At 45.6% G+C, this 144,179-nt stretch overlaps 4 protein-coding genes across 4 annotated transcripts in view; 2 read left to right on the top strand and 2 right to left on the bottom strand.

The window, feature by feature from the left end:
- The window catches only part of LOC124000470 (26S proteasome non-ATPase regulatory subunit 3-like), an 8,203-nt gene extending 5,513 nt beyond the window's left edge, over window positions 1-2,690 (top strand). Inside the window, exons 11-12 of the mRNA XM_046306839.1 lie at window positions 1-169; window positions 2,309-2,690. The exon at window positions 1-169 is cut by the window's left edge and continues 38 nt beyond it. Of these exons, the coding sequence (XP_046162795.1) occupies window positions 1-169; window positions 2,309-2,386 (247 nt within the window). The 3' untranslated portion in view covers window positions 2,387-2,690. The remainder of the gene's footprint in view (window positions 170-2,308) is intronic.
- Window positions 2,691-7,025: 4,335 nt separating this feature from the next.
- Window positions 7,026-11,942, top strand: LOC124000853. Its single transcript, XM_046307521.1, has 4 exons — window positions 7,026-7,225; window positions 7,820-7,951; window positions 9,988-10,125; window positions 10,444-11,942. The coding sequence occupies exons 1-4, from the start codon at window positions 7,151-7,153 to the stop codon at window positions 10,636-10,638; spliced, it is 540 nt and encodes a 179-aa protein (XP_046163477.1). The 5' UTR covers window positions 7,026-7,150; the 3' UTR covers window positions 10,639-11,942.
- Window positions 11,943-48,219: 36,277 nt separating this feature from the next.
- Window positions 48,220-115,637, bottom strand: LOC124000148 (neurabin-2-like). Its single transcript, XM_046306326.1, has 11 exons — window positions 115,505-115,637; window positions 111,083-112,594; window positions 61,137-61,269; window positions 59,868-59,988; window positions 59,651-59,755; window positions 57,057-57,192; window positions 52,549-52,692; window positions 52,333-52,386; window positions 51,961-52,190; window positions 48,597-48,693; window positions 48,220-48,420 (listed from the first exon to the last, which is right to left on the bottom strand). The coding sequence occupies exons 2-11, from the start codon at window positions 112,532-112,534 to the stop codon at window positions 48,367-48,369; spliced, it is 2,526 nt and encodes an 841-aa protein (XP_046162282.1). The 5' UTR covers window positions 112,535-112,594; window positions 115,505-115,637; the 3' UTR covers window positions 48,220-48,366.
- Window positions 115,638-124,944: 9,307 nt separating this feature from the next.
- LOC124000418 (collagen alpha-1(I) chain-like) overlaps window positions 124,945-144,179 on the bottom strand; it is a 21,695-nt gene continuing 2,460 nt past the window's right edge. The window contains exons 2-47 of the mRNA XM_046306766.1: window positions 144,002-144,179; window positions 143,455-143,477; window positions 143,178-143,213; window positions 141,970-142,062; window positions 141,200-141,271; window positions 140,641-140,685; window positions 140,096-140,149; window positions 139,498-139,551; window positions 139,288-139,341; window positions 139,046-139,099; window positions 138,741-138,794; window positions 138,581-138,625; window positions 138,377-138,430; window positions 137,733-137,777; window positions 137,540-137,593; window positions 136,913-137,011; window positions 136,742-136,786; window positions 136,466-136,564; window positions 136,272-136,325; window positions 135,995-136,102; window positions 135,066-135,119; window positions 134,793-134,891; window positions 134,574-134,627; window positions 134,330-134,428; window positions 133,866-133,973; window positions 133,558-133,611; window positions 133,389-133,442; window positions 133,128-133,172; window positions 132,679-132,885; window positions 132,300-132,461; window positions 131,920-131,973; window positions 131,224-131,331; window positions 130,784-130,837; window positions 130,595-130,648; window positions 130,060-130,221; window positions 129,772-129,879; window positions 129,309-129,470; window positions 128,985-129,092; window positions 128,608-128,661; window positions 128,383-128,490; window positions 128,136-128,189; window positions 127,890-127,997; window positions 127,502-127,784; window positions 127,062-127,252; window positions 126,702-126,944; window positions 124,945-126,294 (exon numbers count right to left, since the gene is read on the bottom strand). The exon at window positions 144,002-144,179 is cut by the window's right edge and continues 14 nt beyond it. Coding sequence (XP_046162722.1) covers window positions 126,148-126,294; window positions 126,702-126,944; window positions 127,062-127,252; window positions 127,502-127,784; window positions 127,890-127,997; window positions 128,136-128,189; window positions 128,383-128,490; window positions 128,608-128,661; window positions 128,985-129,092; window positions 129,309-129,470; window positions 129,772-129,879; window positions 130,060-130,221; window positions 130,595-130,648; window positions 130,784-130,837; window positions 131,224-131,331; window positions 131,920-131,973; window positions 132,300-132,461; window positions 132,679-132,885; window positions 133,128-133,172; window positions 133,389-133,442; window positions 133,558-133,611; window positions 133,866-133,973; window positions 134,330-134,428; window positions 134,574-134,627; window positions 134,793-134,891; window positions 135,066-135,119; window positions 135,995-136,102; window positions 136,272-136,325; window positions 136,466-136,564; window positions 136,742-136,786; window positions 136,913-137,011; window positions 137,540-137,593; window positions 137,733-137,777; window positions 138,377-138,430; window positions 138,581-138,625; window positions 138,741-138,794; window positions 139,046-139,099; window positions 139,288-139,341; window positions 139,498-139,551; window positions 140,096-140,149; window positions 140,641-140,685; window positions 141,200-141,271; window positions 141,970-142,062; window positions 143,178-143,213; window positions 143,455-143,477; window positions 144,002-144,179 — 4,254 coding nt within the window. The 3' untranslated portion in view covers window positions 124,945-126,147. The remainder of the gene's footprint in view (window positions 126,295-126,701; window positions 126,945-127,061; window positions 127,253-127,501; window positions 127,785-127,889; window positions 127,998-128,135; window positions 128,190-128,382; window positions 128,491-128,607; window positions 128,662-128,984; window positions 129,093-129,308; window positions 129,471-129,771; window positions 129,880-130,059; window positions 130,222-130,594; window positions 130,649-130,783; window positions 130,838-131,223; window positions 131,332-131,919; window positions 131,974-132,299; window positions 132,462-132,678; window positions 132,886-133,127; window positions 133,173-133,388; window positions 133,443-133,557; window positions 133,612-133,865; window positions 133,974-134,329; window positions 134,429-134,573; window positions 134,628-134,792; window positions 134,892-135,065; window positions 135,120-135,994; window positions 136,103-136,271; window positions 136,326-136,465; window positions 136,565-136,741; window positions 136,787-136,912; window positions 137,012-137,539; window positions 137,594-137,732; window positions 137,778-138,376; window positions 138,431-138,580; window positions 138,626-138,740; window positions 138,795-139,045; window positions 139,100-139,287; window positions 139,342-139,497; window positions 139,552-140,095; window positions 140,150-140,640; window positions 140,686-141,199; window positions 141,272-141,969; window positions 142,063-143,177; window positions 143,214-143,454; window positions 143,478-144,001) is intronic.

Raw genomic sequence — 144,179 nt, 5'->3', positions numbered from 1 at the left:
TGAGAAAGGCTATGTTCAGTCTAAAGAGACCATGGATATCTACGGTACCAGGGAGCCCCAGCTGGCCTTCCACCAGAGGATCTCCTTCTGCCTGGACATACACAATATGTCTGTCAAGGCCATGAGGTTTCCACCCAAGGCTTACAACAAGGACCTAGAATCAGCAGAGGTGTGTACCAACCTTGTACTCCTCCTTGTATTAGCCCCTGAAATTGACCCTCGTGAGTTCTGTTGGAGACGGTAGGAAATGGTTCTTTATATCTGTTCTACTGAACTACCAGAATGCTATATTTTACTGTTGTGACCACAAGGGGGAAGTGTAGTCAACTACTTTTTGTCAAATGTTATATTTGGGGCTAGAATTTCAGACTAGATGCATACTATCATTTTAAAATGATTGCTATTTGCAAACTTAATCGTTTTAAAGATGCACGATGCAGAAATTACTCCACCATTTTCTGGTTGCTGAGTCTAATAGTTTGCCTAATTTCAGTTTGTGAGAATCATTGTACCATCTAAACCACTGAAAAAGATTTTCCATAACCAAAAATATTATACACTGCTCAAAAAAATAAAGGGAACACTTAAACAACACAATGTAACTCCAAGTCAATCACACTTCTGTGAAATCAAACTGTCCACTTAGGAAGCAACACTGATTGAAAATACATTTCACATGCTGTTGTGCAAATGGAATAGACAACAGGTGAAAATTATAGGCCATTAGCAAGACACCCCCAATAAAGGAGTGGTTCTGCAGGTGGTAACCACAGACCACTTCTCAGTTCCTATGCTTCCTGGCTGATGTTTTGGTCACTTTTGAATGCTGGCAGTGCTTTCACTCAAGTGGTAGCATGAGACTGAGTATACAACCCACACAAGTGGCTCAGGTAGTGCAGCTCATCCAGGATGGCACATCAATGCGAGCTGTGGCAAGAAGGTTTGCTGTGTCTATCAGCGTAGTGTCCAGAGCATGGAGGCGCTACCGGGAGACAGGCCAGTACATCAGGAGGCCGTAGTAGGGCAACAACCCAGCAGCAGGACCGCTACCTCCGCGTTTGTGCAAGGAGGAGCACTGCCAGAGCCCTGCAAAATGACCTCCAGCAGGCCACAAATGTGCATGTGTCTGCTCAAACGGTCAGAAACAGACTCCATGAGGGTGGTATGAGGGCCTGACGTCCACAGGTGGGGGTTGTTCTTACAGCCCAACACCGTGCAGGACGTTTGGCATTTGCCAGAGAACACCAAGATTGGCAAATTCGCCACTGGCGCCTTGTGCTCTTCACAGATGAAAGCAGGTTCACACTGAGCACATGTGACAGACGTGACAGAGTCTGGAGACGCCGTGGAGAACTTCAGCTGCCTGCAACATCCTCCAGCATGACCGGTTTGGCGGTGGGTCAGTCATGGTGTGGGGTGGCATTTCTTTGGGGGGCCGCACAGCCCTCCATGTACTCGCCAGAGGTAGCCTGACTGCCATTAGCTACCGAGATGAGATCCTCAGACCCCTTGTGAGACCATATGCTGGTGTGGTTGGCCCTGGGTTCCTCCTAATGCAAGACAATGCTAGACCTCATGTGGCTGGAGTGTGTCAGCAGTTCCTGCAAGAGGAAGGGATTGATGCTATGGACTGGCCTGCCCGTTCCCCAGACCTGAATCTAATTGAGCACATCTGGGACATCATGTCTCGCTCCATGCACCACAGACTGTCCAGGAGTTGGCGGATGCTTTAGTCCAGGTCTGGGAGGAGATCCCTCAGGAGACCATCCACCACCTTATCAGGAGCATGCCCAGGCTTGTAGGGAGGTCATACAGGCACGTGGAGGCCACACACACTACTGAGCCTCATTTTGACTTGTTTTAAGGACATTACATCAAAGTTGGATCAGCCTGTAGTGTGGTTTTCCACTTTAATTTTGAGTGTGACTCCAAATCCAGACCTCCATGGGTTGATTTCCATTGATAATTTGTGTGATTTTTGTTGTCAGCACATTCAACTATGTAAAGAAAAAAGTATTTAATAAGAATATTTCATTCATTCAGATCTAGGATGTGTTATTTTAGTGTTCCCTTTATTTTTTTGAGCAGTGTATTTTCAGCTATTTGAAGCTGATGTACATAACCAAATTTTTAGATTGGGATGCATAGAAATAACACGCACAGAACAGATCTACTGCTTAAACTTGCTTTCAATGAGAGTGACATATCTATAACATACATTTCTGTGTGAATTTGGTCAGGTCTCCCAAAAAAGAACCTATTGCAGCTTTAATGTGTTGACATGTTCTTCTGTGTGTTTACATTTCAGGAGCGCAGAGAGCGGGAGCAGCAGGACCTGGAGTTCGCCAAGGAGATGGCCGAAGATGACGACGACAGTTTCCCATGATCCTCTCAGGGGAGCAAGTGCAAAGATGCCTTGACGTTTTTTCCCTTTCTCTCCCCCTCCATCCTCCCTCGTGTAATAGTTGTTTTTGTTTATTTCTCTGCAGGCAAAAGGCCATTATAAAGTTATATATATATGTTAGCATTCTAACATATAATAAGAACACCTCTATTCAACCCTACCACTGGTCCTCGTTGTCCCTGCTTTTAGACTTTGCGTTTCACTGTTAACTTGCTGGTGGAAGCATTTGGTGTATCTGTACTGAGTTTGAGGCCAGCACACAAATAAACAGTCTTTGTCAATTTAATTTCTAATTTGGGGAACACTAATTTGTACAGTGAATGTCTGGAAAACTAAGAGCTGTTTGGCACAGAGCAGCTTGTATTTGTAAGCTTTTCTGTCAGGAATGATGTTGGGTCCTTGATTTGTTATTCTTGCTGCGCAATGCAATTCAATATCTTGACAGCTGCCCTTTCTAAAATGCATAAATGGAAACTCATATTTCAAAATACCTTAAGGAAATCAATTAATTTGTTGGCCCTCATGAGAACTGCGTGCCATTGAGCTCAACTAGTTAGATTTCTCTGCCTCATTGTTCACAGTTCCTGTTCCTTCCTCTGATTTCTTCATTTAGTGCCCTCTTCCTCCTACCTCAGGGTGCATCCCAATTATCTCTGTTTGTTCAGGAAGTCTGCACTTGTTCCATTCGCTTCATGGATTTTAAAAGAAATGACTGGTATAATACAGTGCATTCGGAAAGTATTCAGACCCCTCATCTTTTTCCACATTTTGTTACGCTGCAGCCTTATTCTATCTCCACACATTTTACTTAAGTATTCTGACCCTTTACTTAGTACTTTGTGAGGCACCTTTCGCATCAATTACAGCCTTGAGTCCTTAGTATTTCGCAACAAGCTTGACAACTGTATTTGGGGAGTTTCTCCCATTCTCTGCACAACCTCTCCAACTATGTCCGGTTGGATGGTGAGTGTTACTGCACAGCTATTTTCAGGTTTCTGTGCGCTTAGTGGTGTTGTCCTGAACCTTTGCCCCAGTCGGAGGTCCTGAGTACTCTGTAGCAGGTTTTCATCAATGATCTCTATGTTGCTCTGTTCATCTTTCCCTCGATTCTGACTATTCTCCCTGTCGTTTCTGAAAAACATCGCCACAGCATGATTCTGCCACCACCATGCTTCACCGTAGGGATAGTGCCAGGTTTCCTCCAGACGTGATGCTTTGCATTCAGGCCAAAGGGTTCAGTCTTGGTTTCATCAGACCAGAGAATCTTGTTTCTCATGGTCTGAGAATTCTTTCGGTGCCTTCTGGTAAACTCCAAGTGGCTGTCGTGTCTTACTGAGGAGTGGCTTCAGTCTGGTTACTCTACCATAAAGGCCTTATTGGTGGAATGCTGAGGAGATGGTTGTCCTTCTGGAAGGTTCTCACATCTCCACAGAGGAACTTTGGCGCTCTGTCAGTGACCATAGGGTTCTTGGTCACCTCCCTGACCAAGGCCCTTCTCCCCCAATTGCTCAGTTTGGCTGGATGGCCAGCTAAGGAATAGTCTTGGTGGTTCCAAACTTTTTCCATTTAAGAATGTGTTCTTGGGGACCTTCAATGCTGCAGGTATGTTTTGGTACACTTCCCCAGATCTGTGCCTCGACACAATCCTGTCTCTGAGCTCTATGGACAATTCCTTCGACCACATGGCTTTGATTTTGCTCTGACATCCATTGTCATCTGTGGGACCTTTTATATAGACAGGTGTGTGTGTGCCTTTCCAAATCGTGTCCAATCATTTGAATTTACCACATGTGGACTCCAAGTTGTGGAAACATCTCAAGGATGATCAATGGAAACAGTCTCATCGCAAAGGGTCTGAATACTTGTGTAAAAGTGTTTTTTTAAATATACATTTCTAAACCCCTGTTTTCACTTTGTCATTATGGGGTATTTTGTGTAGATTGAGGAAAACATTTAATTTTATCCGTTTTAGAATAAGGCTGTAATGTAACAATGTGAACGAAGGGAATACTTTCCCGAATGCACTGTGTAAACAAATCATAATGCATTCATCTACCAGTCATTTCCTGTCAAATTAATGAAGCGAAGTGAACAAATACCCATGCCAACACCAATCCAGTGCTTTTCAATATGTGGAGACTAGTGGATGAGTCATACTTCAGGAGGTGGGAGAGATTATTGGGACACAACCATAGACATACAGTTAAAGGCCCTTTGCAAGGTAAGGTAATTTGTGGAAAGTCAGTTTAATTCGTACACCAATTACCATTGCATCTATGAAAATATGAAATGTTTGTCTTTGGTAAAGCCTGACAGTAGAACCTTGGTGCATGTTTTTGTCCATTTATCAATTCATTGTATTATAAAAAATGTATTCACCTACTGGCTGCTTGTGATCATTTGTCAATGTGTTTTCATTTGTTAAATTAAGATATAGAATTTGATAATACTTCAGAAAGTTGATAGGTTCAAAGTGGACAAGATTTCAAGAGCACAAAATCTAGAGCATCTTGTTTGATTACTCAATCGCTTAAGGTGACAATTGAATATTAAAATGTCAAGGTGCTCTGCAAAATGGATTGATCATATTGTCAGGGACCAGTCATAATGATTCATTCAATATTCACGAGTTTATCATTACAGGTAGGCACAACAACTGGAAAAGGCCTTGCCTACATTAGAAAAAATGTATACCATCAAAAGAAGCATAAAGCGCTGTCATGCCAATTCTTGAAGCAATATAGGTTATTCATGAACTGCATGGTAAATGGTACACTAAGACGCTGGGAATGAGGTCAGTTATTGCCTAAGAAAATTATTTGTAGTCAAGAACAGTGAGCACACCTTGCAATCAAGATGTGTGTGGGCCTGCTGTCATTGCGCAATGCACATAGCCCGAAGTAAGACGACTTGACTTGCTGCTGATAAAACGATTTCATAAATGGGGATATTCGGCTTTAATATTTTTGAGCCAATAAAATATGGACTAAGCATTTGGTAAAGCAACCTTATATCCTTTGTATATGCCTACTCAGATGGCAGCGTACGTAAAATGTCGAATTGCTACGACTAGAGTTGTGAAATTATGTGCATATATTTTTCCTGAGTAATGTAGCCCTACATGAACGTCACTGAAAATGCCATGAGGCTGTTTGAGTCATGGCTCGCCATGATGTCAACAGCTACACGTGCGAACTTTCTCCGCTGTGTATTTGGAGCGCAGATAGCTACTTTCAAGCATAGCCTATTGTCCGCAGCGCGACTGTTTACTTCAGGCTATCGAATTGAATCAAAAACTCATGTAACATTCTTTCTGAATTATAGGCTACAACTAAATTTCCCATTCACAAATGTAAATTAAAGAGTAAAAAAATGATAGCAATTATAGCCTATAGGCCTGTTAATCAAGTCAAGTCACCAGCTAGGCCCTTTTAAAGTGGATTTCATCATTTTCAACACAGTGGATCCAATCAACATAAGGCATAGCTTTGTTTCATTTATTTGATTCATTATGTGCATCTCAAAGTGTTTCACAATAAGAAATAGGAAATAAAATAATATTGGCCTAGTTAAATACAAATAATAGCATTATAATAGATGTAAAACAGCGAAATAAAACAATTAGGCTTAGTCTATATATCGTTTCTGTATTGATAGCCTAATAGGCTATCGCCTAATAGACGAGTATAGCAAAATGTTTGTGCATCTAGTTCTGACAGTGCAGTAATATCTAACAAGTAATCTTTCCACAACTACCTAATACACACAATTCCACAACTACCTAATACACACAATTCCACAACTACCTAATACACACATGGATGGAATAAGAATGTGTACATATAAATATATGGATGATCGATGACTGAGCAGCATAGGCAAGATGCAATAGATGGTATAAAATACAGCATATACATATGAGATGAGTCATGTAAGATATGTAAACATTATTAGAGTGGCATTATTTAAAGTGAATGCATGCCAAGCTATCACAAGGTCAGCCGGAGGTAAGTCCTATTATCTCTCAAGGGATTTGATTCAATATGTAATGTAATCTCATTTCCGATTGAGCCTACATAGGCAGCGTTTAGCGTGAATTCGGTCTCCGCTAAAGCGAGAACATTGCCTGTAAATTTCAATCACGCTGTAAAACTGGACTTCCGCAATGTAGATTGAATAGAGACCAAATTATTAGTCACTCACTATTGCAGGTTTACAATGACCCTTCAGTGGAAATTCCCATGAATCGTACTATCATTCATATAAATACTTCAAGTCTCCTTCAAGTCTTTAGCAAAATAGACTAACCATACTGACACGGAATGAACACTCTCAAAAGTAAGTGATATTTTATCTTATATTTGTATAAATACATTTGACTAGGACACTCTTAATGAGTGCATTTGTTCTGCTTGATGCAACTTTTTTTAAACTTGGAAACAATATTTATTTTATTTTTATTATTGTCCGAAGAAAGTCATAATAGCTTGGACATATTTTGAGTGGTTGTCTCCAGGTATTTTTTATTGTGCATGGATACCGCGTAACTCAATGCACTATATTTGGCACGCGCTACTTTCTTGCATAAGGTTCTGCGCTGCACTGGCTGTACGTCATAGTTCAACTTGTTAAGGACCTGTAGCATTGTAGAGTCGTTCTGCAGCTGTTTTTTCCTTTCTCAAAGTTGTAGGTCTTCTCTGCTGTTCAGCTTTTCTGGTCCGGTCCGCGCATATTCCAGAGAAGTCAATGGACGCAAGGAGTTTGGTCGACAAAATATTAGGCAACATCCCTGTGGTTCACGAGTCTAGTCTCAAAATCATGGTAAGTCTATGGGAGAGCGATGGTGTCCTGTTCTTACCTGGTGTATATTGTCTTTACTGCATGTAAATTAATGCTCAATTTGAGTTGAAATCACGCTGACCGTTTGATTAATTTTTATTATGCAAATATTGTTTTGGTTGTTTTGGTTATTACTGCATTGTCGGAACTAGAAGCACAAGCATTTCGCTACACTCGCATTAACATCTGCTTATGTGACAAATACATTTGATTTGATTTGATTTGATTTTGCGGTTTGTTTTTGCAAAAAACCACCCTTAGCACGCGACAGGCCACATTTTAAACTGAAGAATGCAAAGCATGTATCTAACAAAGATCAATATCACCTTTAGCTGCAGCTACATTTAGTCAATTAAATCATGCCTTGTAGCTGCAGGCCAATTAAGGAAAATCTAGGTTTAATTAAAATGCTAATCAGATGCATTTCTTTGTGCATTTACACTTGCAGTGGTTGGTTTTACATCCAGTCATGACCACTAACACCACAGATTCCAAAAGTGCACTAACCATAACTTCTCTCTGTTTTACATTTACATTGGCTCCAGCTCTATAACCACACCACTCCTGTTCTCCTAGGGCCTGACCCTTGACCCGTCCAGCCAGTCTAGGAACATGCCGTACCAGTCCATGGTGACCTCCCTGGGCATCCCCGCAGCACCAGAACTAAGGACTGTCTGCAGACCCCTAAACCAAATCGATTTCACCCTGGTGAGTGTGCGTGTGTCAGTGCTGTTTAAGATGAGGGAGGACAATTCTTTTTTTTAATGAGCATGGCCTTATTTCTATTACAGCGTATCGGATTACTGTCATTCAAATTCCATTCACCCAGCTCAATGTAACATCGCTAAGTTTAGACTACTACATGTTACAACATTTTTACATATACCCTTCTGGAGGTTGCTACAACCTAGTCTATTAATGTAAGTTCACAACGTAGGTGCAGAGGTCGAGAGCCGCCTTGCACACTCTTGCCTGCATCTAGCTGATCTAGGGTGTAATCATTATTCCAACCGTTGCAAACGAGTTTCTATTGGACAAATTCAGGTATGTTTATCCATGTTTATCCATGTTTCGTTCTGTTTGCTCCTGTTTAAGAAACATTTTTCAACTGAATCGGCAGAATGAATACACCCCTGATCACACGCAAACGCAGTTCACTTTCATAGCAGCCACATACAAACGGCATGATCACTTTTGTTGTATAATTCTATCTCACGTCTATACAATCTCCTCTCACATTTTCCCTTTGCTTGGGGACTTCAGTGCACAACACATCAGCTGAAAAAAACTTTTCAAGCAAATATTTATATCATAACCACTAAACGTTACACACAGCGTACATCATTGTCATCATATTAGCTGACGTCATAGTCAACATAGCTACTATAACTAACACGCTAGTAAACCTGCTACAATCATGCAGTACAGTGTAAAGTCAGCAAGCAGTTTAGCAGTTATACCTGCCGGCCCTGGTGGCAGTAAATATTAAAACCAAAAGCTAACCTTGACTTGGAAGAGTTTCAGTGTTTGATACCCATAGCCAGCTAGCTAACATAGCATCCCTCTCTGTTTGAGACGGGTGTTTGATTAGGCTAAACTAGCTAGCTGCATTTTCTAGCTAAGCAAGTGAAAGTGGAAAAAATACAACAAAATATAGCGCTCCCTCTCTCTCTCTCTCTCTCTCTTGCTTCGCCTTCATTTTTGAGGAAATTCATTTGTTCAAAACTGTTCAACTATTGTCTTTCTCTTTGAGTCAACTACCCATTTAATGCACTGCAGTGCTGGCTAGCTGTAGCGCATGCTTTCAGTTGTAGGTCATTCTCTGATCCTTTGATTGGATAGACACCATGTCAGTTCATGCTGCAAGAGCTCATAATTACTGTGTAAGTCTATGTTTGGGGGTGAGAGCCGTGACTCTCCTAGGTTTTGTATTGAAGTAAATGTACCCAGAGAAGAATGGAAACTAGCTCTCCTCCAGCTACACCATGGTGCTACCCTACAAAGTGCTGTTGAGGCTACTGTTAGGTTATCATTTGAAATACTTGCTACACCAGAAGTTAATGGTTATCTGTATGAGGAATGTATATGGTTGGGTCAATTAAGGGTGGATATGAGCCCTGGGCTTGGAGAGTTACTAAGTGAGGGAAAAGCCAATCACATGGTTGTGGTCACTGATAAGGGTGGATAGCTGTGGATTAGTGAGGAATGGGGGCCGAGGTCAGGTCACACGAAGGGAAAATTAAGTTTATTACACACATCACTTAACTTTCTGCCTAGCAACACAGATGTCATGTTTAGAGAAAAAGAGAAGAGTCACCCTAAAGTCGGGTGTAAATACTCGTGCTGGTGGGAACATGTCTTTGTCTTTTCAGCTGTCTAACCCGTTGGGTAAATAAACTTGGTTTGAGCTTTTCCTAGTTGTCCATTAGTTTTTACTCTGTTTATTTAGAACCTAACACTACTGTTGATCTTCTTTACAAAACAGTGTATTTTAATCAATTATTTGGTGGCGTGAATATATTTAGTATATTTATGAAACTCACTGAGAACAATGGTCCTTCCCTTCCTCCACTGGTGTGTGTGTGTGTGTAGGGAAAAGAATGCTATGATTCTGCTGAATGTTACAGATAGATTAATAAAGCTGACATGATTATTTCGGACACGATTCCTTATTGGGTTGTGTCCTAGCCTACTGGACATGGGCCTGGTTAGTTGTCTGACGAGCTGTGTGCTTCTGCCTACAGGAGGTGTGTCTGAGCAGTATGTCTGCAGGGCTGCAGCTGTATCAGGATGTGCTGGGTGAGCTGAAGGAACGTGGGACCACTGACAAGGTGACAGGACTCCTGGCTGATATCAGAGACCTGCTGGCCCAGGTCAACAAGGTGAGACTGACACACACACACACACGCACGCACACACACACACACACACACACACACACACACACACACACACACACACACACACACACACACACACACACACACACACACACACACACACACACACACACACACACACACACACACACACACACACACACACACACACACACACACACAAACTCCCTAAGTAATAAAAAGTAGACGCATGCACACTGGCGGCACAAGATCATAGAGATCCTACAATCATATCATCACACTTGAGATGTTCCTTTAGGTTAATAACCTTCTGTATGTGTATGTTTTTGTGTTGTTCAGATGCAGGAGCCTGGCCAGATGAGCAGTGTGGCCCAGTACGAGGCCTCGGGACTGGCCTCACGCCTCCCAGGGGACTACGAGGTTCAGGTTGCAACTCACTTTACCCTGCTGCAGCTCCGTGACTTCACACAGAACCTAAAACGCAGCCTGCGCAACGTCGAACACCTGACTTCCAGGCCAGGACAGAGGGGCTGAACTGTACTCTACAGCAGCAGCAAAACCTGTGCAGACATGGATGGGGGACCGGAGGGGGGTCGTCCGTGCCAGAAGCCTATTGGACATCTAAGGCAACTGCGTAGTGATGTAGTCACTACTGTTCCCCATCAATTGGGATAATAGCAACTGGTCAAGGACTGAGTGCCTGTTTTTCTTCATCTCTTTCTCCCCATGGGGGTTTTGTTCTTAGCTCGTTCTGCCACTCATCACCACCTCTGATTGCTTTCTCAGACTTTCATTGAGATAAAGCAACACCGATAGTTGCCATATAGTGGCAAGTCCCCGACAGTCTTTGAGATACTTATTTATACTTAAAAAATATATATATTTATGAAGTACTGCGATATCATTTGTTTGTGTATTTGAATTCATTTGTTGTGTATGCAGGTATTTATTTATAATGTATTTATGTATTTATACTGTATGTGTTGGTTTACTGATTGATACTGTCATTCCTAGACTAATTTCCTGGTGGGTGTCAAGAGATTTGTACTGTATGTGGTTTGGCAGAGAGGTCATATTTTATATACCAGGAGCTCCGATCTCCTTCTCTTTGTTTTATTTATTATTATATATATTTTTACAGGACAATAGGAAGTTGGAAGACATGTATAGAACAAACAGTGAGGATGGGCTTTAGACGAACGGCCGAGTTGAGACTTGATCCCGTCGCCTTGGAGGCATGTGTGGTCTGGGAATCGAGTGTGTTACTGCTCGAACCAGACTCCGGCATGAGAGGGTTATTGGTCAATACAGTCACCCCGAGAGTCATTTCCTGGTAGGTGTGTCATTCCCTGTTTAAGAAGTTCCTATTCTAGTTTTTATTAACACAAGTCAAGTGTGAATTGATGTTAACTGACTGTGTGTGTGTGTGTTTTAGTCAGCACTTATAGTGTCGTAAACATCACACTTGGTGAAAGCCTGGAAAGTTATCTATTTATTTCGTCTAACCCTGGTGAACTATACTCTTCACACTGAAGGATGTAAGACATTGAACATGTTCTAATGTGTGTAGTTTAAGAAGGTTGAATGATACTTGTGACAACGTATCGTAACTGTATTTAGATTTTGGACTGTATTTAGGTCTAGTGTGTATCAAGCGTGTCCTTGTTTTAAAATGGTGATGTCATCTTATTAACAGAAATGGTTTTGTTAGTAAACCCTATGGGAAAATTACTTTCTAGAATTGTACTATACTTGATCAGTTACTTGCGTTAATCGGTTGATTCCATATATTTTGCACTAAAGTGTTTTTTTTCTCCAACAGTAATAAACCTTTAATGTGTAACAAGAAATGTGTTACTTTTCTAGTCTCTGTTTCGTCAGAATGGAAGTTACCTGGAGCAATACAGTGTACTCAGTTAAATAAAGGTAAAAAGTGTATATATATATATATTGTTATGCAGGTGAATGAGGACCCAAAAGCGACTTGGCGAAAACAGAGTCTTTATTCCAGTAAAGGAAATAGGCAATACTCCTAGACAAATCAGAGCAGAAAACAAAACATAAAAAACTAATTCCACTCGTAGTGACGAGGACAGACTGGAGACTCGACCATAAACTGTAGGTTGCCTCGGGAAGGCACCGACCGTAGCAGACTCAGACACCTGCTCACACGCAGCATCTGAGGGAAACAAGACACGACAGGGCGAGACAAAGACACAGCACGGCGAACAATATACAAGGATCCGACAGGACAGAAACGGAAGACAAGGGGAGAAATAGGGACTCTAATCAGAGGGCAAGATACGGAACAGGTGTGAAAAGATTAGATGATTGAGTAGGGGAATAGGAACAGCTGGGAGCAGGGACGGAACGATAGAGAGAAGAGAGAGAGGGAGGGAGAGAGAAAAAAGGGAACGAACCTAATAAGACTAGCAGGGGGAAAACGAACAGAAGGGAAAGCAAAATGACAAGACAATATAAGACAAAACATGACATATATACTCAGGAAGGATTTCCTGCAAACACACGTGCGTGAAGCGTCCAGGCTGTTAGAATGTGATTTTGGCTATGAACTCCTCTCATAAATGAACAAACATTGAAAGCTTCTAGGCTGTTCACTGTTTACATGCCTTGTTGTTTTCTGGGAAGAAGCAGGGAGCACTCCCATTGTTACAGCTATGGTAAGCACTTTGGTCAATCTGGAAAACCAGAGCGAAGATTCAGATGTTTCTTACTTTCCAATGTTGTCCATGACTTGATTGACCATTTTGAACAGATTCACAACATTGTCATAGAGCTGCTGGAAACGGCCGAGCTTTCACAAGAAGCAGGGATGTGAAGAGGGAACAAATCAAATGATATTTGTCACATGTACCTAATACAACCGGTGTAGACCTTACAGTGAAATTCTTACTTACAAGCCCTTAACCAGCAATGAAGTTTTAAGAAATTACCTACAAAAAAGTAAGAGATAAGCATAACAAATTATTAAAAAGCAATGCATATAGTCTGGGTAGTGTTATGCAGGTGAGTGAGGACCCAAAAGCGACTTAACAGAAACTGAGTTTATTCAAGTCCAAACAGAAAATAACAAATCCTGAATTCTTAACAGGAAATGTCCAAACGGGGATAACAGAAATCCTCTAGTTTGTAGAGGGGAATAACAGGATAAGCGGCCACAGACTGCAGGTCCCTTCGGGTAGGCGCAGGCCGTAGCTGACAGAGACACCTGCTCACACGCAGCATCTGATGAAGGCAAAACACGACAGGACGGAACAAGAACACAGCACAGCAAACAAGGATCCGACAAGGACAGAAGCAGAAACAGAGAGAGAAATAGAGACTTAATCAGAGGGCAAAATAGGGGACAGGTGTGAAAGAGTAAACGAGGTCGTTAGGAGAATGAGGAACAGCTGGGAGCAGGAACGGAACGATAGAGAGAGAGAGGGATAGAGAGAGGGAAAGAAACCTAATAAGACCAGCAGGGGGAAACGAATAGAAGAGAAAGCACAGGGACAAGACATGACAATATATGACAATACATGACAGTACCCCCCCACTCACCGAGCGCCTCCTGGCGCACTCGAGGAGGAACCCTGGCAGCAACGGAGGAAATCATCGATCAACGAACGGTCCAGCACGTCCCGAGATGGAACCCAACTCCTCTCATTTACATTACATTTAAGTCATTTAGCAGACGCTCTTATCCAGAGCGACTTACAAATTTGTGCATTCACCTTATGACATCCAGTGGAACAGTCACTTTACAATAGTGCATCTAAATCTTGAAGGGGGGGGGGTGAGAGGGATTACTTATCCTATCCTAGGTATTCCTCTCCTCAGGACCGTACCCCTCCCAATCCACTAAGTACTGGTGACCACGTCCCTGAGAACGCATGTCCATAATCTTCCGGACCCTGTAGATAGGTGCGCCCTCGACAAGGACGGGGGGGGGGGGGAGACGAACGGGGGTGCGAAGAAAAGGCTTGACACAGGAGACATGGAAGACTGGGTGGACGCGACGAAGATGTCGCGGAAGAAGAAGTCGCACTGCGACAGGATTAACGACCTGAGAAATACGGAACGGACCAATGAACCGCGGGGTCAACTTGCGAGAAGCTGTCGTAAGGGGAAGGTTACGAGTGGAAAGCCATACTCTCTGACCGCGACAATACCTAGGACTCTTAGTCCTACGCTTATTGGCGGCTCTCACAGTCTGCGCCCTATAACGGCAAAGTGCAGACCTGACCCTCCTCCAGGTGCGCTCACAACGTTGGACAAAAGCCTGAGCGGAGGGAACGCTGGACTCGGCGAGCTGGGACGAGAACAGAGGGGGCTGGTACCCAAGGCTACTCTGAAAAGGAGATAGCCCGGTCGCAGACGAAGGAAGCGAGTTGTGAGCGTATTCTGCCCAGGGGAGCTGTTCTGCCCAAGACGCAGGGTTTCGAAAAGAAAGACTGCGTAAGATGCGACCAATAGTCTGATTGGCCCGTTCTGCTTGACCGTTAGACTGGGGATGAAAACCGGAAGAGAGACTGACGGAAGCACCAATCAAACGACAAAACTCCCTCCAAAACTGAGACGTGAATTGCGGACCTCTGTCCGAAACGGCGTCTAACGGAAGGCCATGAATTCTGAACACATTCTCAATGATGATTTGTGCCGTCTCTTTAGCGGAAGGAATCTTAGCGAGGGGAATAAAATGAGCCGCCTTAGAGAACCTATCGACAACCGTTAGAATAACAGTCTTCCCCGCTGACGAAGGCAGACCGGTAATAAAGTCTAAGGCGATGTGAGACCATGGTCGAGAAGGAATGGGAAGCGGTCTGAGACGACCGGCAGGAGGAGAGTTACCTGACTTAGTCTGCGCGCAGTCCGAACAAGCAGCCACAAAACGGCGCGTGTCATGCTCCTGAGTAGGCCACCAAAACCGCTGGCGAATAGAAGCAAGCGTACCCCGAACGCCGGGGTGGCCAGCTAACTTGGCAGAGTGAGCCCACTGAAGAATGGCCAGACGAGTAGAAACGGGAATGAAAAGAAGGTTACTAGGACAAGCGTGCGGCGACGGAGTGTGAGTGAGTGCTTGCTTTACCTGTCTCTCAATTCCCCAGACAGTCAACCCGACAACACACCCGACAACACGCCCTTCAGGGAGAATCCCCTCGGGGTCGGTAGAGGCTACAGAAGAACTGAAGAGACGGGATAAAGCATCAGGCTTGGTGTTCTTAGTGCCCGGACGATAAGAAATCACAAACTCGAAACGAGCGAAAAACAACGCCCAACGAGCCTGACGCGCATTGAGTCATTTGGCAGAACGGATGTACTCAAGGTTCTTATGGTCAGTCCAAACGACAAAAGGAACGGTCGCCCCCTCCAACCACTGTCGCCATTCGGCTAGGGCTAAGCGGATGGCGAGCAGTTCGCGGTTTCCCACATCATAGTTACGTTCCGACGGCGACAGGCGATGAGAAAAATACGCGCAAGGATGGACCTTATCGTCAGAATGGGAGCGCTGGGACAGAATGGCTCCCACGCCCACCTCTGACGCGTCAACCTCGACAATGAATTGTTTAGTGACATCAGGAGTAACAAGGATAGGAGCGGATGTAAAACGCTTCTTGAGGAGATCAAAAGCTCCCTGGGCGGAAACGGACCACTTAAAGCACGTCTTGACAGAAGTAAGGGCTGTGAGAGGAGCTGCCACTTGACCGAAATTACGAATGAAACGCCGATAGAAATTCGCGAAACCGAGAAAGCGCTGCAACTCGACACGTGACTTAGGGACGGGCCAATCGCTGACAGCATGGACCTTAGCGGGATCCATCTGAATGCCTTCAGCGGAAATAACAGAACCGAGAAATGTGACGGAGGAGACATGAAAAGCGCACTTCTCAGCCTTCACATAAAGACAATTCTCTAAAAGGCGCTGGAGAACACGTCGAACGTGCTGAACATGAATCTGGAGTGACGGTGAAAAAATCAGGATATCGTCAAGGTAAACGAAAACAAGGATGTTCAGCATGTCTCTCAGTACATCATTCACTAATGCCTGAAAGACAGCTGGAGCATTAGCGAGACCGAACGGCAGAACCCGGTATTCAAAATGCCCTAACGGAGTGTTAAACGTTAAACGCCGTTTTCCACTTGTCCCCCTCCCTGATGCGCACGAGATGGTAAGCGTTACGAAGGTCCAACTTAGTAAAGAACCTGGCTCCCTGCAGAATCTCGAAGGCTGACGACATAAGGGGAAGCGGATAACGATTCTTAACCGTTATGTCATTCAGCCCTCGATAATCCACGCAGGGGCGCAGAGTACCGTCCTTCTTCTTAACAAAAAAAACCCCGCTCCGGCAGGAGAGGAAGAAGGCACAACGATACCGGCGTCGAGAGCAACAGACAGATAATCTTCGAGAGCCTTACGTTCGGGAGCCGACAGAGAGTATAGTCTACCCCGGGGGGGAGTGGTCCCCGGAAGGAGATCAATACTACAATCATACGACCGGTGAGGAGGAAGGGAGGTGGCTCTGGACCGACTGAAGACCGTGCGCAGATCATGATATTCCTCCGGCACCCCTGTCAAATCACCAGGTTCCTCCTGTGAAGAGGGGACAGAAGAAACAGGAGGGATAGCAGACATTAAACATTTCACATGACAAGAAACGTTCCAGGATAGGATAGAATTACTAGACCAATTAATAGAAGGATTATGACACACTAGCCAGGGATGACCCAAAACAACAGGTGTAAAGGGTGAACGAAAAATCAAAAAAGAAATGGTCTCACTATGGTTACCAGATACTGTGAGGGTTAAAGGTAGTGTTTCACATAATATACTGGGGAGAGGACTACCATCCAAGGCGAACATGGCCGTGGGCTCCCCTAACTGTCTGAGAGGAATGTCATGTTCCCGAGCCCATGCTTCGTCCATAAAACAGCCCTCAGCCCCAGAGTCTATCAAGGCACTGCAGGAAGCTGCCGAACCGGTCCAGCGTAGATGGACCGACAAGGTAGTACAGGATCTTGATGGAGAGACCTGAGTAGTAGCGCTCACCAGTAGCCCTCCGCTTACTGATGAGCTCTGGCTTTTACTGGACATGAAATGACAAAATGTCCAGCAGAACCGCAATAGAGACAGAGGCGGTTGGTGATTATCCGTTCCCTCTCCTTAGTCGAGATGTGAATACCTCCCAACTGCATGGGCTCAACACCTGAGCCAGTGGGGGGAGATGGTAGTGATGCGGAGAGGGGGGACACTGTTAATGCGAGCTCTCTTCCACGAGCTCGGTGACGAAGATCTACCCGTCGTTCTATGCGGATGGCGAGTTCAATCAAAGAATCCACGCTGGAAGGAACCTCCCGGGAGAGAATCTCATCCTTAACCTCAGCGTGGAGTCCCTCCAGAAAACGAGCGAGCAACGCCGGCTCGTTCCAGTCACTGGAGGCAGCAAGAGTGCGAAACTCTATAGAGTAATCCGTTATGGATCGATCACCTTGACATAGGGAAGCCAGGGCCCTGGAAGCCTCCTTCCCAAAAACTGAACGATCAAAAACCCGTATCATCTCCTCTTTAAAGTTCTGATACTCGTTAGTACACTCAGCCCTTGCCTCCCAGATTGCCGTGCCCCACTCACGAGCCCGTCCAGTAAGGAGAGATATGATGTAGGCGATACGAGCTCTACCCCTTGAGTATGTGTTGGGCTGGAGAGAGAACACAATATCACACTGGGTGAGAAACGAGCGGCATTCAGTGGGCTGCCCAGAGTAACACGGTGGGTTATTAATTCTGGGTTCCGGAGACTCGGAAGCCCAGGAAGTAGCTGGTGGATCGAGACGGAGATTGTGAAACTGTCTTGAGAGGTCGGAGACCTGAGCGGCCAGGGTCTCAACGGCATGACGAGCAGCAGACAATTCCTGCTCGTGTCTGCCGAGCATCGCTCCCTGGATCTCGACAGCTGAGTTGCGAGGATCCGTAGTCGCTGGGTCCATTCTTGGTCGGATCCTTCTGTTATGCAGGTGAGTGAGGACCCAAAAGAGACTTAACAGAAACTGAGTTTATTCAAGTCCAAACAGAAAATAACAAATCCTGAATTCTTAACAGGAAATGTCCAAACGGGGATAACAGAAATCCTCTAGTTTGTAGAGGGGAATAACAGGATAAGCGGCCACAGACTGCAGGTCCCTTCGGGTAGGCGCAGACCGTAGCTGACAGAGACACCTGCTCACACGCAGCATCTGATGAAGGCAAAACACGACAGGACGGAACAAGAACACAGCACAGCAAACAAGGATCCGACAAGGACAGAAGCAGAAACAGAGAGAGAAATAGAGACTTAATCAGAGGGCAAAATAGGGGACAGGTGTGAAAGAGTAAACGAGGTCGTTAGGAGAATGAGGAACAGCTGGGAGCAGGAACGGAACGATAGAGAGAGAGGGATAGAGAGAGGGAAAGAAACCTAACAAGACCAGCAGGGGGAAACGAATAGAAGAGAAAGCACAGGGACAAGACATGACAATATATGACAATACATGACAGGTAGCCTTTTGATTAGCTGTTCAGGAGTCTTATGACTTGGGGGGTAGAACTATTTAAGAGCCTCTTGGACCTAGACTTGGGTCTCCGGTACCGCCTGCTGTGTGGTAGCAGAGAGAACAGTCTATGACTAGGGTGGCTCGAGTCTTTGACAATTTTTAGAACCTTCCTCTGACACCGCCAGGTATAGAGGTCCTGGATGGCAGGAAGCTTGGCCCCGGTGATGTACTGGGTTGTATGCACTACCCTCTGTAGTGCCTTGCGGTCAGAGCAGTTGCCATACCAGGCAGTGATGCAACCTGTCAGGATGCTCTTGATGGTGCAGCTGGAAAACCTTTTGAGGTTTTCAGTCTCCTGAGGGGGAATCGGTTTTGTCGTGCCCTCTTCACGACTGTCTGTTGGGGAAATTATAATTAAATGACTGAACAAATCATTTTAAATGGAACTGTAACTAAGTAAACTTATACTCTGTTTTATATCTGATTAACAATATGAGTTCATAAGAAGGGATTGTGTGACACGGACAAGGAGTAATTAAAGTTAATGAACACCTTTCCAACTAGGAAGAAAGGAATGGGTTGTGGATTAAGTAAACAGATAATGTACTTAACTTATGGTTGAACCGACGAAACTGAGCTCTGGGGTGTTTTAGATAAAACAGTGAGTGCATTCCTAGGTTTTCTGTTAATTAGAACTGTCAGGTAAGTGGTGATCGATAATGTTGAGGGGTCAACAAGTTCATTCAGTTGTGTTGTGTGTCCTGTGTATGTGCTGGGGGGGTTAGAATGAACTCAGAACCTCATGAACCTTTAAAGTTCCCTTTGACCCGGTCTGGAGGAGGAGATTCATTTTAGGAGCAATGAAATGACGTCATGTTATTGTATATAAACTGTTGCTCGTGGTAAAGTGGCAGCTCACTCCGAGAATAAATTATGTTACCTATTATTGAAATGGCTGGTCTCCGTCTATTTTATGCAAACAAGAATCTTACAAATTCTCATAAAATAGATTAAGGGTTTTCAATTAATGAAAACACATTGGCATAATTAAATTATAGTAACACTGTCTTGGTGTGCTTGGACCATGTTATTTTGTTGGTGATGTGGACGCCAAGGAACTCCACCACATCCCCATCGATGAGAATGGGGGCATGCTCGGTCCTCCTTTTCCTGTAGTCCACAATCATCTCCTTTGTCAAATTGACAAATTTCTTGAAGAGGTGCTGTTGCAGCCTTTTTCACCACGCTGTCTGTGTGGGTGGACCATCAGTAAAGGTTTCGCCACCCACTGGTGGGTCTGGGACTGTACCATTATTCACAGGAATAATTGTACTTCGTACAATCAGGCAACTATAGACAGGCAACTTACTAGAATGGGTGTCCCTGGGAGCAATGTTCCCTTCAATTTTTTGGGGCACTGAGCAAATTGTTGGTCTTTTGAGCGGAAACTTGAACTTTGTGCAACTTCTGTACCCTTACAGTTTTAGACAGTAGCCAATAGGATATTGTGGCTATTTGAGCATAATGTAGGCCATGACAGACCAACCCTCTTCATGGAGATCTACTGTCCTGTATGTTTTCAGTCCAGCCCTAATTTAACACACCTGATTCAGCTTGTTAAGGTCTTGTTGAGCAGCAAATTAGTAGAATCAAGGTTAAATTAGGGTTGGACTGAAAACCCATAGGACGGTAGATCTCCAGGAAGAGAGTTGGGCAGCCCTGATCTAGGCCTTCCAGCAAACCAATGGTGCAAATCCCATAACATTTTCACATGGAAATAGCTTTTGACTTCTATGATTTTCAATGTAGGCCTATGTAATGCTTAATTATTACCATACAGAGAATAAGGCAATGTAGACTACCCCTATAGGCTTATTTGCATATTCGAGCCTTTCTCAAAATAAAACACTGCCCCTTTAATTAAGACATGAGCTTTTTACCTGACTGGCTTTTCAAAAACAGATTGAAATGTAGCTTACACATTTTGTGCTCTTATAGGAAGCAGTAACTCCCCATTGCTTACCTATACTTATCTATTACTAGGCTAATAACTCGCTAACAAGCTAATAATATAAAGAATGTGATTGAAAGACCGCTTGTGGACCCCCTCGTTAAAGTAGAATTCTACTCCGTTGCGCTCTGGCTCTGCCTACAACAAAATCACAGACTCAATCTTGCAAAGTTAGATTTTTTTCAGTTTGTTGCATTGAAAAAAGGCTGATAAAGTTGATTCGATCAGAGAAAAAGGGAACCTCATCAAGAGGCGGCATGTTAAATGTGCAACCAGAGGGGAAAAAATTATAGACCACCTTTACTCCACACACAGAGACTCGTACAACGCTCTCCATTTGGCAAATCGGACCATAATTCTATTCTTCTGATTCCTGATTACAAGCAAAACTGAAAGCAGGAAGCACCAGTGACTCTGTCTATAAAAATGTGGTCAGATGAAGCAGATGTTAAACTACAGGACTGTTTTGCTAGTACAGACTGGAGTATGTTCTTGGATTGTTCTAATGACTTTGAGGATTACACCACATCAGTCGCTGGCTTTACCAATAAGTGCATCGAGGACGTCGTCCCCACAGTGACTGTACGTACATACCCCAACCAGAAGCCATGGATTACAGGCAACATTTGCACTGAGCTAAAGGGTAGTGCTACCTCTTTCATAGTTCGGGACTCTAACCTGGAAGCTTATAAGAAATCCCGCTATGCCCTCCGATGAACCATCAAACAGAAAAATGATCAATAGTGGACTAAGATCGAGAAGTACGACACTGGCACTCCGAGCATGCGATGACCAACAGGCAAGTGTCTTTACTGACATTTTCAACCTCTCCATGTCTGAGTCTGTAATAGCAACATGTTTCAAGCAGACCACCATAGTTCCTGTGCCCAGGAACACTAACTGGATCCTGGACTTCCTGACGGGCCGCCCCCAGGTGATAAGGCCAGGTAACAACACGTCCACCACAATGATCCTCAAGACAGGGTGGGGGCCTCAAGGGTGCGTGCACAGTCCCCTCCAGTCCTACTCCCTGTTCACTCAGGACTGCACGGCCAGGCACGACTCCATGATGAGACAGCCTATAGGGAGGAGGTCAGAGACCTGACCGTGTGGTGCAAGGACAACAATCTCTCCCTCAACATGATCAAGGCAAAGGAGGTGATTGTGGACTACCTGAAAATGAGGACCGTGCATGCCCCCATTCTCATCGACAGGGATGTAGTGGAGCAGGTTGAGAGCTTCAAGTTTCTTGGCGTCCACATCACCAACAAACTAAAATGGTCCAAGCACACCAAGACAGTCTTGAAGAGGGCACGACAAAACCGATTACCCCTCAGGAGACTGAAAAGATTTGGCATGGGTCCTCAGATCCTCAAAAGGTTTTACAGCTGCACCATCGAGAGCATCCTGACGGGTTGCATCACTGCCTGGTATGGCAACTGCTCGGCCTCTAACCGTAAGGCACTACAGAGGGTAATGCGTAAGGCCCAGTACATCACCGGGGCCAAGCTTTCTGCCATTTCTGACCTCTATACCAGACGGTGTCAGAGGAAGGCTCTAAAAATTGTCAAAGACTCAAGCCACCCTATTCATAGACTGTTCTCTCTGCTACCGCACGGCAAGCGGTACCGCAGCGCCAAATCTAGGTCCAAGAGGCTCCTAAATAGCTTCTACCCCCAAGCCATAAGACTCCTGAACAACTAATCAAAAGGCTACCCAGACTATATGCATTGCTCTTATAAGCATAACAAATGATTACTCTTACTTTTTTAAAGAAATTTCTTAAAACTGCATTGTTGGATAAGTAAGGGCTTGTCAGAAAGCATTTCATTGTATTCGGTACATTTGACAAATACAATTTGATTTGATTTGTTCCCTCTTCACATCCCTGCTTCTTGTGAAAGCTCTGCCGTCTCCAACAGGTCTTCACAGCGCTATGACAATGTTGTGAATCTGTTCAAAATGGTCAATCAAGTCATGGACAACATTTGAAAGCAAGAAATATCTGAATCATCACTCTGAATCATCACTGGCTTTCCAGATTGACCAAAGTGCTTACCATAGCTGTAACAATGGGATCGCTCCCTGCTTCTTCCCAGAAAACAACAAGACATGTAAACAGTGAACAGCCTGGAAGCTTTCAATGTTTGTTAATTTATGAGATGAGTTCATAGCCAAAATCACATTCTAACAGCCTGGACGCTTCACACAAGTGTGTTTGCAGGAAATCCTTCCTGAGTATATATATACACTTTATACCTTTATTTAACTGAGTACACTGTATTGCTCCAGGTAAATTCCATTCTGATGAAACAGAGACTAGAAAAGTAACACGTTTCTTGTTACACATTAAAGGTTTATTACTGTTGGAGAAAAAAAACACTTTAGTGCAAAATATATGGAATCAACCGATTAACGCAAGTAACTGATCAACAATAGTACAATTGTAGAAAATTATTTTCCCCATAGTGTTCACTAACACAACCTTTCTGTTAATAAGATGACATCACCATTTTAAACAAGGACATGATTGATACACACTAGACCCAAATACAGTCCAAAATCAAAATACAGTATGTTGTCACAAGTACAACATGTTCAATGTCTTACATACTTCAGCTTGAAGAGAATATTTCATCATCATTGCTAGACTAAATCAATTGATAACTTTTCTAAGCCAGGAGTCCTGTCACCTTTGTTTTGTGTTAATAAAAACTAGAATAGGAACTTCTTAAACAGGGAATGACACGCCTACCAGGAAATGACTCTAGGGGTGACTGTATTGACCAATAACCCTCTCGTGCCGGAGTCTGGTTCGAGCAGTAACACACTCGATTCCCAGACCACACATGCCTCCAAGGCGACGGGATCAAGTCTCAACTCGGCCGTTCGTCTAAAGCCCATCCTCACTGTTTGTTCTATACATGTCTTCCAACTTCCTATTGTCCTGTAAAAATATATATAATAATAAATAAAACAAAGGGAAGAAGATCGGAGCTCCTGGTATATAAAATATGACCTCTCTGCAAAACCACATACAGTACAAATCTCTTGACACCCACCAGGAAATTAGTCTAGGAATGACAGTATCAATCAGTAAATAAACACATACAGTATAAATACATGACAAATAAATAAATAACTGCATATGCAAGCAAATAAATTCAAACACACTAACAAATGATATCCCAGTACTTCATAAATATATATATTTGAAGTATAAATAAGTATCTCAAAGACTGTCGGGGACTTGCCACTCTCTGGCAGCTATCGGTGTTGCTTTATCTCAAAGAAAGTCTGACAAAGCAATCAGAGGTGGTGATGAGTGGCAGAACGAGCTAAGAACAAAACCCCCATGGGGAGAAAGAGATGAAGAAAAGCAGGCACTAAGTCCTTGACCAGTTGCTATTGTCCCAATTGATGGGGAACCGATAGAGCAAGGCTTGAACCAGCTACCTGCAGTTATACTATGAGGTACAGACCTTGGCAGATACAGGGACGCTACACAATTGGTTATGGTGCCATCCCCTATCTCAGATAAATAAAGTGCTCCGCTTGCTTTATGTTTTCAAATGTCCCGTTTGACCTTGATGGACAGATTAGATAGAAAGACTGAAGCAGGCTGAAACAGAAATGAAACATGTTTCAGCAAGACTACATCACTACGCAGTTGCCTTAGATGTCCAATAGGCTTCTGGCACGGACGACCCCCCTCCGGTCCCCCATCCATGTCTGCACAGGTTTTGCTGCTGCTGTAGAGTACAGTTCAGCCCCTCTGTCCTGGCCTGGAAGTCAGGTGTTCGACGTTGCGCAGGCTGCGTTTTAGGTTCTGTGTGAAGTCACGGAGCTGCAGCAGGGTAAAGTGAGTTGCAACCTGAACCTCGTAGTCCCCTGGGAGGCGTGAGGCCAGTCCCGAGGCCTCGTACTGGGCCACACTGCTCATCTGGCCAGGCTCCTGCATCTGAACAACACAAAAACATACACATACAGAAGGTTATTAGTAACCTAAAGGAACATCTCAAGTGTGATGATGATATGATTTATGATTGTAGGACCTCTATGATCTTGTGCCAGTGTGCATGCATGTGTCTACTTCTTATTACTTAGTGAGTTTGTTTGTGTGTGTGTGTGTGTGTGTGTGTGTGTGTGTGTGTGTGTGTGTGTGTGTGTGTGTGTGTGTGTGTGTGTGTGTGTGTGTGTGTGTGTGTGTGTGTGTGTGTGTGTGTGTGTGTCAGTCTCACCCCGTTGACCTGGGCCAGCAGGTCTCTGATGTCAGCCAGGAGTCCTGTCACCTTGTCAGTGGTCACACGCTCCTTCAGCTCACCCAGCACATCCTGATACAGCTGCAGCCCCGCAGACATACTGCTCAGATTCATCTCCTGTAGGCGGAAGCACACAGCTGGTCTGACAACTAACCAGTAGGCTAGGTCATAACCCAGTCAAATCAAATCAAACTTTATTTGTCACGTGCGCTGAATACAACAGGTATTCCTCTTCCCAAGTCGGATGGAAAGCAGTTGGATTTGAAAGAGCAACAGGAGAGCGAGAGGTGGAAGAGGATGAAGATTCATTAGTCCAGCCAAAGAAAAACAGGACTGGCAGTGGAAAGACATCCTGGTCTCAGAACCTTTTGTATTATTCTGTAAGACACTCCATTTACTTTGATATGTTAAGTTTGGTATGGTTACATAAGACAGATGTTTACTTAGTAGGGTGGTTGGTCGGGGGTATAATGCAAATGTCTAGCAACCCAAAGGTTGTGAATTCGAATCTCATCATGGACAACCTTAGCATTTTAGCTAATTAGCAACTTTTCAACAATGTACTATTTTGAGCTACTTTGCAACTACTGAGCATTTTAGGTAACCCTTCCCCTAACCCTAACCTTAACCCTTTTAGCTGACCCTTCAACCTAACCCTAACCTTAACCATTTTAGCTAAACCTTCCCCTAACCCTAATCTTGACCCTTTATCCTACCTCCTAAACTTAACCTTAACCTTACCCCTAACCCCTAGCCTAGCTAACATTAGCAAGCTAGAATTTGTAACATATCATACATTTTGTAAATGTGTAACATACTGTGCAAATTCGTAACATAACATGAATTGGAATTTCTAACATATCATACTTGTGATTGACATCTACAAATGTACAGTCGTAGCCAAAATTCATTTTCACAAAGTCTGCTGCCTCAGTTTGTATGATTGCAATTTGCATATACTCCAGAATGTTATGAAGAGTGATCAGATGAATTGCAATTAATTGCAAAGTACCTCTTTGCCATGCAAATTAACTGAAGCCCCAAAAAACATTTACACTGCATTTCAACCCTGCCACAAAAGGACCAGCTGACATCAGTGTCAGTGATGCTCTCGTTAACACAGGTGTGAGTGTTGACGAGGCAAAGGCTGGAGATCACTCTGTCATGCTGATTGAGTTCGAATAACAGACTGGAAGCTTCAAAAGAAGGGTGGTGCTTGGAATAATTGTTCTTCCTCTGTCAATCATGGTTACCTGCAAGGAAGCATGTACCGTCATCATTGCTTTTGTCATGTTTTGTCATTGGTTATCATGTCTTGTCTCTGTGCTTCCCTTCTATTCGTTTCCCTCTGCTGGTCTTATTAGGTTCTTTCCCTCTTTCTCTCCCTCTCTCGCTCTCTCTCTCTATCGTTCTGTTCCTGCTCCCAGCTGTTCCTCATTCTCCTAACTACCTCATTTACTCTTTTCACACCTGTCCCCTATTTTGCCCTCTGATTAGAGCCCCTATTTCTCCCTCTGTTTTCCGCTTCTGTCCTTGTCGGATCCTTGTATGATGTTCGCTGTTCTGTGTCCTTGTCTCGCCCTGTCGTGTTTTACCTTCTTCAGATGCTGCGTGTGAGCAGGTGTCTAGGTCTGTTACGGCCGGTGCCTTCCCGAAGCAACCTGCAGTCTGTGGTCGAGTCTCCAGTCAGTCCTCTCTACTGACGAGTGGATTTCAGTTTTCCTGTTTTGTTTTCACCTTGATAATTTCCAGGATTATCACTTTTGTCTAGAACTGGAATAAAGACTCTGTTTTCGTTAAGTCGCTTTTGGGTCCTCATTCACCAGCATAACAGAAGGATCCGACCAAGAATGGACCCAGCGACTACGGATTCTCGCAACACTGCCGTCGAGATCCAGGGAGCAATGCTCGGCAGACACGAGCAGGAATTGTCTGCTGCTCGTCATGCCGTTGAGACCCTGGCCGCCCAGGTTTCCGACCTCTCAGGACAGTTTCAGAGTCTCCGGAACCTAGGGTTAATAACCCACCATGTTACTCTGGGCAGCCCACTGAGTGCCGCTCCTTTCTCACCCAGTGTGATATTGTGTTCTCTCTCCAACCCAACACATACTCTAGAGAGAGAGCTCGGATTGCTTACGTCATTTCACTCCTTATTGGTCGGGCTCGGGAGTGGGGCACAGCTATCTGGGAGGCAAGGGCTGAGTGTTCTAACAATTATCTGAACTTTAAAGAGGAGATGATACAGGTTTTTGATCGTTCAGTTTTTGGTAAGGAGGCTTCTAGGGCCCTGGCTTCCCTATGTCAAAGTGATCGATCCATAACGGATTACTCAATAGAGTTTCGCACTCTTGCTGCCTCCAGTGACTGGAACGAGCCGGCGTTGCTCGCTCGTTTTCTGGAGGGACTCCACGCTGAGGTTAAAGATGAGATTCTCTCCCGGGAGGTTCCTTCCAGCGCGGACTCTTTGATTGCACTCGCCATCCGCATAGAACGACGGGTAGATCTTCATCACCGAGCTCGTGGAAGAGAGCTCGCGTTAACGGTGTCCCCCCTCTCCGCATCTCAACCATCTCCTCCCTCCGGCTCAGAGACTGAGCCCATGCAGCTGGGAGGTATTCGCATCTCGACTAAGGAGAGGGAACGGAGGATCACCAACCGCCTTTGCCTCTATTGCGGTTCTACTGGATATTTTGTCATTTCATGTCCAGTAAAAGCCAGAGCTCATCAGTAAGCGGAGGGCTACTGGTGAGCACTACTACTCAGGTCTCTCCATCAAGATCCTGTACTACCTTGTCGGTCCATCTACGCTGGACCGGTTCGGTGCTTCCTGCAGTGCCTTGATAGACTCTGGGGCTGAGGGTTGTTTTATGGACGAAGCATGGGCTCGGAAACATGACATTCCTCTCAGACAGTTAGGGAAGCCCACGCCCATGTTTGCCTTAGATGGTAGTCTTCTTCCCAGTATCAGATGTGAGACACTACCTTTAACCCTCACAGTTTCTGGTAACCACAGTGAGACCATTTCCTTTTTTGATTTTTCGTTCACCTTTTACACCTGTTGTTTTGGGTCATCCCTGGCTAGTATGTCATAATCCTTCTATTAATTGGTCTAGTAATTCTATCCTATCCTGGAACGTTTCTTGTCATGTGAAGTGTTTAATGTCTGCTATCCCTCCTGTTTCTTCTGTCCCCTCTTCTCAGGAGGAACCTGGTGATTTGACAGGAGTGCCGGAGGAATATCATGATCTGCGCACGGTCTTCAGTCGGTCCAGAGCCAACTCCCTTCCTCCTCACCGTTCGTATGATTGTTGTATTGATCTCCTTCCGGGGACCACTCCTCCTCGGGGTAGACTATACTCTCTGTCGGCTCCCGAACGTAAGGCTCTCGAGGATTATTTGTCTGTTTCTCTCAACGCCGGTACCGTGGTGCCTTCTTCCTCTCCCGCCGGAGCGGGGTTTTTTTGTTAAGAAGAAGGACGGTACTCTGCGCCCCTGCGTGGATTATCGAGGGCTGAATGACATAACGGTTAAGAATCGTTATCCTTATGTCGTCAGCCTTCGAGATTCTGGGAGCCAGGTTCTTTACTAAGTTGGACCTTCGTAACGCTTACCATCTCGTGCGCATCAGAGAGGGGGACGAGTGGAAAACGGCGTTTAACACTCCGTTAGGGCATTTTGAATACCGGGTTCTGCCGTTCGGTCTCGCTAATGCTCCAGCTGTTTTTCAGGCATTAGTTAATGATGTACTGAGAGACATGCTGAACATCTTTGTTTTTGTCTACCTTGACGATATCCTGATTTTTTCACCGTCACTCGAGATTCATGTTCAGCACGTTCGACGTGTACTCCAGCGCCTTTTAGAGAATTGTCTCTACGTGAAGGCTGAGAAGTGCGCCTTTCATGTCTCCTCTGTCACATTTCTCGGTTCTGTTATTTCCGCTGAAGGCATTCAGATGGATCCCGCTAAGGTCCAGGCTGTCAGTGATTGGCCCGTTCCAAAGTCACGTGTCGAGTTGTAGCGCTTTCTAGGTTTCGCTAATTTCTATCGGCGTTTCATTCGTAATTTCGGTCAAGTTACTGCCCCTCTCACAGCTCTTACTTCTGTCAAGACGTGTTTTAAGTGGTCCGGTTCCGCCCAGGGAGCTTTTGATCTCCTCAAGAAGCGTTTTACATCCGCTCCTATCCTTGTTACTCCTGACGTCACTAAACAATTCATTGTCGAGGTTGACGCTTCAGAGGTGGGCGTGGGAGCCATTCTATCCCAGCGCTTCCAGTCTGACGATAAGGTCCATCCTTGCGCCTATTTTTCTCATCGCCTGTCGCAATCGGAACGCAACTATGATGTGGGTAACCGCGAACTGCTCGCCATCCGCTTAGCCCTAGGCGAATGGCGACAGTGGTTGGAGGGGGCGACCGTTCCTTTTGTCGTTTGGACTGACCATAAGAATCTTGAGTACATCCGTTCTGCCAAACAACTTAATGCACGTCAAGCTCGTTGGGCGTTGTTTTTCGCTCGTTTCGAGTTCTTGATTTCTTATCGCCCGGGTAATAAGAACACCAAGCCTGATGCCTTATCCCGTCTCTTTAGTTCTTCTGTGGTTTCTACCGACCCCGAGGGGATTCTCCCTGAGGGGCGTGTTGTCGGGTTGACTGTCTGGGGCATTGAGAGACAGGTAAAGCAAGCACTCACTCACACTGCGTCGCCGCGCGCTTGTCCTAGTAACCTTCTTTTCGTTCCTGTCTCTACTCGTCTGGCTGTTCTTCAGTGGGCTCACTCTGCCAAGTTAGCTGGCCACCCCGGCGTTCAGGGTACGTTTGCTTCTATTCGCCAGAGGTTTTGGTGGCCTACTCAGGAGCGTGACACGCGCCGTTTCGTGGCTGCTTGTTCGGACTGCGCGCAGACTAAGTCAGGTAACTCTCCTCCTGCCGGTCGTCTCAGACCGCTTCCCATTCCTTCTCGACCATGGTCTCACATCGCCTTAGACTTCATTACCGGTCTGCCTTCGTCTGCGGGGAAGACTGTGATTCTTACGGTTGTCGATAGGTTCTCTAAGGCGGCACATTTCATTCCCCTCGCTAAGCTTCCTTCCGCTAAGGAGACGGCACAAATCATCATTGAGAATGTGTTCAGAATCCATGGCCTCCCGTTAGACGCCGTTTCAGACAGAGGTCCGCAATTCACGTCACAGTTTTGGAGGGAGTTCTGTCGTTTGATTGGTGCTTCCGTCAGTCTCTCTTCCGGTTTTCATCCCCAGTCTAACGGTCAAGCAGAAAGGGCCAATCAGACGATTGGTCGCATATTACGCAGCCTTTCTTTTAGAAACCCTGCGTCTTGGGCAGAACAGCTCCCCTGGGCAGAATACGCTCACAACTCGCTTCCTTCGTCTGCTACCGGGTTATCTCCGTTTCAGAGTAGTCTTGGGTACCAGCCTCCTCTGTTCTCATCCCAGCTCGCCGAGTCCAGCGTTCCCTCCGCTCAGGCTTTTGTCCAACGTTGTGAGCGCACCTGGAGGAGGGTCAGGTCTGCACTTTGCCATTACAGGGCGCAGACTGTGAGAGCCGCCAATAAACGTAGGATTAAGAGTCCTAGGTATTGTCGCGGTCAGAGAGTGTGGCTTTCCATTCGTAACCTTCCCTTACGACAGCTTCTCGCAAGTTGACTCCGCGGTTCATTGGTCCGTTCCGTGTCTCCTCAGCTCGTCAATCCTGTCGCTGTGCGACTGCTTCTTCCGCGACATCTTCGTCGCGTCCATCCTGTCTTCCATGTCTCCTGTATTAAGCCTTTCTTCGCGCCCCCGTTTGTCTTCCCTCCCCCCCGTCCTTGTCGAGGGCGCACCTATTTACAAGGTACGGAAGATCATGGACATGCGTTCTCGGGGACGTGGTCACCAGTACTTGGTGGATTGGGAGGGTTACGGTCCTGAGGAGAGGAGTTGGGTTCCATCTCGGGACGTGCTGGACCGTTCGTTGATTGATGATTTCCTCCGTTGCCGCCAGGGTTCCTCCTCGAGTGCGCCAGGAGGCGCTCGGTGAGTGGGGGGGGTACTGTCATGTTTTGTCATTGGTTATCATGTCTTGTCTCTGTGCTTCCCTTCTATTCGTTTCCCTCTGCTGGTCTTATTAGGTTCTTTCCCTCTTTCTCTCCCTCTCTCGCTCTCTCTCTCTATCGTTCCGTTCCTGCTCCCAGCTGTTCCTCATTCTCCTAACTACCTCATTTACTCTTTTCACACCTGTCCCCTATTTTGCCCTCTGATTAGAGCCCCTATTTCTCCTTCTGTTTTCCGCTTCTGTCCTTGTCGGATCCTTGTATGATGTTCGCTGTTCTGTGTCCTTGTCTCGCCCTGTCGTGTTTTACCTTCTTCAGATGCTGCGTGTGAGCAGGTGTCTAGGTCTGTTACGGCCGGTGCCTTCCCGAAGCAACCTGCAGTCTGTGGTCGAGTCTCCAGTCAGTCCTCTCTACTGACGAGTGGATTTCAGTTTTCCTGTTTTGTTTTCACCTTGATAATTTCCAGGATTATCACTTTTGTCTAGAACTGGAATAAAGACTCTGTTTTCGTTAAGTCGCTTTTGGGTCCTCATTCACCAGCATAACAGCTTTGCACAAAATGGGCTTCACAGGCAAGGATATTGCTGCCAGTAAAATTGCACCTAAATCAACCACTTATCGGACCATCAAGAACTTCAAGGAAATGCCATTCAATTGTTGTGAAAAAGGCTTCAGGGCGCCCAAGATAGTCCAGCAAGCGCCAGGGCCGTCTCCTAAAGTTGATTCAGCTGCGGAATCGGTGCACCACCAGTACAGATCTTGCTCAGGAATGGCAGCAGGCAGATGTGAGTGCATCTGCATGCACAGTGAGGCGAAGACTTTTGGAGGATGGCCTGGTGTCAAGAAGGGCCGCAAAGAACCCACTTCTCTCCAGGATAAACATCAGGGACAGATTGATATTCTGCAAAAGGTACAGGGATTGAACTGCTGAGGACTGGGGTAGTCATTTTCTATGATGAATCCCCATCCAGAGACCGGAGACCGGAGACCTTTCCGATTGTAAAGAATCCTGAGACCATTCATGTGTGGAGTTGCTTCTCAACCAAGGGAGTGGGCTCACTCACAATTTTGCCTAAGAACACAGCCATGAATAAAGAATGGTACCAACACATCCTTCCGAGAGCAACTTCTCCCAACTATCTAGGAACAGTTTGGTGACGAACAAGGCCTTTTCCAGCATGATGGAGCACCTTGCAATAAGGCAAAAGGGATAACTAAGTGGCAAAACTTGGATATTTTGGGTCCATGGCCAGGGAACTCCCCAGACCTTAATCCCATTGAGAACTTGTGGTCAATCTGCAAGAGGCGGGTGCACAAACAAAACCCCACAAATTCTGACAAACTCCAAGGATTAATTATGCAAGAATGGGCTGTCATCGGTCAGGATGTGGCCCAGAAGTTAATTGACAGCACGCCAGGATTGCAGAGGTCTTGAAAAAGAAGGGTCAACACAGCAAATATTGACTTTTTGCATCAACTTCATGTAATTGTCAATAGAAGCCTTTGACACTTATGAAATGCTTATAATTATACTTCAGTATTCCATAGTAACATCTGACAAAAATATCTAAAGACACTGAAGCAGCAAACTTTGTGAGAATTAATATTTATGTCATTCTCAAAACTTTTGGCCACGACTGTATTACATACCATACAAAACGTAACATATCATACTAAATGGAGTGTCTTGGATTTACTTACAGAATAATGTGAAATCCTCTGAGACCAGGTTGGGAAAGAAGGTAAGTTAAAATGACAAATACTGGTTCCTTCCTACACTGTAATATAATAATATGAATATGAATTCAATCTTAACATTTGAGTTGGCTCATTATTGGAAATAGCACATTTACCCTCCTCTAATGCTCCACAATTTCAACAGGACCTATTATATCCAAGTATTTGAATTGTTACGAATCCCTTTTGGCCCGACAGTCTAGGGGGGGATGGTAATGAGATCCGTAACATAACTCATGCAAATTATTATTGTGACAAAGTAAAAGTGTGAACGAAATAACCACGACAACAGAAATCTACCGTCAAACTCAAGGTTTATTTATAAACACACGGTAATGGGGGGAGCAGGAAAAGGGGCTGAGCTGGACCCAAGGAAAGAAACAATAAATATACAAAAACACACCCCTAAGCTAGACTAGCCTACTTCAACAACAACTAACTAACTAACCAAAAATACAGTGGGTGGTCCGCCCAGTTCTACCTAGTGTATTTAACAAAGTTCACCTACGGGTAGTGTATGCCCATGGGCGACTTATCTTGGTTTCCCCCTTTCCCACCAGCAAACAAACAAACACCATAACCAAAAACAATACTCACAGGTGATGACAAAGTGCTATGGAGGTGCTTTAAACAAAAGAGAGGTTAAGACACAAAGCGAGAGTGAAACACAGAGACCAACAGACATGGCATTTACAGAGAGATTGAGCTGAGCTGAGCTCATGAACAAACAAATGATGGGGTTTTTAAACCATGGGGAAGGAACTGTGATAGGTCAGGAAATAGGAGGAGGTGTGTCTTCTGATTGATGATTGATTGTTGACTGATTGGAGAGTAATGATTTTCACCTGTGAGGGGAGAAGGAGAGAAAAGAAACACACACACAGGATACACACACACACAGGATAACTGTATCCGTAACACTCCCACCCTTAAAAGAGCAACCCTAGGGGTTGCGACTACAGTATTTCAATGAATACTTACAACAAAGCAACAACCTTGCAAAACATTCAGAAATCATTTTCACACGCGAGACAATGCATCTGCCAACACATTATCAGAACAAAAACTGGTTACCCGATTTTGTCTTCGGTAACGGTCCGACACAATCAACCACCACATGCTCGAATGGTTCACCTATGACAGGTATGGGACAAAGAGGAGCGGGAGGAATAACCTGTTTTGGTTTTCCTGTTATCCGACATGTGTGGCATGTCCGACAGAATTGAGCCACATCTTGTTTTAAACCCGGCCAAAAGAAATGTTGAAGGATCCGATCATAAGTTTTTGTGATTCCTAAATGACCAGACCACTGGTGATCATGAGCAAGGGATAACACATTTTGTCGAAAAGCTGTAGGAATCACTATTTGGTAAACAGCATTCCAATCTCCATCCGCGTCAACATGGGATTTCCATTTACGTATGAGGAGATTACCATCAATGAAGTAAGCCACGTTCTTCTTCTTCACATCTTCCAATGAGACAACACTAGAAAAACATTTAGCAAGCTTGTTGTCAACCTTTTGGTTAGCAATCAGCTGCTCACAAGTGACTGGTAACTGTATTGCATCAGCAATAAGTTCAATGTTCTTTGATTCTTTCCTGGGCTGTTTGTCAGAGGTGATCAGCTTCTCAGAGGTATCACACAATCCATCTTCTTGATCAACCTCTTTGAACAGTACAGTGTTCGACAAATCTATCACGTCACCCTCTTGTAGTGCCTGGGCACGAGTGACAGCACAAGCGGGGAACACATGTGGATAACTCTGTGCCAGCTCATTCGAGAAGAGTGGTCACTTTTATCCAATACTTCCAATACGGGTACTACCTTTCCTCCGGCAATATCGTTACCCATTATAAAGGTCACACCTTTCACTGGCAACATAGGACAGTACCCCCACTCTGAATATTCCACTGAGTAACTCAGAGTGTACATTTACAAAGTGCAATGGTACTGGGACAAAACCCATTTCAATACCCTGCACTAACACACTGGAACCACAGTATGTATCGTCAGATAAGGGCAACACATGGAGCACCGCACCAGTATCTCTAAGGATTTTAACCGGTCGTTGAGACAACCGTCATTCGTTAGGGACACAAACCCCTCGAAAATGAATGGTTCATAACGGCGGTCGGGGACTGAGACTTTCAAACTACAGTTACCCTGAGGCACCTGTTTTGTCGCCGACCTCTTAACCGTACGAATTAGAGCAACACCTGTTGGTGGCTTGGCACGAAGTGGCATCCCTTGTTTGTGTTTAAGCAGGAAGCAATCATTAATCATATGTCCTACTTTATGACAATAGAAACATGGACGCTCATTCTTCTGGCGTGCTTGACACTACTGCTGGCCGACTAGGGCTAAAGGTAGGAAACTCAGTGGCTCTACTCTCAGTTTGAGCCGAAAACACACTCTTGTGCGTCAACACAAACTCGTCTGCCAACACAGACGCTTCTGCCAGACAGGATACTTTCTGTTCATTTAGGTAAACTACAATGCGTTCGGGTAAGCAATTTTTAAACTCTTCCAACAAGATTAACTCCCGGAGAGAGTTGAAATCAGTTACCTTACTAGCAGCATGCCATTTATCAAACAGATTTCCCTTGTCTCTAGCAAATTCCACATAAGTCTTACTAGAAGACTTTCTATGAGACCTAAATCTCTGTCGGTATGCCTCAGGCACAAGCTCATAGGCACGAAGAACAGTAGCTTTGGTAATTCAAACTGTCCTCCAGAGGTAACGCTGACAAAACCTCTTGGGCTTTACCAGTTAATTTACACTGAAGTAATAGGCACCATACCTCTTCAGGCCATTTCAATGCTACAGCTATACGCTCAAATACACAAAAATAGGAGTCAACCTCTGACTCTCTGAACAAAGGTACTAAGGCAATCTGCCTACTAATGTCAAACGTGTTTGAGGACACAGTAGGTGAGGACGGCTCACAAACAGGCACAGTAGGACCGGAGGCTAGCCTCGCTGTCTCTGCCTCCAGTTCCATCTATTTTGAACTCCAACTGCCTTTGTTCTCTGTCTGCCTCAATTTTACACATCTCCAAATGCCGTTGTTCTCGTTCTTTTTCTGCCTCTATTTTACACATCTCCAACTGGAGAGTCTCTTGCCTAATTTGGGCTCTCTTCCACCTCAGTTGGAACTGTGCTAAACGGACATCCCTCCTGGCATCACCATTTGACAGTGGGGAAGTGGATCAAAACGGGACAATGTGGCTGGTGTTTTAGCCTCTCTCATTATCAGACACCAATGGGCTTACAGGAGCAGCAACATCCCCTACAGGGGTAGTAGGCTCAGGCAGCGGTAACACAAGCACCTGCTCTTCCAACAAAACATTTAACACTAGCTGTTTAACCTCCGCCTTAACTAAACTCTGCGGAATCGATACTGAATAATGGTCAGCCAAGGTCATTAAATCAACTCTACGACATTTGTCAAAAACCTCCCACGAAGGGTTATCCAAAAAGGATCTCAAAACAAAAGTAGTCATTTTACACTACTTCACAAGTGCCAAAGAAAATAACAAACACTAATGCTACTTCAGCTATGACGCTCAACACTGAACTATACCACTACAACAATCTACATGAGCGGCATGGGTGTCAGTTATGACAGATCCCGGACGAGGCTCCAATTATGTTAAGAAACCCTTTTGGCCCGACAGTCTAGGGGGGGGATGGTAATGAGATCCTTAACATAACTCATGCAAATTATTATTATGACAAAGTAAAAGTGTGAACGAAATAACCACGACAACAGAAATCTACCGTCAAACTCTAGGTTTATTTATAAACACACGGTAATGGGGGGAGCAGGAAAAGGGGCTGAGCTGGACCCAAGGAAAGAAACAATAAATATACAAAAACACACCCCTAAGCTAGACTAGCCTACTTCAACAACAACTAACTAACTAACCAAAAATACAGTGGGTGGTCCGCCCAGTTCTACCTAGTGTATTTAACAAAGTTCACCTACGGGTAGTGTATGCCCATGGGCGACTTATTTTGGTTTCCCCTTTTCCCACCAGCAAACAAACACCATAACCAAAAACAATACTCACAGGTGATGACAAAGTGCTATGGAGGTGCTTTAAACAAAAGAGAGGTTAAGACACAAAGCGAGAGTGAAACACAGAGACCAACAGACATGGCATTTACAGAGAGATTGAGCTGAGCTGAGCTCATGAACAAACAAACGATGGGGTTTTTAAACCATGGGGAAGGAACTGTGATAGGTCAGGAAATAGGAGGAGGTGTGTCTTCTGATTGATGATTGATTGTTGACTGATTGGGGAGTGATGATTTTTCACCTGTGAGGGGAGAATGAGAGAAAAGAAACACACACACAGGATACACACACACACAGGATAACTGTATCCGTAACAGAATGGATGTTAGTCCTGCATGGATGTCTGTCATAAAGTGAGATTTGTTTTCTTCTAGGCGACAGGAAAGTCAACTGTCAGGAAGCGCTCGGCTGAGTAGCATGGCACAAATAGGCATTTATTTATCTATTTTATTTAACCTTTTTTTAACCAGGTAGGCAAGTTGAGAACATGTTCTCATTTACAATTGCGACCTGGCCAAGATAAAGCAAAGTAGTTCGACACAAACAAAAACACAGAGTCTTCACTATTATTCTACAATGTAGAATTGGTGTTAAATGATGTGTTATTTCATAGTTCATAGTTATCCAAACTTTTGACTGCTACTGTATATACACTACCGGTCAAAAGTTTTAGAATACCTCATTCAAGGGTTTTCTTTATTTGAACTATTTTCTACATTGTAGAGTAATAGGGAAGACATCTAAACTATGAAATAACACATATGGAATCATGTAGTAACCAAAAAATGACGTGGCTTGATCTGTGTCTCACAAAGACACAGTGGTCGGAACCAAAAATCTCCAATTTGGACTCCAGAACAAAGGACAGATTTCCACCGGTCTATTGTCCAATGCTCGTGTTTCTTGGCCCAAGCAAGTCTCTTCTTATTGGTGTCATTTAGAAGTGGTTTCTTTGTAGCGATTCGACCATGAAGGCCTGATTCACACGGTCTCCTCTGAACAGTTGATGTTGAGATGTGTCTGCTACTTGAACTCTGTGAAGCATTTATTTGGGCTGCAATTTCTTAGGCTAGTAACTCTAATGAACTTATCCTCTGCAGCAGAGGTAACTCTGGGTATTTCATTCCTGTGGCAGTCCTCATTAGTGCCGGTTTCATCATAGCGCTTGATGGATTTTGCTACTGCACTTGAAGAAACTTCCAAAGTTCTTGACATTTTCCGGATTGACTGACCTTCATGTCTTAAAGTACTGATGGACTGTCATTTCTCTTTGCTTATTTGAGCTGTTCTTGCCATAATATGGACTTGGTCTTTTACCAAATAGGGCTATCTTTAGAATAGGTCCTGTTGAAATTGTGGAGCATTAGTGTAATGTCTGGGGTGTAGTGGAGGAAGGGCAGGAGACAGAGAGCTCAGAGTAGGCACGTCTTTAATACACCGACCAGGTGAAAAAGCAGACGCCACTCAACACAAATACCCCAAACCACAGGGAACTAAACTGTATCCAAAAAACAGCTCATGTACACGCAACAGCCGCTACATACATGCGTGCACGACAATACACATAGAACAATCCCGCACAAAGAGCAGGCGGTCCGGCAGGCTAATAAAGCCCAACTAATAACCAAATTAACAACAGGTGTAACCAATAAACAGACAAGGAGGGGGAGGAAAAAAATCAGTGGCAGCTAGTAGGCCCGTGACGACGACTGCCACCCAAACGGGAAGGGGAGCCACCTTCGGTAGGAGTTGTGACAATTAGAGGAGGGTGGATGTACTATTTCAAATAATGAGCCAACTCAAATGTTGAGATTGAGTTCACATTCATATTATTATATTACAGTGCTGGAAGGAAACAGTATTTGTTGTCATTTTAACTTAACCTCTGAGACCAGGTTGGGAAAGAAGGTAAGGTTAGGATTTTATTTTTATTAAAACATTTTTTGGTAAGGTTACAGTCAGGTGAAGGGTTAGCTAAAAGGGTTAAGGTTAGTGTTGGGGGAAGGGTTAGCTAACATGCTCAGTAGTTGCAAAGTAGCTCAAAAGTAGTACATTGTTGAAAAGTTGCTAATTAGCTAAAATATTAAGCTTGTCCCTGATGAGATTTGAATTCACATCATTTGGGTTTCTAGACGTTTGCGTTATACACCCGACCTACCACCCTACTAAGTAACCATCTGTCTTATGTAACCATACCAAATTTAACACATCACACTGTCAGGATTCACCTTGGGGTCATGATTTGGGGCTGTACAAATGTTTGATGTATTAGAATAATTGATTATGCTTATGTTATATTAATAGAAGGGGAGGGGTTATAAGACCACTCCCTCCTTACATTTATAGGGTCCTAGACTACAGATTAACAATAAATATTCATTATATAATTTTAGAATTGTTCCACAGTGTCACGCCCTGACCTGAGAATTCTTTGTTTTCTTTATTGATTTGGTTAGGTCAGGGTGTGACATGGGTGATGTATGTGTTTTTTGTACTGTCTAGGGGTTTTGTAGGTTTTTAGGGTTGTTTAATATTGGTTCTCAATTAGAGGCAGGTGTGTATCGTTGTCTCTGATTGGGAACCATATTTAGTTAGCCATCTTTTTGGGGGGTATTTCGTGGGTTATTGTCTATGTTTAGTTGCCTGTGTCTGTACGATCGTTTATAGCTTCACGTTCGGTTTGTTGTTTTGTATAGTTTTTTAAGTGTTCTTCGTTTCATTAAAACGTATGTATTCATCTCACGCTGCGCCATGGTCTCCTCCATACATCGAACGTGACAGAATAACCCACCTTAAAAGGACCAAGCAGCGTGATTGAGAGGAACAGCGCGTAATGGAGAGATGGACCCGGGAGAAGGACGAATGTGTAACAACCTGGGAGGAGATTGAGAGTTGGTCGATCGATCCAGGGTGAGTGCCAGAGCCTGCATGGGATTCTTTGGAACAGTGCGAGTGTAACAGGGTTATATTGGTGATTCCCCTTGCCACTTTATTGTTAAGCCAATGGGCTTTTGGTTTGAGTTTGTCTTGCCTTCACCTACTCAACATGGCATCTTGTTGACTGGTTTGCGTAGCTTGCTTATGAGGGGGGGTGTTCCAGTTAGAATCGTCCCAGTGAGCAAGCACCAAACCAGCGGTAAGTTGTTGGTTGCAAAGCACTGTACATCAAAAGTGATTTTTATACTCTCAAGTGATTATTTAAATGTACAATTTATATCAAATTGTTTGTAAATGTTATTCGAGCATCACACATAAGATGCAGCGGTTTTTGGAGAATATTTGTTGTGCATTTTGTTGTAAAGAATTCCCACCAGTACTAGCTAGCAACTTACTATGTCTGGTGGGAGGTTCATATATTTTGTACAGTGCGTGAGTGTAGAGTTGGATGGTGAGCCGTGCATTGCATGACGTGCAATTTTGTGCTGTTCCTATCAGGTACATTGTTAAAGATATTATATTGTATATTGTAATTGTATTATTTTGGTAACTAGCCCAGTGAACAAGCACCAAACCAGCGTGCGTGAGTGCAGAGTTGGATGGTGAGCCGTGCATTGCATGACGTGCAATTTTGTGCTGTTCCTATCATAATAAATCTACATGACTGGTGCTACATGTTGGAGTTCCGTGTCGATGACTGATTGTACACAATGCAAGAAGAGTACTGTTACACGAGGAGGGATTACAGGAGAATGGAGGAACGGCGAAGATATAAGGGTACACGGCTTGCTAGCCGGAAGCCCGAAAGGCAGCCCCAGATTTTTTTTTTGGGGGGGGGGCACAAGAGGAGATTGGCTAAGTCAGGTTGGAGACCTGAGCCATCTCCTCATGTTTACCGTGGGGAGCTGTAACTGGTCAGACACCGTGTTATGCAGAGATGAGGCACGGTGTCTCCAGTGCGCATTTCTAGCCCGGTGCGCTATATTCCAGCTCCTCGCATTGGCCGGGCTAGAATGAGCATCCAGCCAGGACGGATTGTGTCAGCTTTACACTCCAGACCTCCAGTACGCCTCCACAGCCCAGTACTTCCTGTGCCTGATCCCCGCACTCGCCCTGAGGTGTGTGTCCCCAGCCCAGTACCACCAGTGCCAACACCACTCACCAGGCTTCCTGTGTGTCTCCAGAGCCCTGTACGCCCTGTTCCTCCTCCCTGCACTCGCCCTGAGGTGGGTGTCCTCGGCCCAGTGCCGGCACCAGGCCTACAGTGCGCCTCGCCTGTCCAGAGCGTCCGGCAACAGTACCCAGTCCAGAGTGTCCAGTAACAGTACCCAGTCCATAGCGTCCGGCTACAGTACCCACCCCAGAGCGTCCGGCTACAGTACCCAGTCCAGACCATCCAGTCTACAACAGTCTACAGACCGGAACCTCCTACGACGGGCCGCAGACCGGAACCTCCTACGACGGGCCGCAGACCGGAACCTCTTACGTCGGGTCACAGTCCGGAACCTACCCCGATGGGTCGCAGTCCAGAGTCTGCCACGATGGGTCGCAGTCCGGAACCTACCACAACGGGTCACAGTCCGGATCCGCCAGAGTCTCCCTCCATCCCGGATCCGCCAGAGTCTCCCTCCATCCCGGATCCGCCAGAGTCTCCCTCCATCCCGGATCCGCCAGAGTCTCCCTCCATCCCGGATCCGCCAGAGTCTCCCTCCATCCCGGATCCGCCAGAGTCTCCCTCCATCCCGGATCCGCCAGAGTCTCCCTCCTGTCCTGAGCCAGAGCCGTCAGCCAGCCAGGAGCCGCCCGAGCCGTCAGCCAGCCAGGAGCCGCCCGAGCCGTCAGCCAGCCAGGAGCCGCCCGAGCCGTCAGCCAGCCAGGAGCCTCCAGAGCCGTCAGCCAGCCAGGAGCCTCCAGAGCCGTCAGCCAGCCAGGAGCCTCCAGAGCCGTCAGCCAGCCAGGAGCCTCCAGAGCCGTCAGCCAGCCAGGAGCCTCCAGAGCCGTCAGCCAGCCAGGAGCATCCAGAGCCGTCAGCCAGCCAGGAGCTGGCAGAGCCGTCAGCCAACCAAGAGCTGCCGATGTCGCCCGTCACGCCGGCGATGCTGGAATCTCCCTCCTGTCCGGAGCTGCCAGAGCCGCTCCTCAGTCCAGTGACGTCCTCTAAGATGATCTTCAGTCCGGGGCCCGCTGCAAAGGTGGGGTAGGATTGCTGTCACGCCCTGACCTGAGTATTCTTTGTTTTCTTTATTGTTTTGTTTAGGTCAGGGTATGACATGGGTATGTGTTTTTTGTACTGTCTAGGGGTGTTGTAGGTTGTTGTGGTTGTTTACTATCTAGGTGTTTATATATGTCTATGGTTGCCTAGATTGGTTCTCAATTAGAGGCAGGTGTGTATCGGTGTCTCTGATTGGGAACCATATTTAGTTAGCCATCTTCTTTGGGTATTTTGTGGGTTATTGTTTATGTTTAGTTGCCTGTGTCTGCACTATCGTTTATAGCTTCACGTTCGGTTTGTTGTTTTGTATAGTTTGTTAAGTGTTCTTTGTTTCATTAAAAAGTACAGTGGGGCAAAAAAGTATTGTCAGCCACCAATTGTGAAAGTTCTCCCACTTAAAAAGAAGAGAGAGGCCTGTAAATAATACTTATTTTCCACCATAATTTTCAAATAAATGAATTTAAAATCCTACAATGTGATTTTCTGGATTTTTTTTCTAATTTTGTCTGTCATAATTGAAGTGTATCTATGATGAAATTACAGGCCTCTCTCATCTTTTTAAGTGGGAGAACATGCACAATTGGTGGCTGACTAAATACTTTTTTGCCCCACTGTATGTATTCATCTCACGCTGCGCCTTGGTCTCCTCCATACATCGAACGTGACACACAGTTTTTTCTCTTTTTCTCTTATAATGTGTGACTGAGACAGAACTCTGCAGGGGAGTGTAGGAGATAAGAGACTCCTCAGACATTACACAATAAATAAACTTTGGGGAGGGGGCATTTATTGCCTAGCTTTTAGATAAACACTGAAACTCTATGTTTGTATAGCTACAGATGCAGGGTTTTGGTCTCAGGACTAAAAGGTTAATGACGTAGTCAGTGACATCACTAAGGCAGGACTTCGGTTTAAAAAAACAACTTGAGACCTTTTGTTTGATGAACTTTACTCATAAACATGCGTGTCAGGTTTCTGTTTGTCAACTTCTGTCTGCAATTGCATTAATAAAGGTTTTTGAATGATTTAATTAAAGATATTGTCATAATGCTAATTTCACCAATGAACTCATGATTGACAAGGTAGGACGTAAAGAACGAACCTAACAATACTAAATGGAGTGTCTTGGTTTTACATTATTTTACAATAATACAAAAGGCTCTGAGACCAGGTTGTCTTTCCACTGCCAGTCCTGTTTTTCTTTGGCTGGACTAATGAATCTTCATCCTCTTCTACCTCTCTCTCCTGTTGCTCTTTCAAATCAAACTGCTTTCCATCCGACTTGGGAAGAATGCAATTTTTTTCCTTCTACTTGCTAAAACATGTACAACCAGGACAAACCCGTTTAAACTGCACCCTGAATTTGGGAATTGCAGGTGTTATAAAGTGATAATGATAATGTCATAAATATAGTCCTACTGCACCTGATTGGCTAGGTGCTATTCTATAATGCAACCACTATAGATAGCCTATTAGCAATAGCACTAATATATAGGACTATTATATGACTAATATGCCTATCTATCAATATCAGTTATGATTATTACAACTTTTAAAAATGTATTCACAGGCTAATAACATAATAGGCCCACTGCTGATTATAACTGAATGCTGATTGGCTGACAGCAGTGGTATATCAGACCGTATACCACAGGTATGACAAAACATTTATTACCACTCCGCGTTGCGTCGTGCATAAAGAACAGCCTTTAGCCGTGGTATATTGGCCATACACCACACCCCCCTGTGCCTTATTGCTTAAATAGCTTACCGATTGAGGCTATAGAGACCTAACAGTCCTTAAAACATTTTAATTATGTTCGTAAACTGTTTGCTCCACCACGATGAGAATATATAGATAAATATGAATGATGTTTTTTTTTATCAGCGGTCTCACTGTTAGACACAAGATGATGCCGTAAATGAATCCTGCTCTGCAATGGGCTGAGTAAGCTCGTCCTTGCCCCTGATTGTTTTAGCTACAAAACAGGAATTTGAGAAGAGCACTTATCCAAGTAAAAACAATCCAAAGGCTACAAGCCAGTAACCATACCGCTATTGCAATATTTTAGGGCATAACAACTCATTTCCAATGCAGTCAGTCAGATTAATCTTTCATGTAGGCAACTTTTGAAATCCCTGGCCTACGTGTATTTCAAGGACTAAGCCTGTCTTTCTGTCATCCATAAGTGATCCACTTGAAGTGTCTGTCCTTGACGACTGCCGAAAAGTAACAGACTTTATAACGGTATTACGTCACGCAACCTAATGTTGTGCAGGACCTCATCAAGGTAGTTTTGTTCGTGAGGAGTGTGGGGGCTGGGAATAACATGGAGGGGGGCAAGGATATAGGCATGGTGCTGTGATAAGAGCAATAATTCAAGGATGTGTTGGCTATGTTCCTTTTTATACCTTTAGGCCAACTATTAGCCTAAAGCTCCTAGAAGACACTTTGAGGAAAGCATTTAAAAGTGAAATAGCCTCTAATCCTTAAGAACCTCTTGACTTTTGTGAGTGCATAAAATTGAAACAGACACTAACATTACTATACCTTTCATTTATGAAAATGATACCCCTTTCAGTGCATACAAAACAAGCCAACGTGACCCTTGAACTCTTGTTCAACACATCTGCATTTATTAACAATGACAGTAAATTATGTGAGACAAACATGATGAATTTCAGGACTTTTTCCCCTCTTACTCATTGTGTTTGCAAACCACAAGGCAAGGATTTAAAAAAAAATAATACAAAAAGGAATGTAACCAGTTTCCTTCCACCTCAGAGGGCAATGCTATTACACTTACTAATGGGCCATGGTCAATAACGCAAGATCCTCTAGTATGAAGCAGAGATCTAGAATGAGTTTCCAACAGCATTTATCTGGCATATTGAATCTCGTGCACTCGAAGTAATGACAAAGTGTACGATGGAATGTGAAAAGATGAGACACCATACGATTAATCTGGTCTAGATCACAATATAGAGCTCCTGTTTCATGCCCTCATTGGCGTGTGGTTTATGTGTACATGTGGTTCCCCTTTCCTATTCTGAAGGACATATATGAACATGCATTGCCCAGCATATGTACTGTATTCTAATACTGCCTCGAAGGGGTACTATCAGAACTGGAATCACAAAGATGCTAAATGTCGTGTCAAATTCAAAGATCCACTTCAGTAAACCACATCCCTTTTTCACCCAGCCATTTCATTGGTCAACTATCCCATTTCTGACACGTTTCCCATGGTCGTAACTTTACTGACAGCATACCTAGCCATGGAATGTTCATGGATGAACATATTTCATTTAGTCCCGTTTTGTAGTTAAATGACACTTGTCCAGTGTCTGCCCGCCATCTGAGAGGTGAGAGAAGGAGTCCATTTTGTGATGAAGACTTTCCAGGCAAGTCCGTTGGTTAGGTCCGTTTGAGAGTCATACATGAACAGACACAGTAGCAGCGTATCTATCTGAATGTGTTCTACGCAGTTCTCTCTCTTTTGGTTAAGTAGAGGACAACAGTTTTGATTCACAACTGTAGGCAAGGTATTCACTATGAAGATGGATAAAAAAAAAAAAAAGTAAACACATACTGCATATAGCCAAGAGGAAAGCGCAAAGTAGCAATAATACCATTGGGGGACAGTGGAGAAAAAAGGTCTTGAGATGAGAGAGGCACTGCTTATCTCTAAGTTGGACCATGTGTGTTCCATACTGGCACACTCACTATGTTACCGCCAGCATCCTATACAAGCATACTGTGTGGAGTTAGTAGGCCATACATGACAAACACAGAAATGACATTTCTTTTGGAACAGGTTTCCTCTTGCTTTAAAAAAAAGGTCAAATTCCTCCATTTCATTCTCAATATGAATTCATTTCTGGGTAACATCTAAGTACCTTACTGTGATTGTTTTCAATTCAAATCATCAAAAAGAAACAAAAATACTTTCTTAGCAAAGAGCAGTTTCTCAAGCAATCCTTTTTCTAGGACTGCCTGGGAGTGGTCCTGAGTGGGCAGGTGGAAACTGAAAACTAGCTGTTTGGAATTCTATTAGCTAATTAGGGCAGGCCTAAACTCCATCCCACCAAAACAGGCAGAAATTCCCAAGCAGTCTTTTCAAACAACTCTTACACTAAAAGGGCATTATCAGAATTTAACATTTTACAGTATTAGTCCAACCGCACAGTATGGAAATATATAATTTTACACAGAAAATCTGACTGCACTGGGCCTTTAAAGTTCTGTTCAATGCCACTTCTCAGCATGTGGAAGTTGTTCACACATCGACTCCAATATGACCTAATACTGCAAAATATGGTCATAAAACGTGCCAGCTTATTCCAGAGATGGCAAACCAGGAATTGTTCACGACCTGATGACCTTGTATGCCTTCTCTCAATCAAAACTCACTGAAAGTGTGACACCTCCTGGCTTAGAGCAGTACTGCAACATGACAGAGCTGTACAGTAACATTGGGCCCATGAAAACACTGTCAAATCTGTTTTCATAGTTAAATACAAATTTGACATTAAAACAATTCAAATGATACAAGATTAAAATAATAACAGGGCCATTTTTAAGTTTAAAAAATGAATACATAGTGGGGTTAAATGAGTCTGACCTGTTTGTGCTACTAGGGGACAGTGAAGTAAGTGATGACAGGAAGTTCCAAATGCCTAGTCTTACATAAAAAAAAGACACTGTTGACAAACATGAGCAGCAAAGAGGGAGCAAGGCAGCTGACTGGTATTATTGGAGAATCAAGTGAAAGCATCGCGTCTACAGACAAAGACCTTTTTTACTGCACCTCAGTAGTCCACAGTGGCCTCTTTCGGTCTCCTTCATCTGCACTGACCTGAGATGCACTGGACAGGTGACAGGAGCACCTCTGGTAGGAATCAGAACAGACACACTGCTTTGCTTTTACCTTCCCTGTGTTTTTCAGATCAGATGAAGTGAAGAAAAAGAGACAAGACAGGAAGCCACTTGAGACTATTGAGGCATGCTGGAGAATCCCCCCCCCCCCCTTGCCTCCGTCGATCTCACTCTCTTTCATAAAGCTGCTATGTAACAACATTTCCCCATGGTTCTAGCTACCCCAACATTACACAAAGATTGACATCTAGTCCCCAAATTCGAAGGGCTACACCGTCTGGGGGCTAGATTTAACCCCCTTTGCTAATCTAGCAGTGATTCCAGATGCAAACGTTAGAGCGTGAGTAAGACCTTACTGGTCGGGGCGGGAAAAACCCGGATTCTGAAACTCAGAGTGAAGCACAAAGTCAAATAATACTGACCCTCCACATTATCAGAACCCAAGGTGAGACAGACGCAAGTAAAACCACTAGTAACACATTGAACTGTTAACCGTACACATATTCACACCCTGTTTGCCATGTTGCTAATAGAAAAGGAAAATGCACCCACTTTGCGTGTCCTGTATCCACTTGGAATTAAGACCATCTTCTGTATACCCAGTCTTCTCGATGCTTACGTCGATTCCATTCAACACCCTCCCTCCCACCCCCCCAACCCAGCCACCAATGCTTAAGCTTTTTAAGCTATTTTAAATATATGTAAAGAATATATACAAAACAAGCATATCATCACTGTACAAATGAACTCGAACCCAACCTGAGTCATTCCATCATACAAGGGGAGCAGTCTAGCAAAAAAGGGGAAGCGGACAGTTTCCGTTGTTCAGTTAGTAGAAATCAAGAGAGATCATGCCATACAGCAGAAGCACTGTCTATCAGCAGTATATTCAACAGTATCGGAGGAGAGTCTCTGTCATCAATGCAGTTTCTTCTGTCCGGTTCTGTTCCCCATATCCAGTAAGTCTAGAATAGACTAGAAGCATTAAGTCAGTAGGGGCTGTATTTCCTGGTTAGTTATTTTACAAGTGATTAGACAAAAAGAAGAGCATAGAAGACAAGCAACCTCCTTCACAGATTGATCAGTTGGGCAGTTAACTAGTTGAATGTGGTTCAATGCAACAAGGACTCCAGGTACTGAATAAGGAGCATATTGGGATTGTTGACGCGGCTCGAAGCAAATGACAAGACATCAGTTTTAAAAAAATTATTCAATCCCCCCCCTTCTCCTCCCCACTTAACTGCTGCACCTAAAGTCTTCAATCCCCCCCACTTAAAACTGCTGCACCTAAAGTCTTCAATCCCCCCCCCCACTTAACTGCTGCACCTAAAGTCTTCAATCCCCCCCCACTTAAAACTGCTGCACCTAAAGTCTTCAATCCCCCCACTTAAAACTGCTGCACCTAAAGTCTTCAATTCACCCCCCACTTAAAACTGCTGCACCTAAAGTCTTCCTTTCTCCATTATTTTCTTCTTCTTTAGTCATTCTTACAATCCGTTAGGTGCAACGTGGATTGTAAAAGTGTGAAGGCATTGTCCCTCCTTTCTCTCTCTCTGCCAGAGGTTTAGGAGGGATCAGAGGTCTTCAGAGCATCCACCTTGGTCTCCAGGTCTGTGATCTGAGGAGAGTGAGAGAAGGGGCTTTTATTACACACAAAATGTCCAGACAGAATGATCATAACTCAGTAGCATCCTCTTGCTATGCATCTTGATTAACCAAAGCAAAATGTCTTACATAATTATTGAGAATTTCATGAAATGTTTCCACATACAGTAGAACCTAAATATACAACACCTTGTCCTGGAGGTTGTCGGCCTCTTCCTTATGAGTGGCCTCTGTCTCCTCTTGGGCTCTGCGCTGAGCCGTCTCCTTCTTCAGATACTCAATCTCCCTGAGACACAGTGCGTGGTTAGGCTGAATCCTGCCCATCCATCCTCCTACAAACCCGATAATCCGATTCCTCTACCTCCTACAAACCCCAGAACCTCCCATTCCTTTTCCTCCTACAAAACCCAGAAACCCCCATTCCTCTCATCCTCCTACTAGTGCTGAGCATTAGTGCTTTTTTTGAGTTTGGTTCGGTTTCGGTTCATTATACAAAAATTGTTCATGGTTTTCAATTTCGTTTTCAATTTTAAAAAATGGGGGGGAGGGGAGGGGGGGGGTGAACATTCAATTGCCAAAACATTGAAAACAATTAATTGTCTCTGTCAGGTCCACATTGAGAAGACATCAATATAATTAATATGATACATCAGTTGTGTATATTATTTCGTTTTTATTTTATGACTTATTTTTTATTCAGTCATCTCATCTCAGGCAATTAGCAGCCAGTCAGCCAAACAAACAACCAACGTTATCTCGGTGCTCCCCATACTGTACTGTCTGACGAACCTAGTGGCTGTAGCTGCCTAATAGCTGGCTAAGTACGCTGTCTGTCAAAAAAATCATTTTACTAGCTCCATTTCCGCCAGTCAACTTACAATGGGGGAGTCGCACTCTCGTGACTTCAGTTGAAGGATCTACAATCACGGCTGACAAGGCCAATGAAATCTGCGCCTCGCTGGAAGCCCTGCCTTCCATAGGTGATACGCGTGAGGGTAGGATTCATTCTTTCAATTATTCCGCTCAGTGTGAACTGCAACGGTTCACGCTACTAAAACAAACCACCTGAAAATGAGACTGTCTTACGTTGCGCCAACTAAACTGTCCCATAGTGGTAGAGCCGGCATCTTGCCGGGGCGGCACAGGGCGTGCGGGCGCGGCAATGTGGATTTCTACACGCGCGATGTGTCCGGTCTGGTCAGCATTTAAGACAGAATTTGTTGCTTTATGCGTGATGTATGTTACGCCATGACACGTAACGATGTAACGTACAGAGTCGGAAGGGCCAGTTTTTGTCAAATTTTCTCCAATACTATAGTCCCATTACCATGTCAATCAATGCTTGAATAGAAATGTAGTTCACACCCCAAATGTTGATGCCAACACGGTCGATACAGTCCCATTCGTTTTCTTTGCGGCCTCGTTTGAATGTCGCGGTTGCGCACATTTGTACGGAATGGGGTTAGCGTACGTTACACCCTAACGCCGGTGTCTGCCTCGGTCAAGCACCGCTTGCCTCTCTTCCCAGACTTGTTGATGGAGAGTCCGGTCCCACCTCGGTTACCCAGTAGCAAGACCATGCTGCGGTCAAAGAGGCTAGCTAGCCTAGCTTATGCTAAAAAAATCCTCCTGGCTAATGTTGGTTAGCATGCTTAACTTCCTGCGAGTGAAACTTAATATATTTTCCCCCGGCTTTATGGTAACATCCCCATTTCCCCCTGGAGTTGGATGGAGTGAAGGAAACAGTGCCAAGGCCAAAGCCATGTCAAACGGGGTGATACATCAGCCATTGCCAGAGCCCCCATGCCCATAAAGGGTCCGGGCTTCATATATGTATATGTTGGAAGCGTGTTTAATGCTGCCCCCTCTGTTACACTGCGCTCCATGGGGATCAAGAGGTATATCAATCTCCCCAGGGTAACTGTGACAAGTTGGGTCGCCCCTCCCCCACAGGTGGCTCATTACTGGGAATTATTGCGGATTCCTGCTTGTAGCTCACTAGTCCCTATGAGGTGTTTAGTGATACAGGTTATGGGGTCTCTAGGCGATTAGTGGGTTGTTGGTAGCAGAGTCAAGGGAACGATCAGGGGTTGACGCGATCATGCTATTATCCCACATGCAGTCTCTGGTTCATATGAGCTGTCTGTCTCCAGCTAAACACTTTTCATTCCTGGGAGTTAGATTTAATTACGAATCTCCCCCATCTGTTACGACAGAAGGGGTCTGTTTTTCAGAGCTGTCTATCCCATTCCCAGCTAGGTTACAAGGCGCTTTGGTCGCCAGACCTATGACTGGTCGGTAGGGTAACCTCTATAATAAAGTTTTCCCTGTCTATTTTTTATGCGTGCGGTCCAGCGCTAGATGCCCGCCGGTTACCAGAGCACATCTTACTGCCTAAACTGACAGACGCGTGTTGTGACAACAGTACCTCCAAGTGTCCCGGCCAATTAACCTTGGCACATAACCGGAGCCTGTGAACCTTGGCACATGAACACCGTTTTTTTCAACCGAGTTCCAGTGTTCACTGGTGTTAAAAGTGTTGTCTCCCATATGCGAGTTCGATGAAAAGCGTTCCTTCATGTTCAGACACACGGTTGTCACGAGTGGTGGAAATGGAAGTACAACCAATCTCTCCAAGTCTACAAGATCTACTTCACGGGAGTCTCACTGTCTGCTCCAACCAATGGCGCAGTGTTGCCCTGGATCATGCCAACAGTGATGTCAGGTTACAGGCTACAATTTGTTGTGCTACACCCACGCTTCTGCAGCCTCATCACGTCGACTGTTCCCGAGGCCTCAGTGCTCGTTTTGAGAGAGGAATTAATCCTCCCGTCTCCAATCCGAATGATTCCTATGTCGAAGATCCGGGACCGCTGGTATTCCTGGTTACGAAAAGGGACAAGCGTTTGAGCTCTGGTGCCAAGATAAAGGACTTGTTTCTTTTCAGTACTCTTTGTCTCAGACGGGTCTCTAAACCCATTGCGACTACATGGGACTTGGTGTTGGTTTTGGAGGCGCAATACCCAGACTGCCGCATCTGGCGGGGTCAGGGGCCATTTAATTTAGTATCCGTTGGGGCGGCTTGGGGTGTGATTATTCTTCCCCATAGTATGTTGTACCGAAGTTGACTGACTGAAAGGGAACGTAGTGTTACGACTATAACTACTGTTCCCTGAAAGAAGGAAACGAGGTACAACACCTGTTTGGCGCAGCACCGCCCGTTCCTGGGCTCGGTGAAGAGCGGTATTAAATTGAAGGAATTCATCTGAGCCTCACGTTCATCACCTGTGGAAGGCGGGGTTTAAAGCGAGAAACAGATTTCATTGGCCTCGTCAGGCATGCATGATCGTAGATCCTTCAACCAAAGGAATTTAAGTAATTGAACCGATCTAGGTCGTTTTTATTAACAAAAAACCTGCAATTTCGGTTAATTGCTCAGCACTACCCCCAACAAACCCCAGAATCCTCCATTCCTCTCCCTCCTACAAACCCCAGAATCCTCCATTCCTCTCCCTCCTACAAACCCTCAGAATCCCCCTTATATCAGCCTTACTTCTGCTGGTATTCCTTGATGAGGCGCTTGGCCTTGCTGTACTTGCGCTCCAGGGTCTGGTACTGGGCCTGTGTCTCCTTCAGGTGTTCGTCCACCGCTTGACACAGACTCTGGGCCTCCATCCAGTAGCCCTCCAGCTTCTCCATGCGCTCCTTGTTCTCCCGAACGCTCTGTTCCAGCTGGGCACGCTCCATGCGCCAGCGCAGCTTGTCCTGCTCTGAATGCGCCAGCTACATAAGGGAAGAAAGTGTCACGTTTACTCCCGTGTACTTCTAGTTTACTCCGGGACTGTGTGTTTTAGTCGAGGGTTAACGGTGGTCTGTGAAACCAGTCCTATGTTTGTTGGTTAATTGATTTTGGAGCAGGTCTAACCTTTCTCTTCAGCTGTTGAATCTCAGCCTGGGTGACCGCATGCTTTATCTGTAGCTATAGAGGGAGAGAGAGGTAAAAAAATAAATAATGTAACACCGTGGTTCACTCCAGCACAATGTCTCATCTCATACGCTCTCTCAACAAGAAGTTGAATTGAATATAACTTCTCCATTTCGAGATGAACATTTGCCTTTGGAATCAAGCCTCCCTGCTCACCTCTTTGAACTTGTGGGCCATTTTCTCAGGGTCCATCTCCATTGGGGAGAGCATGTCCTCATTCTCCGCCAGGTCAAATACCTCTATGGCGTTGGGGAACATGGGGCTCATCTCCTCCTCCTCGTCCGTGGCATACTCACCTGTCTGGAGGACATTCAGAAGATTCAGAGTACATTCACAATATATTCAGGGAGTGCATATAGACAAATTCCTGTCATGTTTCGGTCTTGTTGTGAACCAACAATGTCACACACTACCCTAAAATGGCCACTAGATGGTAAAGTTGAGCTTAGAGGAAAAAGCCATTCCAGGAGTAGAATGCTAGTGGGCCAGAATTGACACCCTAGAATTGGGCAACCACCATTTTATGTTTACCAGGGAAGCCTGTCAAAAGGCAAAGCTTGTCAGGGGACTCCGTGGCTGCAGTGACGGGAATCTTTGTTGAGAAATAGTTTATACAAATTTGTTTCTAATCGTTCTGTTGATTGACGCAATAAACCCCACTATACTGTACCGTCTATATCACATATGTCAGAGTCAAGGCCCGCGGGCCACATCCGGCCCGCGAGAAGGTTTTTTACGGCCCCTGGGATGATCTTGATTTGTTATTAGAACCGGCCCGCAGACCGCAGCAAGCCGGCAGCCCGCAGATCTTTTACACGCACCAATACTACATTTCCCACAATGCAACGGTGACGCACCGAGCAGTAGGCTGCTTCATTTCAATATTTATTGGCACAGCAGTTGTCAGCATCACAGTAAAATTAACTTTCAGATACCCATCAAAAATGGCAAAACGGAAGGTGGACACTGAGAACCGGGGGTTTCAAACAAGGTGGGAGTCGGAGTATTTGTTCACGGAGGTAGCTGGAAAACCTGTGTGTCTTCTGTGTGGAGAAAGTGTGGCGGTACTGAAAGAGTATAATCTGAGACGACATTATGAAACGAAACACGCGGACAAAAACAAGAATATGGACATGGAACAAAGGCTACAAAAGGCAGAGGAATTAAAACGAGGCCTCAAATCTCGACAGGCTCTGTTCAAAAAAGCCAAATCACAAGGCCAGGCTGCTGTCAAGGCCAGTTTTATTTTGGCAGAAGAGATCGCTAAATCAGCCCGGCCATTTACGGAGGGGGATTTCATCAAAAACTGCATGATTAAAGTTTGTGACGAAGTTTGCCCAGAAAAAAGGCAACTCTTTTTAAATGTGAATCTGAGCAGAAACACCATTGCCGAGAGAGTAGACCAGTTGTCCATCAATCTAAAAGAGCAGCTTGTGAAAAAGGGAAAAGATTTCATTGCATATTCCTTGGCTGTGGATGAGAGCACCGACATTTCAGACATTGCCCAGTTGTCAATTTTCATCCGCGGAGTGGACTCCAGCCTAAGCGTGACAGAGGAGTTTTTGGCTTTACGTCCTATGCATGGCACAACTACGGGGCATGATTTGTATGAAGAGGTGTCAAGATGTGTAAATGAGATGGAGCTGCCTTGGGAAAAACTCGTGGGTTTGACAACCGACGGAGCACCTGCGATGTGTGGACACAGGAGCGGACTGGTGCAGAAGATACGGGAAAAGATGCAAGAGGAAAACGCGACAGGTGAGCTGACAGCTTATCATTGTATCATACACCAGGAAGCGTTGTGCGGTAAAGCCTTGAAAATGGAGCATGTAATGAGCATCATCACGCGCACAGTTAACTTTATCAGAGCCAAAGGTTTGAATCACCGCCAGTTCAAGGCATTTCTGACGGAGTTAGAAACGGAGCATGGTGATTTGCCTTATCACACAGAGGTGCGATGGCTAAGCCAGGGAAAGGTGCTTCAAAGATGTTTCGAGCTTCGTGAGGAGATTTGTCTGTTCTTGGACAGCAAAGGGAAAGACACAACACAACTCCGAGACGAAATGTTTCTGTGTGAAATGGCTTTTCTGTGTGACATTACGAGTCATCTGAATGCAATGAACTTGCAGCTGCAGGGTCGGGATCGTGTCATCTCTGATATGTACAGTACAGTGAAGGCATTTAAAACCAAACTGACTCTGTGGGAGACGCAGATGCGGAAAGAAAATTTGAGCCACTTTCCCAGCTGCCAGACCATGAAAGAGAAGCTCTCTACCAGTGCGTTCCCGAGCGCACAGTTGGCTGATAAAATAGGTATGCTTGCCGCTGACTTTCGACGCCGATTTGCTGACTTTGAAGCACAAAAAAGCAGGTTGGAACTGCTCGGTAACCCATTTGCTGTTGACGTGGAAAGCTCACCACCAAACCTCCAAATGGAGTTGATTGACCTCCAATGCAATGATGCACTGAGGGCAAAATATGCGGCAGTGGGTGCTGCGGAGTTCGCCCGTTTCCTCCCCGACACAATGCCCCAGCTGCGCATCCAGGCTGCTCAAACGTTGTCTATGTTTGGCAGCACATACCTGTGTGAACAACTGTTTTCTTTGATGAACTTGAACAAAACATCACACAGAAGTCGACTTACTGCTGAACACCTCCACTCAATTCTGAGGATTTCCTCAGCTCAGAGCCTTACCCCGAACATTGATGAACTTGTGGAAAAGATGGGACACCACCAAGTATCACCCTCAACCTCAAACAAGTGAACATTACTGTGCAATCACATATTTAGAGTTTTTACTCAGTTCAAGTTTAAAAGTTAAAGTTTAATATTTGTTTTCACTGCATGTTACTTCTCCTTAAACAAAGTGTTGTTTTTGATTAATAGATTTTTGCACTTTATTTTATTGTATTTCAATCCAATTATATTTTAAAAATATTTCAGTTGAGTGGATGATAGAAAATTGCTATTATTGTTTTTTTCTTTGAAGTAAATTTAGCCCACTTTTGCTAAAATAGAAAATATAGGCTACTGATGGTGCCTTGAATACCGGTTTCTTTCATTTAATGTTCATGTTATGGGGATTTTTATATAAAGGAAATTTGTCTTTTGTGTCTGTTGAAAATTAAAGATTACTGACAGAGCCATAAGAAAATATTGCTTTATTTATCTGATCATATTGGAATATATTTGTTAGGTTTTCAGTAGGTTCAATTAGGTTCACTAGACTATATGCGTCATTTAAAAAAATTTCAATGAACATTCGAACAGTCCGGCCCTCGGCTTGTAGCTAAATTTTTTATTTGGCCCTCCGTCCATTTGACTTTGACACCCCTGGTCTATATGGACCTGGTGAGGTCAGTAACACAAAAAAGACACACACCTCTGTTTGAAAGTCCCCCTTCACACACACACACACACACACACACACACACACACACACACACACACACACACACACACACACACACACACACACACACACACACACACACACACACACACACACACACACACACACACACACACACACACACACACACACACACCAGAGAGAGAATTCCAACACACAGACCGACACACAGCCATTCTAAACATTCCAGCCGCCTGGGACAGGCCCCAACAAAGGCCTGTCATACCAATGAGTCACTCTCTGAGGGAATGCCCCCCCCCCCCCCCCATCAACACTGGTCTGTCTGCCCGTCTGAACCCTCCCAGTTGGACCGAAGCATCGAAGCCCCCTGAACGCGCCTGTCACAACAACACTGTCTGATGTGTCAACTCTCCAAACGTGCTGAAAATGTTTCCACTGTTTGACCGCTGCATAGCCAACCAGAGTCGGGGGAGAAACAAAGCACGGAGACTGAGGGATTATAGCCGGAGTCACATAGGACAGTGCCATCAAACAATGCCTACCCATAAAAACGTATCAGAAAGGACTTGTATGTTAACTGGTAACGCATCTTTAGCAGGAAATGACATTGACGCAAGATCAGATCTGCTGGGAGGGAGGCATGTTCTGATGGGGAGACGCAGTGTGATGGAATACCAGACCTGGGTCGTGGCATCTGGTCCATACTTGTCGGTCTTTCACACCCAAGCCCAGACATCTATTGAACGTGATTGAATTTAACATGGAGACGGATTCAATTATTCAAGCATTTCCGCTCCATGGAAGAGACTGAGGGGAGACAAGGAACTAAGACAATTGCTGGGCTGGGCTTCATGCCACAACGCTTTCCCCTACCGCCTCTGTCCTTATTCAGCCCCTTTCAAAGATCTGAGATGACTGGGCAGGTATAAAGCACTATGTGCACCTAGGTTCCGTCACATTGCTTACACCTATCCGGTCCTGTTAGATCAGTGAAGGGGAGGTGAACAAGGAGTGTTCTGTCTAGAATTTCTAGTTGTATTATTCCATTGTGAAGGGAGTCGGAACATCTGTAAGGCTTCGGGGAGGAAGTGTCAAACGCTTCATTAGCGCCATCTTGTTTTGTCATATTATTGACTGACGGAACGAGCGAATATGTTTTGGATGGGCTGAAGTAATCTTTCTCATGGTGTGTGTGTGTGTGTGACCAGGACCCTATGGTAACTGGTCAGAAGTAGTGCATCAGAGGGAATCGGATGCCATTTGGGACACAGAACATTGTGAGCCCCTCACCTCCTCGTCCTCCTCCATGTACTGGCTGTAGCGCTGCTCCATCATCTCTTTCTGCCAGCGCTCCTGCTCCAGGGTCTGCTGGATCAGCTGGGCCACCTCGCTCTGCTCACCTGGCTTCTCTCGGCCAATCATGAACCTGCATGGGCAACAACGACCAACGGGGTGAGTAAGGAAGGCATGTCTGTCAAGGAGCAGCCAATGGGAAAGGGTAGGGTTTAAGTGGGTAGTAAGGTAAAACTAGGGTAGGGTGGTTAAGCTTAGGTCTGGTGGTTGCAACTTCAGAAGATACACAGTAGAATGTAGATAAATATGATATAATCATAGAAGGACCAGACTGTAGAGTTCAAATAACTCATCAGTTACATTTTCCAAGAAAATAGCCCCCCACAGATTACAAACAAGTGCAAGTCAGGGCAGCAACATTTGGTGGGGAATGAAAATTACAGCTTGTGCCTGGAAGGAACATGACACTCGCTGTACATGGATGGATGAGTTGACATTGTAACGAGTAGAAAATGTGACAAGATTATGCCGAGGGAGAAAGACAATTCAGTGAATAAGTGTCGCACGCCATCTGAAGACTGTCTGAAATGGAACCATATTCCCTACTTAGTCCACTACTTTTGCCCAGAGCGCTATATAGGGAATAGATTGCCATTTTAGAAACACCCCTTTTCTATGTATCACAGAGAATAACAATGAAATAAACAAAGCATGAGAGGACATGCACGTTTTATAGAATGAGTGACTGAAGCGTCTACAGAGTTATCCTGTTGCAGATGGGACCCTTAAGACCGCGACACCAGCTCTGGCTGTCACATGTTTGTCCAATGGAATGATCGAGCGGAAAGACCTCAACTTGACGGTTGCCTGGGGATCATTTGTCACACCCAAGCCTGTGTGCAAAGCAGCCCGATGCACAGTGACACGTAAAGACTAAGGAAACCGTGTCGCTGTAGCTAACACCGCGTTGTGCCAAAAGGGATCCTTTCAACAGAACATCATATCCCTTGATGTTTGTGCTCTAGACAATATGATGAAAACGACCATTTCTAAATCTATTCTAACGTGATATATTTTTGTACACCTAATATGGTTCACTGCAGAAAAGAAATGGCACTGATCATTACATCAGAAAAATCCCGTAAGTGAGATTTGAACTAACAACCCTCTGGTCACCAATCTGTATCCCTGCCTGAGACTAGACTACCACATATGCGCAATGAGACCCCAGAGAGAGGTAGCGACATCATTCAACACGACTGCCAGCATCACTGTGGCATTCAGTGTGAGCGGGGGTTTGGTGATGAGTGTGTGAGGGTTCAGAACCCACTAGGGTGCCCGTTTCTTGCCTGAGGAGAAATAACTCCGTGGTGGTCAAAAGGGAGGGAAGAAACGGTGACTAGGAATCTAACCACTATGTGGAAAAGCCAAGCTGTGCACGGAGAAAGATGTCAAGCAAATACGACACCTAACCTCTCCAGCATTTTCAAAACAAACCACGCCATCTATTTGCTGCGACTATGCTGAAACATAATTACCAGAGAGAAGGCGCTTCTAATTTTGGACCAATCAAAACATCACCACCTGTCCGTGAAACCAGTCAGCAGCCTGTGAGGAGGATCGACGGATGTGCTAAATCAATGAATATTCACAAGCTCAGAGACACGCTCCATCCAGGAAGTGGCGAAGTGGAAAACAACCAGGCCTTGTCTGGAACCGTCTGTACGTGTGAATCTGCAAGTGTCCCCCTGCCACCATCTGTACAAACCCATCCTACCTTGGATGAGGTCATACATCATCTCCACAGAGAATTTTGTCTACAGACTAATCCATTTCCTGGATTTTTGATTAAACAGGGCGTACAAAACTGAACAACAGGTGGCAAATTCACTTTGAACAAAGGTGCTTCCACAAGGAGAGACAAGAGTCCGATTGGGCGATAACATTTCTGGGGCATCCCTCCCTCCCTCTCTTCCTCCCTCACTCCTTTTATTACCGTCCGTAGTGTCAGACAGCAACCTGAGCTTTGTCCGAGAATCAGGTTGGACCAGGCTGTTTTATAAATAGCCTCGCCGCTCCCTCACAGACACCGGCCTCTCCGCCATCTCCCTGGGATCCAGGCTAATGTCTTAAAATCAGGCTGTCCGATCTCTGGGTGGCTTTGATGTGAAGACAATGAGAGACGTCTCTGCTCGCCTAGCTACACTACAGTCAAACTGCCCCGCCAATTAACACAAAGACCCCCACAGGCAGTTAATAATGCAGGAGAGCGGAATGAGAGTGTCAGGATGAGGCGATTAGAGGTGGGAATGGGCAGAGAGGGATTCCAATTGTGATCCAGTCTGAAGGGAGGTAGAGTTATGGTACTTGGGAGCAATAGTGTGTTTGGTTCCCCATCACCAGTCTTTATACAGTTCTGTATCTAGACCCCCTTCTCTCCAATCCCATGCTTAGTTTCTCATAACAGATTTTGTCAGGGTACTGTGGCACCATATTTGACCAGAGTGCAGTAAATACACTATAGATGCTGTACCAATAGCTTGATGTTGAAACAAAGTGTTTATTGACAGCTATTGAGTGAGGATTCTTACTTGACAGTGCCGGTGGTGTTCCTGAGGACGGAGGCAGCAAAGGCCTGGGTCACGCCCACCAGACTGGTCCCATCCACCTCCACGATCAGGTCATTCACCTGGATCCTGCAGGGGAGGGAGGAAGAGAGTGATAGTGAACAATGGGAAAAGAGGACGAGGGGCAAGCAAAAAGAAAATCATTTTGGGATACACTGCTGAAACACAGATTGTTCAGAACCTTTCATCTCGGTGTGCAGCTCCTCCGTCAGTGACCGTCTTGACAAAGATGCCCAGTTTCTCCAGACCCATGTCCGCCCCGGCACCCATGCCAATGATGCTGATCCCCAGACCGTCCCCATCTGTGCAGAAGAGGGGATAGGAGATAGGAAATGGGGAAATAACCTCGTAAATATGAGTGTCTTACCAAGACAAAACTTCCAAAAAGGACTAATTCAAGGTATGGAGCACTCAACAAAAAAAAAAGAGCAGAGATTGATTTATTTTTGCTCCCTTCAATCAATTGTTGTGTCTCAATGGGCCACTAGCTAGAAATAGGAGCTAAGTGCAGTGGTCACTGAGGAAGACGTCAGCTTGACGTCGAAATGTCATTGACCTGTTTGCAGATTAAAGTCAGCAAAAATAAATCAGTCTCTGCTCTTTTTTTGTTGAGTGCTCCCTTTGGAAGTTTGTCTTGGTAAGCCATTCTCATCATATTTGTCATGGTCGTTAAGCACCCCTCCTTTCCTTTGTTTGCTGCAGCGAGAAGGCCCAACTGAACTCTACCCTCATAAATATGTTCCCTTCCCAATGTAAAGGAAATAAATTGAATAAAATGGGGGACCTTGACTGGAAGATACAGTAGCTAGCTAAAGCTACTACGCCACTTTGTATAAGCGGGCATTATCCGTATTAGAACCCAATTAGCCACTGCTAATCTAGTGTAATATAAATCCAATAAGGAGATAACGGGCGACTCTGGATTCATTGGTGACCACTAAGGTGTTCGCTTGTCATGCAAATATATGTGGCTAGCAGATTTGTGAGGAAAAAGGTAAAGGTTACTTAAAGACTTCAACTAGCTAGTTGAAGCAATTCAAGCTCCCGAGTGGCGCAACGGTCTAAGGCACTGCATCTCAGTGCAAGAGGTGTCACTACGGTCCCTGGTTCGAATCCAGGCTGTGTCACATCTGGCTGTGATTGTGAGTCCCATATATTATATATATATTTTGTGTGTGGGGGGGGGGTTTAATGGAAACTACAGACTTCACTGAAAATGTTTAGCTACTAGTTGTAACTTTAATAGTTAGTTAATTAATTCTCTCTGGCTTTCTGGTTTATGCTATTGAACTCCAAAGCGACAGTCGTGTGCATACATTTGACGTATGCAAATCCACGGCCCTTGGTGTTGCAAGCACCATGCTCTACCGACTGAACCATGCAGGACTAACTATATAGTGAGGATCAGTAGGGTTCTGTAATGCTCTAGAAGATTCCACCAGGTTTTTACCTTTCTCCAATTCCACAGGGAAGAGGTCCAGTCTCTCCACCCTCTTCTCCAGCTCGTACTCAGCCGACGCCGCCATGGGATCCACGTCATCATTACGCCGGTCGTAGTCCTCGTTGGAGTAGGTGGTGAACACCTGCCGAGAGAAGACAAAAAGGTCATAGGTCAGTTTCGACACTCACCAACACGCAAGGTTTACACCACAACAGGCTTCCCATAGAGGAGACATGTCCTCTAGAACAGTAGTGCATCATCAGTTTTCCTCTTGGCATGTTAAGTCAATACATACCTTAGAGAGCTATTTAGAACTTGTCTGAAATGTCCAGATCAACTAGCCCATGTCAGCTAATGTTTGTTTTTTAGCCCATAGATGTTGTAATTTTTTTGTCACTCAAATATCACATGAACACATAGATGTGGCAAAATGTATAGAATTGCAAGAAAATATGCTTTAAATCCGCAACATCTCCTTTGCATCCCAAGACAAAATGTGGAGATTTGCAGGAAATAAGCATCAAACCTGCAAAATTCTCTCCACCCACAAGAGGGGTGGTGAACAGTTTGTCATGAACAGTGCTTGTGCCCATAGAACTAGACGTGGGGTGTGCGCAGGATGTTCCCTGATGCTGGAAGGGGGCCCCCCCAGAGTGAAAAACTTTGGGAACCCTTGCAGTAGAAAATGATCTAAGGTCAGTTTAGCAGGTTCACCACTAATGGTTGTACAAGACTACGGGAAGTGTAAGCTGATCCTAAATCTGTGCCTACAGGCCTCTACCCGGAGCTAAAAGGAGAGCCAGGCAGGCAATGCGCTAACGGGGCGGAAGGAGACGCCTCCAACAACCAGACAGACAGGGGTGGTGTTATACGGCTCGCTGATACAAACACACACCCTCATGGCTTCTTGCTGAGCTAATGGCTTCTCATCCAACCTAATAAAGTCTATCTAGTTTCATGTGTGTGAGTGCGAGAGAGAGGAGAGAGAGCGTGTGTGTATTTAAGGCCTCTCTCCTCCCTCTGCAGCCAGCCAAATTCACTCTGGCAGCGAGGACATACTTCTGGGAGGTGTTGGGGTGCCATGTTACGCTGGCAACATGTGGGTGTGGAGAGCGGCGGTGAGGGTGCTCCAGTGAGCGGCTAGGTGGGGCGTATTTTAGTGGTACTCAGGTGATTTATATTTAACAGGGGGATGTATTTTTCATAACCTCCCGTCCTGCATTAGTGTATTAGAGAGGTGTCCGGGCGTGTCAGGGCGTTTTTTTGGTACGTGTTCTGCTTTCAGTGGGATGAGGTTTAATATTTGAAATGGGGTCATGCACGTGGCTGTGGCCACACACACATACACACACAGGTCATGGAGTTTCACGTGTATTATTCATATCATAAATTGTGAGGAATCCTTTTATTCAGTTATTTGTTCTGATCCAGGGTTGCCATGACAACGTTATTCATATGCATTTTGAATTCAATTGTCAAAAAAAAACCCCACCAACTAATCAGATGAACAACAACAGCTCTAACAGAGTTATCCACAAGCGCGCTAAGAGGGTCAAGTATAAATAAGGTGGATATCCACTTGCTGAGGTTAAAGGATAAACACAACCCTCAACCTTTACGACTTTGTACTGCTCGAATTCTAACGCCAAATCCCACAGTGGCCTAGTCCAGTTCTATGTCACCTAGGCCCAGTGAGCAAAATTTGCCCAAACGCATCTTTTCAATGTCTTGTGCTCATAGGAGGGGAGTAAAGAAAGGTAGATGGGGGGGGGGCACAGATGTGAGAAATAATTAAAAGTAGGCAACAAGGGAATTGAGTTCATCAGCTGGTCAGGGGAGAATGTAATGAGCCGTGTGGTTTTTATACAGGAACTGGAGGTTTACTGTGTAAGAGGCAGAAGGGAGAAGAAGACAAAAGAAAACATGACAAACAAGGTTTTGGAATTCAGCATTGGTCCAAGTCCTCGAATCTCCTCTTCAAGTTCCAGCATTCCAGAGTGACACGAACACCGTCTGCCTCGTAAGCTCTTACGAAAAGAAGATTGCAAGCCACCTCCCCAACAATGCAGGATTCAATATCAAAATAGTCTAACTTTTTTCAATTCAAAAAAATTAAGTATAGGAGTGTGATGCGTCTTCTTGTCAAGTGAAAGACGCATCACACTATCAGCCGCTCTATTCGGGGCTGCTAGTAGGTGTTGTCGCGCACCTCTGCTCCAAAAAGGCAGAAGCTTCATGGTAACTGTGTGCAAGCCAGATCACGACCCCTAGTAAAATACCAATACCTCTTAGCTTTCTTTCACACCGGAGACGGACTACTTATCACAAAGCCACACTGAACCGTAAATCAACATGATTTTAACTGATGAGGGCTCAATTTCATCACATCATTTGCATAACACCTCCCGAATGGAATATAAGCCTAAAAACGATGCCTCTTGATTTTACAGCTCATTTCAGCTGGTGAAAGCCCAGCAGCGCCATCCAGATGTTTAAAAAACAGAACCATTTCGTCCTAAGACAGCTGTGGATGAGTTACTTTACACCATCACATAAGAAAAGGAACAACCAATTCAAAGCACATAAACCAGAAGTGTTTTTTTTGTTGCATAATATCATATGATTGGCCCTGTGCAGCAGACAGCAAAGATGATTTTTCTTTCTCTCCAGCTATTAGATAACTACAACCAGACAGTCTATGGATGTGTCCCAAACAGTCAGTCTATGGATGTCTATGGACAGACAGTCTATGGATGTGTCCCAAACAGTCAGTCTATGGATGTGTCCCAAACAGTCAGTCTATGGATGTGTCCCAAACAGTCAGTCTATGTATGTGTCCCAAACAGTTAGTCTATGGATGTGTCCCAAACAGTCAGTCTATGGATGTGTCCCAAACAGTCAGTCTATGGATGTGTCCCAAACAGTCAGTCTATGGATGTGTCCCAAACAGTCAGTCTATGGATGTGTCCCAAACAGTCAGTCTATGTGTGTGTCCCAAACAGTCAGTCTATGGGTGTGTCCCAAACAGTCAGTCTATGGATGTGTCCCAAATAGCAACATTAAAGCAGCCCCCCTCCGCACCTCTGATTCAGCGGTGTTGGGTTAAAATGCAGAAGACACATTTCGGTTGAACGCATTCAGTTGTGCCACTGACTAGGTATCCCCTTTCTCTTTCAGAAAGTATTCATACCGCTTGAGTTATTACACATTTTGTTGAGTTACAGCCTGAATTCAAAACGGATTAAATTGACTTTTTTTCTTCTTCACCCAATTACACACAATACCCCATAATGACAAAGTGAAAACGTATGTTTAGAAATGTTTGCTAATTTATTGAATAAGAAATACAGAAATATCTAAAATCTCTGTCTGTTGGAAAGCAGGCTGACCCAGGTTTTCTACGATTTACCCTGTGCTTAGCTCTATGCGCTATTCCGTTTCTTTTTATCCTTAAGAAAACGAGCTCGTCCTTGCTGTTTACAAGCATACTCATGATGCAGCCAACACCATGCTTGAAAATATGAAGAGTGGCACTCAGTGATGTGTTGGATTTGCCCCAAACATTACACTTTGTGTTCAGGACATAAAGTTAATTTCTTTGCCACGTTCTGTGCAGTTTTAGTTTTGTTGCATGTTTTAGAATATTTGTATTTTGTACAAGCTTCCTTCTTTTCACTCTTACATTTAGGTTAGTATTGCGAAGTAACTACAAATCCTCAGTTCTCATATCACAGCCATTAATTCAACTTTTTTTTTTTAAGTCACCATTGGCCTCACAGTGATGTAGAAGCAGGTGGCTAGGAAAACCTCCCTAGAAAGGCCAAAACCTAGGAAGAAACCTAGAGAGGAACCAGGCTATGAGGGGTGGCCAGTCCTCTTCTGGCTGTGCCGGGTGGAAATTATAACAGAACATGGCCAAGATGTTCAAATGTTCATAAATGACCAGCATGGTCAAATAACAATAATTACAGTAGTTGTCGAGGGTGCAACAAGTCAACACAATTATTGCACAGTCCATGTAACTTATGTGACTTGTTAAGCACATTTTGACAGCATTTAGGCTTGAATATTTAAAGTGAGAGGGATATAGAATGATTGGGTCGGTCAGAGAAAATAAATAAAACAAGCATAAAAATCCTTAAATATCCCATAGGCCCTTTCTTTCGCAACCTTGTTTTTGACCTCTCCCTCCACACACATCGCATCAATCTCACTCTCTCTGCCTAGGGAGCATCAATATTTTATCAAATGCATTGTAATCTTGACTCTGCTTTTCAAGAATATCTCACCTGAGCTCTCTCAACGGCTTCCCCACTCTGTGTGAATACCATCACCGTGGTCACGTGATGCCCGTCGCCATAGCAACCCGCAGCTCGGCAAATGTTAGTTTGACACCAGTTTCTCTCTCTTTGTCTCCTTCTCCCCAGGCGGCAGTCAGAAGGCAGTTTTTTCCCCCAGTCTCAGCATCACTTTCGGTCTAGACTTCAGGGAATTCATTTTACACATACACACAAACACTCGCCCACTTTATAAAACGTGCACAGCACACACATTTGAAAAAACCTGAGTGTTTTCAGTGTCTCCACTATCATGGCGTATTGCCCAGTTAAATTGTGAACATCGAATTAAGCTATTTGACATTTGAAAACATAATCTACAATAACTTTGGCCAATAATCGGTCAGAGCATAAAAGATACTGCCCGCGCTCACTCGATATGAAACCAGCTCAATGATATCTCTCTATACTAATCTCTATCTTCCTATAGAGTCAATTATGAAATGTGCTGTACTAAAACTATAATGGACAAAATCTAAGTAATGGCTTTTAGAGCTGTAATAAGAATGAGGACAGACACAGAGAGGTATGCACTGTAGCTGTTAGTAGAGCATAACGCTTGCAACGCCAGTATAGTGGGTTTGATTCCTGGGACTACTCGTAGGTAAAATGTTTGCAAGCATGACTGTAAGTCGCTTTGGATAGAAGCATCTGCTGACTGGAATATGTTACTGAACAAAATTATAACCGCAATGTGTTGGTCCCATGTTTCATGAGCTAAAATAAAATATCCTATACATTTGTGCACAAATTTGTTTACTTCCCTGTTAGTGAGTATTTCTCCTTTTTCCCAAGATAATCCATCCACCTGACAGGTGTGGCATATCAAGAAGCTGATTAAACAGCATGATCATTACACAGGTGCACCTTGTGCTGGGGACAAATAAAAGCCACTAAAATGTGTAGTTTTGTTACACAACGCCACAGATGTTTATCTTTTCAAGTTTTTAGGGGGCAATTGGCATGCTGACTGGAGGAATGTCCACCAGAGCTGTTGCCAGAACATGTTATGTTAATTTCTCTACCATAAGCCACCTCCAACGTCATTTTAGAGAATTTGTCAGTACGTCCAATCGGCCTCACGTGTAACCAAGCCAGCCCAGGACCTCCCCTTCCCAGCTTCTTCACCTGCGGGATCATCTGAGACCAGCCACCCAGACAGCTGATGAAACAGAGTAGTATTTCTGTCTGTAATAAAGCCCTTTTGTGGGGAAAAACTCATTCTTATTGGCTGGGCATAAGGGTATGATTTCATTTATTTCAATTGACTGATTTCCTTATATGAACTGTAAGTCAGTGACATTGTTGCATTAGATTTCTGTTCAGTATATTGGTATATAGGCCATATACACTGCAAACCCCCGAGGTACCTTATTTCTATTATAAACTGGTTGTGGTTACCAGCATGAAATACAACATGAGAATGAGGGCGGACTGAGAGAGCAGATTCCAGATGACCTCAGAGATCAGATATGACCAGTGGAAAATGAACGCAGCTGCCCAGCATGATTTCACAGCCATAAAACACCAGCCAAATGCAAACCAGTAAAAAAATAAAATGTTTAAACTCTACAGCTGAGTGTGAAGTTATTCTAGTGAATAAGGGTGGCTGAGATAGTTACAGTAGTGAACCATTTTCAGATAATGTATCCATGTAGATGTGCAGTTAGCCTATGTGCCTGACTAGCTCTACATTCACCAATGCTATATTGTCATCTCACCAAAGACACACAATGACACATAGCAACATCAGGCTAGCAAGCAGGCTACTGTATAGCACAAAGATGTGAATAAATCATGTTGATAGTACAGTACGACACCAAGTCTGAATTTTGGGCCCTGCTCTGGCATCATCCCTAGCTGGCAGCTTGTCATAGTTCCCTGCCTGCCTGCTTGCCTGCCCGCCCGCCCGCCCGTCCCCTGGAGCTGTGGCAGGGAGTGTCCGAATACCCATATTTGCGTTCTAAATAGGAGACATTTAGGGTATGCAAAAATATAACGTTTTATAGTTTGACATTTCGAACATTTAGTGTGCTTTAAAATGACAGGATGTCATACTCGTTTTGGCTTTTCATCTCGTAGAATTCCACACCACACTATTGAGGAAGATAATCGTCTTTCGAGATCCACTTGTTTGACAACTGATAATCACATAAAGCGACGCGCCGCACCAAAATGAACGAATGGCTGGAATCAACGCAATTGTGCATTAGATTATTAGATGACGCATTCCCAGTAGGATGAGCCTAATATGGTGATGTGTGTTGATTACTGCATTCATTCTTACTAAACAGTGTGTTCTAAATAGTATGAAGTAGGATAAGCACACCGTATGTAGCTTTAGTAGGGAAGACAGACTTCTTACACTTCCATGGACCCGATTCAGGAAGAGACCGAGAGAAAGAAAGAAAAAAAGAGCGAGAGGGCGAGAGGGGGGATAAAACAGATGCTCTGGTTGCTTTCAGTTTGTGTGAGCTGTTCTTAACAACTTATACAGGATCAGCTAGTATTCCATCAATCTCCCAAATGGTTGAGATGAAGAATGAGGGTAAATCTCAACCTATGTTAAGGGCAACACCTACCTTCAGCGGGTTACTTAGGGAGATGGGTAGAAAGTTTTGCATCCCAAACGGTCCTATGGGCCCAGATTAAATGTATAGGGAATAGGTTGCAATTTGGGACGCATACAGTGAGGAATGTGGCTGGGCTGACCACTGTGTTTACCCATTTCCTGGTTCCTGCCTCTCAGCCATTCCACAGGATTTAGCTGGCATGTGGCTGGCACTACGCTAGCATGTTGCTAATGCTAACAGCATAGCAATAACAACCCTAGCATAGCCTGTTACTTCTCTCGAGGCACTGCCCAGCTAGCTGTATGTGCACTTCAGTGGGGTGGAGGGGTTATGATGGCTGGCTGGGGTGGGAGTGGTGGAGGGAGAGTGAGACATGAGGTAACATTCAGAAGACGAACACAATGGACAAATGTATGTAGAAGCTCTGGCACAGTCAGCAGTTTAGACTCCAGTGAGGCAGGGCTGAGTTTGTGCGTAGGTTGTATTTCACTAGCAGTTTTTCCTTTAAAAAAAAAAATAAGCATATGGTTTCATGCGCCTTGAAAATTGGGCACGCGGGCCCATGTTTGACACGGTTGGCCTGGTTACCATGGAACACACACACACACACACACACACACACACACACACACACACACACACACACACACACACACACACACACACACACACACACACACACACACACACACACACACACACACACACACACACACACACAGCATAGCTCTCAGCCAGGCCTGTGTACACAGGGAATGTGACTAGAGTATTTTCAGCATCCCTCACAGAGGAACGCCATATAAATGCAATCAGTTTGGGCAATATGCTTTAATCACAAGCATGAGCCTGAGGCAACCCGCAGAGAGAGAGAGAGAATACCGGAGAAGGCCAGCATCCCGGAGAAGGCCAGCATCCCGGAGTCGCCTCTTCACTGTTGACGTTGAGACTGGTGTTTTGCGGGTACTATTTAATGAAGCTGCCAGTTGAGGACTTGTGAGGCGTCTGTTTCTCAAATTAGATACTCTAATGCACTTGTCCTCTTGCTCAGTTGGCCTCCCACTCCTCTTTCTATTCTGGTTAGAGACAGTTTGTGCTTTTCTGTGAAGGGAGTAGTACACAACATTGTACGAGATCTTCAGTTTCTTGGCAATTTCTCGAATGGAATAGCCTTCATTTCTTAGAACAAGAATAGACTGACGAGTTTCAGAAGAAAGTTATTTGTTTCTGGCCAATTTGAGCCTGTAATCAAACCCACAAATGCTGATGCTCCAGATACTCAACTAGTCTAAAGAAGGCCAGTGTTATCGCTTCTTTAATCAGAACAACAGTTTTCAGCTGTGCTAACATAATAGCAAAAGGGGTTTCTAATGATCAATTAGCCTTCTAAAATGATTAGCTTGATTAACTTGGATTAACTAACACAACGTGCCATTGGAACTCAGGAGTATTGTTTGCTGATAATGGGCCTCCTGTACGCCTATGTAGATATTCCATTAACTTCTTAGGCTCGGGGTCCTGCTAGCGGGACAACTTCCAGTGAAACTGGAGGGCGCGCAATTCAAATAAATAATATGGATTTTAAAATGTTTATGTACATATGTGTATTATATCGTCCGAAAGCTTAAATTCTTGTTAATCTAACTGCACTGTCCAATTTACAGTAGCTATTACAGCGAAAACATGCCATGCAATTGTTTGAGGACGGCGCCCCACATCAAAATATTTTTCCACTGGCACAGGTTTCATACATTCACAAATAACGATTAAATATTCACTTACTTTTTGAAAATCTTCCTCTGATTTGTCATCCAAAGGGTCCCAGCTATAACATGTAGTGTCTTTTTAGTGTCATTGATAGATAAAATCTTTCTTTGTATCCCAAAAAGTCTGTTTAGTTGGTGCCATTGATTTGAGTAATAATTTCTACAAACTTCAGTGTTTGTGTGTGTTTTCTTTCCAATGGTACCAATTATATGCACATCCTGGCTTCAGGGCCTGAGCTACAGGCAGTTTACTTTGGGCACGTCATTCAGACAGGAAGTGGAGAGAAAAAAGGGGCCTAGCTCTAAGTTAACAATCAGCAATTTCCAGGTACAATGGTCATTTACAACATTAACAATGTCTACACTATATTTCTGATCAATTTGATGTTATTTTAAATGGACAAAAAAATGTGGGTATCTTTCAAAAACAAGGACATTTATAAGTGACCCCAAGCTTTTAAACGGTAGTGTACATTTAGAGTATCTGATTGATTTAGCTTAGCAACCAACTAGTTCCTTTGGAAACAAAATAAATAAAAAAAATATTCATAATTGAGATTCATATTTTTTTTTAAATACATTGCTCAAGGTGAAAACTGCAGCCTTTAATTCAAAGCCCGAATCCCACATTATAACACCAACTTTGTCCCAGACACTATTTTACATTGCTGCCTTAGGCCTAAAAATGTTAGCATAGCGTGCGAACAGCTACCACAGCAGGGGCAGGAGGATGCAGAGGAGGGTGTTTGCCTAGCTAAATAATCCACTTGGTGATCTGATAATGAACCTAAGGAGACATGCTGGTTTTAACAGTGGAGGGGAGAGGGACCACACTGCTGGGGTTTAGAGAGGGAGGAAGGGAGGGAGGCGGAGGAAGGGAGGGAGGGAGGCGGGGGCAGTGGGGAGAGAATAATTTGTTGAAGATGTTTTCCTGTCTAGATGTGCAGGTTTAGAGAAAGAGGGAGAGAGAGAGAGAGCTAGGTGGTTTTGAGGGTTGGTTGATTTCCTTGTTGACTTGATGTGACGATGTGCTGGGGATGCAGTCTGACAGTGCCCGCACACATGCGCACACCCGCGCACCATTAGTCTCAATCTGTCTGTATGTCTCTAGGGCAGGGGTGTCAAAGTCAAATGGACGGAGGGCCAAATAAAAAATTTAGCTACAAGCCGAGGGCCGGACTGTTCGAATGTTCATTGAAAATTTTTTAAATGACGCATATAGTCTAGTGAACCTAATTGAACCTACTGAAAACCTAACAAATATATTCCAATATGATCAGATAAATAAAGCAATATTTTCTTATGGCTCTGTCAGTAATCTTTAATTTTCAACAGACACAAAAGACAAATTTCCTTTATATAAAAATCCCCATAACATGAACATTAAATGAAAGAAACCGGTATTCAAGGCACCATCAGTAGCCTATATTTTCTATTTTAGCAAAAGTGGGCTAAATTTACTTCAAAGAAAAAAACAATAATAGCAATTTTCTATCATCCACTCAACTGAAATATTTTTAAAATATAATTGGATTGAAATACAATAAAATAAAGTGCAAAAATCTATTAATCAAAAACAACACTTTGTTTAAGGAGAAGTAACATGCAGTGAAAACAAATATTAAACTTTAACTTTTAAACTTGAACTGAGTAAAAACTCTAAATATGTGATTGCACAGTAATGTTCACTTGTTTGAGGTTGAGGGTGATACTTGGTGGTGTCCCATCTTTTCCACAAGTTCATCAATGTTCGGGGTAAGGCTCTGAGCTGAGGAAATCCTCAGAATTGAGTGGAGGTGTTCAGCAGTAAGTCGACTTCTGTGTGATGTTTTGTTCAAGTTCATCAAAGAAAACAGTTGTTCACACAGGTATGTGCTGCCAAACATAGACAACGTTTGAGCAGCCTGGATGCGCAGCTGGGGCATTGTGTCGGGAGGAAACGGGCGAACTCCGCAGCACCCACTGCCGCATATTTTGCCCTCAGTGCATCATTGCATTGGAGGTCAATCAACTCCATTTGGAGGTTTGGTGGTGAGCTTTCCACGTCAACAGCAAATGGGTTACCGAGCAGTTCCAACCTGCTTTTTGTGCTTCAAAGTCAGCAAATCGGCGTCGAAAGTCAGCGGCAAGCATACCTATTTTATCGGCCAACTGTGCGCTCGGGAACGCACTGGTAGAGAGCTTCTCTTTCATGGTCTGGCAGCTGGGAAAGTGGCTCAAATTTTCTTTCCGCATCTGCGTCTCCCACAGAGTCAGTTTGGTTTTAAATGCCTTCACTGTACTGTACATATCAGAGATGACACGATCCCGACCCTGCAGCTGCAAGTTCATTGCATTCAGATGACTCGTAATGTCACACAGAAAAGCCATTTCACACAGAAACATTTCGTCTCGGAGTTGTGTTGTGTCTTTCCCTTTGCTGTCCAAGAACAGACAAATCTCCTCACGAAGCTCGAAACATCTTTGAAGCACCTTTCCCTGGCTTAGCCATCGCACCTCTGTGTGATAAGGCAAATCACCATGCTCCGTTTCTAACTCCGTCAGAAATGCCTTGAACTGGCGGTGATTCAAACCTTTGGCTCTGATAAAGTTAACTGTGCGCGTGATGATGCTCATTACATGCTCCATTTTCAAGGCTTTACCGCACAACGCTTCCTGGTGTATGATACAATGATAAGCTGTCAGCTCACCTGTCGCGTTTTCCTCTTGCATCTTTTCCCGTATCTTCCCCACCAGTCCGCTCCTGTGTCCACACATCGCAGGTGCTCCGTCGGTTGTCAAACCCACGAGTTTTTCCCAAGGCAGCTCCATCTCATTTACACATCTTGACACCTCTTCATACAAATCATGCCCCGTAGTTGTGCCATGCATAGGACGTAAAGCCAAAAACTCCTCTGTCACGCTTAGGCTGGAGTCCACTCCGCGGATGAAAATTGACAACTGGGCAATGTCAGAAATGTCGGTGCTCTCATCCACAGCCAAGGAATATGCAATGAAATCTTTTCCCTTTTTCACAAGCTGCTCTTTTAGATTGATGGACAACTGGTCTACTCTCTCGGCAATGGTGTTCAGTACCGCCACACTTTCTCCACACAGAAGACACACAGGTTTTCCAGCTACCTCCGTGAACAAATACTCCGACTCCCACCTTGTTTGAAACCCCCGGTTCTCAGTGTCCACCTTCCGTTTTGCCATTTTTGATGGGTATCTGAAAGTTAATTTTACTGTGATGCTGACAACTGCTGTGCCAATAAATATTGAAATGAAGCAGCCTACTGCTCGGTGCGTCACCGTTGCATTGTGGGAAATGTAGTATTGGTGCGTGTAAAAGATCTGCGGGCTGCCGGCTTGCTGCGGTCTGCGGGCCGGTTCTAATAATAAATCAAGATCATCCCAGGGGCCGTAAAAAACCTTCTCGCGGGCCGGATGTGGCCCGCGGGCCTTGACTCTGACATATGTGCTCTAGGGGGTTCATGTGTCACTACATCTGACAGCTAAGGGTGCTGGGTAAAAAAAAAATATATATATATATTTGTTGCTATGGTGTCTGCCACGTTGTGGCGCAATCGCTGTATCAGAGAGCTATATTCAGCAGAATACGCTCAAGACTGACTCTGCGACAGTGTCAAACACTACTGGGGAATGACAGGAAGCACAACATGGTGACAGGAAGTGGTAGATACAGATCGAGCTTGTGTTCCACCTCCCCTGTGACAGGCCTGTGTGTGTGTGCGCGTCGGTGTGTGTTTCCACTGTCAGACTTGGGGGGGGGGGGGGGGGTATTCTCTTCCTGTGGGTGTGTGTGTGTGTTTTTCAAACGTATCTTCAATAGAGCTTTTGGGTGTTTTCCTGAAAATATAAGCCACAAATAAAGCAAAAGCATATGGCCAGTGCCCAGTCGTATGACTCAACCCAAAGAAATCCGCAGGAACCCACCATTTGGGAAACACTGGTCTGAATCACTGTACATTGTAGCCTGTGTAGTAGGCCTAAGCCTACAGATAAACAGTGCACTATTCAGGTCAATGAAACCATTCAGAAGATGCACACACACCCGTTGGTGTTTGAAACGACCGTTCACAGTTGAAACACAATACATGCTTCGTATGCCCTTCTGCAAATGACTTGGGTTGTACAGCAGATATGTTATTATGGCATCTTACCATAGCCATTGGGAGGGACTGGCCAGTCAGTCTATTGTGTAAGGATGATGTGCCAGTAATGACATGGAGACTAAATCAAACCATTCACCAGATGCATTCTCAAAAGACGGCTTCAAAAACCATAAGATATACGTACTGTATACAGAGATCCCCCTGGAAGTAGAAACACAACCCTGTAGGATACTTTATAGCCTACAGTATATACGCCTCTGCATGTCAGTCCGATCTATGCCCATTAAAACGTAGCAACTAGCTATATAGCTAGCCATCATTGAGATGGCACATTACTGTAGCTAGCATGGCTGTCCTTGGCTATCAATAGCACTGACACTAGCACAGACTATTCATTAGCTCCGTTACCATCAGATGGCATTGTAAAGTGTTAGATTAGCAGTAGGACATGTAGTAGTCGTGGTAGAACACTGCAGGCACCACATCAGTTTCCTAAGTAACAGCAGGGATATGTGTCAGAAGATATGCATGAGGCCATGGTGTTTTAAAGCCTGGCAGGGTAGCAGCTACGAGCTATTAAATCGTGTGTTGTTAACACTAGGTCAAAGCTCAGCAAGCGAACCCATTCAATAGATGCATTTCTATCGTACAGCATGTCAAACGGTTAGATTAACAGGAAGCGTACGAAATACAACATATTAAATCATATGTTAGAAATATATAATAGCAGTTTTGAAAAAACGACAGAGAGAGACAGCTTTGATCTCCTAAAAGGGATGGAATCCACATGGAGACGAAAAAATCTCACGTTCCCTTTCTCCCCGCTCTGCACCGCTCGGTCCACTTCCCTGGCCCCAGGCTCATTAGCATGATTAACCGAAGAAGTAGTGAAGGGAGGGATAGATGCTCCTCTTTCTGTGAATGGAGGAGCAGAGGAGGAGGAAGGGGAGAGGGAGCAGACTAGCTGCAGGGCTTCTGGCTGTCATCGTCATCAACACATTGAGCTAACCAGGGCAGGGTACCAGGTTTGAGACCAGACCAGGGTTGAAGACGAAATCAGACTTTGGGCAAGATTCAAACCAAAACAACAACGTGGCTCGTGTGCAGAATGTAAACATCGTTTTTTTTTTGAGCTGAAGGAAAGCATTCATATAAATAACGGGTTGAGTTAATTATATGTATATAATATAATATATGATATTGGCTGACTTGAATATCGACTCATACCAGGGCTCAAACCAGATAAACGCGCGACACATAGTAGCTAAACCGCAGTAGCTAAGGACTCTTTGTCTGAGGCCATCGAGCTGAAGCGACGTTCAATTTCCTGTTCAATTAACCTTCTTTGTTTTTTTGTTTTACATTACACAAAAGGTCATCTGTCACAGAGCGCTTAGCCCCCCCCCCAAAAAAGCCTGGAGGCCTCAAACGACAACAGATCTCCCAATGTTCCAAACACCATTTGGGGTTAAAAGATCAAAGCTTAAATAAATGTTATTGATCCCATGATGTATGGCTACATTTAGTGGTCGCCAATCAATACAGCAATCACATTTCATTACGGTGTACACCCCAGCTGTAGCCAACTCAGTGGCCTTGTGTTCAGAGTGTCCGCCCAGTAAGAGTCATAACAAAGACTGTAAAAATGGGACCCGATTTGCTTGACACTCAGCATTAAGGAGATAGATTGGGGGCAAAGCCCCGTGATAGACCAGCATCCTGTCTGGGGGGGGGGGGTTACTGGTACATCAAGCTGCCTCATGCTACAGAAACGAGATGGGCTCCTGCTCCTATGAGGCATACTTACTTACAACCCAGCTGTATGAGGAGGAGAGACGGAAGCGGTGGGAGCTATCCCCTCATCACGTCCCTGTAACTTCACTGTGTCTCGGTTGACAGAGAACCACTCTGTTGACGGATGAGGTGATGCAGCCGAATATGAGACTCGGTGACGCGAGTCATGTGGCAACACAATCACCGTCGTCTGAAAATGGTCAAGCCCGTCACAAAACAACTATCACACTAGTCAGCATACCGGCAAGCACCGTCCTCTCTGTCACATAATCAATGCATGTCCAATCAACATTCAATATGATACATATCCAATATAACAGTGTTCAATTGTGGATTTGGGGCTTTGCACTGTTAGCACACTGCACTCTCTCATCTCTGCAGGGAGAGACACACTGGAGATTGACAAGCGAATCCTCGGTGTTCTGTCCGTTTAACCCTTCCAGGGCACACAGATAGACAGACGACGACTGGAAATGATTGAACCGATACAAAACGTGCTGAGGGAGGGAGGGAGAGGAGGAGAGGAAAGACAGGGGTGGGGGTGCTGAGGGAGGGAGGGAGAGGAGGAGAGGAAAGACAGGGGTGGGGGTGCTGAGGGAGGGAGGGACAAAAGGAGTGAGAGGAAAGACGGGGGTGGGGGATGCTGAGGGAGGGAGGGAGAGGAGGAGAGGAAAGACAGGGGTGGGGGGTGCTGAGGGAGAGGAGGAGAGGAAAGACAGGGGTGGGGGTGCTGAGGGTGGGAGGGAGAGGAGGAGAGGAAAGACAGGGGTGTGGGTGCGGAGGGAGGGAGGGAGAGGAGGAGAGGAAAGACAGGGGTGGGGGTGCTGAGAGAGGGAGGGAGAGGAGGAGAGGAAAGACAGGGGTGGGGGTGCTGAGGGAGGGAGAGGAGGAGAGGAAAGACAGGGGTGGGGGTGCTGAGGGTGGGAGGGAGAGGAGGAGAGGAAAGACAGGGGTGCTGAGGGAGGGGGAGGGAGAGGAAAGACAGGGGTGGGGGTGCTGAGAGAGGGAGGGAGAGGAGGAGAGGAAAGACAGGGGTGGGGGCTGCTGGGGGAGGGAGGGAGAGGAGGAGAGGAAAGACAGGGGTGGGGGGTGCTGAGGGGAAAGACAGGGGTGGGGGTGCTGAGGGAGGGAGAGAGAGGAGGAGAGGAAAGACAGGGGTGGGGGTGCTGAGGGGGAGGGAGGGAGAGGAGGAGAGGAAAGACAGGGGTGGGGGGTGCTGAGGGAGGGAGGGAGAGGAGGAGAGGAAAGACAGGGGTGGGGGTGCTGAGGGAGGGAGGGACAAAAGGAGTGAGAGGAAAGACAGGGGTGGGGGATGCTGAGGGGAGGGAGGGAGAGGAGGAGAGGAAAGACAGGGGTGGGGGGTGCTGAGGGAGAGGAGGAGGAGAGGAAAGACAGGGGTGGGGGGTGCTGAGGGTGGGAGGGAGAGGAGGAGAGGAAAGACAGGGGTGTGGGTGCTGAGGGAGGGAGGGAGAGGAGGAGAGGAAAGACAGGGGTGGGGGTGCTGAGGAGGGAGGGAGAGGAGGAGAGGAAAGACAGGGGTGGGGGTGCTGAGGGAGGAGAGGAGGAGAGGAAAGACAGGGGTGGGGGTGCTGAGGGAGGGAGGGAGAGGAGGAGAGGAAAGACAGGGGTGGGGGTGCTGAGGGACAGGGAGGGAGAGGAGGAGAGGAAAGACAGGGGTGGGGGCTGCTGAGGGAGGGAGAGAGGAGGAGAGGAAAGACAGGGGTGGGGGGTGCTGAGGGGAAAGACAGGGGTGGGGGTGCTGAGGGAGGGGAGGAGAGAGAGGAGGAGAGGAAAGACAGGGGTGGGGGTGCTGAGGGAGGGAGGGAGAGGAGGAGAGGAAAGACAGGGGTGGGGGTGCTGAGGGAGGGAGGGAGAGGAGGAGAGGGAAAGACAGGGGTGGGGGTGCTGAGGGAGGGAGGGAGAGGAGGAGTGAGAGAAAAGACAGGGGTGGGGGATGCTGAGGAGGGAGGGAGAGGAGGAGAGGAAAGACAGGGGTGGGGGTGCTGAGGGTGGGAGGGAGAGGAGGAGAGGAAAGACAGGGGTGTGGGTGCTGAGGGAGGGAGGGGAGAGGAGGAGAGGAAAGACAGGGGTGGGGGTGCTGAGAGGTGGGGAGAGAGAGGAGGAGAGGAAAGACAGGGGGGGGGGGTGCTGAGGGGAGGAGAGGAGGAGGAGGAAAGACAGGGGTGGGGGTGCTGAGGGTGGGAGGGAGAGGAGGGAGAGGAAAGACAGGGGTGGGGGTGCTGAGGGGGAGGGAGGGAGAGGAGGAGAGGAAAGACAGGGGTGGGGGTGCTGAGAGAGGGAGGGAGAGGAGGAGAGGAAAGACAGGGGTGGGGGCTGCTGGGGGAGGGAGGGAGAGGAGGAGAGGAAAGACAGGGGTGGGGGTGCTGAGGGGAAAGACAGGGGTGGGGGTGCTGAGGGAGGAGAGAGAGGAGGAGAGGAAAGACAGGGGTGGGGGTGCTGAGGGAGGGAGGGAGAGGAGGAGAGGAAAGACAGGGTGGGGGTGCTGAGGGAGGGAGGGAGAGGAGGAGAGGAAAGACAGGGGTGGGGGTGCTGAGGGAGGGAGGGACAAAAGGAGTGAGAGGAAAGACGGGGGTGGGGGATGCTGAGGGAGGGAGGGAGAGGAGGAGAGGAAAGACAGGGGTGGGGGGTGCTGAGGGAGAGGAGGAGAGGAAAGACAGGGGTGGGGGTGCTGAGGGTGGGAGGGAGAGGAGGAGAGGAAAGACAGGGGTGTGGGTGCTGAGGGAGGGAGGGAGAGGAGGAGAGGAAAGACAGGGGTGGGGGTGCTGAGAGAGGGAGGGAGAGGAGGAGAGGAAAGACAGGGGTGGGGGTGCTGAGGGAGGGAGAGGAGGAGAGGAAAGACAGGGGTGGGGGTGCTGAGGGTGGGAGGGAGAGGAGGGAGAGTGGAGGAGAGGAAAGACAGGGGTGGGGGTGCTGAGGGAGGGAGGGAGAGGAGGAGAGGAAAGACAGGGGTGGGGGGTGCTGAGAGAGGGAGGGAGAGGAGGAGAGGAAAGACAGGGGTGGGGGCTGCTGGGGGAGGGAGGGAGAGGAGGAGAGGAAAGACAGGGGTGGGGGTGCTGAGGGGAAAGACAGGGGTGGGGGTGCTGAGGGAGGGAGAGGAGGAGGAGAGGAAAGACAGGGGTTGGGGGTGCTGAGGGAGGAAGAGAGAGGAGGAGGGGAAAGACAGGGGTGGGGGTGCTGAGGGGAAAGACAGGGGTGCTGTGGGAGGAAGAGAGAGGAGGAGAGGAAAGACAGGGGGTAGGGGGGTGCTGATGGAGGAAGAGAGAGGAGGAGAGGAAAGACAGGGGTGGGGGTGCTGAGGGAGGGAGGAGAGGAGGAGAGGAAAGACAGGGGTGGGGGTGCTGAGAGAGGGAGGGAGAGGAGGAGAGGAAAGACAGGGGGTGGGGGCTGCTGGGGGGAGGGAGGGAGAGGAGGAGAGGAAAGACAGGGGTGGGGGTGCTGAGGGGAAAGACAGGGGTGGGGGGTGCTGAGGGAGGGAGAGAGAGGAGGAGAGGAAAGACAGGGGTGGGGGGTGCTGAGGGAGGAAGAGAGAGGAGGAGGGGAAAGACAGGGGTGGGGGTGCTGAGGGGAAAGACAGGGGTGCTGAGGGAGGAAGAGAGAGGAGGAGAGGAAAGACAGGGGTGGGGGTGCTGATGGAGGAAGAGAGAGGAGGAGAGAAAGACAGGTGTGGGGGTGCTGAGGGAGGGAGAGAGAGGAGGAGAGGAAAGACAGGGGTAGGGGGGTGCTGAGGGAGGGAGAGAGAGGAGGAGGAGAAAGACAGGTGTGGGGGTGCTGAGGGAAGGAGAGAGAGGAGGAGAGGAAAGACAGGGGTGGGGGGTGCTGATGGAGGAAGAGAGAGAGGAGAGGAAAGACAGGTGTGGGGGTGCTGAGGGAGGGGAGGAGGAGAGGAAAGACAGGGAACTAGGGGGTGCTGATGGAGGAAGAGAGAGGAGGAGAGGAAAGAGAGAGGGTAGGGGGTGCTGATGGAGGAAGAGAGAGGAGGAGAGGAAAGAGAGGGGTAGGGGGTTGCTGAGGGAGGGAGAGAGAGGAGGAGGGGAAAGACAGGTGTGGGGGTGCTGAGGGACAGATAGAGAGGAGGAGGAGAGGAAAGACAGGGGTGGGGGTGCTGAGGGAGGGAGGGAGAGGAGGAGAGGAAAGACAGGGGTGGGGGTGCTGAGAGAGGGAGGGAGAGGAGGAGAGGAAAGACAGGGGTGGGGGTGCTGGGGGAGGGAGGGAGAGGAGCAGAGGAAAGACAGGGGTGGGGGTGCTGAGGGGAAAGACAGGGGAGGGGGTGCTGAGGGAGTGGAGAGAAGGAGGAGAGGAAAGACAGGGGTGGGGGGTGCTGAGGGAGGAAGAGAGAGGAGGAGGAGAAAGACAGGGGTGGGGGTGCTGAGGGGAAAGACAGGGGTGCTGAGGGAGGAAGAAAGAGAGGAGGAGAGGAAAGACAGGGGTGGGGGGTGCTGATGGAGGAAGGAGAGGAGGAGAGGAAAGACAGGTGTGGGGGTGCTGAGGGAGGGAGAGAGAGGAGGAGAGGAAAGACAGGGGTGGGGGGTGCTGATGGAGGAAGAGAGAGGAGGAGAGGAAAGACAGGTGTGGGGGGTGCTGAGGGAGGGAGAGAGAGGAGGAGAGGAAAGACAGGGGAGGGGGTGCTGATGGAGGAAGAGAGAGGAGGAGAGGAAAGAGAGGGGTGGGGGGTGCTGTTGGAGGAAGAGAGAGGAGGAGAGGAAAGACAGGGGTGGGGGGTGCTGAGGGAGGAAGAGAGAGGAGGAGGGGAAAGACAGGGGTGGGGGTGCTGAGGGGAAAGACAGGGGTGCTGAGGGAGGAAGAGAGAGGAGGAGAGGAAAGACAGGGGTGGGGGTGCTGATGGAGGAAGAGAGAGGAGGAGAGGAAAGACAGGTGTGGGGGTGCTGAGGGAGGGAGAGAGAGGAGGAGAGGAAAGACAGGGGTGGGGGGTGCTGAGGGAGGGAGAAGAGGAGGAGGAGAAAGACAGGTGTGGGGGTGCTGAGGGAAGGAGAGAGAGGAGGAGAGGAAAGACAGGGGTGGGGGGTGCTGATGGAGGAAGAGAGAGGAGGAGAGGAAAGACAGGTGTGGGGGTGCTGAGGGAGGGAGAGGAGGAGAGGAAAGACAGGGGTGGGGGTGCTGATGGAGGAAGAGAGAGGAGGAGAGGAAAGAGAGGGGTGGGGGTGCTGATGGAGGAAGAGAGAGGAGGAGAGGAAAGAGAGAGGGTGGGGGTTGCTGAGGGAGGGAGAGAGAAGGAGGAGGGGAAAGACAGGTGTGGGGGTGCTGAGGGACAGATAGAGAGGAGGAGGAGAGAGAAAGACAGGGGTGGGGGTGCTGAGGGAGGGAGGGAGAGGAGGAGAGGAAAGACAGGGGTGGGGGTGCTGAGAGAGGGAGGGAGAGGAGGAGAGGAAAGACAGGGGTGGGGGGTGCTGGGGGAGGGAGGGAGAGGAGCAGAGGAAAGACAGGGGTGGGGGGTGCTGAGGGGAAAGACAGGGGTAGGGGGGTGCTGAGGGAGGGAGAGAGAGGAGGAGAGGAAAGACAGGGGTGGGGGTGCTGAGGGAGGAAGAGAGAGGAGGAGGAGAAAGACAGGGGTGGGGGGTGCTGAGGGGAAAGACAGGGGTGCTGAGGGAGGAAGAGAGAGGAGGAGAGGAAAGACAGGGGTGGGGGTGCTGATGGAGGAAGAGAGAGGAGGAGAGGAAAGACAGGTGTGGGGGGGTGCTGAGGGAGGGAGAGAAGAGGAGGAGAGGAAAGACAGGGGTGGGGGGTGCTGATGGAGGAAGAGAGAGGAGGAGAGGAAAGACAGGTGTGGGGGTGCTGAGGGAGGGAGAGAGAGGAGGAGAGGAAAGACAGGGGTAGGGGGGTGCTGATGGAGGAAGAGAGAGGAGGAGAGGAAAGAGAGGGGTGGGGGTGCTGTTGGAGGAAGAGAGAGGAGGAGAGGAAAGAGAGGGGTGGGGGTTGCTGAGGGAGGGAGAGAGAGGAGGAGGGGAAAGACAGGTGTGGGGGTGCTGAGGGACAGATAGAGAGGAGGAGGAGAGGAAAGAAGGGGTGGGGGTGCTGAGGAAGGGAGAGAGAGAGGAGGAGAGGAAAGACAGGGGTGGGGGGTGCTGAGGAAGGTGGAGGAAGAGGGGAAAGACAGGGGGGGTGCTGAGGAAGGTGGAGGAAGAGAGAGGAGGAGGGGAAAGACAGGGGTGGGGGTGCTGAGGAAGGTGGAGGAAGAGAGAGGAGGAGGGGGAAAGACAGGGGTGGGGGTGCTGAGGAAGGTGGAGGAAGAGAGAGGAGGAGGGGAAAGACAGGGGTGGGGGTGCTGAGGAAGAGAGGGGAAGAGAAGGAGGAGGGAAAGACAGGGGTGGGGGTGCTGAGGAAAGTGGAGGAAGAGAGAGGAGGGGAAAGACAGGGGTGGGGGTGCTGAGGAAGGTGGAGGAAAGAGAGGAGGAGGGGAAAGACAGGGGTGGGGGGTGCTGAGGAAGGTGGAGGAAGAGAGAGGAGGAGGGGAAAGACAGGGGTGGGGGGTGCTGAGGAAAGGAGAGAGAGTGCAGCATTCCCTCTGTTCTGATAACCCCCTACCTCTCCCCAGAAGGAGTGAGGGAGAAAATGAAGGATCTTCATTTCTGTTAATGGCCCTGTACATAATGAGAAACAGAGCGAGCACTGAGAGGGCTAGGAGTGGATAAGAGAGAAGAAAGAGATAACTACAACGAGAGAGAGCTAGCGAGGAAGAAAGAAGAGCGAGCGAACGAGCCGAAGAAGAGCGTAGCGGAACATAAGAGAGAGCGAGCGGAACATAAGAGAGACAGGAAGCGAGAACTCGGATGTGGATAGGAAGAAAGAGAGAACTACGAGAGAGAACTAGGTAGTGGATAGGAAGAAAGAGAGAACTCGGATGTGGATAGGAAGAAAGAGAGAACTACAACGAGAGAGAACTCGGATGTGGATAGGAAGAAAGAGAGAACTACAACGAGAGAGAACTAGGTAGTGGATAGGAAGAAAGAGAGAACTACAACGAGAGAGAACTAGGTAGTGGATAGGAAGAAAGAGAGAACTACAACGAGAGAGAACTAGGTAGTGGATAGGAAGAAAGAGAGAACTACAACGAGAGAGAACTAGGTAGTGGATAGGAAGAAAGAGAGAACTACAACGAGAGAGAACTAGGTAGTGGATAGGAAGAAAGAGAGAACTACAACGAGAGAGAACTAGGTAGTGGATAGGAAGAAAGAGAGAACTACAACGAGAGAGAACTAGGTAGTGGATAGGAAGAAAGAGAGAACTACAACGAGAGAGAACTAGGTAGTGGATAGGAAGAAAGAGAGAACTACAACGAGAGAGAACTAGGTAGTGGATAGGAAGAAAGAGAGAACTACAACGAGAGAGAACTAGGTAGTGGATAGGAAGAAAGAGAGAACTACAACGAGAGAGAACTAGGTAGTGGATAGGAAGAAAGAGAGAACTACAACGAGAGAGAACTAGGTAGTGGATAGGAAGAAAGAGAGAACTACAACGAGAGAGCGTATCTGGCTGTAAACGGCATGGTACTTGAGGTGTTTGTTCCTGGTCCCTCCACCATGATGAATGGGGACAGTACTGCAGGTCAGAGCGATCCACCATGATGAATGGGGACAGTACTGCAGGTCAGAGCGATCCACCATGATGAATGGGGACAGTACTGCAGGTCAGAGCGATCCACCATGATGAATGGGGACAGTACTGCAGGTCAGAGCGATCCACCATGATGAATGGGGACAGTACTGCAGGTCAGAGCGATCCACCATGATGAATGGGGACAGTACTGCAGGTCAGAGCGATCCACCATGATGAATGGGGACAGTACTGCAGGTCAGAGCGATCCACCATGATGAATGGGGACAGTACTGCAGGTCAGAGCGATCCACCATGATGAATGGGGACAGTACTGCAGGTCAGAGCGATCCACCATGATGAATGGGGACAGTACTGCAGGTCAGAGCGATCCACCATGATGAATGGGGACAGTACTGCAGGTCAGAGCGATCCACCATGATGAATGGGGACAGTACTGCAGGTCAGAGCGATCCACCATCGATTTTACAAATAATAAATGACAAGTCAACACACAGAGTTGAACACTCTCTCTTCAGAGTTTAAAAAACAATGAAGTGTTTTACTGGCAGGCCCGGTTATCCATCTTTCTAACGGTGTGAGCCTTGCTGACACCTTAACGTTTCCCACATTCTATCTTTGATGGCATCTTTTGAAATGACAAGCCTTGCCCACCAAGAATCCAACGTTGCAGAAGCCACAATAGTCAAATGCCTCCCCAAAATTGCCCCCACGCCTTCTGCACAACCGCCATTGAAAAAGCAGGCCCTCGACGCACTACTACCAGCAGTTGTGTCACTGCAGAGAGAGAGAGAGAGAGAGAGAGAGAGAGAGAGAGAGAGAGAGAGAGAGAGAGAGAGAGAGAGAGAGAGAGAGAGAGAGAGAGAGAGAGAGAGAGAGAGAGAGAGAGAGAGAGAGAGAGAGAGAGAGAGAGAGAGTGTATATGAATGTCTCCTCTCTTCTCTCCATCTTTCCTCCTCCAACCTGGCAAGAACAAAAAAAACATCCGTCCTTGTATTGGAGGGGTTCTGAATGCTGCAGTGCTGCACCTCCCTCCTGCTCCTCCATCATCCCCCCTCTTTCTCTCCTCCCTTCTCGCCATGCTGACCCAGTGAGCAGTACTGACGTCAAACCCCCCCCCCCATTGGGACAGCCCCCGCCACTGGAGCAGCTGGACCAATCACAGCACTGCTACTGCTGCCACAGAGCTCACTGGCTGTCAGAGACCGTCCAATCAGCTTAGAGAGAATGGAGGAGGGCTTACACACACGCTCACCAACTACACATAAAGATATGAACACTCTCTCCCACATACTGGCCAGATGGCCACAGATAAACATTAAGAATGCACAAATGGTCTCCCCCTTTTTCTCACTCACTCTCTCTCACACACACACACACACACACACACACACACACACACACACACACACACACACACACACACACACACACACACACACACACACACACACACACACACACACACACACACACACACACACACACACACACACACACACACACGAGCTATGTCTGACGGAGAAGCAGGGGCATGTCTCTCTCGCTCTTTTAGAGGTCATGTCCTTCTCAGCCTGCATCCTTTTAATGATGAACACCCATAAATACCCCTGCTGCTGGTGTACTGTACCGCTGGTAGGGGACTACTACTGCACATTATGTCACAGGAAAAAACTAGCTGTAGAACTGTCCACACGTTGGGCTACTACAGTGTATGTGTGTTTCCATACAGTATACACTCCCATCTCAGCCTGAGCAGCTGTAAAAGCCTGATTATGCCCTTTTGATCCTCACAGGTCCTTGATATCTCTCTGGCCACTGGGCCGAGGCCGATAACGGGCGAATTGCACTGGCCAAAATGGCTGTCCTTTGGCCACACAAAAGAGGCTCAGTAGGGTGGAGGGAAAAGGGTCAGGGGTCAAAAGGCATGACGCCCAGCCTACCACCCGCCTAGGGCACTGTCTCCGTCTCAGCCCCTCTGTCCCATTGACTGAGACTGGCTACTGCCTCCGAGGTCACGGCTGCTAGTAGCTACTACTGTTGTGTTAACTGTAAACTCTGCACAGTTACAATTATGTTAGTGAGACAACTGCCAGTGCTTCTAGCCTCCCGCTACTAGCAACAATACAGCTACTTTAACTGAACTCCCAAATTCCAGACGGAGAGAAAGACCCACCCGAAAGCTTCTACCAGTTACAACAAACAAACCAATCATGATATCTCTCCCCAAACCACTGCGTCTCTACTTCCCCATCCCTCCTTCCTTCCTCTCTCCCTCCTTCCCCTCCACAACCACCCAGCCGGTTGCTAAATGTGTGGCTCCAGGAATCCCATTTAGAAAACAGCTAACCTAGCACACACAAACAGACAGACAGACACGAGACAGACAGACACACTTAGTGGCAAAATGGTCCCTCCTGTACCGTGTGGATCGGGGGACCCCCCCCGCAAAAAAACAAAACAAAAAAAAACAAACAGGACACACCAGGCACACACAGCGGAGGGAAAATAACAAAACAACACATACATAATGCAGGAGCTTTCTGGTCTGGATGAGTTTGACACCCAGAGGCAGGGTGGCAGCTTTTACAATGAGACCATTTCTTTAAATGGCTGCTTTGAGCGGATACGCAGTGAGGTGGATGCAGGAGGGGTGGAGAAAAAGACAGAGAGAGATCAAGCGAGAGGAGGACAGCGTAAGAGGAGGAGGGTCGAGGGGTGAGAGAGGGCTGACAGAAAGCGAGAGGGGAGACAGTGGCACTAACTGACAAGAGAGCTCGGGAGGTGGACAGAGAGACGGCAGACAGAGAAAGATGGAATGAGAGGAAGAAAAGAGAGAGGCAGTGGGAGAGAGTGGCAGGGAGAGGCACAGATCTCATGAGCAAAAGAGGGAAGGAGACAAGAGAGTGAAAGAGAACAAAGATGGCAATGTGCTCTCTCTCTCTCTCCCTCACACTCTCTCTTTCTTTCTAACCCTTCCACAGGCTTCTAGCCAGTGGAAGACTATCAAAGGGACGTGAACAGAAAGCGAGAGAGCGAAAGACAGAAAAGCTCTCTCTCTCATTTTTCTGTCTCTTTCCACTTCAGCCTGACCCGTTGTGGCCCTCTTCACAACCAACCCCCTGTGTTTCCAGCCAAAGACAGGCGCCATTTTCTCCCAGGCGGAGGAGGAGAAGGGGAGGAAAATAGCCTTTGTGTCAGCAGCCTTAGCACTTCCTCTCCGAGACCAAAACAACCCTCTGGGACCATCCTGCAGTAAAACAAGAACAATAACAAGACAACCAGGAGAACCGCAAAAAGTCTATTCAAAGTCTGCCCGCCACATGAAGAGATGCACCTCGCGTAAATAATTAGCATAACACAGGGGGGAAAAAAAACTAAAAACGGCAAAGATCGGCTGTCATCGGAGAAGAGATACTTAGTGGACGAGTGTGAAAGGTAGGGAAAAAAACAGGACACGCACACGGTGAAAGCTTGTCTTAAAAAGGTCCTCTTCACCGTCCCCTCTCCTCCTCTCGGTCTTTTAGCCACGACACGTGAGAGCAAAAACAGCCCCGGAGGCCACTGAGCCAGAGTGACATTCCTCGCTGACGACAGCCATTTTGGGGCCAAACAATCACAATGTCGCCCAGAAAAGTCTCTCTCTCCGGGCGGAAGCTTCTTAAAAAGTGTTGCACACAAACTAAATGACAGAGAAATAGGTCTGTCTACCAGTGCTAATGGGGGGTCATCGCTATGGAACAGACTTTCCATGTCACAATGGAGTGTGTGTGGCGCACACACACACACACACACACACACACACACACACACACACACACACACACACACACACACACACACACACACACACACACACACACACACACACACACACACACACACACACACACACACACACACACACACACACACACACACACACACACACACTATTTATCTGCTACTCAGTATAATTTGTTTTTTTTAAAGACACTGACAGTAATGTCAAAATAATGAGGCGAAGGTCAGCTATGCCCCCTAACACAATTCACTTTTAGGGTAACACATTTGTGGAATTTGACATTTGTAGAACAGAGTAGGCATTACAACTGCCAAACAATTCAGGAAGTAAGAACAAAGCACCAAACATGATTTCAGATCATATCTACATTGTTTGAAGAAGAGACAGTGTTGGGTGACAACGGGGCACTGAGGGCGACAGTATCAGTTTCCATACAAACCTCTTCTATAGAATAAACTGTATACCAAAAAAAAAAAAGTAAAATAGACCAGATAGACACATAGAGCTACAATTATAAACAAAAAAAAGACCAATCAGTCAATGGAGCTATTTCTACTTGGAAGCAATTACCACACTTTGGTTGCGGTAATACCCGAGCTATTACTTACACATCTATGTTTGGCGCTGCCTGTTGTGAAAGCCGAAACACCTTGGTTTCAGTGCACTTCCTCCTCCTCCTCCCGGGGCCTCTTGGAGCCCAGCTAGCTAAGTGACAGTAAAATCTGTGCGTCACTAGCGCAACATGAACACAGCCCTCTCTCCCTTCAGCTCTAACTGCTGTTTCCTGCCTGCCCTCGGGCTCTCGTAAACAACTTTATATTATAAGTCGTTCATGACCTCGGCCCTCACAAGGCGCGATTAGACCTTGAAGTCAGCAGGTTCCTGTTGGATTGGCTTTTGAAATGGCCGTCGTGTTGTCACAATCTGTAACATGGTGATAATGGTAACAAATGGTTCAAGTATCCGCCCAGGGAAAATCCCACTTCTAAAAGTTCATAACAAACACTTTACTGTTTGTTGACCGTTTCCACACTGGCCCATAGGGCTCTGGCCAAAAGTGGTGCACTAACACAGGGAATAGGGTGCCATTTGGGGACTTTGACATTGTCACATTATGTGCTGTGATTCCAATGGATGTCATGTCTAGCGGGCCGACTTCCAGAGAACATTCTTGTTGGAAATAGTGTTCCTCGTTGCTGTGAAACTGGAAGGAAACTGCGGAACCATAAAAGCAACAGAGATGCCAGAGGGCAGTGGGAGGACGGATGGGAGGACGCAGCATGTTTTTATAGACATGATTACTTATGCAGGAACATTTTCTTCACGTCTTAGTTACATTTAGTGCACATAGGCTTTTTTTTCCCTCTTTTTGTTGTTGAGATCGCGGCCTATGAAACTAGACATGCAGAACTAAGACGTGCAACAATAGGTTTGACATACGGTGATATCAACGGTGGCCATATTCAGTGTTCATCGACAAGGTGATCACTAAGCAGGGAGCAGGGACAGCCTGCTATAAGCCATGACATGACAACCATCCATTGTAAGGATCACACACACACACGTGTCACATACTGTATGCCCCCCCCCCCCCCCCAAACAAAATGTCTTACACAAGAGTCCAAATATAAGTACAAGGAAGCTGATTTAAGAGGGTTGTGTAAGAACGAGAGCCAGCCACACCAGAGAGCCACACTAGATCGTCAGACATTTGAGATGTTACTGTGAGCTCACGGACCAAACCAACAACTCTCCTCTCCTCAAGTTGTGTTTGCATACCGCCAGAGGTGTTGGGAACACTTTTAAGGAACGTTTCAATTAAAAAATAAAAAGCATAATAAGTACTGTTCACTTTAAACTTCAAACACAAAAAAATGTTTGAGACTTCAACAGAAGCTCTGGCAGCGACAAATACAACCAAGGTTTGTCTGTAGTATACTATATGTCAACAACTACAAGAAGAGGGGTGCAACAGGGATGGAATTTACTCTAGTTTAGAAATGAAAGGCCTTGCCTCGAAATACCAGGTTGAGACAGACGTCAAAAACCAAAAGAAAAGTCTACGTTTGCTCCTATTCAAGGGATGCACTGTGGCCCTAAGCGTTGCGGGATTGCATACGCAATAAAGCGAGCATAAACTGACCCAGCAGCGGTACCAGCTGACGCGTAGCTACGGCGTCACGGAGAGAGCAGAGGAGTTGTAGTGACAGACGGTGCAGACAGCTTGAGGACAAGCGGAGAATATAATAAGCGCTTTCTGAAAAACGGAGGATGTGGGAGAGTTCCAGGCCGCCACACCACAACCTCGCCATCAGAGTCGGTCTATGGAGGGGAAGTGGGCTGAGAGAATCTGGAAAGGGGAATGGGGATGAGTGTGGATGTTGGGGAGGGGGGGTGCACTATGCACTTCATTAGACTCTGCAGTCTGGGAGGGACATCCTGAATCAACCCCCCTCTCTTTCTCTCATTTTCCCTCCTTCCATTCCACCAAACTCACCCTGGCACATATCACCTCTATATACACATCACCTTATATATATATATATATATATATATATATATATATATCGACCTCCCTCCCTCCCAACGACTTCTCCTCCTCGCCTTTCCCCCTTTATCACGGCGGGCGCGGTTCACACTTCCCCATGCCCTCGTAGGCGTCTCTCCCAATCACCAGGAAAATGGGTCGGAGAGAAAACACAATGACACTAACAGCAGACTCTAGCCTAGCTTCTTTGTGTGTCTGAGAAAGTCATTAACTAAGCCTGTATCCAAAAGGGGTAAAAGTCTCCATGTGCCGTCCACAAAAAATACAAATCCCCCACAATGCACTGTAACTGTAACATTGGAGTGTTGACTGCATGGTATCTTTCAGGGCTGGGCTCAATTCCATTTCAATTCAGTCGATTCGTGGCACATTTCTTATTTTTGTGACTTTTGAATTGACTCAAGAGGGAAGAGTAAGAAAGATAAAGAAAGACACACAGAGAGAGAGACAACACGATACAGAAAGAGAGAAAGCAGTCAGTCAGAGCCAGGTAAAGAGCTAGAAAGAGAGGACAAAAAAAACGGAGAAAAAATAAAGAGAGCTTTAGAGAAAGGAAAAATGAATGAAAGCAGCAGGATTGAGTCATGGCTCAGGAGCATGTTGAGACAGAGACCAGGGTGTGAGTCATAACTAGTGAGAGGGTTGCCAGTTGTTCCCCTACTGTGACCTTCCTTGGACAGCCTCTATAAGAACTAGGCTAAATCAAACCCAAGCGCTTTACAAATGGTGGATTGAAAGGTTCAGTACTGGCAACCCTGCTCCTTGCATGGAGGAAGGAAGCAACCCTGCTTTAGATGGCATTGGTGTTGACATCTTGGTAAAGAGGCAGCTTAAACACGAGGGTATTGTGCAGGAATGCATTGACAGACAGACAGGTGAATATGGTGTCAGAGAGAAGGTGTGTGTGTACAGGGGAGAGGAAGAAGATGGCTCCACCGCAGACAGCAATTCTTAATATAAATGTGTGAGTAGGAAAACGGCTGCCACGGTTTAGACTGACAGGCAGAAGCCATTCTCCAGGAGAGAGAGAGAGAGACGAGGACGAGAACAAGACAATTATTCACATTCAGTGTAGAATGTCCTTGAAGTCGATTAATTTGCAGGGGATTGTTCTGCTTGTTAGCTCATAATGGTCATGGCCTTTGGTAGAAATCTGATCCTGAAACAGATGTCAGAGGCTGAAAGTAAGAAGGGCAGCAGCGATTGGAGTTGCCTGGGCAACAATCACATCGACAACCATTAGAAGGTCAATGCCTTCTCTGAGTGCGATGGCTTGATCCACTGTGTTCACATGATCGTCAAACTACAATGGAAACCCATGCTGGTGTAATGCTATGAACCCAGACTTCATGGTTCACAATTAGGTTACTTAAACAGTCGCATTAACGCAGAGGGGAGACCGAAGAGCCACATGCAAACCAAGGTTCCACTGTAACCAACACGCAAATGCAGAATGGAAACAATGACTAGCGTTGATCAGGGCGAGGTTGTTTATTGAAAAGACCACCATAACAACGTTTGGTTACTGATCAGCTACGCTTGAATCAAAGTGCACCATCTTGTTGATCTTGGTTCACATTGTATTTCTGAATCTCGGATTCCAACATGGCCACCCTTCCCTGTATACACTAGTAAGTGTCGCTGTTATCGAACGGAGACATAGCAGTAATCATAATATGACGGTTACCATGTGGCTAGCGTCGCGTCGCACCGCGGCGCGGTAAGGGTGGGGTTCAGGTTGAATGGGTTAGACGAGGGCTAGTCATTAACCAAAATACGTAGCTCACTGCAGAGGTGTTCTATAAGGCTAGGTGCTTTCATGGGTCACTTGGAGTGAATGTAAGCCAATCACATTGTCATACAGCTCGGCTTTTAACACCATAGTGCCCTCCAAGCTCGTCATCGAGCTCGAGACCCTGGGTCTCGACCCCGCCCTGTGCAACTGGGTACTGGACTTCCTGACGGGCTGCCCCCAGGTGGTGAGGGTAGGCAACAACATCTCCACCCCGCTGATCCTCAACACTGGGGCCCCACAAGGGTGCGTTCTGAGCCCTCTCCTGTACTCCCTGTTCACCCACGACTGCGTGGCCACGCACGCCTCCAACTCAATCATCAAGTTTGCCGACGACACAACAGTGGTAGGCTTAATTACCAACAACAATGAGACGGCCTACAGGGAGGAGGTGAGGGCCCTCGGAGTGTGCTGTCAGGAAAATAACCTCACACTCAACGTCAACAAAACTAAGGAGATGATTGTGGACTTCAGGAAACAGCAGAGGGAACAACCCCCTATCCACATCGATGGAACAGTAGTGGAGAGGGTAGTAAGTTTTAAGTTGCTCGGTGTACACATCACAGACAAACTGAATTGGTCCACCCACACAGACAGCATCGTGAAGAAGGCGCAGCAGCGCCTCTTCAACCTCAGGAGGCTGAAGAAATTCGGCGTGTCACCAAAAGCACTCACAGACTTCTACAGATGCACAAACGAGAGCATCCTGTCGGGCTGTATCACCGCCTGGTACGGCAACTGCTCCGCCCACAACCGTAAGGCTCTCCAGAGGGTAGTGAGGTCTGCACAACGCATCACCGGGGGCAAACTACCTGCCCTCCAGGACACCTACACTACCCGATGTCACAGGAAGGCCATAAAGATCATCAAGGACAGCAACCACCTGAGCCACTGCCTGTTCACCCCGCTATCATCCAGAAGGTGAGGTCAGTACAGGTGCATCAAAGCTGGGACCGAGAGACTGAAAAACAGCTTCTATCTCAAGGCCATAAACAGCCACCACTAACATTGAGTGGCTGCTGCCAACACACTGACTCAACTCCAGCCACTTTAATAATGGGAATTGATGGGAAATGATGTAAAATATATCACTAGCCACTTTAAACAATGCTACCTAATATAATGTTTACATACCCTACATTATTCATCTCATATGTATACGTATATACTGTACTCTATATAATCTACTGCATCCTTATGTAATACATGTATCACTAGCCAATTTAACTATGCCACTTTGTTTACATACTCATCTCATATGTATATACTGCACCTAATACCATCTACTGTATCTTGCCTATGCCGCTCTGTACCATCACTCACTCATATATCTTTATGTACATATTCTTTATCCCCTTACACTTGTGTCTTTAAGGTAGTAGTTTTGGAATTGTTAGCTAGATTACTTGTTGGTTATTACTGCATTGTCGGAACTAGAAGCACAAGCATTTCGCTACACTCGCACTAACATCTGCTAACCATGTGTATGTGACAAATCAAATTTGATTTGATTTGACCAGTTACATTTAACTCAAATGTGAGAAAGTTGCTCGATTTTGATGTTTGAGGGCTAGCTATTTTAAGGAGAAAATATAAGAAAAAAACTTCACAGGGAATAACTATTTTTGGCTAAAATGAGAGACAATAGGCGCTGGGTAGTCTATTAATCATTATTACACAATCATGGTGGATGGTGGACAACTTACATCCCAGCTCAATTCAGACCCCCGCAACGCACAATATGGCACTCCAACCTCTAAAATCAATGTGGCACAAACAATCCATTCTCACCGTTCTCCGTCTCTACATGTCAGACTCTGCTGACTGGGAGAAAACACTGAGAAGAGATCACTGTGGAGTTTACACACAAGATACAACAAGTCATGGCTAAGACACTGCCTATACCTGGGGCTATAAAATAAACACTGCCTATACCTGGGGCTATAAAATAAACACTGCCTATACCTGGGGCTATAAAATAAACACTGCCTATACCCGGGGCTATAAAATAAACACTGCCTATACCCGGGGCTATAAAATAAACACTGCCTATACCTGGGGCTATAAAATAAACACTGCCTATACCCGGGGCTATAAAATAAACACTGCCTATACCTGGGGCTATAAAATAAACACTGCCTATACCTGGGGCTATAAAATAAACACTGCCTATACCTGGGGCTATAAAATAAACACTGCCTATACCTGGGGCTATAAAATAAACACTGCCTATACCTGGGGCTATAAAATAAACACTGCCTGGGATTGAAAGTCCACCTAACGGTAGGGGTAATGTCTTTTAGGATGTGTTGAACCCATCAATTCACACATTTTTACAGGTCCAAGTCCTTAGCAGCTGGGCTACCTACTGCCCATGATACATGTACAAAAGCTGTGTGTGCTTTACAATGTTTACCGGTGACCTGGCTTTGTGTCAGGCTTCTGACTGTGACAGCACCTGAAAGTAGATTTGTTTTGTGGCGCACATACTGAGGTGGAAGAGATTGGAGTAGGCCTATGTAGCACTGCAGAACTCCCTGTTTTGGGTTGTGATTTAACCAAGTCAATATGCCAGGTCGCAGTTGTAAATGAGAACTTGTCCTCAACCGGCCTACCAGGTTAAATGAAGGTGAAATGAAAAAATATTTCATAACACCATATTCAATAACCGCTGCTTTAAATCAGATGAGTTACTGCACCATTACAGTCAGCAGCGGAATGAATCCTGGGAGTAGTAGAATGTTAATCTCATTGATGGCTGAAGCACAGCCAAGACCAGTTCAAACGGCCGCACACACTGACTGGGGGTACAGTACCCGCTATCGCTGAAGTTAACCTCACAAACAATCTATGTCATGTACAGTAAGAATGCCTCTACTTCCATAAATGGGGCATGTCACATCGGCCTACATCACTACCAAGATGGCCGATTCACGGCCAGGGAAAAAAAAAGAAACACTCTTCCTCCCTCATTCTAAGCATGTTTCAGTTCATGGGCATCTACAGAGGAGTAGGCTCTCTCTAACACGAGGGCACAAGACAAAGACGATATAGTAACAATGGACGAGGAGCGTCATAAACTTGTGATTTTCCAGTTGGCAGAAACAAACACTGGGTTCGAATTACATTGGCTTTTACTGGTAATGTTGAAGTCATGCTATATCCTCATTTGTTCCAAAGCTTCAACAGACACCCCCCCCCCCCCACCACCCGGTTCTGTAATGTGGGATTGCAACAGTAGGCTATTCTGAAGGCATCAGAGGGATGGAATGAGGTTCGGAGATAATTAGGATCATTAGGAGCTTTCGTTCACACAGGCAGAACACTGTTAGCAGACTGGAGAGACTCCCAAGGTTAGGCTAATGAACCAGAACAAATACAATAGCATGGTAATGACCATTGGTAATACAGTAACTGTTCTGTATCAGTAAAATGGTCTAGAAGTGGCATAGAAAGAGTTCAAGACAAACCAGCCTGGATGGTGGAGAAAAAAATATTGCAGAGGCAAACCAATTGAAATAAATGGAACATGCGCTCTGTCCGTTTCCTGTTCTTAGAGGTTCTACTCGGAACTCCGAAGCAGTCTTCAAAGATTCTGCTAACGAGTCCTGCCCTTTGGATGCCTGCGGTAAAAGAGCAAACATGCCAGATGGCAACACAAAATGTCTGTTGAGGCAAAATCTGGGGAAATGATTATAGGTAATGTGAGGTTGTTTTCAAAACCGAAAAAAAACAGTGCGGAATCAAAGACTTAAAAGCTACGTTGAAATTCGGAGGTGTATTGGGTGCGAACTGGCACAATGAGGCTCGCGGCATAGCCTATTTCCTGTTGAGGATTTGGGAGAAAGAAAGAAAGGGAGAGACAGGTTTTTTATTAATCCCTCTCTCCAGGGAGAGGGGAATGGCAGACTGAGGCGAGGGAGGGAAAGAGAGGGAGGTCTGCTGTGCTGCTCAGGCATAACATTGGTATTGTTCTCCTTCCTCTCTTTAATATGATACACCCAGTTTCTCCAAACTCACTGACACAAAGTGCACACAGATCACCATTCCAACTCCATCACACAGTCCAGTCATAGACATATAAACAATAGATTTAGACCACAAGTGCCAAACTCAAGGCCCGCGGGCCGGACCTGGCCCGTGACACGTCACTATCTGGCCCGCCGAATGATTTAGGTTGTCAATTTATTTTTGGCCCGCGTTGCACTGCACTACAAGCACTGTCAACGTGCTGCACACCAAACGGCAGTGCATTGCCACACACACGCACGCACGCACACACGCACGCACGCACGCACGAGCCAGCCAGTGCACTGTATTATATCATCACTGACCAAATCTTCTTCCAGACCGAAATATTTAAAGGTGTTGTGGCTAAATGTCCATGCCAAGTTATGGTTCCAACAGGTCATTGCCATAACCTACAGAAGATGTAATCTTGGTTGTCAGAAACATATTGATACAACAGTAGCTAAGATGGCGAGAAGTCTGTCCACAATAAAGTGCTGCTCTACCTTCTTAACAGCACTGTCAAGAAGGCAGGTCCTACAGGCCCTAGTTTTGTCGCACCTGGGCTACTGCTCAGTCGTGTGGTCAGGAGCCACAATAAGGTACTTAGGAAAATTGCAATTGGCTCCGAACAGGGCAGCACAGCTGGCACTTGGATGTACACAGAGAGCTAATATTAATACTATGCATTTCAATCTCTCCTGGATCAAAGTGAAGGAGAGATTGACTTCATCACTACTGGTAGTTAGGAGAGGTATTGACATGATGAATGCACCGAGCTGTCGGTTTGAACTACTGGCGCACATCCATGCATACCCCACAATACATGCCATAAGATGGTGCCGAAGAAGAAGGCAGACGTTTTACATGCCCCCAGCTGATTGTGTTTTTTCTTTGTTTATAACTTCTTTTTTTTCTTTACTTTTTTTGTACATAATGTTGCCGCTACCCTTTCTTATGACCGAAAATACCTTCTAGACATCAGGACTGGGATTACTCACCATGGACGAGCAGAATCACTTTTTTCCCTATCATGACTCTGATGAGCCCGACGCAAAGGATATACTGCTTCCTTGGGAAAAGGCCCCGATCCCGGGGATCTGTTTGAAGAGGCGGTGGAGAAAAAGGGGCTGAAGGTCAGGCTGCCTTCTGAGGATTCGTAGGTGATCGAATAAACCCCCACTTCCCTCCATTCTGCTTGCAAATGTACAATCTTTGGACAATAAAATCGAGGAGTTATGTGGAAGATTAAACTACCAACGGGACATTAAAAACTGTAACATCTTATGCTTCACGGAGTCGTGGCAGAATGACGACAATATCAACATACAACTGGCTGGTTATACGATGTACCGTGCAGGATAGAACAGCAGCATCTGGTAAGACAAGGGGCAGTGGTCTATGTATTTTTGTAAACAACAGCTGGTGCACGATATCTCAGGAAGTCTCAAGTTATTGCTCGCCTGAGGTATAGTATCTCATGATAAGCTGTAGACCACACTACCTACCGAGGGAGTTTTCATCTGTATTCTTTGTATTCTGTTTACATACCATCACAGTCAGAGGATGGCATTAAGCCAGCATTGAATGAGCTGTATTCCGCCATAAGCAAACAAGAAAACGCTAACCCAGAGGTGGCGGGCCTAGAAGCCGGCTGACATTAATGCACGGAATCTTAAATCTGTTTTACCAAATTTCTATCAGCATGTTAAAATGTACAGAAAAAGAACTCTGGACCACCTATACTCCACACACTCTGCAACTAGATCCTGGACTTCCTGGCAGGCCACCCCCAGGTGGCAAGGGTAAGTAACAACACATCACCACGCTGATCCTAAACACAGGGACCCATCAGGGGTGCGTGCTCAGTCCCCTCCGGGACTCCCTGTTCACTCATAAATGCACAGCCAGGCACGACTCCAACACCAACATTACATTTGCAGATGACAACAGTGGTCGGACTGATCACCGACAACGACGGGACAGCCTATAGGGAGGTGGTCAAAGACCTGGCCGTGTGGTGCCAGGACAACAACCTTGTTCTCTCAACATGATCAAGCACGCCCTCATTCTCATCAATGGGACTGTAGCAGAGCAGGTTGAAAGCTTCAAGTTCCTTGGTGTTCACATCAGTAACATGGTCCAAGTCGGGAAGAGACTGAAAAGATTTTGCATGGGTCCTCAGATCCTCAAAATGTTCTACAGCTGCACCATTGAGAGCATCCTGACTGATTGCATCACCGCCTGGTATGGCAACTGCTCGGTCTCCGACCGCAATGCACTTATAGGGGGGGACTGCGAACGGCCCTCCTGCCATCCTGGACCTCTATACCAGGCGGTGTCAGAGGAAGGCTCTAAAAATTGTCAAAGACTCCAGCCAACCTAGTCATAGACTGTTCTCTCTGCTACTGCATGGCAAGTGGTACCGGAGCCCCAAGTCTAGGTCCAAGAGGCTTCTAAACAGCTTCTACCCCCAAGCCATAAGAATCCTGAACATCTAGTCAAATGGCTACCCCCCCCCCTTACCCCCCTGTAAATAGTCTCGCTATTGTTATTTTACTGCTGCTCTTTAATTACTTGTTACTTTTATCTCTTATTCTTATCTGTATTTTTTTGAAACTGCATTGTTGGTTAGGGGCTCGTAAGTAAACATTTCACTGTAAGATCTACACCTGTTGTATTCGGCTATGTGACTAATACAATTTGATTTGATTTGAAGAGGTCTCTTCACAGTCCCCAACTCCAGAACAGACTATGGGAGGCTCACAGTACTACATAGAGCCATGACTATATGGAAAAACTAGATTAAAAAAAAACCAGATTAAAAACACATTATGGAACAGCGGGGACTGTGAAGTAACACAAACACATGCATACACACTACACACACACATACACATGGATTTTGTACTGTAGATATGTGGTAGTGGTGGAGTATGGGCCTGAGGGCACACAGTGTGTTGTGAAATCTGTGAATGTATTGTAATGCTCTTTTAAATGGTATAAACTGCCTTCATTTCGCTGGACCCCAGCAAGGCAGCAGCTAATGTGGATCCATAATAAATACCAATAACATAAAGGATTCACACGTGGGTATACATTACTACTAAAGTACAATAGGACACAAGCAAGTATAAATGAGTGATCTACTTTATGAAATAACAGCCTGATGAGGAGCTGGCATCTGTGAATTCAAAGTCAATTGCGTGTCCTGTTTACCTCGCGCGCAGTGGAGGGAAAGTGTGCAGACACATGTCACAGTCAGAGCTAGGGTACTAAAATGTTGCAGTCTGGCTTCAGTTTTTAAAGCTTGACAATGAATAATCCCCCCCCCCAAAAAAAACACCATGCAAAGGAGAAACATGTAAGCCTATTACAGCAACATATGAGCAGTAGCCTAGGCTGGCTACTTACGGTTGTAAAGGGTCGGAAACTTTCCGGTAAATTTACGGAATGTTTCCAGGTAATTTTCCATGGGAAGTTAAGCCAGGGAGTTTTGCTTAAATTCATCACAAAAGTTAGCTTATAACAGTGAACCTTTTCTTCGTGGGATACACAAGGCAATTCTAGGTATTGTGGCATATTTTGGTTAAACCAGCCCCAATTCAATGGAATTTCAACCCTCTGCATGCACAGTGCATTCTTTCATCACACTCTTCCATCACATGTACAGCTGATTCACAAGATCTTGTACACTAATAAGGTGCTATTGAGCCCACGCTACTACACTGTCTGAGCCAAGGACAACATGCTTTCTGCTAAGTTTTGATTATATTATATTTTATAGGACATACATTATTTTTTTGTTAACTAGTAAATAGTAGCCTACAGCAAAGTGTGTTTAAATCCTTTCTAACTGGTTAACAATTTCTGCTAGTTAGTTTTTGCAACCATGTGGGTTTTAGCTTAAAACTTATTGGGGATCGGTGTCCAGTCCACGGGACGGTTGAGCTAACATAGGCTAATGCAATTAGCATGAGGTTGCAAGTAACAAGAAAATTTCCCAGGACATATCTGACATTGGCAGAAAGCTTAAATTATTGTTAATCTCACTGCATTTCCAATTTACAGTAGCTATTACATTGAAAGAATACCATGCTATTGTTTGAGGAGAGTGCACAGTTTTGAACATGAAATGTTATTAATAAACAAATTAGGCACATTTGGGCAGTCTTGATACAAAATGTTGAACAGTAATTCAACGGTTCATTGGATCAATATAAAACTTTGCACGTACACTGCTGCCATTTAGTGGCCAAAATCTAAATTGCAGCTGGGCTGGAATAATACATTATGTCATTTCTCTTGCATTTCAAAGATGGTACAAATATATACAAAAGAACGGTCGTTTTTTTCTCTGTATTATCTTTTACCAGATCTATTGTGTTATATTCTCCTACGTTCCTTTCACATTTCCACAAACTTCAAAGTGTTTCCTTTCAAATGGTACCAAGAATATGCATATTCTTGTTACAGGCAGTTAGATTTGGGTATGTCATTTTGGGGGAAAATTGAAAAATAGGGTGGATCCTTAAGAGGATTTTAAGCCTGCTAAACTGAGGAGTGTTAATTCACCTGATTCCATACATGTTTGATTTTAAAAGATGTATCTCACAAAGGAGTTGTTTAAGTTTAAATGTTACAAAAGCTACGTTTTTGTTATTTGGAGTTAAATACTTTTGGATTATGGTGGCAGCACATGATGCACACCGCAATTGCTGGACAAATATTATTTCTCTCAAAGTTTGTTTTAATATGTAAAAATGCTACATACAAGCATCCTGCGTGGACAGTAGCCTAGGCTATGAGTGGATTTGGAACTTTGAATAGCCTCCTATATGTCACAAACACAGAACTTCAGGTCCTGTCTGGTGAGTGGTCTTATAGGCTACTAACTAGCTTAACCCAAACAATGAGTCATGAGAGTCACCCTTTTGACATTCGTATACAAATGACACGATCAGTGTCATTATCAGGTGGTGACGAGGGGACAGGAACTGGAGACGTTAAAACTTCCTGTCTACTGACATTATTGACCTGCTCCCCCCTCCTAAGCCTTAGGCAACATTGTAGCCAAGGCTGCCCGTTTAAGACGATAAAGAAAGCACCGTCGTGGAATGCAGAAACTTTGATAACAATCGAAACGTGAACAGAAAGGCTGCTGACTGCAGAGCAGTCTGTATCGGAAAGATAAGGGCCTCTGCATAACGGGGAGAGAAACAGGAGAAAAGATCCACGGTATGGCGGCGTTACTCTCTCGTCTATGGTACAGTGCGTCTACCTAACCTAAGTGGCTTCCAGACCTGCACCCCTCCTTGCAGCGCCACCCTAGCATTCTGACACAGGGAGATGTCTTTAAATAACCCCGCACGGCAGTACAGAGTCTCTAAGAACCAAGCAGTGGATTATGGGAACGTTCAGAGCAGTAGACTTCTATTTATAACCACTAGGGCATTCCGCTAATCTGTTTCAATACTTAGACTGTGGCACTGTACAAGGCCTGGGCAAGACAATGGACCAGGTTATGGTACTATATACTGCTTATACCCCGATGCTATGGATAGATGTTGATGAGAAGGTAATTTGTTCAAATAAGTCATTTCCTTTGGAATGCTAGATCTACCCACCGGGGCGAATTAAGATGATGCATAAAAAACAGTACTGTTTACTAACGCAATCATATGGTAGCTGGTGGTTAGTTGGACACATATAATCTACCAGATGCATTGAAGGATGTCAGCTTGTAATACTACAGATGGCAGGTAGTTGTTATTCAATGTGAGCAAGGTGAAACTAACCGCTAATGGACAAGACAGTGTCTGCCGGTTCAGATCCCTGGTCAGAGACACAAGCCCAGCTGGCTCTGGTGATGGCAGACTCATCAAGGCGCTACCCCAGAAATGAGCCAGGTGTCCACAAACTGAAATGTGATCTCTCTCTCTCCCTCCCAATTTCCTCTTGAAATTGGGCTATATCCTTCGCTGAGACATTCCCCCAACTAGGGCTGTTACGGTGACCGGATTACCACCACACCGGCGGTCACGAGTCATTATGGCAGTCAAATTCCACGTGACCGTTTAGTCACGGTAACTAGGCTACTCCAAGCTCTGATGCTGCTGAGGGTCATTAGTAGCCTACAAAACTCACTAACTGCCTGGTACTCAGCACTCTATTGTCCCTCTGACATCAATGCAATGTAATGGAAAATCTAATCAAACACTTCATGAGAGCCCATGAGCCCATATTGCGCAACATTTCTTCAGGCTATGCAATTGTGTGAGAAAACAGAGTGATGGCCTCTGGTTGTATCACAACTAAAGTGGCCAAATAACTTCATCAAATTAAGTACATTAAATCAGCATTACAATGGGTTTAGAGCCTAACTGGCATACATAATCAGCACGTGTTAATCAAATTTGGGGAAGATCATTTTCACCATAAAAACGCACCTTTATAACGAAAGCATAACATGCGTAATCACATTTGTGGTCACGTTTGAGAATGCCGTTTTCCCGCCAATGTTAAATTTGCGCCTATAGCCTACTGCCATGTGGGCATTGCTGCGCTTATAATGTGAAGAAATAGCCTAATAGTTTCTCAAAATTGTAAGCTAAACGTTCTGATCTCTTATGTCAGTATCATTGCTTACAGTTTTTTTGATGCTAGTGGTTGTTTTAATTTGGGATCTATACCATCTGTAGCTCAGTTGGTATAGCATGGCGCTTGTAACGCCAGGGTAGTGGGTTCGATCCCCGGGACCACCCATACGTAGAATGTATGCACACATGACTGTAAGTCGCTTTGGATAAAAGCGTCTGCTAAATGGCATATATAATATATTTTTAACTGTCCCAGACTATGTTTGGAATACTTCTTTCTCGCACAGAATAGGTCAACTTTTGTACTATGAGGGACAGTAGATTGACATAGGCTAGTGCTTTTGCTGTTCATTAGGCCTACTCATCTTGTTGGCTGACAAAAAGTACATGTCGACAGTTCGACAGTTCTTCCAATATCCACCTCGGAATTGGATAAGGACACGTGCAGTTGGGTCCCTAATGTGTCAGTCTTCACTTGTAGCCTGTGAGAAATACCTCATCATCATGACGGAGTGCCATGTAAGTGAGGGGTGCTATGGAGCATGCAGCAGGGAATTATAATTATAATTATTATATTCAGCCCAAAGGCAAAATGGCCACTGGCCACAAAAAGCCTGGATTTGTTTTAGGGATCATTACGGCCACACTAAGGGGATGCCATCCGGAAATTTGAGGCATTATTAAGGGCTTGTCAAATTGTGAATGATAGACTGATGAAGTGTGAGCAGCCTGTGCAAAAAATAACTAAGCAGAGTTCATGCATCTCATGCAACTTTAAAAAAAAATTAGAGTCGCATCATGCAGCCTTAGAATGTATTAAGGATCAAACCATATATAGCCCAGCGTTTTTTATCACAACTAAAGTTACATAAATAACTCTAAATGAAGCATATAGGAGTACCTGTTTCTTTATTAACTGCTCAACACAGAATAGCTGCTTTGCAATATTTATTCAGCTATGTTCAATTGTATTTTCATACTATGAAATAATATCACGGAATTCCAAGCAAATCTTGTCTGCTGAATGAACTAGTGTAGCCCACAGCCATATGGCACAGCCAGATCAGGGACTAATATAAGGACAACTCAGACTATGCTATTCTGTTCATCTGAAATAGATTACATTTTCTACATATTATGTTCTAGACCTGTCTACAATAAATCATGGATTTATTGTGAGGGTGTATGCTACATTACATGGATGTATTAGACTTTTTAAAATGTGATGTTCCAAAGGACTGCATCAGTGGCTTATAGGCTCTGCATGGAACGCAGGAGATGCTAAACATGTTAATTAACCGTCAATTACTGTGAGAGTGGCAGTTATTTGCTTGACAATCCCTGGCTGATTCAATTTCATGATCACCACAGCTCTAGCCCCACCCACCCAGCCCTCCTTCCCTCTCTACTGCTTCCTCCCTTTGAGAGAATAAGAGGGGCCGCCCAAGTTTGTCTGGGATCAGAAAAAAAACTTAACGGGGTCACAGACCCACTGGCTCCAGGTCATCTACAAGTCCATGCTAGGTAAAGCTCAGTCTTATCTCAATTCACTGGTCACGATGGCAACGCGCTCCTGCAGGTGTATCTCACTGATCATCCCTAAAGCCAACCCCTCATTTGGCCGCCTTTCCTTTCAGTTCTCTGCTGCCTGTGACTGGAACGAATTGCAAAAATCGCTGAAGTTGGAGACTTTTATCTCCCTCACCAACTTTAAACATCTGCTATCTGAGCAGCTATCGCTGAAGCTGTACATAGTCCATCGGTAAATAGCCCACCCAATTTACCTACCTCATCCCCATACTGTTTTTATTTATTTACTTTTCTGCTCTTTTGCACACCAGTATCTCTACCTGCACATGACCATCTGATCATTTATCACTCCAGTGTTAATCTGCTAAATTGTAATTATTTGCCTACCTCCTCATGCCTTTTGCACACAATCTATAGACTCTTTTTTCATTTTTTTTCAACTGTGTTATTGACTTGTTTATTGTTTACTCCATGTGTAACTCTGTGTTGTGGTCTGTTCACACTGCTATGCTTTATCTTGGCCAGGTCGCAGTTGTAAATGAGAACTTGTTCTCAACTAGCCTACCTGGTTAAATAAAGGTGAAATAAAATAAATAAATGAAAAACTCTCTCACAATCACACAAGGATGGACAGATACAAACTCTCTCATCACATACAAATACTCAACCACACTTGAGTAGGCATACACACAAGGAACATGTGTGGGCATATAAACACACAGTTGGGACCATCTCACAGAGCTGTCAGCAAATTATTTTACAAGGTAAGTTGACTGAGAACACATTTGAATTTACAGCAAAGACCTGGGGAATAGTTACAGGGGAGAGGGGGGGGGGTGAATGAAGCTGAAGCCATTTGAAGCTGGGGATGATTAGGTGGCCCTGATGGTATGAGAGTCAGATTGGGAATTTAGCCAGGACACAGGTGTTAACACCCCTACTCTTAGGATAAGTGCCATATGATCTTTAGTGAGCACAGAGTGTCAAGACACCGTTTTAACGTCCCCTTCGAAAGAAGGCACCCTTCACAGGGCAATATCCCCAATAACTGACCTGGGGCATTGGAATATTTATTTGGCCCTACGGAAAGAGTGCCTCCTACTGGCCCTCCAACAGCAGCATCTGTCTCTCATCCACTGACTGACCAGGACCAACCCTGCTGAGCTTCAGAGGCAAGCCAGCAGTGGGAAGCAGGGTAGTATGACATAGGGGACTGAAGGAATGTGCTACCAGTCAGCTGACAGAGAGACAGAGAGACAGAGAGACAGAGACACAAAGAAAGAAAAGAAAAGAAAAGAAAAGAAAAGAAAAGAAAGAAAGAAAGAAAGAAAGAAAGAAAGAAAGAAAGAAAGAAAGAAAAAGAAAGAAAAAAGAAAAGAAAAAAGAAAAGAAAGAAAAGAAAGAAAGAAAGAAAAGAAAGAAAGAAAGAAAGAAAAAGAAAGAAAGAAAGAAAGAAAGAAAGAAAGAAAGAAAAGAAAAGAAAGAAAGAAAGAAAGAAAGAAAGAAAGAAAGAAAGAAAGAAAGAAAGAAAGAAAGAAAGAAAGAAAGAAAGAAAGAAAGAAAGAAAGAAAGAAAGAAAGAAAAGAAAGAAAAGTGCAGGGTCTAGCTTGCACTAAATGTAGAGAGACGGTGTTTATTCTCAGCTCTCCACCATGGAAAGTAAACCACTTGTCTGATAAGAGTGACAGCATGCCTGCTTAAAAGAAAGAGATGGAGAACATATTACGTTTTCATGTCATATCACTGTACTTTCACTGTCATTGAGGTATGAATGCCATATTAGTAAAAATCTAATGAATCAATCACTGAGAAGAAAAAGCAAAGGCAGGGTTGAACAGGTTAATGGCTTTGAGTGTAACAAAGGAAGCACTACAGTTTCCCTTGGAGATTTCAGCGACTGAAAAGCCCATTCCAGTCATTGGAGCACAACAGCAGAGCTGAACTGGTTTGACATGTCCTTCTCTGGAAACCCTAAAGCACTAAGCCTTTGGTCTGCCAGATCACCAGCTGATAGTAGCTACCCCTTTTTCACAAGGCTCCCGTCCTTAAACTGTCACATCTTATCCATGTGTCTTCATATAACGATAGAAAAGCACCTTTTCACAGAGGACTTAAGGTAGCAAATCCTGTAATACCTGACCTGAACAAAATATGATTCAGAATAGCAGGTCACTGACATGGAATGTGTAAGTTAGTGTAAAAGAAAAAACGTGAAGGCAGACTCAAGACTCAAGTGTCATAACCTATAATCCTTACAAATAGTCCCCAAAATGCCTTATGACCTTCACCTCGACAACTTCACACTGTATAGCACAAACATGGACTCTTCCACTACATACTACTTACTACCCTATGGTTTGCACAATGCCACACGCATAATTAGAGGCCTATCAGGGCTCCCTCTCTATCTTTAGACATAAAGGTCCTCCTACACCAGGCATTCATCCACCAGATTAAAATCATCTTTGCCTTACTTGAAGTAATTGCAGCACATCCCTTTCCCTGTTGTACTGTTATTATTATTATTATTATGAAAAGCTGGTGAATTACAGCAGGCCTCCACAATAACGTATATATATATATATATATATATATATATATATATATATATATATATATTATTGTGTGTGTGTGTATATAAAACACACACACACACACACACACACACACACACACACACACACACACACACACACACACACACACACACACACACACACACACACACACACACACACACACACACACACACACACACACACACACACACACACACACACACACTCAAAAGTCAAATAGTGATGCTCCAGATACTCAACTAGCCTAAAGGCCAGTTTTTATTGCTTCTTTAAAATCAGTACAACAGTTTTCATCTGTTCTAACATAATTGCAAAAGGGTTTTCTAATGAACATTTAGCCTTTTAAAATGATAGACTTGGATTAGCTAACACAAAGTGCCATTGGAACACATGAGTGATGGTTGCTGATAATGGGCCTCTGTACACCTATGCAGATATTCCATTAAAAATCAGCCGTTTCCAGTTACAATAGTCATTTAAAATATTAACAATGTCTACACTGTATTTCTGATCAATTCGATGTTATTTTAAATGGACAAAATGTTTTGCTTTTCTTTCAAAAACAAGGACATTTCTAAGTGACCCCAAACTTTTGAACGGTGGTGTGTGTGACACACACACACGGTAAGCACAAATAAAATCACATATCACCCAGAAAACCAGTTACATTCCTCAACAAATAAGTTCCCAATCAATAATGTACAATGTCCGAATTGCACCAGAACATCAAGATGAAATGTCATTTTGATGTATTCTATACGTCAACAGCAAAGTTAGGTAAGAAGGAAGTTGATGAATTAGGGTCTTGTAGGAGTCTTGTAGGAGAACAAAAAGGGAGTAATATACAGGTCTTTAGGGAAGTCCAGCCAACCTTTTGATACAGGATGTGGCGACGAGTCTCAAAACTGCCGCCTGTAACATAATGAAGGCCACTATGGTAGATGGCATCCAAAGGTTTAAGAGTAGTGGCAGCTGCACTTTGATAAATACTATCACCATAATCGTGAACAGAGAAAGGTTGACTGAATATTCAGCTTCCTACTGCTTAGAGAAAGGCACAATCGGTTTCTGTCGAAAAAATACAACTTTAAGTCTTAGCTCCTTAACCGACTCATCTATATGTTTTAATTGCTTTAAACGTCAAATCCATTATTAATCCAAACGCGGGAACACGTTCGATTGGAGAACCATCTAATGAGTGAACATGTATTTCATCTGAAACATTTTTTTACGAGAGTTTAAAAACAACATGTATTTCGTTTTGCTCGTATTAAGCACAGGTTTTAAAATCAGCAAGGGATTCCTGCATAGCTACAACACCTGACTGTAGTTTTGAAAATGCCAGATGAACAGTCCGGTCAACAGCATACAGAGTAGTATCATCCGCATACAGATGAAGTTATCATTTTATACACCTTCATGGTACTTCAAGAAATTCAGACTAAAAACCCCATCAAATCACGATAGCCTGAGTTCTGTCACTAAGATAATCGTCAAACCAGGAACAGGTGTCAGAGCTCAGGCCTATCGAGGGCAACTTATTCAATGAAATAGCCTGATCAACAGTATCAACGTCTTTTGACAGGTCCACAGACAAAAGCGGCTCATTTCATGTCAATGTCTATAGCATTGACAAGATCATTAACAACTCAAATGCTTGCTGTAATAGGGCTGTGCTCAGGCCTAAACCTTGATTGGTATACATTCGTAAATACATTTATAGCTGTACATTTACCAAGGATTCAAGAATCTTAGCCTGACCAGGAAACCTTGAAATGGGGCAATAATGATTAAGATCACTACTATGCCCATCCTTATGGAGTGGCAGCACAAGAGCTGATTTACATACTTTTAGAATATTTCCTGATAAATTTTAAAAAAAATGTGGGTTTGAACCAACAATGATGGGTGCTGCACACTTAAGCAGACCAGGATCCAATTGGTCGGCCCATGTGGATTTCTTGTTGTCCAACGCTAGCAAAGCATCCAGGACTTCATTTTCGGTAAATAACCTAAAAGAAAAGCTTTCTCTGATCACGCTGCAAGTTTCTCCAATCAGCATCCAGCCCAACACCATTGTGAATAGGCAAAGAGATACCCTGCTGAAGTCAAATGGCGATTAAACATATCAATGATGAGATTTGTTCCGTAATGAGGCCAATGTCTGAATTTAATTTGCTACAATGCACTACTTTTGACCAGGTCCGTGCACTATCTAGGGAATATGGTGCAATTTGGGATGCAGCCCCTCCTGTGACCCAGGCACTCTGGAGCTGACCGAGTGGACAATGTACCTGCCTGTTCTGTCCTCATCTCTGCAAAGAGGACAACACGGGTGATTCACCAAGTCATCCCCATGGCCTGATCAATGCCTAACTGACATTTATTCTCTTCACCGAGTGCCATCACCTTGGCTAAGAGAGGGAGTCAGTCAGTCACAGTACGGGAATATGCGTAAGTATCAGGCACTACTGCAGACAAAACAAGACACTCATATACAGCACAGTGGATCAACAATGGAAGCTGACCCCAGAATGAACTCCCAGGTGCAGTGAATGTATCATGGTTAAGCCACACCCTTGGTTGAGTTAAAGCCATGACATTATAACAGGTGTCGATAGGTCAGAAAGGTCAAATAAGATGCTGAACTGTCATCTCCAGCTCTTGAAAAGGTCAGATCAAGCCAGTGCAACAGCAATGGCTTTGCAGAGATAGGTCTAGTAGATTTAACAGCTTCAAACCTTCCACTCTACACCATAATTGACTAGCCTAAATGCTAGCTTCTATCCTCCGCCACTGAGGAATAAAGGGACATTGCTTGCTGTGACAGCAAAGTCCTGGCATGCCACTACACGTGTCACAAGTGGCTGCGCTTAAGGGTGGCCCACTGCGAAGCAGTCAATGCTTTACGAGGATTACAAGGCTATGCAGCAAATCTATTGGCCCCATCACAATCATGAAATCTCAGACACTCACTGACTGAGAAGAGGTGAGGATATATTGTATAGGCAAAAATTGCTACGGAAAATCCATCTCACATAGTTACAGTGAAAGGGTGGCTGTCCCGTTGGTTAGCATGCTGTGCATGGTGGGGAGATTAAATCCTTGCTGGTGGCATTTAATGGCAAGTCACCAAGGGACAGAATAGAAAGGCCACTGGCATATTCATCTGACATTTCATAATGACAATATACAGAAGCGTAGAGTTAATATCTACCTACCTACATCATTTCACATTTGATGTAAACTATGTGCTTGTGGTTCAGGCTGAAGCCCCTGAGAACACCTAACCTATACTTGGCTGCAAAATATATATCATTGGAGCAGGAGACAGCATTAGGAATTTAATTCTTCGCCCCAGCTTTTTTGAGGTCCCTTGATACAGCATACAGATCTTAGAGGAACTAAGTTGTTGAAGGGGGATTTCTACATTGGATTTCACCACAATAATTATTGCTGGTGCAAGCTGAAACGATTAATATGACTGGCGTCAAGGCAGGTGGAACAAGTCTATCTTGATGTCAGGACTACTGAGTAGGTCCTCAGTGTCAAGCAAACGAATGAATGCTGACCACGCCAAAAAGAGATTTCACACGTTGTCAGTCACTTAGTCATACATAGAGCAGCTCACACAGTAGTGCTAAATGTGTTCTGCAGTAAACACACGCTGAAGCTGCTGTGTGGAAACAGCTAAACTAATAAGTGGGCCTGATATCCAGAAGTCAAAACCTAGCTATTAGCTTCTATCTCTGAAGCACTCCGTAGAAGAATTGGGAAGTATCCAGATTTTCATACCGTTTCTGTACCATACCGGGGTATATGGTTATACCGGCAGTGCACACAATTGAATGATTTTTTTTTTAAATGCAACAAAAAAAAACTGGCAAATTCACATAGCGAACACTAGCTAAATGCTAACAAGCGCATGAGAACCTCAAACTAATTGCAAGGACAAAGACACCACAGGTCATGAAGTTGTACAATTATCTCAAAAAGGTTGCACGCACAAAACAAATACTAGACAGCAGGGATCTTGATCCAGGGGATTGATTGTCTCTGCTGTAACCGAGAAGCGTGATCTCGCAACCTATCTAGAAAGTTAGCAAACCAAATGCATAGCTGGAGCCCTGAGCTGGAGAGAATGTATTTGGCACATCTTAGATAGGTAAACCTACAGTTATAAGATACTTACCTGGCAAACACTAGTGGAGAGTTTCAAATGTAACTTGATCACCTCTTAAAAGGTTAATTAAATAGTTAACCAAATAGTTACCCAGACTATCTGCATTAACTATTTAGACTCATCACATATACTGCTGCTACTGTTTATTATCTGTCCCTTTATTCCTAGTTATATGTACATATCTACCTCAATTACCTCGTACCCCTGCACATCCACTCGGTACTGGTACCCCTTGTATATAGCCAATTTATGGTTGATCATTGTGTATCTATTATTACATGTTTCACTTTTCGATTATTTCTCTATTTTCTTTCTCTCTGCATTGTTGGAAAGGGCCCCTAAGTAACCATTTCACTGTCAGTACACACCTGTTGTTTGCAAAGCATGTGACTAATAACATTTGATTTGAAGGTGGAAGGAAGTCTGTGGATGCTGATCTTTGCACAGGCTTTCACAAGATGTTTTCACCAATACAGGAAATGCAAAGTCATTCAAATGTGTAAAACGTGTAGAGGCGTGGGCCAATGTAAACTGTGTGGCAGCGTCAACAAACTACTATTATAACTTCTACACAAATGAGTCATAGAGCTTCGTCTTCTGAATACTACTGTAAAACAAATAATAAAACGAAGTACTATGCCTAAGGGTAAAAATAATAGTCTACCACTAGATAGCTTCTGATCTCCACTTCAGACCAGTCTCTTCCCTTATCTCCTGACAAACTTTTCCTCATTTCTGCCCACCTGAACCAGAGACTCACCTTTATCGGTCCAGTGCTAAAGCAGATCTTCCTGTTCTCCGGCGGTGTTTCCTCCTCAGCAGGCAGTCCCGGGATCTCAGAGCAGCTCGACTCTGGCTCGTAGGGCTCATCTTCCTCCTCATCCTCATCCAGCTGGCTGCCGCCGGAATCCTCTCCGATGCCGCTGTATGCACTGATGTCCACCAGGTCGCCCTCCGAGTAATCATCCTTACGAGACTCCTCCTCCAGGCCATCCTCTTCCTGTCCCTCACAGTGGGGCCCCTCCCCTGGCTCCTCCCTGTGGCCCCTCTCTCCCTCCTGCCGCCCTACCATGTCACTGGGGCCCCCAGAGGCCTCTCCATTTTCCAGTGAGGCGTGGATCTCGGCCTGCACCAGCCGGCTTCCTGCCTCGGGTGCAGAGGAGTCCTCTTGGTCCCTGGGTATTGGTTCCCTGCCAGGCTCGCCTCCGGTACTTGAGCCCCTGGCTTCCTTCCCCCTCTCCCTCTCAGGCTTGGCTTCGGTAGAAGCAGAAGAGGTCCTGTCCCCTGTTTGTGGACTTCCTGAGGAGCCGTTGTCGTTTTGGGGAGCTGCTCTGTTCCTGGGGGAACCCTCCTGGTCCAAGGGTTGGCTGCTCCCATCCTCCTGACTTCCTGGGGGCAAGACTTGCACCTTCCTGGCGATGATTTTGGAGTTGAGGCATTCCGCTGTTTTCGCCGGAGTGGGGCTTTCTTCTCGGGAGGGCAATGGGGATGTGGAGGAGGGCCGGTTCAGGTTGTTCCTCAGGTCACCCTTCTCGAAGACAGCGCTTAGCTGGCTAACGGTGGGCGACACCGCCTCACCGGCTCCCCCTACCATATCCAGGCAGTCCAGAGACTCAGTGCTGCCATTGAAGCGCACTACCACATCCAGCCGACTGTCCTGGACCGCGGATGAAACCGGACGCTCCTTCTTGAGCAGGATGCGGTTGGTGGCCGACTGCTTCTCCTGCAGCTGGCGCTGCTCGAAGATCTTCCTCGTCTCCTGCAGCTTGGAGTACCCCGCTGAGGCCCCTCGGGAACCGCCGACTTCGCCGCCCTTGGGGTCGAAGCGGTTGACGCGCTCGGAGACAGTGGCGCCCAGCTTGAGCAGGGCGCTGTGGTTCACGTCCTCATTGAGGCTGCTGGCCCTGGGTAGGGACAGCCGCACCGCCTGGTCATTGGCCTTGGACGGGTCATCCTCATCGCCAGGCGACTGCATCTGCATGAACATGTTCTTGATGCGGTGGACATTGGAGCCGTACTGGCGGCGGCCCCTGCCGGTAGGCCGTGGTGGCTTTCCATCCTTGGCAGCATCGTCCCCATTGGCGGCATTATTCAGGGCGTCGTGGGCCTGCTTCAGAGCCTGGATGCCCGCCTCATAGGCGTTCCTGTGGGGGGACGGGCTCCGGAGGGTGGAGCTGGCACTGCCCGCCGATGGGGGTTCAGTCTTCATCATGGTTAATCAAACTGAGCCACTGAGACTTGGAAGTAACAGCATAGCTCCTCTGTCTTCCCCCTGGATGAGAAAAACAAACAAAACCACTCAATTTCACCTGAGGGAGTCTGCCTGCCACATAAGGTAGACAGACACAAATGCAATAACCGCATTGAGCGATAGTGGGGAAGAGAGAGTGGGTTAGTGAAAATGAAAGGAAGATAGATAGAGATCTTGCACACAAAAAAGGAAGGGAAGGATGGATAGAAGCTTGAAAAGGAGCAAGTTAGAGAAATCCAAGAGAGAGAGAGAAAATAGAAAGCTACACACGTGGGTGTGAGGGAAGTTTGTGCTGATGTAAATAGGAGATTTGCAGCGCCCCAGGCTGTAACCTACCTATTCACCTCCACTTAGAAAGAAGAACTGCAGTGAATGATATGAGATAAATATGATAGGACTAGTCTAGGGTTTACAACAATAACACACAGATAGCAAATTGGAGTAGGCCTGGCAGAAGTTCAACTTGTGACGGATTGCTTGTGCTGTATCCCTTAGTCATTATATCATTTTGATCGCTAGGATTTCTCGCAGCTGCCTCAAGATTTCTGGTCTCACCACCGACAGCAAAAGCTGCTGCAAAGTAGAAAGACACCACAGGGTCTTAAAGCTAACTGTATAACAATCATCCTCATTCATGTAATCAGAGCCATGAGTCTGTTTGAGAGAGGACTACAAATCCAATGTCTTTACGGTCACTCAAATACAGTATATAACCAACAGTATGTAGACACCTGCTCGACGTTTGCCGATAAAACACTCTTCTGGGAAGGCCTTCCACTAGATGTTGGAACTTTGCTGTGGGCACTTGCTTCCATTCAGCCACAAGAGCATTAGTGAGGTCGGGCACTGACGTTGGGCGATTAGGCTTGTCTCACAGTCGGCGTTCCAATTCATCCCAAATGTGTTATATGGAGTTGAGGTCAGGGCTCTGTGCAGGCCAGTCAAGTTTTAACACAGCGATCCTGACAAACCGTTTCTCTACGGACCTCACTTTGTGCACAGGGGCATTGTCATGCTGCAATTGGAAAGGGCCTTCCCCAAACTGTTGCCATAAAGTTGGAAACACAGAATTGTTTAGAATGTAAATTGTGTGTTGTAGCGTTAAGATTTTTTTGCGTTGCTTCCAGTGGCAGTTTGAAACTCGGTTAGTGAGTGTTGCGACAAAGGACAGGCAATTTTTTTAGACGTTATGCGCTTTTGCACTCTGCAGTCCTGTTCTGTGGGCTTGTGTGGCCTACCACTTTACGGCTGAGCCAATGTTGCTCCTAGACACTTCACAATAACAGGACCTACAGTTGACCGGGGACAGCTCTAGCAGGGCAGAAATTTGACCAACTGACTTGTTGTAAAGGTGGCATCCTATCACAGTGTCATGTTGAAAGTCACTGAGCTCTTCAGTAAGGCCATTTATCTGCCAATGGTTGTTTGGTCAATTTTATACACATTTCACAAACAGGTGTCGCTGAAATAGCCAAATCCACTCATTTGAAAGGATGTCCAGATACTTTTGTATATATTTGTATTTATTTAACTAGGCAAGTCAGTTAAGAACAAATCCTTCTGTAGCTCAGTTGGTAGAGCATGGTGCTTGTAACGCCAGGGTAGTGGGTTCGATCCCCGGGACCACCCATACGTAGAATGTATGCACACATGACTGTAAGTCGCTTTGGATAAAAGCTTCTGCTAAATGGCATATATTATTATTATATTATTATTATATTAATGATGGTCTAGGAACAGTGGGTTAACTGCCTTGTTCAGGGGCAGAACGACAGGTTTTTACCTTGTCAGCTCAGGGATTCAATCTTGCAAACTTTTGGTTACTAGTTCAACGCTCTTAACCACTAGTCTACCCTGCCGCACTCAGACCATGTAATAGACTAAATATGCCTAAATGTTGTTTAAAATCACGTACAACATACCGGGCTGGACCATAATTATGCAAATACCTGGCACAATGCCTTTATTCTTCAAATCAGCAGCACTGTATTGATCCAGTTTCCTGTTATCGTATATTACCATGGCGACCCCTTATCCCATGGACGTTCTAATTGTATTTACAAAGAAAGCACAGTATCCTGCTACCACTACACATAGGCCTATTGTATGCAAACGGATGTAGGCTACATGTCATGTATGATGTCAGTTGGATTTAAATATCATATACCTAATGCCTTTGATGAGAATCTATCCAACATTGGGCCTAAATGAAATCGGACAGAGAATCCATATATCCGCATTTGATCAGTGCCATTTCAATGAATGGAATAAGCTATTGCAACAGCCTATGCATTGACAGCACAAACGACATCCTCTACAAAACACGAACACAATCTACCCTAAATTCTTTAGTCATGGAGCACGCTATTTTGTCAGTGACTCATCTTCTCAGCGTATAGACCATTCCGCAATTTTTGACACAAAATAGACATTTTCTCAGCTACAGTCCAACAATCGTATCAGGAAACGACACGTTCCAAATAGGTAGTCTGCAAAATGTAGCAACGTGTGTCTGATGTGCAACGGAGCATCTAAAATAAACACATGTCGTGTTATGATAGGTTTTTGTTGTGACTAATAGACTACCAGGCAGACAGTCAGTTAGGATTACGGAGCGCTATAGTTTAGTCTGTTCGCTATAAACGCTAGCACTGCTCAAAAAAAATATGTATATACAGGACATTTATTGTGGAATACACTTTCATTAAACATCCCCGACAATACCCTATGTGCGTCCGTCAAAACGCCGTGTTGTCAAAAACATTAGGACCCTGCGGAAATGAAGGGCCTCGAACACCTCGCTTGCATGATGGCTGTGCATCGCTTCCTGCATCTTCTGCAGTTGGAATAGCAGTTATTTTCTCTACAAGAGCAAGATAAAAGCAAAAACATGTAATGTCGTCACATCTTTACTAGGTTTGGTTACCGTACCTTGCTCGCAGTGTTTCGTTCAAGTTTACAATCCGTCTATTATAGAATCCATTGTGTCCACGTTCTGTTTTCGCTTCTGATTCCCTTGCGAGCGTAGCGAACTGATGCCTTTGCTCGTTCTCTCTCTCTCTCTCTCTCTCTCCCCCCTCTCTCTCTCTCTCTCTCTCTCTCTCTCCCCCCCTCTCTCTCTCGCTCTCCCCCCCTCTCTCTCTCTCTCTCTCTCTCTCTCTCTCTCTCTCTCTCTCTCTCTCTCTCTCTCTCTCTCTCTCTCTCTCTCTCTCTCTTTCCAACCTCCCCTCCTCACCACCAACAGCATATGGCATCACAGGCAACTTTAACCCTTGATGTAGAGCAAAACAAAATAGACTTGAAGATTCCCCCCTAATTTATCTTGCAAAAGACATGCCTCTCGTAGGGCTATTGGCTACAATACATTCGGGCCGATAATCGAACAGGCCTATAGATGATTTATTATCCCACTGAACCGGCTGCTAGACCTATGGGTTTATAGCCGATTAAACGTCACATAAAATTACGTTTTTATACAAATTACTCATTTCAGCACCCAAATAATTACAAATGACATTGTATTTGCGTGTATAGCCCCTTATAGCCCAAAACCATTAGACCGAAAGCTGTTACACTTTCATATAGCTCGATCTGAAATAAATTAAGTCAAAGTATAGCCCGATGAAATGTTACACACACCATTAAAAAAATGAAATATAATGAACATTAAAATATATATATCGAAGTGGTAGTGGTTGTTACATTGTTAGGCTGTTCCTTGGAATGGAACAAAAATGTGAGAGTCGGCAGCGACCTCGTGAGTTAAATCTGTGAAGACACAAGAAGAACAATGGTTAATGCTCACGATTCAAAAGCAATCACAACATCTTCCAAAGACACGATTAACTATTTTGACCGGGTGGTATGCTAGGCCTGTTTTACTATTTGTCTGTGTGTACAGTGCACAGCAGTGTAACAACCGCCAGTGGAACTTCCAAATGACACCACTTTCCTTTTGACACTTCATCATAAGATTATCCAAACCCAATGAGGTTTTGTTAGATCGTTTATCGCGATGGTGATAAATGTGACGAGTTTCTGTTCTTGGTTTGTAGTGAAAATTGAAACAATCCTTTGCAGAATGTCCCACTTCCATGCAAACACCATTTGCCACGGGCAGTTGCTCTTTAAATGCAGTGACAAATAGGATTTCTCTTGAGCCTAATACAGTTATTCATAGATTACAACAACAACAAAAATCTCTTTATCGTTTATGGGTTTAGGGGGTTTAAGAAGGCCTAATCTAGATGAGATCCTTGTCGAGTTTATCGGATAGGCTACAGGCGTTATAGTGCCTTTTCATTACATTAAACAGATGTTGTCTAAAAGTGTTTACATTTCCTTTATCGATGTATACTGAACAAAAATATGAATGCAACATCCAACAATTTCAACGATTTTAATCAGTCAACTGAAATAATTTAATTAAGCCCTAATCTATGGATTTCTCATGACTGGGCAGGAGCCAGCCATGGGTGGGCCTGGGAAGGCATAGGCCCACCCACTGGGGAGCTCGGCCCAGACAATCAGAATTCGTTTTTTTTTCACAAAAAAAGTGCTTTATTTACAGACAGAAATACTCCTCAGTTTCATCCGCTGTCCGTGTGGCTAGTGTCAGACGATCCCGCATGTAAAGAAGCCAGATATGGAGGTCCTGAGCTGGCTTGGTTACATGTCATCTGCGGTTGTGAGGACGGTTGGACATACTGCCAAATTGTCAATAATTATGTAGTAGGCGGCTTTTGATAGAGAAATTAACCTTAAATTATCTAGCAACAGCTCTGGTGGACATTCAGCATGCCAATTGCACGCTCTCTCAAAACTTGATACATCTGTGGCATTTTGTTGTGTGAAAAAACTGCACATTCTAGAGTGGCCTTTTATTGTCCCCAGCACAAGGTGCTCCTGCATAATGATCATGTGGTTCAATCAGCTTCTTGATATGTCATACCTGTCAGGTGGATGGATTATCTTGGCAAAGGATAAATGCTCACTAACAGGGACGTAAACAAATTTGTGCACAACATTTGAGAGAAATAAGTTTTTTTGTACAAACAGAAACATTTCTGGGATCTTTTATTTCAGCTCATGAAACATGGAACCAACACTTTATGTGTTGCGTTTATATTTTTGCTCAGTTTGTATTTTTGTTCAGTTGTTCTACAAACAAATGACCTCTTGACATAAAGATGTCTTATAGTAGCCTATACCACTGACCACATCAGGGTGCAGGACGTTGTTAATTACCAGCACTTTTTGCTTCGAGGTAGAACTCTTTTGGGTCCCATGTAGAATCCTCTGGGGAAACCCTTTTGGGTTCTAGATAGCGTATTTTATCCAAAGTGTGTAGGCTACTACTAGGCTAGTTGCACATATGGACTGGAAAGGTGAATATACATGGTAGAAATGTATATAAATGAAGGTCTCTCTTGGAAAAAAATAGATTTTTATCTCAATGAGACTAACCTGGTAAAAATGAATGACAAATAGGGAATAAACCAAGCCATCTCTTAAAATGCTGGCGTTTCCCACTGAACATGACAATAACATGCAGGATTAGAGGGAAACGTGTATTATATGAGGGATGCCGTTGTTTTATGTTTTGTAAATTGATAGTCATCATTTTTGCACTTAGAGACACTTTGCCACCATTCTCTGGGCACCGCAGGTGGAAAGTGGCATGTTAAAGATATTTTTTAAGATATTAAATTATAGGCATCTTTTTATAGGCTCATACCCATGTGATTTGCTCACTCGCCCTCTATAGAAAGAATATCATAGGCTCTATACTGAATTATAAAAGCATTGCAAAAGTGTAATTATTTTGTATTCCTTTTGTGTTGTTTATTTAAAGAACAGACACCGTCTTCATGTTCAGTCTTTCCCTAGCCTCTTATATACGTGTTGCCTTTCTTACTGTTCGGTTAAGGTTAGGTGGTTCCTCCTGTCAGTGTCACCACAATGGTCCTTGGGCATGTACAACACTCCAATAACAGACCTGATGGGCACAGAGGACATGGTGAGAAAACCATGTTCTAAAATATGTGTGTTTACATTTTTTTTTTACCTTACAGTTTATAGTGGGATTCCATCTGTCTAGTCTCCACGGAGAGAGATAATTTCCCTCGACCACCATGTTCTAATGTGCAGTGGCAGAATGATCATCCGTTGGGGTTAACCATGGGTCAACACAGCAGAGGAAAGTCTCAAATGGCACCCTATTCCCGACATAGCACACTACTTTTGAACATGGCCCATAGGGCTCTGGCAAAAGAAGTGCACTATGTAGGGGATAGTGTGACATTTGGGATGCAGCCTCAGCTGTCTAAACCAATGACTCAACACTGCAGACTTACTGCAGAGAGAAGAGGCGGGATGGTAAGAGATGTTGCCTTGACAGAACCCTATATATCCCTACATATCAGCACATTCACTATATACCATGAACATATTAAAGATGACTTGTATCATTCCTACCTATTGATAATAGGACTAGTGGTAACAGTAAATACAGGTAGTGGAAATATTGTTATTTTCAACCTACTCAAATGTAAAGATGTATTTCTACTGACCATATGTAGCCAGCAGATGGCAGAGCAACAAACCACACATCCCTATTCTTCTCCAGCTTGGATAACAAAAGAGAACTGTGTTCCTACAGTGTGAGTCTGTGAGAAAATGCACATTATTATTAATATTGATGGGCTTAAATGATTTATATGTAACACCCTCGAATATCCACATCCACATTGTATAATAAAATGAGTATTAGCTGCAAAGCAAGTTGTTTTATCAAACATATTCTGTATATGTGGCCCCATTCAGGATTCAAAGCCACACCTCTGGTGGTGTTACAAGCAGCATGCTGCAGCCAAGACCACTGTACCTGCAGCAGGTTGGCTCACAGCAGGCACCAGTTCTCAGGGTGATTCATTGCAGCTGAGGCCTTGAATCTCTCAACTCGAGTTTGGCCCAGCCCTCACGCACACACGCACACGCACACGCACACACACACACACACACACACACACACACACACACACACACACACACACACACACACACACACACACACACACACACACACACACACACACACACACACACAACTGTGGTGGAGTCTCCATGGCAACGCCTCCCCTGCCTGTGGTCATGTGGCTGCACAGACACACACACCGCAGTAATGACCCACATTTGTGCTGGCTGTTGTCTCTCTCTGTCTGGAGACTCACTGTGGTGAACGACTGGAGCCTCCCCAGGCAACATGTGATGCATGTGACAGACAGCCAAAAGGACTCAATAGCGACTGCGGGCGGTGGTGGTGCACATTTTGACAGGCATCACGCCAAAATACTGTAATGACCCTGGGTTTATACGCGCAGATATCGACTCTGCCACTTGAGCATGCTTTTTGTAGCGCGCTGTACTTCGGGTTTAGTAGGTCGAGAGTTCGAGGCTCCCTGCCTGTTTCAATTCAATACGTTTAATCTCACGGCTGTGATCTACAAGCAGTGATGCTTTTCCAAGCCACGCTAGCATTGTCCAGCGTGGCTCGTCATGTGGTGCCCGGTAGTGCTAGGTATCAACAGCCTATCCAGTAGGGTCTGGAAGTTATATTGGTAAATTGCGCTGCGATATCGCAGAGACTTTTGCATGAAGTTAATCTTTCCCCAATTTAAGTCCCTCCCAAGACTAGAAGTATCCATTCTTTCTATTCCTTTAGCTTTGCTTTCTATTGCCTCAGGGCAGTTGTTCCCAAACTTTTCATATGTCCCTACCCCTTCAAACATTCAACGTCCAGCTGCGTAACCCCTCTAGCACCAGGGTCAGCGCACTCTCAAATGTTGTTTTTGCCATCATTGTAAACCTGCCACTACGTACGATATATTTCTTCAACATAAGAATGAGTGTGAGTTATAAATAATAATAATAAATAATACATTATTTAGCTCTTTATTTAACCATCTTACATATAAAACCTTATTTGTTAATTGAAAAATGTGAATAACTCACCACAGGTTAATGAGAAGGGTGTGCTTGAAAGGATAACTCAGCAATATTGGGTTGTATTGGAGAGCGTCTCAGTCTTAAATCATTTTCCACACACAGTCTGTGCCTGTATTTAGTTTTCATGCTAGTGAGGGCCGAGAATCTACTATCACAGCTACTCTCTCGTCAAACAGCAGACGTTTGTGGCACTACTGCTGGTGCTTCTGCTCCATCTGATTCCTCTTCTTCCTGTTGCCCTGGTGCCTGAGCCAGCTGACTGCTAGGGCCGTCCCTCCCTACTGCTGAGGTTTTTATTTGAAGAGCCTCATCAACCACTCTGGCATCACTGAAGGCTAACTTCTTACACCTGGGGTCAAGTGCAGCGGTTTCTGACAGGATGTGATTATATTCCCTTCTGTGGAACTTTCTGTCCATTGATGAACAAACGGTGTCCATCAACTCTGTCACATGTCCTGTGGTTACATTTGCTTCTCTCTGGCGGCTGCCTGTGATTCGCTACAGACCCTTACACAGGAGTATCATTTTTGAGGCTGTCACACAGCTGAAAAGAGAGAACAGTAACTTATTAGTTCAGGTTCATGTTTTGTCTACTGATACTACATTCTCATCTACTGCTCATATACATATATCATGTATATAGCTGCATTGTCGCTAATACAACGGACCACTTTTCCATCTACTTGCTCAAAAGCAGTCCAGAACTCAAAGCAGTCGACAGCTAGACATCGAAAAATCTTCAATGAAGTGACATGTAACCGACCTGTAAGAAGTGGTTACCCCTGATGTCCAGCAGTCAGTGGTAAGACAAACTGCAGTAGCTTTTTGGACTCTTTCCCACGCTGAAGCCTGTGTGCTCTCGTACAGTTGTGGAATAAGTGATTTTGAAAGACTTTTCTTGCTTGGAACTGTGTACATTGGATTTAGACTATTGCTATAATTTCTAAAACCTCTGTCCTCCTCGATTGAAAATGGCTGGAAATCAGTGGCAATCATTTAAGCCAATGCAATATCAATTTGGCCTTGTTTTGCTACAGACATGAACTTTGGTATAAACTGGTCTATGCTGTGGGTCGGGGAGTAGGCCTACTTTCTCGAAGCTCCGCTACAGCTAGCTTCACAGTTGGGTGCACAGTTTGCATATGCCGGTGTAGGTTGTGCATAGAACCGGCTTCATATGAGATTTTGTTTTGGCAAATTCTACACTGTGCTCTAACATTGTCTACATTGTTAAAATGCATCCAAATGCTACTGTGCTTCTGACTCATTTTCCAGCTGTTGTTTTCACAACTGTCCGTCATCTCTCTCCTCGGCTGCTAAGTGTGTGACTTTGAGTGAGTTGGCTCGGCCCTCCCTCACACATCTTTGGTTCATTGGTTGACACTGCGTGCCTGATTGACAGGAACAACAGGTGAGGCTGTTCGTCTGAGCAGACAGTCAGAACGAATGTGTGCTTGAGCATTTAGGCCTATATTATTTCATTTCTTTTTTCGTTCTTTGAATTAGTTAATTCTATTCATTTAAATCTTTTGATTGTTCATATCTTAATTTTTACATATTTTTATAAATAGATTTGGCTCTTCTGATATGCGAGCCGGGTTCACGAACAACCCAGCACTTCTGTATATTCTAAAGCATCACATGGTCGGTGCCCATATAATTGCACAGTGCAGAAAATACAGGAGAGTTCAGGGGCCTTGCTTTAACAAAGTTAAACCATTTTCTCTGTAGTGCCCAAAACGTTTTTCAAGCTGTCGGGCATTCCCTTGGCTGCAAGAGCCTCTCGGTGGATGCTGCAGTGTACCCAAGTGGCGTCGGGAGCAACTGCTTGCACACGTTACCACTCCACTACGTCTCCCTGTCTTTGCTTTTGCGCCATCAGTACAGATACCAACTTTAGCAGCAGCTACAGTTTGTCTACATACGGACCGTTAGTGGAATTCCAACGAGAGAGTAACGGTTAATGTGATTGGCTGTTCATTATTTGACGAGGCTACCTGTGTTTGACGTTGTGTTGTTATTTCGCTGAACGCTAGATGGTTTAATTTTCTTTCGGGCAGTGAAACGAGAAACGAGGCTACTCAGGTGAGAGGCCCAAGTGTACAGTATAGCCCAATTGGAAAATATAAATGGACTGTTTGAAAATATGAAGATTTGTATTTTTATTTGTTTTTATGTGAATCACATTTTTATTTAGCGCACCCGTCGGGGTACGCAACGCCATTCTCAGTTTGGGAATACCTGCCTCAGGGGATATATACATCTACTGTTTTTAGAGTGCCGCTAGGCCTAGTCTATATGACCCGAGCCACCTGTTTCCACAAGATGGCAGTATTTCCTCTGTTGACATTATTTAAAAAACTGAGCTCTACAAACAAACGGCACAAAAACAATATGCCCACCGTGAATCAAAGAGTTGGTCACTAACAAAAATGGAAAAAACAGAGCAAATGCAAATTCATGCAATGCAAATAGTTGATCTACTTCATTTCTATGGCCAATATACAGTATCTGGGCCTGGTGCATGACATGTAATGAAAGCAACACCACTAACTAAAACAAGCATGGTTTGTGATAAAACAAGACAGTAATAATCTCATCAATTCCAATGACTGGAATTTTACATACAGAATGTGGCTTTAACGATCTGTGTGTGTGTGTTTGTGCGTGTGCATGTGCGTGTGTGTGTGTGTTTTACTATCCTTATGGGGACCAGAAATCCTCACAGTGATTTGAGGACATTTCACCAGTCTCCCCATGGAAAAGGCTATTTTAGGCTTACGGGTTATATTTAGGGTTAGGGTCACCATTAAGTTTATAGTTAGGTAAGGTTAGGTATTAGAGTTAGGGCTTAGGTTTAGGTTAGATGTTATAGTTAGGGTTAGGGTTAGACGTTATAGTTAGGGTTAGGGTTAGGTGTAGTGTTAGATGTTATAGTTAGGGTTAGGGTTATGGTTAGGTGTAGGGGTTTGGGTTACATTTAGGGGTTAGAAAAAATAGGATTTTTAAACGGGAATCAATTATTTGGTTCCCACAAGGATAGTAAAACAAACGTATGTGTTGCTATGTGTGTGGATGTGCCTGCCTACCTGCATGTTGTCACACTTTTCTTGACATGAAGTCCACATTGAGACAGGGTATAGATAATATCAACAATATAGGAGAAAAATAACCTAATGATATTTTATTGAACAATGATTATAACATTGTTATAAAGATCCTTCTAGAGCGAAATTACAAGGGCATTCATTTACGGAATGAATTATCCAATTTCACAATATTCCTTCATGAATCTTCACCCCCTCTCAAAATCTTTACGTACCCCATCCCCAGGCCACCACCCCGTCTACAAAATTGAGTACAAGCAGGAAAACCAAAACAGACTAGCCTACCCGAACTATATTATTTAGTCAAAAAAGCTGTTATTTGTGTTTAGTATTGATGTTGCATATCCGAGAAATGTGAGTCCAAAAGTTGGAATTTACTGACTAAATAAAACCCTTATAGTCCTCCGGAATTTGGGGGTAGCCGCCTACTATGCTGCTGCCTGCTGACACAACAGGGTGGACAATCGGTCCCTTTGTAAAGCCAACTCAGGGCTAACTGGTAGAGTAGAGCCCAGATGAATGGTGTGCCTCTGAAAGGCAGAGATGGTTAGACTATGGTGCTGGGTCTCCACAACTGAATGCTCATCAGAGAGAATGTCTTACGGGTGGCTATCCTCTTGTATTTTTTTTCTCTCTTCTATTTCAGATCAACTATGCTTGAAACAAATTGGATTTCAATTGTGACGCGGTTTTTGCTTTTGCCGACGGATGCGTAAACATCAATGCGTAAACTGTGACCACTGCACACAGAGGTGTTGCCTCCAAGGGAGCGCCAATGTGGATGGTTATCACGGGTGGATATACTTGACAGAACAGAATGGAACATCTATTTCAATGAACCCCCGTCGAAAGGAGACGAACAGCGTGGGGGACTGAGGTCAAATGTCTTGGATATTCATCTTCAAACTGGATTTTGCCCTGAGCGGATTTAAATTTGAAAAAAGCATTACACCATTTAGCCTATGTTGTAAAGGTAGAGTATTGAAGTATCCATCTTCTGTGCTGTGTTTGTACTTTTGAACCGTCTTTAACACTAACAATGGCCACGTGTTTTTACTTTAGCCTAATTGTTGACTTGGACACGGTTCCACCTTAAATGTTACCTGGTTCTGAGGAGCATATCATTTTCAGAGGGAAACATTTCTGAGATTTTCTTTAATCCTCCTTTCAGTCAAAACAACTGTAACAGGTGCAAGCTGTGCCTCATTCAAGTCCATTGGGCAGTCAGGGAATAGTCAAGATCATGTCTGACAAACATAAGGTAGACCACTTAACATGCTTTATTTCAGCATCCAAAATAATTAAAAACATCTCAAATTTTTATACATATACAAAATAGGTACAGATCCTCTTGTTTTAATCCCCCAACGGTGTGTCTGCTTCGCTCATAATTTGATATTTCCATTTTTTTCTGTGTTCAATTTTTTTCCTCCAAAACCCTTCGCATAAAATAAGAAAACAAAACAACAAAAAAACTAAAACAATGGGGGGGTGGAAGAGGGGTACTGCTAGAAGCACTTGGACAACAAAAGGGGGGGATTTCAAAACGAAACAACAACCAAAAAGTGTCAAAAGATGTTTTAAAAAAACAAACGACAACAAATCCACCTGCTCATTCTGCACGAGACAGGACCGTGTGCATCCTAACTACAGTATACCTCTTGCTATGCCTCTGTTGCAGAGATCTTAGCCAAGACTTGAAACACATCTGTTATGACTGACATCAAGATAATCTGCTAATTTAGCACCGGAAGGTCCTGCAAGCAAGAATGACAACATAGTAGCACAATTTTGATCACCCTCCATTGTCAGGACCTCTTGAAGAATAGCACCTTTTGCAGTTGTTGCTTTCAACCATACTTCTGCCGTGTAAAATCTAACCTGGGCTTCACTAACACTGGGTAACGTGGATTTCTTTTTTGAGGTAGCCATAAGATTCAAAAAGAAGTTGAACCCATGCCTTTGATGCGGCTTTCGTGTGACTTCAGAAGGAAACAACTGCTTCTCCAGGTGGGTACAACAACAAGACACTTCACTGTCATTTTTAAGATTTATTTGACATCACCTGAAAGTGGTACAAAGCATTTGGTTTTCTTTTTCATTGTCCTTCCGCAGTGGTAAAAAAAGTCACCTGTATCTGGGATGTTTTTTTTCTGTCAAACTCCAGGGGGGATTTTACACTTTACAAGTATATATTATTTTCTTTTTGCCAGTGAAACCATTGAGTCTTCTAAAGTGTCCTCGGTGTTGATGGTGGTGGTAATAGTGGTCTCAAAACAGCTTGATGACACACAACCACTGTCTTCAGAAGTGCAGTTTTAAGCAAGTGGACCATTTTTGAACGGCCAAATGAAACTCTAGGGTTTAAAAAAAAAATGCATAGAAAAGGGTTGAGAGGGATGACTGCTAGAAAAAAAACATACACACACACACAAACAATTTCAAGTCCAGATTTCTTTTTTACAAGAAGCAGACTGGGCCAACTTCAATGCCAAATTCCTGATTGGGTGCACCAACGTCCATAGGAGCGATGTCAATAATAGGCAGACGGGATGTTTTCGTTGTCTTGTAGTCGATGACTGTCTTGCCCCATGCACCGGTGTGCGACTGTGATGAGAAAGAAGATGAAAAAGGCACAATCAGAATCCATAGTTGCATTTCCCAATCCACTTAAAATCATTCCCTCCCTTCCCCCTTTCAAAAGACGGCTCCTGGAAAAAGCCCTTTATACCAAGTGATGAAAGAATATCATCCCAGATCACAAAGCCCCTCACATCAAACCCTCATCTGCTTCCAACCAGTGACCCTTGTCCTACATTAACACCACAATCCCAAAAGCCCTTTCCAAGACGACTGCTACTCATGCCCACGGTCTTACATCAACTACCTCTTTTAGAGTCAAGATTTCTCTCTCCAACCATCCCTGAGAGGAAGGATTATTTTGAGAGAAGTTCCTGAGCGGACACAGCCTAAGATACAGCAGAGAGTAGGTAACAGGCGGAAGGAGGACTCACCGTGCAGCCGTCCTCGGTGACGCTGTATGTGAAGCGGCTGTTGCCCTCGGCTCTGATCTCGATCTCATTGGAGCCCTGGAGAAGCAGGGACTTCTTCAGGTTGCCGGACTGCTGGTCCATGTAGGCGATGCTGTTCTTGCAGTGGTATGTGATGTTCTGGCTGGCCTCGGTGGCCATAAGGCGCAGGAAGGTCAGCTGGATGTTAACATCCTTAGCGTTGGAGCCCTCACTGCCATACTCAAACTGTGAGGGAAAGGAGATCGAGATAAAAGTTAGCATCAAGGACTCGTCATCCGAGAGAATGATGCAATTAGGGTCCTCTTTTCCCAACGGCCCAGGTTGTCATGCCGAGGTTCTCACCTGGAAGCCATCGGTCATTGCCTCGCCGAACCAGACGTGCTTCTTCTCCTTGATGTTCTTGCTGGTGTACCAGCTCTTCTTGGGGATATCAGCCTCGGTGGGATAGACGCAGGTCTCGCCGGTCTCCATGTTGCAGTAAACCTTGATGGCGTCCTGGGTGCAGCCCTGGTCGGGGTCGATCCAGTACTCGCCTGCATGGAGAAGAGAGTGGATCGCGTCAAGAACATCTACTGTGATTGTGGTCGTTTTGAGACTCCACAGACAGCAGGACTCAACAGAAACTAAAAGAGCTTGTGTCTACTGAAGATGTCTTTACACACTACGCCAAAACTTGTCTGAACCAATACAGCTCCATGCTTTCCTCAAAGCCCAAGCAATTTCTTGACTAATGAGAAGCGAGCAACCGTAGTCTAGCGAGGGGTTATGACTCTCCAACTCACCGCTCTTCCAGTCGGGGTGGCACATCTTCAGGTCTCTGCAGGTGCGGGCGGGGTTCTTCTTGGTGCCCTCGGGAGAGCGGATGTTCTCAATCTGCTGGCTCAGGCTCTTGAGGGTGGTGTCTACCTCCAGGTCGCGGTCGCGCATCACGTTGGCGTCGTCGGCGCGGAAGTGACGGAAGGGATCGGGGGCCTTCTCCTGAGAGGGCTGAGCAATGAAGCCCATGTCGAATCCACCGCCGGGAGGTCCGGGGGGGCCAGGGGGACCGGGAGGGCCAGGGGGTCCCTATATGTGGAGGAAGCAAAGGCCAACCAAGTTAGGATGTGATGAAGAATAAGAGGAGTACAAGGAGAAAAATATTTTGATTTTGAAGTGGTTGAAGTGACTTACGGAGGGTCCCATCTCTCCAGAGCGACCACGGGGTCCGGGAGGTCCGATGGGGCCGGGCAGACCGCTCATACCATCCTTACCGGCGGCACCAGCAGATCCAGAAGGTCCCTAGTGTAGGGAGAGCCATAGCTTAATACGACAGTGTAGACTATCCACATCATGTTGTCACCAGAGAAGTGATCCACAGTCATAACGTTGCTGTGCTGATAGTTGTGTGACGGTTGTCATAGTGTGGGTCATACTCACTCTAGGTCCAGCGGGGCCAGAGGCTCCAGCAGGTCCTGACTCTCCAGATTGTCCCTAAGGGCAGAAACAACAGATTTAGGTGTCTGTTGTATCAAACGACAATATTACAGGGAGAAGGTTGATTTTTCCCACTTGCTAGGTTTTGTGTTATCTCTTCCTTGTGTGTAGCGACCCATGTCCCTTGATTCTGCTGGAGTCACTTGGGTGTTGTTATTATTGTTGACTTGTAATCAGTAGGGGTACTCACAGAGGGGCCAGGGGGTCCCTGCATGCCAGTGAATCCTCTGTGTCCCTTCATGCCTCGCTCTCCAGCCTCGCCAGACTCTCCCTTGTCTCCACGAGCTCCAGCGGGTCCCTGGGTGGGAATAGGACAGGTGTGTTCAGTATACCCTTTCCTCAGACTCAGAGTGGAAGAGCAAACATTGTATTCATCGCGATGGTTTTATGAATCTGTGATGAGGCATATACGTACAGATGGGCCACGGGGACCAGCAGGGCCAGCAATACCAGCGGGGCCAGCAGGACCCTGAAGAAGAAAGGGAAAGAGAGAGAAAGAGATTATGACAATCAATTCAGTTGATAAACTGAACTCGATGGCATGTCATAAAGACTATGTAGCTCAACTACTAGGAGCTCCAGTATATGCTGTATTCTAACAGGACTACAAACTAAGACATCAACCCCTTCTAGAGCCTTAAAACTAGTTACTGTGCGACGGGCGGCCATTTTGAGGCAACAACCGCTTTCGACATACAGTAAGGTCTCTGAACATCATCAAGTCTGAATTGCTCCCAGTTATGTATTCCTCGCCAGTCTAAGGGAGTAATGGCTGAGGATCTGGACACTTACAGACTCTCCACGGTCACCGGACTTTCCAGCAGGGCCGACGGATCCAGGGGCACCAGGGGGCCCGGGGGCACCGGAAGCACCGGCAACACCAGACTCACCACGCTCTCCCTATAGGCAAGACAGAGGGGAACAGAGACGGGCCAAGAGAAGATCAAACTCCTGACATAATCCCAATACTTTACAGTATGTGATGCCTATTTCAGCCATGCAAGTAGTTGTGTAATGGTGCCCAGTGTAGATTATCTTACAATATGCCAACAGGCTGGTTCCCAAAGTGAAGGGATTGACTCTGTCTTGAGGACAGTGTACGAGCAGAGCTCTCACCTTGGGTCCAGCAGCACCATCGCGACCAGAAGATCCCTCGTTACCAGGAGTTCCCTCACGACCAGGCTCACCAGGTGCGCCAGCCAGTCCAGGGGGCCCCATGGGTCCAGGGGGTCCACGCTCACCAGAGGGGCCACCAGGTCCCTGTTTGCCAGGCTCTCCCTAAAGCAGGAAACAAGAGAACAGGGTTGGACCTCAACCATAACACCGGAGTACCACTACTGAAGTAGCGCAATGACAACTGTACTCTATGAATAAGCTACTGCAAGAGCGTTGCACGCGTTCCATCTTGGCAGAGATGGCACAGAGGGCCTTTAGCATCATCGCGGCAGGCTTATACACCAGCTAGCCACTCTGCCTCATTGAAAACGAGGGATATCCAGCGTGAACGTTGTCTCCTCTGCAAAAGCCTAACGCCCTTTAACGCAAAGTTCTAGCATTATAGCACTCTTGAGGCACTGACCAGTTGTCCGGCGAGGCCGGGGAAACCGCGCTCGCCTCTCTGTCCGGGCAGACCAACAATACCACGCTGTCCACCGATACCCTGAGGTCCGGGAGTTCCAGAGGGTCCCTGTACGAGAGAAAGAGAGAATGGGTCATTGAGGTGTCCCTTTTCTAAAGCGTCAGATCTCAACTCCAGCGGCGCGTGTTACAGGTGCACTCCAAACGGAGTATTTGTATTGTTCTCTCTTGTCAGAGTGTTACTTTGTTAGGATGACAGTGACGGCCCCCCCCAAAAAAGGGTACTTACATTGGGACCATCTCCACCAGGCTGTCCCTTCTCTCCCTGGGCACCAGGGGGTCCGGCAGCTCCAAGCTCACCAGGACGACCGGCGGGGCCAGTCTCACCACGGTTACCCTTCTGTCCTTCCTTTCCACCAGGGCCTGGGGGTCCGGGGGGTCCGCTGTTGCCCTGAAAGAAAGAGGATGGTTGAGTGTGAGACGAGGCTGAAGTTGACCGAATAAACCTGTATCAATGGCTGTTATCGATGACAGTATTGGGATCAACCAAATGCTGAGCTAACGCCTAGCTAGATGCTTGTTTGGGCATCAGGCAATGCCGTTGTGTCTTGGGTTGGTTGCACAATAACATGTTGTATTGCTAGTTGTGCCGTTGTGTTGTGGGATTGCTATCTTAAGCTATAATGGAGCTGCATGCTTGCTTAGTGTTAGCCTATGGTTAAATCTGGAACCGATGGCCAGATCCGGGGTTTTGACTGGTATATTGATGGAGGATGGACATGGTTCAGTTCGAATGGAATGGTGGTAGAGAAAGAAGTACTTACCGATGGGCCGGGAGGTCCAACTCTACCAGCGGCACCGGGGAAACCAGTGGCACCCTAAGGAGAGAAAAGAGAGGCACTGGTCAACCTAGCGTATCAGAGTGGGAAGCTGATGATTCTACTTTGCAAATGCTACCTTGTACAGTCAGACAGATGAGAGATGTTGGGAGGATAAGATACAAAGCTACTTACAGGGGGACCAGCAGCACCACGGGCGCCCTTAGCTCCGGTGTTCCCAGCGGGACCCTGTGTGGATACAGCAGTGCTTCAGTCAGTAAGCAAGAGCAATACAAACACCTCTGTGATACTGTGGTCTTACCGGGTAGACCAATATAACAGCCCTCCAGCTGAAGTCACTGAGAGCACCGCTGTAGGGCTATGATAGTGGAATTCATTTGAATGACTTTAATGCGTATCAATAAAGAACTACGTAATAATATATGCCATTTAGCAGATGCTTTTATCTAAAGTGACTGACAGTCACGTGTGCATACATTTTACATGTGGGTGGTCCCGGGAATCAAACCCACTATCTTGGCGTTGCAACTGCCGTGCTCTACCAACTGAGCTACAGAGAACCATTTAAGATGGGTCAGGGGGGGGTAGCCAGTGGTCAGTCCCACGTGTTATACCTGAGGTCCAGGGGCTCCAGTAGGTCCAGCGGGTCCTTGGGCACCACCGTCACCCTTGGCACCGTTATCTCCAGCCTCTCCCTTAGCACCAGGCTGACCATCACCACCCTGAAGGAGGCGAGAGAAGAAGAAGTGATTGAGTGAATGTAGAGCAGATTAGTGTGGAGGTCCCGTCTAGACTGGATGCTATGATAAGATAAGTCTGTCTCGTTTAATGCCAGCGAATTTAGATTTGTCATAGTGTGCAAGGTGTTACGAGCCATCATCTTGATTGACAACCAATGTCTGTTTGAACTGGCAACGGATTTCTGAGTGAATTGACAAATGTTTTCTGTGTGGATTGAGAAGTCATTTCTGTGTGGATTGAGAAGTGTTTTCTGTGTGGATTAAGAAGTGTTTTCTGTGTGGATTGAGAAGTGTTTTCTGTGTGGATTGAGAAGTGATTTCTGTGTGGATTAAGAAGTGTTTTCTGTGTGGATTGAGAAGTGTTTTCTGTGTGGATTGAGAAGTGTTTTCTGTGTGGATTGAGAAGTGATTTCTGTGTGGATTGAGAAGTGTTTTCTGTGTGGATTGAGAAGTGATTTCTGTGTGGATTGAGAAGTGATTTCTGTGTGGATTGAGAAGTGTTTTCTGTGTGGATTGAGAAGTGATTTCGGTGTGAAATGAGGACAGGTAAAAAGAGGTGTGTGTACTTACAGGAGGCCCAGCGAATCCGGCGGGTCCGGGGGCACCAGACTCACCACGCTCACCCTGGGAGAGAAGGTTAGGGTTAGTCAGGTCAGGAGTGTGTTACAGGTCAGGGACTAGCATCACATGAGTGTGGGTAAGTTCATTCTTCTATACGCCTTTATTTCTACTTCGGTTTCATTCTTTATTGCTCGCTTTGGCGCTCGGTACATTCCGGCACCGTTCTCTACTTTGCTTCGTGCATTGTGGCAACGTGGTCCCTATTCGAAACTACAAGGCTAACTCCCATAGAGCGATGCCCGTGGTAGGGATGCATGTGGAGCTATGTTTTTAGGTCTTTGTGTCATGTCTGTGGTGAGATGGTGACAGGGTGGGCCTGAGGTACTCACAGGTGCACCACGGGCACCAGAAGGTCCAACAGCTCCAGGAGCGCCAGTCTCTCCCTTATCACCAGGAGAGCCAGCAGGGCCGTTGGGTCCGATGGGGCCAGTCATACCACGGACGCCATCCTTACCACCGGCGCCATCAGCACCCTTGACTCCTTGGTCACCCTGTCAAGCACAAGAGTAGCTGAGTTAGTATTGTAAGCTGTGGGTTATGCAGATACAGAGACGAATGGACTCAGTCAAGTCCACTGTAATGCAAGTGGAACTTTGGGTGGATGGAGGGTATGCCACCGAGTGCCACAGAAGTATGAAGTCAAGGCCTACTGATGAACATGAATTTAGGCATGGCGGATGACAAGTGAAGGGCAGCACCGGTACTCACTCTGTCTCCCTTCAGGCCTGGCAGACCACCAGCACCACGCTCTCCGGGCATTCCTTGCAGGCCAGGGGGTCCTTGGCCACCGGGGGCTCCTGCGGCACCAGCCTCTCCCTTAGCACCATCGTTACCAGCAGAGCCAGGAGAGCCACGGGCACCAGAGGGTCCAGATGGGCCGGGGGCACCACGCTCACCGGGGAAGCCTCTGTCACCCTGGGGTATGGAGAGAAGAGAGGGCATCAGCTTTGGTTCCGGTACATCACATCACATGTATATAAGATGAAGGAGGTTATCGATGTCAATGCTAATGTCTTTAGCCTGCGTCGGCTGGGTGCTAGTCTGTTGCTGCTTTAGCTGTTAGCCGTTGTCTTGTTTGGCTAGGCCGCTAGGCTACAGTGTAGCTGTAGCAGTCTACCACCCAGGAAGTGATGTCATTATTATTCTGGGATACTCACTCTAGATCCAGCGGAACCAGGGGCACCACCCTCACCGGGCAGACCCTAGATAGGAGAGGAGAGAGAGAGAGAGAGAGAGAGAGAGAGAGAGAGAGAGAGAGAGAGAGAGGATATTAGAGATCACAAATAGAGATTTGAGATTAGCATTGTCAAGTCACAAATCTTGTCAGAAAGTCAAGTATCATGTAGTGATGAGTACCAAGGACAAGGCATGGGGAAGTGAGTGACACCAAAGATGCTGTACTCCTGTAGTATTCTTACCTGCTCTCCGGGCTTGCCAGTCTCACCAATAGCACCTTGGGGTCCTGAAAGTCCCTGTTATACAAAGAGACAAGTGAGAGACAGGTGAGGCCAGGGCCAGAGGTCCTGAAGTAGGTGGAGATCTGTGATTGGTCAGATGCTGATAATTTCCAATAGTTCAGTGCTGTACCTGGAATCCAGGGGGGCCACCGGCTCCCTGCTCGCCTCGCTCTCCAGAAGGTCCCTATGAGGAGAAGGAGGAGAGTCGGTTAGGAAAATCAGTGTGACCGGCTTAATGGTGAGTGCTACACCTTGGTAGTGGATGGAGTTACCCCCATATAATGTAAGCAAAAACAAACTGAGTGGTTTTGCAGTCTCCTAGCTGGCTTGTATTAGTGATAGTGTGTTTTCTTGTGTGCAAGTGTGACACAGTGCAGGCAACGCTGAAGAATCAAGCACTGTGTGTGAAGCAATGAGGGATGCTGGAAGTGAACTTACGGCAACACCGGGGGCACCAGGAGCACCAACATCACCATCTTTGCCGGGAGCGCCAACAGCGCCACCGGGTCCCATGACTCCTCTCTCACCAGGCTTGCCACCCTCACCCTACAGGACAAAAACAAATACCCATTAGCTCATTTCCCATCAGAGAGCAATACTGTATACTGAAACCTAGGTTTTAGGCTATGGACAACTAAATCATACATTGCAGTGAAGGCTGCTGAGGTGAGAAGGGCTCATAGTAATGGCTGGAATGGAGTCAATGGAATGATATCAACAACATGGAATCCATATGTTTGATACCATTCCATTGACTCAATTCCACCCATTGTTACAAGCCTTCCTCCCCCTCAGCAGCCTCCACTGATGCATTGTTTCCTAGCAATTTCAGATCTAATTTCTCGAATTAGCCCGTACAATATTGTGCCCGAGTGAGAGCAGCGCGAGAGAGGGTTACTCACAGCGGCTCCCTTAGGTCCGGGGAATCCCATGACTCCGGGCTGGCCTCTGGCTCCAACGGGGCCGGGAGGTCCGGGGCGACCATCTTGACCACCGGCACCCTGTCACAGGAGAGGGGAGAGAGTCAGTGACCAGAGTGATATCGGGCTACCTAAGTAGCCATAGGTCTTTGTCTTTATCAGTGTCTTTCAGTGTCGTTGACTTGGTGTCGTGAGGGTCAGGTGAATCTGTAGCTGAGGAACTTACAGAGGGGCCAGTCTTGCCATCGGGACCAGGGCTGCCAGGGCTACCAGTCATACCCTAGAGATGGGGGGGGGCAAAGGTGAGAGGGCAAAGGTCAGGTACATAACATATCTTGATATGCCATATTAACATGAATATATGAGTTTCATTAATCTAGTATCTATTAGTTGTTGAGTATAACAAAGGTCCTGTGATCTGAGACCGATCCCCTGTCTAACTCACCTTGGATCCAGGCATACCAGGCTCGCCGTTGCGGCCAGGCTCACCAGTGTTACCCTTAGCTCCAGCAACTCCGGCGCCACCACGCTCACCAGGGCCACCCTGTGATGGAGGGAGAGAGAGAGAGATGGAGAGATGAGTTTGCTGTACTTAGCTAGTGACCATAGCATGTAGCAACATTTGGTGGTGCACTGTAGTATATACATTTGAACAAGTGGGTGGGTGTTGCAGGTGTGGATGTGTGTCTGTTCCAGGTGTGTGTGTGTGTGTAGTCACCTTGGGGCCAGCAGCTCCATCAGAACCAGGGAAACCGCGGCTGCCAGGGCCACCCTGTAGGGGGCGACAAACACAACACAGGTCAATACCTCAACACCGTCACTCAGTCAGTACCAGAACATTACTACTACCTCAGCACCATAACACAACCATTCAGTAACACTACATTACTGCTCAGCAGTCACAGCCCTCTGGTGGCCAAATGAGGTGAAACATCAGGGAGAGGGCGACAGTTACATTTAGCTGACTGGGAACCAGAGAGGTTGTTAGGTAGATATTGGTTCCAACGAGCTAAGCATTCATAAGTCAAAATGTGATTATTTATGTGATGGAATAGTCATGGAGATATCATCATTGTGAATGCGTGTGCCAACACTAGCTGTACTGTGAGGAAGTAAGCAATGTATGAAAAGACTAAAAAATGACTATAAAAAGACTAAACAGTTTATTGAGGCAGGGGGAGGGTAATCTAAAACTAAAAGATTGGAGGACATGTGGTGTAAGAGGACAGTGAAACTGGCTGTCCTAAGTGTAAGGGGTAAGAGGACAGTGCAACTGGCTGTCCTAAGTGTAAGGGGTAAGAGGACAGTGCAACTGGCTGTCCTAAGAGTAGGGGGTAGGAGGACAGTGAAACTGGCTGTCCTAAGAGTAAGGGGTAAGAGGACAGTGAAACTGGCTGTCCTAAGAGTAAGGGGTAATAGGACAGTGAAACTGGCTGTCCTAAGAGTAAGGGGTAAGAGGACAGTGAAACTGGCTGTCCTAAGAGTAAGGGGTAAGAGGACAGTGAAACTGGCTGTCCTAAGAGTAAGGGGTAATAGGACAGTGGAACTGGCTGTCCTAAGTGTAAGAGAAGGGGGATTCCTACATGTAAAGAAGAGGAGAACAGCATGATGAAGAGGGGACAGTGTGTGACCATCTGGGTTACTTACGCGCTCGCCGGGGGCTCCACGGGCACCAGCAGCACCGGGCTCACCACGGGACCCTCTCTTGCCTTCCTCACCAGCAGGGCCGGCGGGTCCCTGGACTCCAGCGGGGCCCTGGGTAATGGAGAAACAAGATGGAGGTCAGAGAAATTGAGGGTGGCAAGGCATTGTGCTTAGATGTGGATCAGACACATACAGGCTGCTGACAGAGTATGTGTGTACAGTGTACATGGTGTGGGTGACTTGGTGGATCATATTTGAGTAAGTCAAAAGGTGTACTTACAGACTCTCCCTTAGCACCAGCCTCTCCCTTGGCTCCATTAGCACCAACCTCACCCTAGGTTGAAGAAATAACAAACATCGTTATCATTATTATTATCATCGTTATAGAAACACTCAAACTTTAGATAAGATATCATTATATATTATATATATTTACAATATTTAGTGATAGAAGTCAGAGAGAGCTGGACTTACAGTGTTACCCTTGGGTCCGGGAGCTCCACCAGCTCCCTGGGGTCCGGGGGGTCCACGGGGTCCAGGGAAGCCAGGAGCGCCAGCAATACCAGCAGAACCCTAAAGGAGGCAGCAGAGAGACAATCAATATACTTCCTGGATTCATCATCACTGAGAGACCAGTCAGTGACAACAATCTTGGTTATTTCCAAAGTTGAACTCTAACAAATAACAAGACAAACCTATGACAACTAAAATGGCTAGTTCACTGAGGAGTGAGGTGAGGTGTATACTTACAGGGGCACCCTTGGTACCGGGGTTTCCGTCAGCACCGTTGTTTCCCTACAAGAGACACAAACCAATGGGTTAGAGGTGGAACGTCGCTCACAAGGATAACAAATGTAACTTCAAGTCTCCCACACAGTCCAGAGGTGTATTTCACTAGAAGTTTCTGAGGGTGAAACTCACAGCAAGGCCAGCAGGGCCAGCGGGTCCTGGGTTACCAGCCTCTCCACGGGATCCCTGGGGTCCCTCACCACCACGAGCTCCCTGGGCACCAACCTCTCCCTGTTGGGGTGAAGATAGATATGGTCAGGGCAAGAACAGAAAGAACATGGAACTAGTATTGTACTAGTACTACCCTGCACAAGTACTACTCAAGTAGTACTACTGCTACCAAGTCAAGTACTAGTGTACTATACTACCCTACTCCCTAGTACTTCCCTATGGTAGTTCTGTACTAATACTCGACTATGCTGCCATTCAATAGAATCATATCCACATTATAAATCAATGTGACCTCTGAAAGTCACAAGGTCACATGGCATGGCACAATCACAATAGTGAAGCTGGATATACTTTCAACTGGCTACTTTCAACTGGCAGCCAACTACACACGGTTTCATGCGTCCATTGTTGTTGTTTTTTTTCTTTTGTGCTAGAATGGATGTACTGTATGTTTTATCTCACCTACCTCTCCAAATACGGCCCCCTGGGAAAGAACTAGAGGTGAGGGTAGAGGGTGGAGGATATAGGACAGAAGGTAGAAGGTATACAGGTGTGTGAACACGGATTAGGTGCAAGTTGACATCTTACCTTGGCTCCGGGGCCACCGGGGAAACCGGGGGCACCAGCGGGGCCAGTGGGGCCCTAAAATACACGAAAACAAGAGAGAGAGAGGATTGAGTTACAGTCTAAATCATGAATATGGCATGAGTGTGCTTGTGTACCAATATGTTTCTGTTGATGGTTGTGTATGTGTGAATAGACAGCTGACATTAGTACTTACAGGAGGACCAGCAGCACCAGCAGCACCATCGTTACCACGAGCACCCTGCAGGAGAGAAAGGTACAAAGAGAGAGAGAGAGAGACACACAACTGGGTCAGATGCAACCAGCTACCACCCTTCAGGGTCAAATTCCAATATGGCTGAACTGTAAACATCAATTGTAAACAAACAAAATGGCTGACCCTTCAATGTCAGAATCCAACATGACACTGTAAAACGAATGAACTGACATACTGAATTTTTTAGAACATATAAAATATGGCTTCCTACTGAGGCCAGTATGCAAGGCTGTACAAGGCGTATGTTCAACAAAATAGGACATTCAGGTAAATCAGTTTGAGGCATTTTGTAGATTGAGAGTAAGAATGGTTGTTTCCAACAAGTTAGCCCTGGACTGACATACAAAATGACTTGGGAAATGTGATGACCTTTGAACTATGGGAACCGGTGTCCCTGTCAATAGGACTATGTTGTGATGATGATATTGCACCCCTTGTTTATTGTTACAGGGGGTGGTGTAAAGTACTTAAGTAAAAATACTTTAAAGTACTACTATTTAGGTATTTTTACTTTCCCTCCAGTATGACAATTGGATACTTTTTCCACAACTGGTTACGGGGGGGGGGGGGGGGGGTTGACTTACAGCAGCTCCGTTGGGACCAGCACGGCCTCTCTCGCCAGGCAGACCACGGGGTCCCTAAAAGAGAGGGACAGATATTGGCACGGTAAGTAATCATGGCTGCCATTCACATTGCTACTGCTGCAGAATGCTAAAAATGCTAGTGATCCTCTCTCTACACTCATATTATTTTGTAGGTCTGCTGACAAAATGGAGGGTGGGACTCACCATGGCTCCAGCGGCTCCGTTCTCACCGGATGCACCACCCTCTCCCTGAGGAAGGACAAACAGACACAGACAGGTCAGTGAATGGGGGACGAGAGAGGGGAAAGGGGGATGGTGTGTGATTTCAACATCCGTAGGAGTGGTGGAGGAGAAGGAGTCTCACCTTGGGTCCAGCAGGGCCAGACTCTCCCTTAGCTCCATCAAGACCGCTGAATCCCTAGAGAAGGAAGTAGAGAGGGAGAGAGAGGGAGGGAAAGAGGACAAGATTAGAGGAGAGGAAAATAGGGCAGATTGTATTGCTGCTATTTGGGAAGTATAGGCTAATGTTGCCACCAGACACTGATCCAAGATCTGTTTAAAGTGCACCCCCTTCATGATTAAGTTTAGACATGGGGACGTTTAGCTGATCCTGGATCTGTTCTGGAGAGCAACTACTACCAGGACAGTTTGGGGGATGCGGTTACTCACTCTGTGTCCCTTGATGCCGGGAAGGCCGGGGGTTCCGGGGAATCCACGAGCTCCCTGGAGGGAAAGAAAGAGAGAGAAAAAGAAAGCGTGTTATGATGGTTTAACATCCCTTCAAGTATATGAGATGTCTCATGGTGTCTGACCATTAGGTGCTATTGCTCTTGAGACTAACGTTCTAGAGTGAGTGTATGGATGGAGTATGGAATGACATAAGGTGACATTAGAATGACATTGTGACTCACCTGTGGGCCGGAAGCGCCACGCTCACCGGGGCGACCAGGCTTGCCAGACTCACCCTGGATGAGAAAAGGGTAGGAAGGAAGAGGGGGAGACAAGGTGAGGAATAAATTATGCTCCAAATCCATCCCCCTTATGAATATCTTACCCAGAAATTGTCCTGGGACATAGATGTTTAAAGGTCGATTTTAATGATGGATATCTTGGTGACTTACATCATCTCCGTTCTTGCCAGGGGGACCGGCAGGACCACGGGGACCCATGGGACCCTGTAAGAAATAAACCACTGGATGAGAAGGCTGTGTGTGTGTGTGCGTGTGTCTGTGCGTTTGTGTGTGTGTGAGATATCTTGATATGAGAAATATAATTACAATTTGTCAGTAATGGAAATAATCTAGGATCATTTGTCAATAATCTAGAAACTATAATTAATAGGTAGGACAGACAAAATACTATTGGAAGATGGTGATGTGTGTGCGTGTGCATCTGTGTTGTGTGTGTGTGTGTGTGTATGGGGGGGGGGGCTACATTAACAAACATTGGCGACCCTGTGACCTTAGTGGAGTCCATTCCAAGCATCAGGCTAGGGCGAGGCCTATGCAGGTGACTTAGTATTCTGGAGATTGTTTGGAAGTTTTTTTTTCACGTGTAGCTATTGTATATTGATTTATTTTTTGTATTTTTTTGCATTGCCCTGCAGAATATGGTGTAGAATTTAGCTCAAAGTGCGTGTTTGTGAGGGATTCAGATACTGAGGTGATATTGAGATGGCGGTGTATCATTTTGTGGAAGATTCCGGAACGAGATACTCACAGAAGAACCAGCCTCACCAGGCTCACCAGGGGGGCCAGTGAAACCCTGAGGTCCCTGTAGGGGGAGACAAAGAGACAATGTCAGACTATGACGTTCATCCATCCAAAAAACAACATTGTTTAGTTCTGTTGTCATTGGGCTATGAGCATATGGGAGAATGTGTCCTGTGGGTAAAACACTCCCACGATCATTATAGTTATCGAAGACTGAAACGGAATGTAACAACAACAAAAAACTGAACAAAAAAGCAAAACAAATAAGTCTAAAAGTAAAGCCAATGAGACACTAAACCTGAAATCAAATGACAAGAACTAAACAGATACTAAATAGAAATGGTCAGGAACCTATCAAATGAAACTAAGTTTACATGCATATATATGCCTACATATTAAACAACTCGAGAGAGAGAGAGAGACTTCCACTCCCATCATGCAATTCAGCTGGGGTCATAAACTGACCTCTTTTTGACCGTTGACCCGAGGTCTCTTCCCCTACATGACAAATGTCACTTAAACAGCTAGAACACAAAGGGGAGGGATACTTACACTTGAGCCAGGAGGTCCTGGGGGACCACGGGGACCCATGGGGCCCTGTCAATCAAAAGGAAGAGAAAAAAAAATCAGTCAATTATTGACCAATCACATCAGTCTTCCTATTAGAATACATCTTTGAGAAGGAGCCAACTGACCAAAGGACCAACCAAAGTGTGGGTGGGTGAGGGTTAAAGTCCTCCCAAAGTATACATTCTAATGCCCAAAAGTCATACCAGGAAGAGTGATATTTGAATAGTGGTATCAGTCACTTTTCAAGGCATCTAAACAGTGGTAACAGGGAGATTATGAGTCAAAGATTATGCAGATATCTCAAACATGTACATTAGCTGTTTATGGAATATGGAGGTACATAAGACATGAAAATATCTTATTTTTTAAGGGATAGTATTTGCTGTGACCTGTGGAGTACCACAGAGGTCAATTTGTGTGACTTCTGCTGAGCAAAAGTCTCTCATGGCCATAGTTTGTGGTAGTGCCTATACATCAAACAGATTCCATGAGTGAGTGATACTACTGGGCCAGCAGGCTCTGTGTAGTTGTATGTCCGTACCATGGGGCCGGGCATGGACATGCCACCACCGCTCTTCTCATCAAAACCACCAGACATCTGAGGGGAGAAGTTCTGTAGGGGAGACACAAGGGAGAGATGTGTTACAGTCAGTCAGTATTGGAAATCAGGAGAACAGTGCTGTGAGCTCGACATACAGTATATGGATGGGCCTAACACGGCTAGAGAATGCAAGGCACTAGGCCTGTCCATATCAATGAGAGATCTGTTCATATCCATTACATATCTACAGGGTGACTACCTCTCTGGCGTTCTCTATGTTATCTACAGTGCTGTGTTAGGCATGACCTCCCTGTCCACTCCTGGCTGGGCGCTGTCCACCTGCCCTGGTGCTGAAATACAGACTGCACTGCACTCTAACCAGGATAGCTTAACATTACACCTCCCGTGCTCTTGCCTGTACTCTTTCTGGAAGTTTATCATTCTGAATAGACAATAGTTTCTGTTGTATTTACTGCGCTAACTGTATTTGGAGCCTGTCCAGACTACATGGAGATCAGTGAAGTTAAGATAAGTGACATCATAAGAGGGTGTTGCTGTGTTCTCCTACCAGCTGTCAGAGGTAGCCACTTTCTCCCATTTCTTTAAATCTAAGTTACTAACCCCAAACAGAAGCTGCCCCTAATCTCTGATCTAGGATCAGTTTCCTCTGTCTAACGCATAACCTTTTAACCTTTCCACCTGGGTCAAAAAGCTGACCCCTGGGTCATTACTAAGTGGGCTAAACGTCCATCTTGGCCTGAGCTACTTACTCCGCCGAGGCCAGGGGGTCCAGGGGGGCCTGGGGGTCCAGGAAGGCCGGGCTGGCCGGGAATACCATCGTTACCGGGGAAACCAGCAGGTCCCTGAGGTAGAGACGAGAGAGAGAAGCTGGTTAGTGATGAACTATCACAGAGACATAGTAGTAGTCATTGAATATGGAAAAGGGCTTCGTCGTTAACTATGGGGGATAAGGCATCAGTGAAGAGTGACAAGGGGAAAAGCTAACATAGGCTTGGGTTTGGGGTGAACTCAAGGCATAAGGGCCCCTAGTATATTAGGAGCAAATTGATGGGTCAAATCTGTGATACCTTCAGATTACTTGTACATTAGTCTAGCTATCTATCTGTCCTTCCATACATCAATCTCTCTCTTTGTTCATCCAACTCTATAAGTATCTACCAGTCTGTCCATCCATCCATCCATCCAACTGTCTCAGTTATAAGACAATCCCAAGTGACTTGAGTCAGAAAGATTGTAACACTACACTGTACCCACTTAAAAGTATTCGGTTAGGGCCAATCAGTCACTGTCCCAGATATTGTGAGAACTACATTATACTTCAAATGAATTTGAAATGGAGTAGAACTATTCAAGTTGAGAAATGGTAGTTCTATTTCAATAAATGTGCAATATATCTGCATATGCTGAAAATCCGCACATATCTCAAAATGCTAGTCACCAAATGGGTATCGAGACAGGTTGGGTTTTGGAGTACGTATAGCATCTATACCAATTGAAGAATATGAATTGAGATTTAAATAATTAGCTCCACCAGTAAACTCCAAAGCCTCTGGATGTACATGTCTATCCGTTGCCTTCGATAATAATCTGACCTCATGTCAGACATTACCAATATAAAAGCAGAATCTACTAATGGCTAATATCTTATAGGCCAAAACTCCGCTATGAGTATTACGAGATAACACAACAGTCATTATGAGTGATATGTGCAAGATGCGAGGCCTGTCGTTGAAGACAGAGACAAAAGGCACCACAAGTACAGAAATACACCAGAACACAAGGGTCAAATCTTAACTTGGGATACAGGTGCAAACTTTAAAACGTCCACACACCTCTGTCAAAGGAGGATTGGTGAAAGACTGTGACTTGAAGTTTTGCATGCATCTCATGTTTGTTAGGTTTTGGCCCCCCAGGAAGTGAATACAAAGCATGATAGGAATAAGGAAGTGGAACGTACTGGCTCTCCCTTGGCTCCACGATCACCCTGGGGTCCCTATTTGACGGGAAAATAGTAGCATTAGGTTATGATTGTAAATGAGGGTGTGGTTCTTATTGTCCTATGGCCTTACTAGTTTTGCAGTCCAGATCAAATAGTTTTGTTGCAATGATGTGTTTATAATGAATCAACAATAAAGAATACATGTAAAGTACACTTTAAACGTTAACGATAATATCAAATCTAATTATAAGTTTTATCTAATAGATAATAACAATAAGGATAATATCATATTTACCTCAACCTTTGGCTCCTGGAAGCCTATGGTAGCAACAAACAAAAAAACAATTAGATTAAAATGTGAAATATCTGAAATAGTCTGAACAGTAAACAACTTAAATATTTGTAGGGAGTATTCAAATTGTACATAAGGCCTATGCTATTAGATTTAGAACTAATAGGGGCCTACAATCTCTGAACTAGGGCTAATGAAAATGTACACAAAATGCCCAATTTAAGACTAGTTCAAAGTTGAAAGGAAGGCCAAAGGTAGTTAGGAGGTGGCAGTGGCACCAGACTGGTCATGCGCATAATATGTGCCTGGAGCACTGAGAATCCCATCACATTTCGGAGGAAAAGGAAAAAAAAGTGACTGGTGTGTTTGGAATAAAGGTAAATCCAAGTTTATTCCTCGTTGGCCATCCATAAAATGCTGTCCAACCCCTTAAAAGTAAAAGCACATAGTCCCTCTGAGGCCTCGAAAAACTTTTCAAAACTGACTCTGGAAGCGCCTGCCCCTGTAACGTAAACTCCGTGAACGTTGCGTCGGGAGGAAATCGGCGTACCGTCGTCGGGGCAGATGGGGCAGCATTCATCGTGGGGGATCACTGGATTGGGGCAGTCGGATGTGTCCTCGCAGATAACTTCGTCGCACATGACCGTGCCGCTGTCGCACACGCAGATCTGGCATGGCTCGGGTTTCCAGACATCTCTGTCGTTGTAGTATTGACCATCCAACGTACA

This window comes from Oncorhynchus gorbuscha, linkage group LG16 (assembly GCF_021184085.1).
Source record: "Oncorhynchus gorbuscha isolate QuinsamMale2020 ecotype Even-year linkage group LG16, OgorEven_v1.0, whole genome shotgun sequence".
Classification (NCBI taxonomy): domain Eukaryota; kingdom Metazoa; phylum Chordata; class Actinopteri; order Salmoniformes; family Salmonidae; genus Oncorhynchus; species Oncorhynchus gorbuscha.
This window is presented reverse-complemented; position numbering and strand designations above follow the sequence as displayed.

Bases quoted from the DNA above. Each gene is read 5' to 3' on its own strand.
- LOC124000148 (XM_046306326.1), bottom strand. From the start codon at position 112,534: ATGATGAAGACTGAACCCCCATCGGCGGGCAGTGCCAGCTCCACCCTC. The intron at 52,387-52,548 runs GTGAGCAGGGAG...CTCCCTCTATAG, and splicing joins TGGCCCACAAGTTCAAAGAG to CTACAGATAAAGCATGCGGT. The intron at 52,191-52,332 runs GTTAGACCTGCT...TCCCTTATGTAG, and splicing joins TTCAACAGCTGAAGAGAAAG to CTGGCGCATTCAGAGCAGGA.
- LOC124000853 (XM_046307521.1), top strand. From the start codon at position 7,151: ATGGACGCAAGGAGTTTGGTCGACAAAATATTAGGCAACATCCCTGTG. The intron at 7,226-7,819 runs GTAAGTCTATGG...CTGTTCTCCTAG, and splicing joins AGTCTAGTCTCAAAATCATG to GGCCTGACCCTTGACCCGTC. The intron at 7,952-9,987 runs GTGAGTGTGCGT...TTCTGCCTACAG, and splicing joins ACCAAATCGATTTCACCCTG to GAGGTGTGTCTGAGCAGTAT.